A 136,717-nucleotide genomic window follows, 5' to 3' on the forward strand; every position below is an offset into this window, starting at 1 on the left:
TGGATTCCCTGGCATTTTGATATCCTCTCCTAATTCTGACCTTTCTTCTTTAGCTATAGCCTTTTAAACCAGTGATTTACTTTAGGTCAGTCCCCCTAGTCTCCTCCCTTAATACGCTTCTCTTTCTAGCTCCTCCCTTTTTGTTCCCTTCCCCTCCCCCTCTCCTTCCCTCCCTTTTTATACTCTCTCCCCCACACCCCCTCCTTAATTTCCCCTTCTCTCTCACCCTGTTGGATGAGATAGAATTCAAGATCCCAATGGATCTAGATATTCTTTCCTCTCAGAGTTGATTTCACTGAGAGTATGGTTTACGTATTACCAATTTACACTCTCTTCCTCTCCTTCTTATAGGAGAATTCTTCCCCTCCCCTTCCCATGTGTATCTTTGTGGGAGAAAGATTATTTTATTTAGTTTTTTTCTATTTCTTGAAGTATATCTTAGTACCATCAAAGATTCCCCCCTCCCTTTTTCTTTCTTTCTCCATATCGTCTTGATGCCTTGATCTTTTCCTATGCATGATTCTTCTAACTACTCTAATGATGCATACAATTTTTAAGAGTTACACATTACATTTTCCCCACATATTAGTATATATAATTCGGTATAAATGTAGTCCTTATAGAAGAGAGTTTGAATAAAAGAAAAAGATAACATTTTTCTCCTTTTCCCTTTCTTTGATATTTACCTTTTCATGTTTCTCTTTCTCTTTGTGTTTGGATGTAGAACTTTCCACTGACTTCTGGTCTTTTCTTTGCAAATACTTGGAACTCTTCTATTTTGTTGAATGCCCATGCTTTTCCCTGGAAGTATATAGTCAGTTTTGATGGATAGCCGATTCTTGGTTGAAGACCCAGCTCTGTTGCCTTTCTGAAAATTATGTTCCATGCTTTGTGGTCTCTTAGTGTGTTCACTGCTAAGTCATGTGTGATCCTTATGGAGGATCCTTTATATCTGAAATTCCTCTTCTTGGCTTCTTGTAAGATTTTCTCCTTAGATTGGAAGCTCTTGAATTTGGCGATTACATTCCTGGGGGTTGTCTTTTGGGGATTAAGTATAGAGGGTGTTCTATGAACTCTTTCTATTTCTATTTTGCCCCCTTGCTTGAGAACATTAGGGCAATTTTCTTCGATAATCTCTTGTAGTATGGCATCGAGATTTTTGTTTATCTCTGGTTTTTTTGGGTAGACCAATGATTCTCAAGTTGTATCTCCTTCCTCTGTTTTCCTTGTCTGTCACCTTGTCAGTGAGATATTTTATGTTTTCTTCTGATTCTTTAATTTTTTGACTTTGCTTTATGAATTCTTGCTGTTTTGCAAGATCATTGTCTTCCAATTGCTTAATTCTGGTCTTTAGGGACTGATTTTGCTTTTCATATTGGTCCACCCTTCTGTTAGAGGCTTCCAGCTCTTTCTCCAATTGTGAGGTCTTGTCTGTCAGGCTGTTGATCTCTTTCTGAATTTTTTCCCATTTTTCTTGCCAGAAGTTTTCCATCTTTTGGATAAGCTCCAATTTGAGTTCTTCCAGAATTTGTGGATAATTTCCATTTTGGGGGGCATGTTTTGATTTTGTTTGAATTTCATCCTCTTTCTCTTCTGCCCCCTGGGTTTTACCTCCATAAAAGTTTTCTATAAAATCACTTTCTCCCCTTTCTTCTTGGAGGATTGGACTTGGGCAGTGTGAGCCATTGCTTTGATGGTTTATCCTTTCCTTTTTGGTCAGAGGTCTGGGTGATATGGGTGGGTTTTCTGTGGATTTAAGTTGCCTCAAACTAGTTCTTCCCAGCCTTCGTGGTTTGTTAGCACACCCGCCCCCGTGCTCTTCTCTCCAGTGTGCAGGAATCTACTGTAAAACCGCTCTGAGGGGTAGATCTCTGGTGGTCCCTGTCAGTTTCCAAGGACCCTGGCGTGCTCCCCCCCCCCTTCACTACAGCAAGGATCAGAGCTTTGGTCTCAGGCCATTTTTACAGTTTCTGGAGACTCTATGCTGTTTGCAGTTTACAAGAGCCCCTGCAGTCTGTGCGCTCTCCAGCGTGCAGGGTTCTCCACTGAAACAGCCCTGAGAGGTATTTTCCTAGTAGTCCTCCTTAGCTCTGAAGGACCCTGGTGTGTGTGTACCCCCCCCCTGAAAGAGACATTCCTCACTTATTCGCTGTCCCTGGTAGCGTTCTGAGCCCCTGCTCTGGTTCCATGGGGGGCGGGGGTGGGGGGAGAAAGGGGGAAGGGCAGCTCAGAGCATGTTTTTGTACAAGCTTTTCCTCCTTCTTATAGTGTGGAAATGTTCACTTCCCACATACCTTCATTACTGTGGCATATTGGAGAGTCCCTCTGTTCTTCCAAGGATGATTTTTATGCTCTTTTGAGGTAGTCTATTTCATTTGGTGCCAGGGAGAGGAAGTGATTCGCATCTGGATTGCAGCTATGTTTACCTGGAAGTCGACCTGGACACTTTCTTAGCTATGTGACTATGGTCAGACAAGACTACCTCACTTACCTAAGTTTCCTTATCTGGAAAAGGGGGATATTCTATTTGTACTACCTCGTCTGTCTTCATGTAAGACCAAGGATAATGTAATATTTTTGTTTCATATGTGACTCTGTACAGTTGCAAATCATAGATCGTCACCATTTCAGAAGAATGGAAATGGGAAAGCAACGAGAAGATGCAAAGAACATAGTATATTGCCAACGATAATTTGCACATGAGAAGTATAATAAAATATCATCAATAATTATACCTGGTATTTACACGAGGCTTTGTTAGATATGTTAAATCATTTTATTGTTGGTGACCAGAAAAGGAGGTGGGAAGTCATAGCAAGATTAAATAGATGGATACACTGAGCACTGCACTGGTACCCAAAGGGCATTAAGAGGTGCAAAGGAAGATGTGAGGTATGCCAGATTTCTCAGAAGACAAAGGTCAAGAATCACAGAGGATCAATGGGTTGTGATTTGTACCAGCTAAAAGAGTCATGCTGATAAGCTATTAAAGCTTAAAAAGCTTAACTAATAAAACTTGAAACTACACTAACACTTGGACACTCTCAAATCTTTCTCAATGCATGGTGGGTCTAATGGGTGCTCCACACTTGAGACTTCTGTAGAAACAAACAAAGTGTAACACTTCTTGCCTAGGCCAATTCCTCTATTTGTGCATTTGATCCCATCTCTTCTAGCCTTCTCCAACAGATTGCATTCTTCTTTATTGCCACTCTTTCCATTCTCTCTTGAATCTTCAATCTCTCCTTACCTACTAAATCCTTCTGTACCACTTTCAAAAATGCCCAATTTTCTCCCATCCTTAAAAATTTCTCAGCAGACCCTATCATCTGCTTAAACTATTATACAATATCTTTTTTTTTCCTTTTCTTGATATCTTACTTTCTTCCTCCTTTCCTCTTAATTCCTTGAAAAAAATTGCTTATATTATGCCACTCACTTTTCACCCTTTGTAATCTGGCTTCCAGCCTCATCACTAAACTGAAACTGATCTCTCCAAAGTAACCAATGATCTCTTCATTGCCAAATATAATGGTTCTTTCTCAGGTCTCATCTTTCTCCACCTATCTGTTACATTTGACACCATTGATCATCTTCTGGACATTTGTACTTCTGGTTTTTTTGAGACATTATTTTCTTCTGGTCTTCCTCCTTTCTGACTATTCCTTCTCATTCTCCTTTCTTGACTCATCTTCCATATAACTCCCCGCAGCTATATATTCCCTAAGTACAATTGTGGGTATTTTATCCTGGGCCTTTGCTCTTTTTTCTTGGTTTTCCAATCAGTTCTCAAAGATTTAACTATCCTCTTCTGTAGATGACATACTTAAATGGTTTTAGTATGTGTGTATTAGAATATCCAATAGACTATTGGAGGTTTGGAACTTATACTCTAGTCCTTTCCATTAAACTATTCTCTCTTTCAAAATTTCCTATTTTTCTTGAAGGTATTACAATTTACCCAATAGCATTATTTCTGGCTCATCATTCTTACTCCATATATCCAATCAGTTATCAAATCTTGCCTTTTCTATCTCCATAACATCTCTTTCATCCAACTTCTCTCTACTTGCTCAGTTATCACTTTTCTATAGGCCCCTATCATTTCTTGTATAAATTATGACAATTTCCTAATTGGTCTCCCTGCCTAAAGTCTCTCACTATTCCAGTCTATTCCCTGAGTTGCTGCCCAAGTAATTTCCATAAGTGCATATCTGACCATGTCATTCCCCTAGCTAACCAACTCCAGAGGCTTCCTGTTGCTTCCAGAATAAAACAGAAATTCTCTTGTTTAACTGTTTAAGTTCAATGCAAGTGGAGCACAACCTGTTCTTCCAGACTTTATGGATATCAGTCCCTTTTATATAGTCTATAATTTAGCCAAACTTAGAGTATTGGCCATTCCACATGCCTGGAATAAACTCCATCATTGCCACTACTACACAGAATTCTTCTCTTACTTTAAGATGCAACTCAAGTACCATCTTCTGCATGAAATCTTTCCTGATCCCCATCAATGTTCTTTTTAAAAACCCTTACCTTTTTATGGTCCATACTGTCTCTGTTCCAAGACAGAAGAGTGGTAAAGGCTAGGCAATTGGAGTTAAGTGACTTGCTCAATCAAGTCACTAGCTAGGAAGTGTTTGAAGTCATATTTGTACCCAGGACTTCCTGTCTCCATGTCTGGCTCTATCCACTGAACCAGCTAACTGCCACTTCTAATGCCTTTCTTCCCATACTACCTTATTGATAACTATATATTTTCCAATATTTATTTTGTTTTATTTGTGTTATATATATATATATACACATATATATGTATGTATTATACCTATATATTATGCCCAAAAAGTCTTAGTGAGATTTGAGGTTTTAATAGCTTAAAATTTTACTAAATCTATGGAACCAAATATGTTTATCTGTAATTCTGGTATCTCCTATTAGAATCCAATGCAATGAAAATTGATTAAGCACCTACTATGTGTCAGGAAATGTGCAAAGTGCTGCAGGATACAGTGAATTAAAAAAATAGCCCCTGCCCTCAACAGAGAGGATTATTTCTTTTTTTTTTTGTACTTAAAGCCTCAGTGACTTGCACAGTGCCTGACCCCTGATAGGAGTTTAACAAGTGCTTGTTGATTGAATGGATCCCAAATTTAGTGCTGGGAAGGACCTCAGAAGCCAGAGTTCAACCCCTCCTATATTTCACAGAGAAGGAGCTGAGGTTGAGGGAAGTTGAGGGACTTGCCTGGAGTCACACAATTGATAAGTGTCTAAGGTTTAAGCCTAGCACATTCTCTACCATGCCAGACTGCTTCTCCATTCTCTAGGAGGGTGGTTTTGTAACTGATCAGATAAGATGCTTTCCTCTTAGATGACATGGAGCCAGTCACACCCATACCTTCTGGCTCTTGGTCTACTCGCCCCTTCCTCAGTGTTTCTTTTTTCTGTGCAGACTACTCAGGGCTCCCAACAGAGCCATTTGGTTCATATGTACTTTTGTCATCACATTAAAACACTGATAATCCCTGGGATTAGATGTAACACCTAGGACTCTCTTGACACAGGAAACAACCTACCTCTGGTCTAACTAAGATCATTTTCCACCTGCACCTCTCAGTTAAGACTCACTCATTCACTGTGAATAATTAATTAATTGAAAGGATCTATACCCAGAGCCCAAAACATGTCCTCAAATTGCCCAGGGATCTGATGCCAAATACCTTGCTTTGCATTCATTCCTACTCTGTTACATTGCAATGTCACAACCTCTTTGGGGCTCTACCCTTATTTTGTGTGTTTAAAAAAACACAACTCTAAGTTCCTATGAGATCTTTCCAATAATTTTAGGGAGTTTTCCCTAGACAAGATTGCTTGAACCCAATTGCAAAGCATGAGGTTCCCTTTGGATCCAACGCCTTTTATCCTCTTGATGAAATGAAAACTGGCTAGTCCTTAGCTATGAGTTTCAAGACTCCACTCATTCTTCTGAGTCAGCTATGTTCCCTTAGTTTGGAGTATCCCAGCCTCAGTGGACCTTGAAAACAAGAGGCTATATTTAGTGCGATGATCTTTGGTCTCTCCCTCAGTATCTTTGACCCACAGGCTTACTACATTGAAATTAGGTTTTTTGACCCAAACCTACAGATTATCATTGTCATTGTCCCTGTGTAATTTCACTGGAGGACATGAGAGAAATTTTTTGTGGTCTCAGACTTTATCCTAAGTCCACTTGTGTGTGTGTGTGTGTGTGTGTGAGAGAGAGAGAGAGAGAGAGAGAGAGAGAGAGAGAGAGAGAGAGAGAGAGAGAGAGAGAGAGAGAGAGAGAGAAATCTGAGCCCACTTTCCAATTTTTCATTCTCTGGACAGTCTTTCCAGTTCTTGGCTGGTTTTCAGGCTCAATCTGTTTTGAATAGTGACAGCTGCCAGGTGCCTTCCTATTCTATCTGAATATCCTCTTATATTTCTTTGCCTTGAATCTCTACATTAGCCTGCCAAAGTGCCTGAAATTCTTAACATTATTGTGACTCCCTTGGGTCAAAACTGACTCTGGGAAACCCCTATAAAAGTTGCAAGTTGGCCGCTTGACAGGGGAAACACATTAATTGATTAGGATTTTAGCATAATAGAATGTTACTTAAGAGATCATCCAGCCTAACACCTTCATTTTCCACAGAAAGAAACCACTGACTCCAGATGTAAAGTGAGTTGTCCAAGGTCTCACAGCCAAGCTCTTGGTAAAGCTGAGTATATAACCTGTTTTCTGATTCTTGTTCCCAAACTTTTTTTTCCACCACAACATACAACATTTTATGATATTTGCTTTAGAAAGGAGGACAGGAGAGCAAAATGGGGTGCAAGGAAAAAATAATAAAAAGTCCAGGGCATATATATTTGTCTAGGTCAGACTAGTTCATGGAGAAAGGCATTAGGACTGGGACTCAGTGCCTGGGAAGCAAAAGTCTGAAGTTCCATGGGGGACCGAGGGCCCCAGTGAAGGATCCTGCTACAAATGACTGTAATTCCTTTCCCAATTCTAAGTACAAGGCCTACTTTTAAGTGTAAATTTCATAGTTTATGCTTGAAACAGTTAATCTGCAAATCTCAAGCCTTTTCCTTTTAATTGCCAAAATGGAGAGCATTTCCCTAATTTCTATAGTAATATTTAAAGTAAATATAATTAAATGAGCTTACATAAATTACAAGTAAATGTAATTAAAAGCAAAAAAATAATATTTAAGTAAATGATTTCTTCTCTTCTTAGGAAAAAAAAATCTTACTCTAAACTAGTCCACAGCAATGTTTAGATTCATAGGCATAGATTTCAAATTGGAAGGCATTTTAGCAGTCATTAATTCTAACTTCATTTTACAAATGAGGAAACTGAGGTACAAAGAAGTTAAGTGACTTGCTTAGGGCTATACAATAAGCATTAGAGGCAACATTTAAACTCGGGTCTTCTTGCCTCCAAGTCTAGTTTCTTATCCATTATAGGAAGATGCCTCCCTTACTAAGTTACAAAGTCCGGCAATCTATCTCCTGCCATCCTGGGTTTGCATGGGCTGTTTCCCATTCTGAAATGTGCTTCATCTCTACTTCTACCTCTTAGAATCTGGACATTCCCTCAAAGCTCAGCTCACATACCAACACCTATAAAAAGCTTTTCCTGATGCCCTTAGTTATTAATGTTCTCTCCCTTCTCCCCAAATCATCATCCTAAAATGTTTTTCCCTTAGTAGAATGTAATTTCTTTGAGGACAGGGAGTCATTTTTTGTTTTGTATTGGTACCCCAGAGCCTAGAGGAGTGCCTAGGGGCAAATACACACTGCAATGAATACAGTGCTGGACATGGAGTCAGAAAGACCTGTATTGGAATCCTGTCTCAGACACTTGCTAGCAATGCAACTTAGGCAGCTCACTCTGTATGTCTCACTTTCTTCATCTGTAGTAATCAGACAATAAGAGCTCCTGTGTTGGGGGGGCTAAAATGAGTTAACATTTACAAAGTGTTTTGCCAAGTTTAAAAGGCTATATAAATGCTGGCTATTAATATTCTACATAGTACACATTTAATGAATACATCTTCAATTTAATTATATGGCATCAAGGGATTAACTTACATTGGCATGTTTTATTGAGGTTTTAGCAAGGGGAAAGTCCATTTCCCCTTTGTGGTACCTTCTTTGTGATACAGATTCATTGATATCAAGTGGCAGTTAAGTCACACAAGTTTTTTTAAAAGAAATTTAATTTTCTAAATCAATGAAAATGCCATCTGTCCCATCCACCTTCTCTCATTTGCCCTTCTCCTGCAGCCCTTAAAGAAAACTCCTGTTACAAACATGTTTAGTTAAGAAAAACAAAAACAAAAACACCTGAAATGGCCATGTCCAAAAAAAAAAAAGGCTCAATTTGCAACCTGAGTCTGTCACTTCTCTGTCAGGAGCCCAGTAGCAATTTTCATCCCGAGTCCTCCTGAATCAAGGTTAGTCATTGTGTTGATCGGAGTCCTTAAGTCTTTCCAAGTTTTCTTTACAATATTGTAGTAATGCATAAATGTAGAAAGCATTCTGTTTTACTTCTCTCCCTCAAGCAAAGAGTGCTCTAACTGGAAGGGATTTTAGACATTATCTAGTTCAGTCCTTCATTCTACAATTAAAAAAAAAACAACCAAAAAAAACCCCCAAAACAAAACAAAAACAAAAGAACAGAGCAATGGGGAAAAGTTACTAGGTAAAAATGTACTACATCTGAGGGTTCTGAAAGAATTGGCATCTGTAATCACTGATGTTATTGCTATCTGAGAGACTGTGGGGAAAGAGTTACTTTGGCTATGTCTTTCCAGGAATCTTGAGTATGATGTATGGAAAAAGAGATTTTAAGGTGGCACTTTTTACTACTAAAGGCAACATGTTTTGATTATCCATCGGAAAGCACATTGTGATCTTCCTGTGTTCTTTATAGCAATAGTTCTCAAGGCGTGATCAGTGGACCTCTGGGGGTCTCTATTAACCTTTTCTGCAGCTCTGAAGGGTTAGAGCCATTATCATAGTGGGACATTATTTGGTTATTAAACTACTCTTCCACTGTCTATTGACATATATGTGGGAATTCTCTTTATATTCTTCAACCAAACCAATATATTGCAACAGATTGGCACAGAAGCAGATATGAAAATCTATTTGTCTTCCATTAAACCAGATATTAGTAAGTGTTAAAATATCAAAATAATGCCACTCTTCCTATTAATTTTTCATTTTGGAATTTTTTTTATAAAATCTTAATGTGTGATGAGTTTATTTTAAAATGAATTACTGTTTTAAAATTTTATCACTTACATTTCTGATATGGTAAATATTCCTAGATTTAACACATAAACAAAAGCTCTTTGAGGTCCCCAATAACTTTTAAGAAAACAAAAGCCTATCTTTTCAACACCAACAACAATCTACCAGGGTTGCTACACAATAATGAAACACAGAAGATAAGAGACTGTAAAGGATTAAAACTGAACACTAAACAGAATGTAATGGGAGAGGCACAAGGGGAGTATGAGCAGGCTGTGACTAATCACCAGTGAGGAACTTTGAAGAACAGTGGGAAAAGATGTCATTAATATTCGTGTGTGTGTGTGTGTGTGTGTGTGTGTGTGTGTGTGTGTGTGTGTAATAGGAAGAGAAGATGGGCTGGGCATGTGGCAAGAGCCAAGGATGACAGAGAAGGCAGCCAACTGGTTCCCTTGCAATATCAGGAGAAAGCAAGGCTTACTCTAGCATGTTGAGCAAATCCCTTGAATTGAAATTATGGAAAGACATGAATAAGAGTTGCAATAGGACGGGCAGGCATGGACAAGCAGCTATGGGTATAATTTAATGGAATTGTTAAACTGGAGAGCTCACAGATCCATTTAAATAGCTGAGGAGAGTGGTGATATGGCACTGGAGATAATACTAATTTTTTTTAATGGAAGAGGATGTATAAACTATGGGCTCATGAGCTTAACTGATTCTTGGCACAAAGAATACATTGTTAAAGGATTCTAGAATACATTGTTAAAAGATTTTAAAAAACATTTAGAATGGAAAGTGAGATTATTAAAACATAGGATTGCTTCAACAAGAAGAGGAAATATCAGGTTATTAGATGCTAAGGTTATTAGACTTGAATGGCAAGGGAATTCTACATCAATAAGAATGTATTAAGTACCTACTATATTTAAGGCTATACATTACACCTAATTTTACACCTAAATTTCAGCAAAGCATTTGGTTGCATTTCTTCATACTATTCCTGTGAACAAGATGGAGAGCTGTAAGCTTGACAGTGATACAACCTAGTAAATTCTGAAATGGTTAAACCTGGATCCAAGTAGTAGTCAATGACAACTTAGTTGACTTTTGTAGGATCTATGCTTTATAAAATGACTAAAATGCATAGAACCAATGACTTAGATTTAGGTTTTCAGATGACACAAAGTTGGAAGGGGTATCTAACAGGCTGAAGGAATTATGTCAAAGATCTCAAATTCTAGAATCTAATAAAATACAATTTAATGGAGATAAATGTAAAATCCTACCATTAAATCTTTAAGAAATAAAATTTAAAAAATACAAGACAAATGAATTTGTAGTTAGAAAATAATTCCATTTTAAGATATTGAGGGGTTTAGTGCATTGCAAATTCAACAAATCAGCGACATGGCAGCCAAAAAAGTTAATGCAACTTTTGGCTGCCCTGAAGGATCAGAGCACATCTAGAATTTCTGGAATTCATTTTCAGTGTTCAATTCTGGAATCCATATTGTTAGGACATTGACACATAAGTAGAAGTGGTTAATGAATTTGCGATAGTCCTTGAAGGCCATCTTACACAAGAAATGGTGTGAATTTGGGAAGGTATTTGTGTACTTTTCTGTATCACCTTGGTCTTTGATTTCTCTTTGCCCTGAGAAACCATGTCCTACTTTTAAGTGTCTTTAAAAGTCAGCTGCTACTGTACTTCAGACTCTAATCCTATAGTGGGGGTTTTCCTGGATGAAAATCCTCTATTTGGATGACAGCTTTGGTTTAATGAAGAGAGAGCTCTACTTGGAATGAGAAAACTTGAAATTGAATTCTGTCTTAATATTAACTACTCATGTAATCTTTGAGCAAGTCATTCTTTGGGTCTTGGTGTCCTAATCAGTAAAATAAAGGGCATGGCCCAAGGTCCCTTCCAGCTCAAAAGTCTAGGACTTCTACATTTTCACTCTGTGAAAGGAACAACTTGTTCCTCTTTCCACTGTGTACATTTATAATGCATTCACTGCATACTAATTGGGGTTCTCTGAAACAGGGCTGGATACATGTGAAAACTAGTAAAGAAGCATTTTGAAGATAGTTAAACATAACCAGGACAACATTTTAACTTGTTTCACCAGAACCTACAAGAGTAACTTGAAAATTGTGTTAATTCTTAGGGCAGTGCCAGCCCTCCTCTTGTCATTATATAGGAGGGAAGCAGATTTTAGTTCAATATAAGGCAGAATTTCCTAACAATGAAAAGCTATCCTTGGCAGATTATGGTGTTGATATTATAGGGATTAAAGGAGGTCAATTTCAGGTTCTGTGAGAGCAATAATTAGGATCACACTTGTGTATTTTAAGAAAAATTAATTTAAAAGTAAAAAATGAATCAAGGAAATATTGCCTGTCCTTCTTTTGTTACTCCTTCCTTCCCCTAACCCAGAGGGCTGACTTGTGGTAGTAACTATGGACCTGAAAAAATGAGTCTTCCTGAGGAAAGTTAGCTATGATACACCTGGTAATAAAGTAGATGAGAATAAGCAGAATGTCATGAAGGATCAAATGAGAGTTTGGGAATAACCAAATCCAGGGATCTGAGCAGAAACCAGGAGAGTTCTTGGCAGTAAGTCAAAACTAATGACATCCTCAAGGAGTCAACAAGAACACATTTCCAAAGGAAGCCGTAGTTACTTGTTCCATTCAATACCCCAACTTTTACTCTTCCCTCCATATTCCCCCTTTTCTATCAGTGCTGCCATGAGGCAATACTATTTCCCCCCACTAAACATAATAAAGCTGCAGAGATTTCTAGTATTGCTTAGTTCATTAAGAACCAGGAGAATTTATTCTGACCATCTGGGTGATTTTAAAGGCTTTGGTCCCTGGCTGATTTGCCTGATTGTAAACTGGAATAATTAAAAATAAAAATGGGAAAATCATAAAACAAATTTTAAAGCCTTATACCAGTCCTGTTGTATAGGTGTTATAGTCATCACTGGTCCTATTTTACAAAAGAAAGTGAAGAGAATAGAGGTTAGGTGATCCAGCCAGTCATACAATAAGGAACAGAGGAAAACTAGAAACACAGTTCTGATTTCGATTCCAGTCATCTATCCACTATTCCACATTGCCTATACTAAGTGGAACACAAAAAACTCTGGATTTGGAGTCTGAAGACCTGGGTTCTAGTCCAGGTTTTGTCACTTAATGTATGACTTTATAGACAAATCACTTTACTCTGTGGTCTCATTTATTAAAAAAAGGGAGGAGATTAGACTAAGAAACCTTTTGGCTCCAAAATGTTTATGATTTTCACCACCAAATACCATGCACACACGTCTTTTTTCTCCATGAGAGTGCTTTGTGATCTTCAAGTTGGCAATTCCCATTATATTGAAGAATTCAAATCCAACATTTTGAAATTGAATGTTCTCCATCACCAAGTAAAACTAAGGTCACAAGTGGTTAGAATAGTGTTTAGCCTAGAGAGAACATAAATCTTACTTTGAGATTATGACTTACTATATTTAGATAATAATATTGGCCATACTTTCACACAGTGGGGGAAAATTTCTATATTCTAGGTCATGTTTTCAACTATTCAATATTGATATTGTTTGATTATTGTTATATACAACATGGCTATAAGACAAGTTTAACCCCAATAAGGAAGCATATTATTAGCTTCTGTCAATTTGCAATCTGGATCCAATTGAAAAGATAGAACATTCATGTCCAAAAGAATTGTACATGTTACCTAATTACACATCTAGTATAGGACCAAGCTAAAAATGTAACAAGAATGAATAGGAGGGCCCAATGGTGCATTCCTGAGTCCAATCAATCATTTATCTATCTAGCGATCATTTACTGAGTGCCTATTATGTCAAAGGAGGTTAGGTTCTGTGAAGGATACAAAGATGTAATCTTTTCTAGATAGCACAATGGATAAGGAGCTGGACCTAAACTCAGGAAGACTTGAATTTGAATCCTGCTTCAGATACATACTAGTTGTGTGAACTTAGGCAAATAACGTAACTTCTGCCTGCCTCAGTTTCCTTCTGCCTGCCTCAGTTTCCTTATTTGTTAAATGGAAATAATAATAGGACCAGCATTGTTTTGTAAAGTGATTTTCAAAGTGTTTTAAAAGTGCTATGTAAATGCTAGTTGTTCCTGTCTAAAAAGGATTCAAGTATGGCTATATTGTCACACACAGCCCTGGAATTACTTCTCTTCAATTCTATATTCAAAAAATGAAAAATCCTACCTATAAGAAAAACTATTTGATTTTTAAAATCCTAGCCCATAGAAATGTAAGCTTTTTGCCTTTCTCTTTCCAGAGATGTAATAAGTCTACAGCCAGTAAAGGCAAAATCTCATTATAGCCAACTTTCTACATTCTGAGTCCAGTGTCCATGAAGATCTGCTGGAAAGGGGTATTCTGATATTCTGCCAGGGAACAAACTGAGCAAAGCTAAATTGTTCTTCAGCAAGAATCCTGCTTCTGAGTTGATTTGGGTTACCTGGCTCCTGCTTTGACATTTTCACTTTTGTTCCAGTTTCTGAATTCATACGGGCTCTGCTGCCAGAGATGTGGTCAACATTCCAATTTGCTCTCAATGCTTTTGCCTCTTGGCATGGAGACTAGACACAGTGACTCCCAGAACTGAACTCTGACTAGTGCTTGGCTTCTGAGCCCTCTCCTGAAGGATTCCTGCTGACAAGGATGGGATACTTCTAATTATTTTGTTGTAGTGAGATCAATTATGAGCAATCCCATTGTATGTCTGCAGAACTAGAAAGTATCTTATGCCTTGGCTATGCAGTGAATTTGTATTTTGAATTACATTAGTTCATAGCACAATATTTTGCACATGGTGAACACTAAAATGTTTGTTGAAACTGTAGAATGTAAGTTTCCCAAAGGAAAGATTGCTTCATTTTCATCTTTTTATCTTTACAATCCAGCATAGTGCCTGACCTAGAGTAGGTATTTAATTAATACTTCCTGAAATAAACTGAATTGAATTTATCTCTTTTTATATTATATTTATTATATCATAATTTATGTAATAAAATAATTTTACTAGGTCAAAAAATGTTTGTTGAATTTAATAAAATTATTTCCTTGCTGAGAACTGCAAATGAGAGGACAGGGACAAGAGTCCCACCAAAAGGGGAGGCACAGATAATATTGATCTGCACTGCAAGAGGAAGTACTCACAGGGATGGGATCACAGATTCAGTATCAAAACAGAACTGAAGGAGTTAAAAGAGGAAGTTATTGTGGTCAAAGGCATTCACTCCTTTCCTATGGATAAAAGAACAAGGAACCTAATACATGTATAGGGTGTCTCACCCCTTCCGCTAGAGATGTAACTCCTAAGCTGGCATCAGGTGTGACTTCAGTACATTTATGAGGATTCATCTGCAGAATTATAGTCAGAGTTTCTTCTACTCCCATCATCATCATCTCCTACCTCTATGCATTTGCATGTCTTTCCTTATACCTGGAATGCCCTCTCTCTGTCATCTCTCTCAGAATACCTGCTCTTTTGAGATTCATCTCAGCTACTATTTACAAAGGATACCAAGGCTTTCCTGATCACCTAGTCAGTGTTCTCTAGCTCTACACTTTTCCTTTTATAATCTTTGCATATTTGTGTATATATCATTTCCTCCCCCAGTGGAGAACTACTTAAGGTGAGGGCAATTTTGGTTTTGTCTCCAGATTCTCTGTTATTATCACAGAATCTTAAACACAGTTGGTGTTCAAATGTATCTCCTCCAATTATATATAGCATGTGAATATCTATGGTCAGACCAGTCTAAAAATAAAATGGCATGGCACATGAAGGGACTACTGAGATAATGATATGAGAAAAAAAGAAAGTTCCAATGTAATTTAGGAAAAAGGAAAACAAAATTACATCTACTTTTGGATATAGAGTGATAACTGTTATTTAAGTGAGGAATATACTACTATATACCAGAGAGGCAGCAAAGTTTAGTGGAAAAACTTGAATTCAGGTATAAGACCTCTGATTCAATGCTGCTTCAATCAATTGATTCAAGGATCCCCACCAGTGAATGTACCATTCAGCACTCCAAGTAGCTCTCTTAGGACTATAAGTTTGTAGAACAGTTAGTGGCTGATCATCATTAGTAGTAGAGGAGGGAGTTCCCTACAATAACAAGGTCAGAAATCACCTGTATGATTAGAAACAAAACAAAATCAACACAACAATTTTCTGAAAATAATGTCGTAAAGGCCAGAAATTTATACTATCTATAGTGCAAACAAAGAGACTTTTTTTTTTGCTGGGGATCTCTTTTGTGAAAGGAACAAGAAGATTCTCACTAACAATTTTACCTGGAGACTCAGAACATAAAAGTATAACCACCACTAAGAATCTTATTAGAAAAACTGACAGAAATGGGTTATATAGTAGGTAAATATTAACCCTCAGTAAATGAAGGCTTTACTGTATCTTTAAATCAATTATTCATCGTTACAAAAGAAAAAGAAAGCAGGGATCACTGATTTTTTCCCAAATGTCACTTAAATGGTCAATAATGAACAAATCTACATTTATCAGAACATGGAAACCTTAAGATATTTATCCCTTCATTTTTCCATAAAAGTATTGATTTGTTTAACAACAATATGGATGAATATTGGTTAGAAAGCAAAATTTATTTATGAAGTAATTCAACAAGGTTAATTCAAAAATTTATTAAAATATATTATAACAATACAAGTCCATGTGACATTACATATTAATACTTATTTTTGACATAGGCCTAATATACAAGATTTCTCCAAGTGGTCAATGGCTTTGGCAAATGTATTTAGTTCAAAAGAATATTCAAAAGAATACTAAATTAGTATATTCTTAATATTTAGCATGCTGCCTAGCATGCAGTAAGTGCTTATATGTGTTTTTATCTATTCATTTCTAATAGGAGCTAGATTAATTCAATATCAGTTATGCTCAATGTAATGCCAATAATATATCACAAGCTACCCAATGGCAAGCATAATAGCTTTGATTTAATTTCCTGTGTTATAAAACAAATCTCCGAAGTTACCAATCCAATGATTAAGAAGACCAAAAACATTTCTGTTGAATATCAATCTTTTCCTTGCCAAACTAGCAAGGGCTGAAATTTTTGCATGTATATTTTTTGGCACTATTAATAAGCCCCTTTCAATTTCGCTAGCATCTTAACTGATAAATTAAAGTGCAATGACTGTCCTTGAGCAGGGCAACAAACTTTCCTCTACCAATTCACTAAGGTAGAAGTTAGGGCTACAAAGCTCTGAAATGAGTGGTTAAGAAGGAAAACAATAATGGAAATGTGGCAGGTCTTTCTTGCATCTTTGGATGCAAGAAAAAACATTCTCAAAAAAAATCTCTTGTTGCTGTCTCTTCTGGAAAAAAAGGGACATGATCACAATGATTTATTTTTAAAAAGCATATCCACCCATGAGCTACGCCCAAAAGATGTTACTTGGAAAAAGAGAAGAAAAATCCTCTTCAATTATTCTCTTGTGGTATACTAGATTTCCAAAGAATGTCCATATTTAAAGGTTGCAAATGTATATGTTTAAGGAGTAAACAAAGCTAACAAACTGGGTGTCAAACTCACAAAATGGAAAATTCTTTATTACATGATCGGTCATGTTTACCATTTTATATATGTTAGTGTTCCAGTTCCTTAAGCTCTTCCCCATTCTTGTGTCTGCAAGTTTCATTTCTTATAAAAAATCAAAAAAATTAAAAATGTCAAAAACTCCCTTCTGGAAATTTCATAAATATCTTGCCTTCCTTGGCAGGTTGTTTTGAAGGACTAAATGTTGGGATTTTGACCATTAATTTATTTTATAGTAGACTACTTTCTTTTATGAACTACATTCTAAATTTTTCTTAAACACATCTTAAAAAATGATGCTGGGACTTAATTTTTAAATAATCTGCTGAAATGAGTTCAATTTTTAAATAAGTTCAATTAACAGCAAACATCACATTTGTTCTAATTAAAACAATTAAATGTAAGTTAACCAACAATTCCATTAATTGACATGTACTATTATACTATATTCTCTAACATTTAAAATCACTTCAACAATTAAAATGAGTCAGATTTTCTTAATGAATTTCTATCAATTTCTGAATTTACCAATATTCAATCTTTCAAGAAGCATGTGCTATTCCATGTACCATACGAGGCACTGGTGAACCTGCAAAGGTATAAAATACAAATAACCTACTCTGATTCTAATTTCTCTGATTTGTATTACAAATATGGTAGATTTTAAAATAAAGACAAAATGACATCTCTTTTAAATAACTAACCCAAAAGAAATAACTTTTCCAAATGCTGGGGGAAAGTAACCTTTATATACCAGGAAGAAAATTTTCTCACTTTGAATCATCTATATCAAGCAAGAGACAGAGAGACTTAATATATTCCAAAAGAATATAAGTAGTACAGAAGATTATTTCAGTTTGAAAGTATTCACCATTTCTCCAAATAAGGCACATGTTTTACATTTTGCATAAGTGGCTGCAGTATAATTTTCTTGTGACCTTCAGTATTCTTGACCTAAAAGTTTTGCTATAGTACTTAACTGGATATTTGATGTTCCTTCATATATTGTACCTAAAACACAGATCAGGATAGGAAGGAGAAAAGAAAACAAGAAAAAGAAAACATATGGTGTCAAAAATGTTATACAATTTTCTACAGAAAGCTTTACTGACTAACATTCTGTCCTACTACTGAAAATCAATGAAGGAAAGAACAAACATGAAGTCTAAAAATTATCTTTTAGTTATTCTGTCTATTGAAAACATATATAAAAATTGTTCTACTAATGACAAAACTCAAATATTTTATTAACAACTCACAAGCTGATAAAAGACTAGCATCTGGTCATAGATGGAGAACACAAAATTGAATTTAAATCTCATTGCATTGTCAAATAGAGAACTGTGGATAGAAAGGAAGGACTCTATTTTGTTATGTGTATGAAAACTAGTTCCAACAAACTGAGGAAAGTAATAATGGCAGGAATCAAAAATGGAGGGTGAAATAAACAACAGTTTGGTCAACCTGACAAATCATTTCTTAATGCATCCTCTTATTGCTGAATTTTACTAATTTCCAAAATGAAACACTTTACCATTTTGCTTAAAGATTTTCAGAGTCAATATTAAAAACTACAAGTTTCCACCTTTCAAGTTACAAAGAAGATACAGAAACGTAGATGAATGCCTCTAGAACATTGGACTGACATTCTGTGTGGGATTTGTAGGAATATAAGGACAATAATAGCACTGAATGACAAAGTATGAATAGGTTGCCATCTTTATCAATGGAAAGAACACACATGGATGAGAATTAAGATTCAATGAAATATTCAAATATAAATAAGACTTAGCTCTATTATTATGAAATAGGTTACTATGATGTCACTGGAATTGTACCTATTTAATTAGCAGGGAGAAGTCCAGAACTAGTTTAGGCCCTGTTAGACAACTAGCTACTAACATTAAATTAGGCCATACCAATCATTAAAGGAATGCAATGAAATTAAGTCAATATTAGAATTACTTCTTGGCATTAAATTTGTCTTTATAATTAGTTTGTTACATAAAAATAAATCTAATTTCTAATGATGCATTTCTAAAGTACCAAGGTGCTTTAAAATAACAGAATTTTTTAAAAAAACGAGGAAGGGAAAAAATCCTAACTAGTCCTCAGACATATATACTTAGTAGAAAGTAACTTTCTATGACTAATTAAGACTATAAAAGTAAACCTACTTACCAATTTTTGCATCTCGGAAGTATTTTTCCATTGGATAATTTTTAGTATATCCTACTCCACCCATCCACTCTATGCATTTACTAGTTGTCAGTCCAGCCACCTAGCAAAAAAAAATCAAAATATTACATAATTTGTTATACAGTCTTATATTCTGAAATTAAACTTTTTTATTATGAAAAACACTTTTGCAAATAATCATTACAAATTTTAGTTGAAAAGGATGACAGTTTAGAAGAGAATATCATTTGGTTTCTCTTTCCCTCCCCTACTCCCTTAAAAATGTCTCGCCAATTCTGCAATATTTCTCCACAAGACTTCTTCCTTTAGCTATTGGAAGAAAATTGTTTCGTTTTCTGCACTTGACTATTAGACAGTAAACTGTCAGTACTGATTGTTAAAATAATAACTATGTTATTCTCTAAGCTCCAAAGAAAGGCCTCATGACTTAAATGTCTCATTTCTGATATAGATCAGAACAAAGGGTTTTTTTTTTTCCTTTGAAAAACCATTAAAATGTAACACAGAACATTATCATATTCAGGGAACCACAGAAATAGTTTCTTTGTTGTTCCCTCCATATTATGATTTGTGGTAATTTATTACTAAATAACAATTCTCTGTTGTATTTAACTTCTTTTCATCTTACCAAACTGAAAACTCTGAATTTGATCTCACCATTAAGAAGTACCTAGACGGACTTGTAATTGAAGTGTTAATTCTCTCAAATAATTCAAATAATAATTCAAATGATTTCCATTTAAAGACCCTGTAAGAGACAACTCACTAAATGGAAACTTTGTGCCCTCAAAATATTTAAATATCCTAATCACATCTTCATTTATTCAATTACCAAAAGTGGGAGTTGGTCTATCTATGTCATTAGATTTACTTAATAATTTTGAGGAAATATCTCTATAAACCAGTTACATATACAATGAAAAAATGAGGCACAGATTTTTATTCTTACCTCTGCTGAAAAATACTTGGCCATGGAGGCTTCTTTTACAAATGGTTTCCCATTTTCTACAAGTCTGGCAGCATTGTATGTTAGCAATCTTGCAGCTTCAAGCTGTGTGGCTACTTGAGCTGTTTGATGTTGAATTCCCTACAATATTCAGACCCAGAATTAGAGAGTTATAATTGTAGTTTGCAGAATCATCTCTCATTCTTAAAGGAATGCTTTGTTAGGGAAAATTGCCAGACTCAGAATGTAGCAAAAGGAAATTCATATGCATTACTTTTAAAATACTGCTTAATCTACATTCTAATATGAAATATGATACCATATGCATTGTTAAAATCCTCTTTTCTTGGAGCATTTCAAAGACCATATAATTCTTTACAATAAAAACTCAAGATAATAAAATAGAAGATAGTATATAAAATGAGATAAAAACTGTTTTTTTTCACTTTTTAATTTCCAACTCTTAAAAAAAAAAGAGTACATGTTAAATTCTAATAAAGCCAAAAACTTGGTTACACCTATCAATTTCATTAGCTGAAAAACAATCTTGATTCTGAAATTTCCCAAAGCATAAAAAATTTCAAATGCAAGAGTACTGAAAACATTTTAAAACAATTATTGTTCTTGCAAGTAACAATAACATACCACTATCAAGCAATATAAATAAACAGCAACAGTTTTCTTTTCAGCATAGTGGAATCCAATAGAAGCTGTTTTGTTTTTCATATTTCACTTAAAAGAATTGCCTAACCTGCACGAAGTTTTGAAAACTTCACTATGAAAGGAGAAACATAGAATAAATCCTTGGAAACGTTAGATAGAAAATTTTATTTATTTATTGAAAACTGGAAGAGTTTTGATGCCTGAAGTGAAAGGCACAATTACTCATCTCACTTAAGAACCCTAATCAAACAGGATCTAGTGGAAGAGTTAGTTCTGATGCTCTGAAATATCTGAGAAACATTGGGCATTTGTAACATAGGAGTCTCATTCAGTGATGAATAAAAAAATAGAAGTGAAAAGAAAAGCAGTCTTGAAAACCTAGAACACTCTAAAACAATCCTAAATGTTTGTTTCAAAAACTGTAATTTTGACTAAAAAATATATTATTGCATGCCAGCAATTCTGCCTAAATATGAAAGAATTATGATTATTTTCATAGTATTTTTACCATTCTAAGTATCATTGAGTTTGATTCTCCCTAGCCTACCTCTTTCCTTACAGTATAAAGGAGAAAAAAACCCTGTTTCATATTCATTCTTCCTTCATCTGATGATTTAGGATATGACACCACTGGCTCTGTAGTTTAGAAATAGTACAGTTTTAAGTCTGGTTTTGTCACTAACTAGCCATAGAAAAGTAAAGACTTTTCTATTTTGAAATCAGTAAAAAAAGGATAATAGTATTGACTCTATTAACTTCATCATAGCTGAGAGAACCTAATAATGTTATGGACGTGAAAGTACTTTCAAAAATCTAATGTAACTATCTAACTTTCAAAGGACACAGGCAGTATGGTATGATGGAACACAGTTCTAGGTGTGAGGTCCTGGTTTCAATCCTAACTCTAACTCTGACTCGATGTGTGAAACTGAGCAAATCATTGAACCTTCTGAGATTCAGTTTATTTGTAAAATTCAGACAATAATTGTTAGGCTACCTGCTTTGAAAGGTTGTTGAGAGTAGGAGACCTTATAAATGTGAGTTGTATATAAATGATTTCTTTTTGGGGTTCAATTTTCATAAAGACCTGCTGAAAGGTCCTTTAAAGGACTGTTGCTGGGGATGTCCGGGTAAGCATGGCAGCAGTCTAGACATGGTACGCTTCCTTTCCTCCGACCCACTGATATAGACCACCTCAAAAGACCCAAAAAAACATTTTCGTAAGAACGAAGGGACTCTACAGTAGGGCGCAGCATTGGCGATACGTGGGATTTGGGCATTTTCACACTATAAAGGGGTGAAAAAGCCCCCACCCAAATGTGATCTGATCTGATCTGCCCTCCCCCACCCTACCTATGGAGCCAGAGTCAGAGCCAGCACGTGCCAAAATCAGTGAGTGAGTGAGGGGCACCTCTGGAGTGAGCAAGGGGCACCTCTAGGTATTGGGAGCTGACTAAGACCATCAGGGACCTACCCCTGAGAGCAGTTATACCCAAAACACCGGCGGGCGGGCGGGGGAGTGCAGACCATGGGTGCTCAGAGCCAGCATGTGCCAAAATCAGTGAGTGAGCAAGGGGCACCTCTGGAGTGAGCAAAGGGCTCACTAGGCCTTGGGATCTGACTAAGACCACCAAGGACCTACCCCTGAGAGCAATTACACCTGAAATCCCGGTGGGCGGGGGAGCAGAGACCTTGGGCGCCCGCAGGAAGGTAGCGCAGCTGCGGAGATTTGAGAGCTTGCCTCAGGCAAAATCCTTGTTCTTTAACTCCATACACAGAGCACCTGCCCAGCTCACTCATATTTCTGACTAAAAAGGGAAGAAGCCCCAAACACCTTCCCAAAAAAAGCAAAGAAAAAAGTCAGGGACCCTCGAAAATGTATACAGAGGAAAAACCCAGGCTACAGAGGATATACAAGAGGAAATTCAAACAAAAACAAAACCTTCTAAAAAATGGAAATTGTCAACAAGCTCTAGAAGAATTTAAATTGGAGCTTATCAAAAAGATGAAGTCTTCTGGAAAGATAACTGGGAAATGGACTAAAAAGAAAATAAAAAAATTATAGCAGAAACCCAAAAAATTATAGCTGAAAATAAAAACTTTAAAGCAGAAAACCAGGCCTTAAGGACCAGAATTGAGAAACTGGAAATCAATGATCTTGCAAAACAGCAAGAATTAATAAAGCAAAGTCAAAAGACTGACAAAACAGAAGAAAACATAAAATATCACACTGACAAGAAAACAGTGGAAGGAGAGACAATTTGAGAATCATTGGTCTACCTGAAAAGCCAGAAATAAACAAAAATCTTGACATCATACTACAAGAAATTATCCAAGAAAACTGTCCTGATGTTCTTGAACAAGGAGGCAAAATAGACATTGAAAGAGTTCATAGAACACACTCTACACTAAACCCCCAAAAGACTACTCCCAGGAATGTAATTGCCAAATTCCAGAGCTTTCAAGCTAAGGAGAAAATTCTACAAGAAGCCAAAAAAAGACAATTCAGATACCAAGGAGCACCAATCAGGATCATACAAGACCTGGCAGCTTCCATACTAAAGGACTGCAAGGCCTGGAGCACAATATTCAGAAAGGCAAGAGAACTGGGTCTTCAACCAAGAATCACCTATCCATCAAAATTGACTATATACTTCCAGGGGAAAGCATGGGCATTCAACAAAACAGAAGATTTCCAAGTATTCGTAAATAAAGGACCAGAACAAAGTGGAAAGTTTGATATCCAAACACAAAGATCAAGAGAAACATGAAAAGGTAAATAAGAAAAACAGGGGAAAGGAGAAAAATGTTTTTTTTGTATTCAAACTCTCTTCTTTAAGGGCTACAATTATATTAAATTATATATATTATGGGGAAAATATTATTTGTAACTCTCAAAAACTATATTCATTAAAATAGTACTTAGAAGAATCACTCATAGGAAAAGATTGGGGCATTAAGGGCTATAAGATGATATACAAAAAAAGAAAAAGGGTGGGGGGGATCAAAGAGGGTACCAAGAGATACTTAAAAAATAAAATAAATAATTATCGTTTTCACACAAAGATACACATGGGAAGGGGAGGGGAAGAATACTCTTATAAGAAGGAGAGGAAGAGAGTGCTAATAGATAATACTTAAACCCTGCTCTCAGTGAAATCAACTCTGAGAGGGAAGAGCATCTAGATCCATTGGGATCTTGAATTCTATCTTATCCTACAGGGTAAAGGGAGAAGATAAAACTAAGGCGGGTAGGGGGCAGGGAGTACAAAAAGGGAGGGAAGAAGGGGGGAAAGGGAACTTAATAGACCCTAAAAAAAACAAGAAGGGAACAAAAAGGTAGGGACCAGAAAGGGAAGCATATCAAGGGAGGGTATTAGGGGGATTGATTAAAAGTAAACTACTGGTTTAAAAGGATATAGCAAAAAAAGAAAGGACAGAACTAGGAAAGGATATCAAAATGCTAGGGAATTCAGAAGAGGCAATCATACCATTGAACGTGAATGGGATGAACTCACCCATAAAACGTAGACAAATAGGAGAGTGGATTAGAATCTAAAACCCTACCATATCTTGTCTACAAGAAACACAGATGACATGGGTAGATACTCACAAGGTCAGAATTAAAGGTTGGAGCAAGACCTATTGGATCTCAACTGACAGAAAGAAGGAAGGAGTTGCAATCATGATATCTGACAAAGCAAAAGTAAAAATAGACCTGATTAAAAGGGATAGGGAAGGTAAATATATCCTGATAAAAGGGAGTATAGACAATGAGGAAATATCACTAATCAACATGAATGCACCAAATGGTATAGCACCCAAATTTCTAATGGAGCAACTAGGAGAATTGAAGGAGGAAACAAACATATTAAAACTATACTAGTGGGAAACCTGAACCTACCATTATCAAAATTAGATGAATCAAATCAAAAAAAAAATAAGAAAGAGGTAAAAGAGGTGAATGAAATCTTAGAAAAATTAGAGTTAATAGATATATGGAGAAAAATAAATAGGGACAAAAAGAAATACACTTTCCATTTAGCAGCACATGGTACATTCACAAAGATTGACCATACTAAGTCATAAAAACATGGCATACCAATGCAGAAAAGCAGAAATAATAAATGCAACCTTTTCAGATTATAAGGCAATAAAAATAATGCTCAGTAATGGTACATGGAGAAGCAAATAAAAAATTAATTGGAAATTAAAAGATATGATCCTCCAAAATCAGTTAGTCAGAGAACAAATCATAGAAACAATAATTTCATTGAAGAAAATGACAATGATGAGACATCCTTTCAAAATCTATGGGATGCAGTCAAAGCAGTACTCAGAGGGAAATTTTATATCCTTGAGTTCATATATTAACAAATTAGAGAGGGCAGAGGTCAATGACATGCAAATCAAAAAACTTGAAAGAGAACAAATTAAAAATCCTCAGAAGAAAACCAAATTAGAGATCCTAAAAATTAAGGGAGAAATTAATAAAATCAAAAGTAAAAGAACTATTGAACTAATAAATAAGACTAGGAGCTGCTAAACAAACAAAACAGACAAAGTACTGGTCAATCTAATAAAAAAGAGAAAAGAGGAAAATCAAATTAACAGTATCATAGATGAAAAGGGAGAACTCACCTCCAATGAAGAGGAAATTAAGGCAATCATTAAAAATATTGTATCCAATTATATGGCAATAAACATGCCAATTTGGTGATATGGAGGAATATTTACAAAAATATAAATTGCCTAGATTAACCGAAGAAGAAATAGAATTCTTAAATAATCCCATATCAGAAAAAGAAATTGAACAGGCCATCAAAGAACTCCCCAAGAAAAAATCCCCAGGGCCTGATGGATTCACAAGTGAATTCTGTCAAACATTCAAAGAACAGCTAATCCCAATACTATACAAACTATCTGGCATAATAAGCAAAGAGGGAGTTCTACCAAATTCCTTTTATGACACAAATATGGTACTCATTCTGAAACCAGGCAGGTCAAAAACAGAGAAAGAAAACTATAGACCCATCTCCTTAATGAACATAGATACAAAAATCTTAAATAGGATAATAGAAAAAAGACTCCAGCAAGTCATCACAAGGGTTATTCACTATGTTCAGTTGGGATTCATACCAGGAATGCAAGGATGATTCAATATCAGGAAGACCACCCACATAATTAACCATATCAACAAGCAAACCAAAAAAAATCACATGATTATCTCAATAGATGCAGAAAAAGCCTTTGACAAAATACAACACCCATTCCTATTGAAAACACTAGAAAGTATAGGAATAAAAGGACCTTTCCTAAAAATAATAAACAGCATCTATCTAAATCCATCAGCCAACATCATCTGCAATGGGGATAAACTAGAAGCCTTCCCAATAATATTGGGAGTGAAACAAGGATGCCCATTATCGCCTTTATTATTTAACATTGTACTAGAAACACTAGCAGTAGCAATTGGAGAAGAAAAAGAAATTGAAGGTATTAAAATAGGTAATGAAGAGACCAAGCTATCACTCTGTGGATGATATGATGGTCTACTTAAAGAATCCTACAGAATCAACTAAAAAGCTAGTGGAAATAATCAACAACTTTAGCAAAGTTGCAGGATACAAAATAAATCCACATAAGTCATCAGCATTTCTATATATTTCCAACACATCTCTGCAGCAGGAATTAGAAAGAGAAATTCCACTCAAAATTACCTTAGACAATATAAAATACTTAGGAATCTATCTGCCAAGCCAAACACAGGAACTATATGAACACAACTACAAAACACTTTCCACACAACTAAAACTAGATCTGAGCAATTGGAACAACATCATGGGTAGGATGAGCTAACATAATAAAAATGACCATCCTACCCAAACTTATCTATTTATTTAGTGCCATACCCATCAAACTTCCAAAAAACTTCTTTACTGAATTAGAAAAAAACCATAACAAAGTTCATTTGGAAGAACAAAAGATCAAGGATATCCAGGGAAATAATGAAAAAAAATACAAAGGAAGGTGGCCTTGCAGTCCCAGATCTCAAACTATACTATAAAGCAGTGGTCATCAAAACAATTTGGTACTGGCTAAGAGACAGAAAGGAGGATCAGTGGAATAGACTTGGGGTAAGTGACCTTAGCAAGACAGTCTATGACAAGCCCAAAGATCCCAGCTTTTGGGACAAAAATCCACTATTTGATAAAAAACTTTTGGGAAAATTAGAAGACGGTGTGGGAGAGATTAGGTTTGGATCAACACCTCACACCCTACACTAAGATAAATTCAAAATGGGTGAATGACTTGAACATAAAGAAGGAAACTCTAAGTAAATTAGGCAAGCACAGAATAGTATACATGTCAGACCTTTGGGAAGGGAAAGATTTTAAAACCAAGCAAGACTTAGAAAGAGTCACAAAATGTAAAATAAATAATTTTGACTACATCAAATTAAAAAGTTTTTATACAAACAAAACCAATGCAACCAAAATCAGAAGGGAAATAACAAACTGGGAAACAATCTTCATAACAAAAACCTCTGACAAAGGTCTAATTACTCAAATTTACAAAGAGCTAAATCAATTGTACAAAAAATCAAGCCATTCTCCAATTGATAAATGGGCAAGGGAGATGAACAGGCAGTTCTCAGCCAAAGAAATCAAAACTATTAATAAGCACATGAAAAAGTGCTCTACATCTCTTATAATCAGAGAGATGCAAATCAAAACAACTCTGAGGTATCACCTCACACCTAGCAGATTGGCTAACATGACAGCAGAGGAAAGTAGTGAATGCTGGAGGTGATGTGGCAAAGGGAGGACATTAATGCTTTGCTGGTGGAGTTGTGAATTGATCCAACCATTCTGAAGGGCAATTTGGAACTATGCCCAAAGGGCGATAAAAGATTGTCTGCCCTTTGATCCAGCCATAGCACTGCTGGGTTCGTACCCCAGAGAGATAATAAGGAAAAAGACATGTACAAGAATATTCATAGCTGCACTCTTTGTGGTGGCAACAAATTGGAAAATGAGGGAATGCCCTTCAATTGGGGAATGGTTGAACAAATTTTGGTATATGTTGGTGATGGAATACTATTGTGCTCTAAGGAATAATAAAGTGGAGGAATTCAATGGGAACTGGACAACCTCCTGGAAATGATATAGAGCAAAAGGGGCAGAGCCAGGAGAACATTGTACATAGAGACACTGTGGTACAATCGAATGTAATGGACTTCTCCATTAGTGGCAATGTAGTGATCATGAACAACCTGGAGGGATGTATGAGAAAGGACACTATTCACATTCAGAGGAAAAATCTTGGGAGAAAAACACCAAATAAAAAACAACTGCTTGATTGGGTCAAGGGGACAGGATTGGGGATGTAGACTCTAAATGAACACCCTAGTACAAATATCAACAATATGAAAATGGATTCTGATCAGACACATATAATACCCAGTGGAATTATGTGTCAGCTATGGGAGGGGAGGCACGGGGGGAGAGAGGAATAGAAAATGATTTTTGTAACAAGGGAATAGTGTTTGAAATTGACCAAATTAAAAAATAGGACTATTGCTTTTTTTCCAAGAAAAAAAGCCAAGGGATTCACATGTACAATCACATGACTCATTCCTTGTGAAAGGTGGATTCTTTTATCCATTCATGCAGATAATTTTTTATTAAATTTTTATTTATTTAAAAATTTTATTTTTAAAGATATTTTATTTTACCAATTCCATGTAATAACAATTTTCCATATATGTTTTTTGAAGTCAGAAGATTCAAATTGTTTCCCTCCCTCCTTTTTCTCCCCATTTCTGGTGATGAAAAATTTGATCTGGGTTATACATTTATTATCATACATAACCTATTGTTGTAAGAGAATACTCATATAAAATCAAATCCCAAAATAAAAACCCAAATATACTAAAAGCAAAAATAGTATGCTTTGATCTGTATTCTGACACCAACAGTTCTTTCTCTGGTGGTGGATTAATGTGTGTTCTTAAGAACATTATGAAACACCCATAACATTGGCTAAATAAAAAAGGGAAATAAAAATGCTGGAGGGGCTATGGGAAAATATTCTTTTAAAAATATTTTTAAATCCTTACCTTCCAACTTAAAATCAATGCTGAGTATCAGTTCTTAGGCAGAAGAGCTGTTAAGGCTAGGCAATTGGGGTTGGGACTTCCCCAGGGCCACACAGGAAGGTCTGAGCTCACGTTTGAACCTAGGACTGCCTATCTTTAAACGTAGTTATCTACCAAGCTCCCTTGCTACCCTGGATATTCTTTAATGAACTGTTCGTGTAGCTGTAAAGTAGTCCAACCATTCTGGAGAGCAATTTGGAATTATAACCCCAAAGTTATAAAATTGTGCAATATTGCTACTAAGTCTATATCCTAAATAGATCAAGGAAAGAGGAAAAGGACCCTCATGAACAAAAAATATTTATAAATGTTCTTTTTGGAGTACCAAAGGCCTAGAAATGAAGAGGGTGTCCATAAACTGGGCGATGGCTGAACAAATTATGATGTATGAATGCAGTTTAATACTATTAATGAAAGGAATGGATTCAGAAAAACCTGGGAAGACTTATATGAACTGATGCAGAGTAAAGTGAACAAAGGCAAGAGAACAACTTAAAAGATAACAATATTATTGTAAGGACAATCAATCTTGAAAGGCCTTGGAACTCTGATTAACCAAAGGATGAACTACAGTTTCAAAAGCCCCATGCTGAAACATGTTATCCACCTCCAGACAGAGAAATAATAGTCACAGAGTATATAACAAAAAATGTTATTTTCCTTCTTTTTTTTGACATGGTTAAAAATTTGTTTTGCATGAGCCTTTTCATATTGCTGGGAGAGTAAAAGGGGAAGGGAGATTCTGGAACTGAAAATAAAATTAAAATGAGAAAATATTGTGGTAAACAATGGCTAAGACAAAAATTCTGAGATAAGCCATATTTCCCACCCTCATACAGCTTCCTTTTGAGCAAGGGACTTCTGGATTCTTACCCTTACTGTGTACCCCATCTAAACCCTTTACAAATTTATGAACTATCAGATAATACAAAATAAATGAATAGAGTAAAATGATCTTTATAATTTTTACCTGAAAAGAATATATTGTTTTACCAAACTGCATTCTTTCTTTAAGATATGGAATGGTGTGGTCAAAACATCCTTGTGCCAGTCCTAACATCTGTAAATTATAAGAAAAGACTTGAATGATTTACATGCTCATATTTTAATTCATCTACAGTGGTAGAGCCTTTTTCTTGATAGATGTAATAGTTATTTTTGGAAACAATAATAGCTCTTAGGGCTTGGAAGTTTTTGTTTTTCAAAGTAGCACCACTATAAAATGGCTTATTAGAGCTTGTCCAAAGTTTCAATAACTGCACAAAATATTATTTAAGATGCGCTGAACTAAATACAGGGAAGTAAATCTCTCTGCACACAAGAGCATGAGAGTATTTTGAGGGCACCAACTCTCATGACTTCCAACTTTCTTATTTCCAAAATGTCTTGCTCAGATTGGTCTAAGAAGGTTCCTGAAGTATCCTCTCGAAAACTTTCCAATCCTTACTTAGGAAGCCATTTCTGAATGTTCTTTGTACCCATTTTGTCTTTAGCTTCTATTTGAATCATAGGTGATTATGATGAATTGGATTTAATAAATTTTGGTGAAATGGGCATTAGAACACATAAGACAGTAAAAAGCACTAATCACACCTAATTCACACAATCTAAAGCTTTGGTAAATAAAATGTGTCAAAAATTTAAAACTATGTTTTCCTATACTCTCTCTAATTGACTTAGCGTCAATTAAATTGTGACAAAATCTTACTTTATATCCAAAGAAGTACAGCACAGAAGAAAAAGCATTAGATGTAGACTCAGAAGTCCTGAATTCAAATTTCATCTTAATCATATACTGCTGAGTGACCTCTCTGGGCCTCAGTTTTCACATGTATAAAATGAGGGGATTAAACTGACCCCTAAGATTCCTCTCAGCTCTAAATCTGTGAGTTCCACTAAATTATTATTCAAATGAACTCACCAATTTTGGGTTGTCTAATTTTTAAAGTGGAAAAATAAGAGTCAAAATGTTTTGGTAGAGAGATACTCAACCCCATCAATGTTTCCTCAGTTTCCCCTCATATTTTCCTTTAATCTTTTGCTTTCCAAGGCAAAATGTAAATAGTATAAAAAGCAATGGAAGAGGGGAACCTAGATAGTTCTGTGGATAGAGAAACAAGCCTAGAAACAGGAGGTTCTGGTTTCAAATATGGCTTTAGATACTTCCTAGCCTTGTGACTCTGGGTAAGCAATTTAACCTTAAAATGCCTAGCCTTTACTGCTCTTCTGCCTTGGAATTGATTCCAAGGAAGAAGGTTAGGATTTTCAGAAAAAAGCAATGGGATGCATTTGGCTATTCCACATCCTTATTAAAGTTTGCTTATAAATAAATGGTTATTCTTACTACTGACCTAAAAATTGATAAAACCAGCTGTCATCCAAAATGACATTCTACAGAATTTTTAAATTATAAATATTGCAAAGTTAAGTCCTCTACAAATAGAGTTTCAAGATTGTTCTGTTCATTCTATGACATGTTCGTCACTTGCTAAATGGTACCCAAAGTATTAACCAAGATATAACTACCTGACCTTAACTTTTAATTAGGTTATAAGAGTAACTTAGAGTAATTAGAGTAAAGCCAAGGCAGTGTATTTTACTGCCAGAACATCTGATCTTATTGATGTAGTTACATCCTCTATGATGCAGACAGCAAATAATTCTCATATGCCTCCCCATCCTGTGAGATTCTTGTCTACATTCTCTTTAATATCTGCTGTAGGGGTCCACCTAATGTGCTCCTCTTGTTCTGACACTACATAGAAACCAATGGTATAATAAGTTACATGTATTAATAGTGATTACCCTTCATTATCGTTTCTCAACCAAACCATCTTTTATTCTGATCAGATCCTTATTTGATGATGGCCTTTATTATTACTTCTGCAAATTTCTTATTTTTAGTGTTATAGTGTATTCAAATTAGCCCTACATCTTTTTAGTGTATTTCAGGTGATCCTTGATATAGTAATACCACAAAAATATGGTTATTAATAGATGGGCTTTGTTTCAGAGCTTATGGTCATTGAAATAATTTAACAATTTCTCCAAAATGCAATTTTCAATTTTCATTTTGAATTCTGGATCTTGCACTGTTCTGGATAATCTCTGTCATAGTCTGAAAAACAGATATTCTTCATCTGCTTGGTTTTTCCTTTTTTGGATAATTAGACTTACTTTTAAAATGTGATTAGAGATTTCATTTAGAAGACTAGGCAATGTTTGGGGATTTGGAGGAATCAGGACTGTGTCAAAAAACAGGGACATGTGAGGGAACTCACTATCTAATAGGAGTCAATTCTTCTATTTGGCTTTTGCACTGATTACTGACCAATTAATCAACAAGAATTTGTGAGATGCCAACTGTTTACTGGCACTGTGGATACAAGTAAAAAGAATGAAACAACTCCAAGACAAGCACCTTAAAATATATACATAGAGCATAAACAAAGTTCAGAAAGATCAATAGTAGTTAAATATAAAGTTTAAAAAAGCAGTTAAATATAAAGTAGTTTGGGAGGGAGCATATTAATGTGTAGGTGAGGAAAGAAAAGGATGTGGGTAAAAGATGGCACTTGTGCTTCTGAAAGGAAAACACAAGCCATATGACAATGAAAATGCCTCAGGGAAGCTTACATATTCCCATTTTATATTTCACTTGTTACTTATAGTCAGCAAGCCATAAAAGGATCACAGATTTAGTGTTGAAATGGACCCTAAAGTTCATTTCGTTCAAACTCCATTTTTAATAGGTGAGAAGGCTAAGACCCAGAGAAATTAGGTGATTTGCTCAGTTATATGGGGAGTATCAGAGCTAGAATTTGAACCCAAACCATCTAACTAAAAATTCAGCCTTCTTTTCTCTGTACCATAATGCTAGCTCAAAGTTTTTTCTGCTGTTATATCTTTCAAGGAATTCTAGGGACTCTCTTATGTTCCTAGAACCAAATATAATCTCCTGTTTGGCATTTAAAATGCTTTACAACCTGGATCCCTCCTTACACACACACACACACACACACACACACACACTACACTGAAGATCATAACATGTTATAATATTTACTATAGATTATTTACTATTTGACATTACATCTTCCACCCCTATACCTTTTTAATGGCTGTTTCTTCTGTTTGGCAAACCCTAATCCTCCCTATCCAGACCTCTTGGAATCCCTGTTTTCTTTGACACTCATTTCAAGTACTTTTACATGAAGGCTTTTCTGATCTCAGAGATCCTAGTACTCTTCCTGCTAAAACTACCCAATATTCATTTTGCATACATTTTATATGTGCTGATATATGTACATATTTTCTCCCCCGTAATAATACAAGCCATTTGAGAGCAGAGATTATTTCATTTTAGCACTGAATCCCTAGTACCTCACATAATCCTTGGCATTTAGTAGGTACTTAATAAATGTCTGCTGTTTTACTAATTTTGTCTGATTTTCAAATATGCATGGAGTCACTTCTTTGCAGAAGAGCCTTTAGGGGTGGCATCTGTTCTATTGAATCAAATATATTCTACACTCTCCAATTAACCTAATGGCATATTGTATTCTTCAGTCAACTTGGGGTAAAGAGTATTATTTGCAAAATCTTGCTTCTTCCCTTCTCATGCCTTCAAGGATGGTCTTGATGTGAATGTAGTTTATTCTTATAAAATCTGGTAAATATGAGAAAGAAGACAAATAGTCATTAGTCTTAATTTTAGTGATAGATCTAATACTTTGCTCCATCTTGAGAATATTCCCTTCTTTTGATTGCTTTGAGAATAGCTCAACATCCTCAAAACAATGTTGCCCACAGCATGAATCTTCCCTATGTATATTTACTCTAGTTTAGCTTTTCCCCCTCCATTTTTGTTCTCGTTAGTTTCATTTCCCCTTCTTCATGAAGTATATCAGGTGTGTTAGGGTCCAAATGTAGTGGCTCCTCTGACATCACTGGAGAAAAGAATTTGTTTCAAAAAATCTTTGTGGTTACTATGTTCCTTGATAAAATTTTATATAAATTTATATTTTAAGGAGATTCTGGAATAGACGATCAATGGAAGATTCATTTCCTTAATTAAGAAAAATAGTCATCTCACGACAGGAATTTTGGGGAGGTATATTGGAGTAGATATATAGAGAAGCAGCCTTAGAATTAGAGGACCTTGGATTCATATCTTACTTTTGACATTCTGTTTGAGTGACCTCAAGGCACTTAGCCCTCAGTGTCCCAGACAATTCTTTAAGATTATAAGTAGCAGTTAGTTGCCTGGTAATCTACATTAGGAAATGAGGGAATTAAAGTTAAGTTGAAGAACTATTGAAAGAACTTTTCACATTGAAGATTTACATAGGTCTGAACCAAAAAAAGAGAAAAAAAGAAAAGAATTCTAGGGGCAAAACTGATCAAATTTTAAATAGTATTGATATTTTAAATGCTTATTTAATTCTGATTTTATTTCATTTGTCCATATAAAAGGAACGGTTCAACTTATTCTTGTTAAAACTGCTTAAAAACAAAGTACCTAGCTTGAGAGTTCCAGAGGTCTAGTGATATCTAGCACCATATCCTAACATAGCTCATATTATTCATACCTGACCTTCTGATATCTTGTTTAAAAAGTTCTTTAGAAAGAATTTCATGTTTTGAAAAGTTATTTGCTTAAACCATGTTTAATTTTAGAATATATTTTATAGGTCCCAAAAGAGATACTAGTATTCAGAATTTTAAAATGGAGAAAAATTGCTAGTACTAAGTCAATGTTTTGTTTTGATTTTTTCCCCCTCTGGATTTCTGCTTTCTTGCCCTTAATTTTAAAAAGGGATTCTCTTTTAAATAGCCATTTTCTTTCCATTACGTAAAGGGAGTGTGACATCTAGTGGTCATGAGCTTTTCTAAAAGTTTAACTTTACAATAATTTTACAATAAATAGTTCCTGGTCTTAAAGCCTTTTTAACAGCCTTCACTGATTCAAATGCAGATGATCTAAGTCTGAACATCAGAGGGTGCTACTCACCTGTGCAGCAATTCCTATTCTGCCTTCATTAAGCATTCCAATGGCATATTTGTACCCATGGCCCACCTGTCCTAGGATATTGGTTTCTGGCACCTGAAGAATAAAAATATTTCATTTTTTAAATTTTATTTTATCTAAATACACAACACATAAGAAATACAAATGTAGTCATAGTATGAGAGGCACTCCAATAGGATTTATTCTCTCTCTGGGCCTTAGTTTCCTCATCTATAAAATGAAAGGGCTGAATTAGACTTATCTGTAAAGTCTCTAAATCCCAGGATGTTTACATATAAGCATGTTTGGAGGAAGAATTATTCAATATTTTTTGGATTTTGTACATAAATGAATACATTACTCTTTACTTCATATTTTTGTATTATTCTCATGTGCATAATAAATGATTAAATGCTTTCTAAAATATAATTAAACATTGAATATCAGAACGAATACATAAAGCAAGAGATAGAAACTTTTCTTTAAAGGATCACTAATCAACAATAACAAAAAAATCAATTTAGGACCACATAAATAAAAAAACAATTATTTTTAGATTTCTGCAACACAGAGAAATAAATCTAAAATATTTTATTCATTAGCTTTTGACTGCAAATGGGGAATATAAGATTTTATTTCATTTTCAATGAAGTCAAACTCCTTAAGTGACTTTTATAGAGAAAAGGGCAAAACTTTCATAGCATAATATCGCCACCTTATGGTCCTTTATGATAATGCTTCAATGGATTTTTTAAAATTACTTTTTCATTTACAATAAACAATTTTTGACAATTGTTTTCTGACATTTTAAGGTTCAGATTTTCTTCCTCCCTCCTCTTATCCCTCTTCAAGGTAGTAAATAGCCTGATATAGGTTACACCAGTACTTTCATGCAATACATATTTCTGTTTTGCTCATGTCATAAAAGACATGTCACACATATAATACAAAATCTTATGAAGGAAATAAAGTAGAAGATATCATGATTTGATCTGAGATCAGACTCCAAAAGTTATTTTTTGACTATGGATAGCATTTTTTATCATGAGTCCCTTGTGGTTATCTTGGAAACTTGCTTTACTGATAATGGTTTAGTCCTTCGAAGCTGATCACTGTATAATATTTCTGTTATGGTATATACTGTTCTCCTGGTTCTACTCACTTTCATTTGCATCAGTTCACATAAATCTCTCCAGGCTTTTCTGAATGCATCCTGTTCTTCATTTCTTATGGTTCAATAGAACTCCATTACAATCATATACTACAACTTGTTTAGTCATTCCCCAAGTGAGGGACAATTTTTAGTTTCCAATTCTTTGCTACTTTCAAAAGAACTGTTACACATATTTTGTACATGTAGGTCCTTTTCCCTTATCTTTGATCTCTTTGTGATACAGACCCAATAGTGGTGGTGCAGGGTCAAAGAGTATGCACTATTTTGTAGCCTTTTGTTGGAGGAGCTGTAAACTGACACAACCATTCTGGAGAGCAATATGGCACCAGGCTCAAAGTATTAGTGTCCCTATTTCCCATATCACCTCCAACATTTATCATTTTTCTTTTTTGGTCATGTTAGCCAATGTTATAGATATGAGGTGGTATCTCAGAGTCATTTTAATTGACATTTTTTAATCAATAGTAATTTGGAGCATTTCCTCATATGACTATAGATAGTTTTAACATCTTCCTCTGAGAAATGGTTGTTCATATCTTTTGATCATTTTTCAGTTGGGGAATGCTTTGTATTTTTACAAATCTGGCTCAGTTCTCTATGTATTTGAGAAATGAGGCCTTTGTCAGATATATTTGGTAAAAAAATTTTCCCCCCAAATTTATTGTTTTCCTTCTAATCTTGGTTACACTGGTTTTGTTTATACAAAGAACTTTTAAATTTAAGGGAATCAAAATTATCATCTTTACTTATCATAACATTCTCTAATATCTTGTTTGGTCATATATTCTTCTCTTATTCATAAATATGACATGTAAACTTTTCCATGTTCCCCAATCTGTTTATGGTGTCACCCTTTATTTCTATATGAAGTACCTATTTTTATTTTATCATGGTGTATGGTGTAAGATGTTGATCTATACCTAGTTTCTGCCATACTATTTTCTAGTTTTCCCAGTAGTCTTGCCAAATAATGAGTCACCCTCCCCAAACTTGGATCTCTGGGTTTATTGAACACTAAAAGTTGCTATAGGCACTAGCTACTGTGTATTGATTGCCTAATCTATTCCATTAATTTACTACTCTTATTTCTTGGCCAATACCAGACTGTTTTGATGATTACTGTTTTATAGTGTAGTTTGAAATCAGGTACTGTTAGGCCTCTTTCCTTCATTTTTTTCATTGATTCCCTTAATATACTTTGCCTTTTGTTCTTCAAGATAAAATTTCTTGTTATTTTTTTCTACTTTTATGAAATAAATTTTGGGTAGGTTGATTGGTATGGCACTGAATAGGAAAATTAATTTAGATAGGCTTGTCTTTATTATATTGGCTCAGCCTATTCATGAGCAATTAACATTTTCCCTTGTTTAGGTCTAACTTTTTGTGAAAAATGTTTTGTAACTGTTAATTGTCTTGGTCTAACTTTATTTGTGTGAAAAGTGTTTTGTAACTGTGTTCATTGCAATGGACTTTTAATGGCATATTGCATTTTCACAACTATAAGCAAAAATAGGATCACATCCTGGTAACTTCCATAAAAAGGATATTAAATTGTAGGCTAGGACCGAAGTTACTGCCCCATGGTTTAATCCTAAAGGGTTGTACATTCAGGGTGAGATTAAATTAAAGTATTATTTTTTAAGAGATTCATAGACATTATTTGACCTAATGAAATCTTACCACTAAAGTCACTCTTTTTCATTTTGCCTTTTATCAACTCTAGCCAAAGCCTACTTTCACATGATGATTTTATTGAAAATTAGGTCATACCTACCTTAACATTCTCAAATATCACAGTATTGGTAGAAGATGCTCTGATTCCTAATTTATTTTCTTTCTTCCCGACTTGAAGTCCTTCTGTATCACGATCTATTATGAAACATGTAATTCCTTTGTAACCCTAGGAAAACAAGTTAAAAAAGCATTGAGGGTTAATCCTAACCCTAACCCTTAGCTTTCTTAAAGTTTTATATCCAAAGAGTTCACATAAAAAAGAAACAAAAAATTCTGTAGTAACCTTTAATGAAATTTAGACTTCAATTTAACTATTACAATGAGAGAATGATTGCCATGTATTGTATCACTTCCCTCATTTTCTCTGAAAAAAATCACTAATATTATAAGTATGTTACCAGAAGCATTTCACCACTATAATTCACAGAATTTCAGAGTTGGGACAGACTTCATTATTCATCTGGTTCAATCTATATTTGAAAAAAGAAGGTTCTGCCCTAAGGGTCTAAATAGAACAAGTCAAATCCATTTTCCAGGTGACAGCCCTTCAAATCTTTGAAAGATAGTGATCACCTGGGTTAAACACAATCAGTTCCTAGGTCCTTCGCTATGCTCTGGACATCTTATCAATGTCATTCCTAAACTATGGCATTCCATACTCCATACTCTAGATGCAGTCTGATCAGGGCAAAGAAAAGCAAGTGAGATTATAACCTTATTCCTAGAAGCTAAAAATCATACTGCCAATTTCTGATTACAATATTATGCTGTTGACTTATACTAAGCTTGAAGTTCACTCCCAACCTTTTTTCACAGAAACTATAGTCTAGCTATTCCTCATATGATTTTGAATTTACAGAGCTGCTTTAAAAAATTCAAATGTATTTACATTTATCCTTATTGAATTTTCTTTTATTTGATTTGGCCCAATATTCTAGCCTATCAAGATTTCTTTGGGGAGGTCCTATCATTCCAGTGTGTTACCTGTCCTTCCCAGCTTTGTATCATTTCCTATTTAATAAGCAAGCCATCTAAATCTTTATCCTAGCATACTGATGAAATGTTAAAGCACCTGGTCCATCATTTAGGACTTCTTTCTGGGTTTTGCCAGTCAATCAATTCCAAATTCATATAGCTGTACTGACTAGTTTACATATTTTCATTTTTCCACAAGAAGAGCATAAGACTATCAAATGCTATTTTAAAATACAATTGTATCCACAGCATTCCCCTCAGATAGAGCTGGTTGAAGAAAGGAAATGAGATTAGTCCTTTATGACATGCTTTTAATGTTATTTGTGATCAGTGCATCCTTTTCGACGTGTTGAACTAACCATTTTTTTCATGTGTTCTAGAATTTTATTAGGAATAGAAGTCAAAGCCATTGGGCAAGTTTGTAGATTTGTTTCTCTTTCATTTTTGGAAAAACTGGAAGCATGTTTTCCTTCATCGTTCCTCTGTTGTTTCTATTCTCCTTAGTCTTTCAAAGACAAATGATATTGGTCCAGTGATTACATCTACTATTTCTTTTATTACACCATTTTAATTTATTTATTAAATTTACTAAGTATTTTAAAGTTTTGTGACTTTCATTCAATTAATTTATTAAATTACAGAAAAGTAAAAAATTAAAAAACTCATAATTTTCCATTCTCCCAAAGAAATAAGGGCATGTTGCAACTAGCACAATGTTCCATACATAATAGGAAATGAATGTTAGTTGAAAGAATAAATTTCAATAAACAAATAAGCTATATAGTGTCTTAGATCCCTAATTTTCAAGTGAGAATATGTTATGAATTTTTAAATACATTTCCTCTGCTTTTACAGTATTTGTTTCTTGCAAGTAGCAGGTTAACTTTAATAGTCCATTAAGTGCTATTTTAAATAGTCTGCCTTGAATTATAAGGAATTTGTGAGATTAATACTGGAGAAGTATAGGGTATAAATTTATACCCTATAATCAATTTTCAGATTAGTAATATAAATATGACAAAATTTAAAAATTCTCCCATATGGATAGTTTGCTATGTAGCTCACATAAAGTAAGGTCCAAAAAGGTGAGATGACCTGCCTCCAATTTCCATAGCTGATAAATGACAGTCTGAATTTTAATTTAGGACTTCTGGCTTCTAGAGCAGTACATTCTGAACTATGATACTTAATTGCCTTATCTTTCTTCAGTTGCATTTCCCTTTTATGACTGGAATTGACCTCAAACAGGATTTATTTTAGAACTCTCGAAAGCAGTGATCATGCCATATTGTGCACCAAGGATATGTACTTATGTCTTCTTCCTCAGTTGGGCTGTAAGTTTCAGAAGGCAGAGACTATGTTTTATTAGATTGTGTCTTCTTTTGTACCAAACATAGGGCTTAGTATACAGGGTGAACTTGTTAATGTTTATGAAATGGGTGCCAAAAGGATAGAAAGAAACTGAAAAGCAGGTGGTACAGAACAGCAGTCACACAGAGGGGGGAGGGGGGAGGTGAAAATGCAGAAGACAAAAAGAGATGAATCTAGATCAGCAACTTTTTATAGGGCTGATGGCTTATTATGGAGGCTGTTAATTATGGAGCCACACTGGGCTCAATATTTAAGAGATCTGACAAAGTAGGAGGGAACAGAAAAGGAAAAGCTTTTAGACAAGATTCCAGGTTTTATATGGGTCTCAGTGCCCATGCGTGCAGCTTTGCACAGATAACCCAAGAAGCTGAAATGGCCCAGTAACTTAACTCTTTTTTGTACCAAACACAAGGCTCAGTATGCAGGGTGCACAAACTTGTGAGGGAGAGAAAGAAAATATAAGATCACACTCAGGAAAAATTGTGTCTATCTTGTGGTTTTCAACTGGTAAATGTCAGAACAAATTTGAACCTGGGTCTCCCAATTCCAAGTTCAGGGTTCTTGCCACTAAATCAGGTTTCCTGAAATGAGGCTGGCAAGTACCTTTCCAGGAAATAGAAAATATACTCCAGGAAATGGAAAGGTACATGAATCTGTCACTTAGCACATCTTCCCTGCTGATGAGTAGTAAGATTTCCAGGGGTTTGAGGTCATAAGATAGTAAGAGTCTGGGCTAAAAGGTCACTGAATTGCACCTAGTCCAAATCCCAACATTTTATAAAAGTGGAAAGTGAAACCTTGAGTGAATGCAAGTGGCTCATTCTGTATTATACACCAGATTCCAAATCCAGTTCTCCCAACTATCCAGATGTGTCTTCTTACCACTTTGGGGAGTGATGGCTGATGGGCCTAGACACCTACTCTGTCTGGGAATGTCTCCAGCCAGGCTTCACTTTATTCTCAGGCCATCTCATGCTATCAAGACTAGAAATTAAGCCCTAAAGGACTGTTAACCTATTTATATTACTACCCAGGAGAAGGACTCCTAACTGGGGGTTGTCTCAGATGCCCATGACAAGCAAGAACAGTTCTATCTATCTATTTCACCTCATTCTTGGGTCATGCCATAAATCCCTTGTTCACCTCAGCATATTTCTAACATTCTAAACCAGAATACATACCCCAGGAGAACATTCACCTACAAATGTTTTTGCTCCTTATTAAAACATAATCTCCTTTAGTTAAGAAACGGTCTCTAGTTTTGCATATATAACCAACACTTAGCACAGAGCTTAGCATATGGCACTAATAAATGCTTTTTCATTTGTTCACTCATCTGATCGTTGTAAATCAAAGTAGTGGGTATTACTAAATCAACTTTAGATATGAGAAAACTGAAGTTCTCTTGCCAAATGGTACGCAAGGCCTTTAACACTCACTATTCAGTCTATTATAAGTAGAAGCAAGAACACTAGATCTGTAGTCATTAGTTCAAATCCTGATTCTCCTACTTACTAGCTTTAACAAATCAGCCAACCTTTATGGGCCTCAGAGTTTCTTAATCAATTGAATTTAAAGAAGTTGGGCTTGCTGACCTCTAAGATTATTACTTCTAGTTCTAGATGCTGCCTCTTTATTTAAGAATAAACCATACTGCTGCCACAGGGTTTCAGTGGGAAAAAAGAAAGAAGGAATTTTCATTTTTTTAAACTTACCAAACCAGGATTAACATTTGCCATTACTAGAAAAATTCCTGCATGTTCTGCATTGCTGATCCACATTTTAGACCCATTGATGATATAATAGTCTCCCTTCTTCTCAGCTTTAGTCTTCAAAGCAAATGCATCACTGCCAGCCTCAGCCTCAGAAAGGCAAAAACTTCCTATCTACATATTCAAGAAAACACATATTCAAATTTTAGATGTATTTATATTTTTACATAAACTTATAAAAGAAGTTTGTATTTATAAGAGAAATTTGGTAAGTCAAATTTTAGTTATTTTTTAAAATATGCAGAAATTACTTAAAAATAATAGTTTGATAGTTATTTTTCACATTTTACTATAGTAAATATCCATAACAACTTTAGTAGGAGCAATAAATAGATAAATCTAAAATAAAAATAACTACATATTATTATAGAACATTGATCAAGAATTTGCATTAGAAGTTATTACCCAGGTGGAAAACATGGTTTTGACTAAAAAAATCAATGATTTTGATTTTTAATATATACATATATTTAAACCAAATCAACAAATACTTTGATATTTGGGGGTTTTATGTAAAAGTGGAAATACAGAGTTAGTGAAAAATATGCTGAAAGGAAGAAATAAGAGGTCACAAGCTTGAAGACTAAACAGAAGCCTCATAGCTATATAACAGCTGAAAAAATACTGGACAATATGAACATTACAATTTGAGTATCACAAGATATGTAGCTGGTTATACTAGAACATACAGAAAAATTTGGTTACAGATGTGGAAGTCACTACTGAATCTGCTGTTTGTTATAGTAAGACTATTCATTTTTAAAACAAAGATCAGAAACTACCAAAGCAGAAAAAATTAAAAATAGCCATAAAATGAAATGGAATTGGGGAAACTATTTAACCTATTCAAACAGGGTGTTAATGCCAAAAGATGGAAAATGGGTGAATGAATAGATCTGAAACATATTATCATTATTGTTTAAGTAAGTTTATCTAATATAGATCAATTACCATAACAAAGCGGTCAAAAGAAGCTACATCTGTCAACATATTCTTTTTTGTTTTGTTTTGTTTTTGTTTTTCCTCATTTCCTATTTATTTTTTGGTTCTGGGGTGTCATCTTTTCAATATGAAAAAAGCAGCAAGTTCAACACAAAACAGGAACCTAGGAAGTGGGGGGAAAGGGAAAGAGTCAAAGATATAAATTGCAGAAGAAGAAAGAACGAAAGAAAATGAAGGAAAGATTTGGTGATGGAAGGGAAAGGTTTGTTCTGTTATCCCTGCTCCCTTTCTCTTCAAGGGAATAGATTTTCGGGGTGGGGGAAAATGGAAATTTTCCCCAAATGAGGGACTTTTCTGGAATTCGGGGAGTTGAGGCAATTCTTTCTCCTCACTTCTCAGACTATGAAAGAGTCTATAGTTCCCAAAATGAGAGGAAACAAACTCCTGAGGGGGGAGCTCACCTGGAAGAGTGAGGCACAGACTTCTCCAAAGAAAAATGAATACTTGGGACAGAAATCAAACCTGGGCTGGAGGTTAATACAGTCAACACTCATCCTCAAAGAGTGACAGCTTGGTCTTCTCATTGCCTATTTTAATATTTTCAATTTCTTTTTCTTCTCTAATTGCTACTGCCAGTGTTTCTAGTACAATGTTGAATAATAAAGGTGATAATGGGCATCCTTGTTTCACTCCTGATCTTATTGGGAATGCATCTAGTTTATCCCCATTGCAGATGATGTTGGCAGATGGTTTTAGATAAATACTATGTATTATTTTTAGGAAAGACCCTTCTATTCCTATACTTTCTAGTGTTTTCAATAGGAATGAGTATTGTATTTTTTCAAAAGCTTTTTCTGTGTCTATTGAGATAATCATGTGATTTTTGTTGGTTTGCTTGTTGATATGGTCAATTATGTGGATGGTTTTCCAGATATTGAACCATCCTTGCATTCCTGGTATAAATCCCACTTGATCATAGTTTATAAAAAACACCCGTGATTACTTACTGGAGTCTTTCTGCTAGTATCCTGTTTAAGATTTTTGCATCTGTCTTCCAGTCAAGATGGTGGCTTAGACAGAGCTAAAGTTCAGATCTCGGAAAACCCTTCCTTACCAATCTCAAACTGTATGCTCCTAGGGCACCGAAATTCAAAACGAACAACAGGATAGACCCTGGGAACCCTCCTCCTGGACCTGGATCAAAAGGTACGGCCCCCCAAAAGCCAGAACCTGAGATCACTCGGATCTAAGGGATAGGCAGAAGGAAGGTCCCAGGACCCATCCCCCCCAATCCAGAGCGCTGAGTCCGAGGCAGCAGCTAGAACCTCAGAGCCGGCAAAAGGACCTCAGGGCCGGCTATTCTGAAGGCCGCATCCTGAAAACAACCTGACCCAGTCGTGAGGGCACCCAACACAGACAGCAGGGGAACAGAGAGAGAAGGGGGGGGAGCCTGTAGCCCCCTGGCTGGATCCTTCCATCTGAGTCTCACAGAAGGTCCCTGTGTCAGAGCATACTCAGTCCAACCTGAAGTTAATCCTATCAGGAGCCCTCAGAGCTCTGGGAAACCACAGCCCCTTCCCCCTCAGAGTGCAGGGTTTTCTGGCCAGCAAAGGCACTGAAATACCTGCAGACAGTGCCAAGCCAGGCTCAGAGCGTGGAAGTAAGGCAACAGAGAAGCATCGGGAGGGAATTGAGGAGAGCAGTAACACTGAAACACCAGTAAATTCCTGGCTTCCCTGGGAAGACAGAATAGCTGCAGAGAATGGACAATTTGCCTGGGGCTAAAGCCTCTGAACACCAGACAGATATAAGAAGAGCTAGTCCTCCCCATTCAGATAGAGATGGCAAACAGAGCACAAAAGAACAAAAGCTTCAAAACACCAAGAAAAACAAGAAGAAGGGGGCAACTTTGGACACATTTTATGGAGCAAAAATACAAAATACAGAGGAGACAGAAGAGGAAACACAAGCAAATGCTCCGAAACCTTCCAAAGGAAAAGGAAACTCTCCACAAACTCCTGAAGAATTTGAATTGGAAATGATAAAAAAGATGGAACCCTTCTGGCAGGGAAACTGGGAAATAATGCAAAAGGAATTCATGCAACTACAAAACTGGTTTGACCAAACTGAAAAGGAAAACCAGGCTTTAAAGGTCAGAACCAGGCAACTGGAACACAATGATCTTGAAAAAGAGCAAGAATCAATAAAGCAAAGCCAAAAGATCAAGAAATTAGAAAAGAACATAAAATATCTCACTAACAAAGTGACAGACTTAGAAAATAGAGGAAGAGATAATTTGAGAATAATCAGACTACCAGAAAAGCCAGAAATAAACAGCAAACTCGACATTGTAATACAAGATACAATCAAAGAAAATAGCCCAGAGATTCTAGAACAAGGGGGCAATACAGGCATTGAAAGAGCTCACAGAACACCCTCTACACTAAATCCCCAAAAGACAACTCCCAGGAATGTAATTGCCAAATTCCAAAGCTTTCAAGCAAAAGAAAAAATCTTACAAGAAGTCAGAAAAAGACAATTTAGATATAAAGGAATGCCAATCAGGGTCACACAAGAACTTACAAGTTCCACTCTGAATGATTGTAAGGCATGGAACATGATTTTCAGAAAGGTAAGAGAGCTGGATCTTCAACCAAGAATCAGCTATCCATAAAAAATGACTATATACTTCCAAGGGAAAGTATGGGCATTCAACAAAATAGATTTCCAAGTTTTTGCAAAGATAAGACCAGAGCACTGTGGAAAGTTCGATATTGAAAAACAAAGAGCATGGAATACCTGAAAAGGTAAATATGAAGGAAAGGGAAAAGGAGAAAATTGTTATCTTTTCTTTTATTCAAACTCTCTTCTATAAAGACTACATTTATATCAATCTATATATTAATATGTGGAAAATATAATGTGTAAATAGGGGGAAGAGAAAAAACAAATAGAATAATCTTTCTCACACAAAGATTCACACGGGAAGGGGAGGGGAAAAAAACTCCTATAAGAAGGAGAGGAAGAGTTTTTACTTAAACCTTACTCTCAGGGAAATCAACTCTGAGAGGGAAGAACATCCAGATCCAATGGGATCTTGAATTCTATCTTACCCAACAAGGGTAGGGAGAAAGGAAAACCAAGGGGGGTAGGGAGGAAGGGAACACAAAAAGGGAGGGAAGGAGAGGGGGGAGAGGGAGAGAACAAAAAGGGAGGGGCTAGAAATGGAAACATATCAAGGGAGGGGACAAGGGGGACTGCTTTAAGATAAATCACTGGAGTAAAAAGTTAGAGCTAAAGAAGAAAGGTTAGAATTAGGGAAGGATATCAAAATGCCAGGGAGTCCACAAATGACAATCATAACTTTGAACGTGAATGGGATGAACTCACCCATAAAACATAGACGAATAACAGAATGGATTAGAATCCAAAACCTACTACCTATTGTTGTTTTCAAGAAACACATATGAGGTGGGTTGATACTCACAAGGTTAAAATTAAAGGATGGAGTGAGACCTTTTGGGTCTCAACTGACAGAAAGAAGGCAGGAATTGCAATCATGATATCTGACAAAGCCAAAGCACAAATAGACCTGATCAAAAGGAATAGGGAAGGTAAATATATTCTGTTAAAAGGGAATATAGACAATGAGGAAATATCACTAATCAGCATTGTATGCACCAAATGGTATAGCACCCAAATTTCTAATGGAGAAACTAGGAGAATTGAAGGAAGAAATAGACAGTAAAACCATATTAATGGGAGATTTGAACCAATCATTATCAAATTTAGATAAATCAAATCAAAAAATAAGAAAGTGAAAAGAAGTGAATGAAATCTTAGAAAAATTAGTTAATAGACATATGGAGAAAAATAAATAGGGACAAAAAGGAATACACCTTCTTCTCAGCACCACATGGCACATTCACAAAGATTGACCATACATTAGGTCACAGAAACATGGCATACAAATGCAGAAAAGCAGAAATAATAAATGCAGCCTTTTCAGATCACAAGGCAATAAAAATAATGATCAGTAATGGTACGTGGAAAACCAAATAAAAATTAATTGGAAATTGAACAATATGATACTCCAAAATCTTTTAGTTAGAGAAGAAATCATAGAAACAATTAATAATTTCATCGAGGGAAATGACAACAGCGAGACATCCTTTCAAACCTTTTGGGATACAGCCAAAGCAGTAATCACAGGTAAATTCATATCCCTGAGTGCATATATTAACAAACTAGGGAGAGCAGAGATCAAAGAATTGGAAATGCAAATAAAGAAACTCAAAAGCAAACAAATTAAAACCCCCCAAAAGAAAACCAAACTAGAGAGCCTAAAAATTAAGGGAGAAATTAATAAAATAGAAAGTGATAGAAGTATTGTTTTAATAAATAAGAATAGAAGCTGTTACTTTGAAAAAAACAAACAAAATAGACAAAGTACTAGTCAATCTAATTAAAAAAAGGAAAGAAGAAAAGCAAATTAACAGCATCAAAGATGAAAAGCTGGACATCACCTCCAATGAAGAGGAAATCAAGGCAATCATTAAAAATTACTTTGCCCAATTATATGGCAATAAATACACCAATCTAGGCGTTCTGGATGAATATATACAAAAATACAAACTGCCTAGACTAACAGAAGAAGAAATAGAATTCTTAAATAATTCCATATCAGAAAATGAAATCCAACTGGCCATCAAAGAACTTCCTAAGAAAAAATCCCCAGGGCCCGATGGATTCACAAGTGAATTCTATCAAACATTCAGAGAACAGTTAATCCCAATACTATGCAAACTATTTGACATAATAAGCAAAGAGGGAGTTCTACCAAACTCCTTTTATGAAACAAACATGGTACTGATTCTAAATCCAGGCAGGTCAAAAACAGAGAAAGAAAATTATAGACCAATCTCCCTAATGAATATAGATGCAAAAATCTTAAATAGGATACTAGAAAAAAGACTCCAACAAGTGATCAGAAGGGTCATCCACCATGATCAAGTAGGATTTATACCAGGGATGCAGGGTTGGTTCAATATTAGGAAAACCATCCACATAATCGACGATATCAACAAGCAAACCAACAAAAATCACATGATTATTTAATAGACACAGAAAAAGCCTTTGATAGAATACAATACTCATTCCTATTAAAAACACTAGAAAGCATAGGAATAGAAGGGTCTTTCCTAAAAATAATAAACAGTATATATCTAAAACCATCAGCTAATATCACCTGCAATGGGGATAAACTAGATGCATTCCCAATAACATCAGGAGTGAAACAAGGATGCTCATTATCACCTCTACTATTTGACATTGTACTAGAAACACTAGCAGTAGCAATTAGAGAAGAAAAAGAAATTGAAGGCATCAAAATATGCAAGGAGGAGACCAAGTTATAGCTCTTTGCAGATGACATGGTCTACTTAAAGAATTCTAGAGAATCAATCAAAAAGCTAAATGAAATAATCAACAACTATAGCAAAGTTGCAGGATACCAAATAAACCCACATAAGTCATCAGCATTTCTATTTATCTCCAACACAGCTCAGCAGTAAAAACTAGAAAGAGAAATCCCATTAAAAATCACCTTAGACAAAATAAAATACCTAGGAATCTATCTCCCGAGACAAACACAGAAACTATATGAACACAACTACAAAACACTTTCCACACAACTAAAACTAGATCTGAGCAATTGGAAAAACATTAACTGCTCTTGGGTAGGATGAGCCAATATAGTAAAAATGACCATCCTACTCAAACTTATCTATCTATTTAGTGCCATACCCATTGAACTTCCAAAAAATTTCTTTACTGATTTAGAAAAAACCATAACAAAGTTCATTTGGAATAACAAAGGATCAAGGATATCCAGGGAAATAATGAAAAAAATACAAAGGAGGGGGCTTTGCAGTCCCAGATCTCAAACTATATTACAAAGCAGCAGTCATCAAAACAATTTGGTACTGGCTAAGAGACAGAAAGGAGGATCAGTGGAATAGACTTGGGGCAAGTGACCTCAGCAAAGACAGTATATGATAAACCCAAAGATCCCAGCTTTTGGGTCAAAAATCCACTATTCAATAAAAACTGCTGGGAAAATTGGAAGACAGTGTGGGAGAGATTAGGTTTGGATCAACACCTCACACCCTACACCAAGATAAATTCAAAATGGGTGAATGACTTGAACATAAAGAAGGAAACTATAAGTAAATTAGGCAAGCACAGAATAGTATACATGTCACACCTTTGGGAAGGGAAAGACTTTAAAACCAAGCAAGACATAGAAAGAGTCATAAAATATAAAATATATAATTTTGACTACATAAAATTAAAAAGCTTTTGTACAAACAAAACCAATATAACTAAAATCAGAAGGGAAGCAATAAATTGGGAAACAATCTTCATAACAACCTCTGACAAAGGTTTAATTACTCAAATTTACAAAGAACAAAACCAATATTCAAAAAATCAAGCCATTCTCCAATTGACAAATGGGCAAGGCACATGAATAAGCAGTTTTCAGATAAAGAAATCAAAACTATTAATAAGCACATGAAAAAGTGTTCTAAATCTCTTATAATCAGAGAGATGCATATCAAAAACAACTCTAAGGTACCACCTCACACCTAGCAGATTGGCTAACATGACAGCAGAGGAAAGCAGCGAATGCTGGAGGGGATGTGGCAGAGTATGGGACATTAATTCATTGCTGGTGGAGTTGTGAATTGATCCAACCATTCTGGAGGGCAATTTGGAACTATGCCCAAAGGGTGATAAAAGACTGTCTGCCCTTTGATCCAGCCATAGCACTGTTGGGTTTGTACCCCAAAGAGATAATAAGGAAAAAGAGTTGTACAAGAATATTCATACCTGCACTCTTTGTGGTGGCCAAAAATTGGAAAGTGAGGGGATGCCCTTCAATTGGGGAATGGTTGAACAAATTGTGGTATATGTTGGTGATGGAATACTATTGTGCTAAAAGGAATAATAAAGTGGAGGAATTCCATGGAGACTGGAACAACCTCCAGGAAGTGATGCAGAGTGTAAGGAGCAGAACCAGGAAAACATTGTACACAGAGACTTATACACTGAGGTACAATCGAAGGTAATGGACTTCTCCATTAGGGTCAATGCAATGTCCCTGAAAAATCTGCAGGGATCTAGGAGAAAAACACTATCCACAAGCAGAGGATAAACTGTGGGAGTAAAAACACTGATGAAAAGCAACTGCTTGACTACAGGGGCTGAGGGGAAATGACTGAGGAGAGACTCTAAATGAACACTCTAGTGCAAATAACAACAACATGGAAATGGATTCGAATCAAGAACACATGTGATACCCAGTGGAATCATGCATCGGCTATGGGAGAGGTGGTGGGAGGGCGACAGGGGGAGGAAAAGAAAATGATCACTGTTTCCAATGAATAATGTTTGTAAATGACCAAATGAAATAATGTTTAAAAAAAGATTTTTGCATCTATGTTCATTAAGGAGATTGGTCTGTAGTTTTCTTTCTCCATTTTTGGCCTGCCTGGCTTGGGGATCAGTACCATATTTGTGTCATAAAAGGGATTTGGTAGAACTTCCTCTTTGCTTATTATGCCAAATAGTTTGTATAGTATTGGGATTAGCTGTTCTTTGAATGTTTGATAGAATTCACTTGTGAATCCATCAGGCCCTGGGGATTTTTTCTTGGGGAGTTCTTTGATGGCCTGTTCAATTTCTTTTTCTGATATGGGATTATTTAAGAATTCTATTTCTTCTTCGGTTAATCTAGGCAATTTATATTTTTGTAAATATTCATGCACATCACCTAGATGGGCATATTTATTGCCATATAATTGGGCAAAATAGTTTTTAATGATTGCCTTAATTTCCTCTTCATTGGAGGTGAGTTCTACCTTTCCATCCATGATACAGTTAATTTGGTTTTCCTCTTTTCTCTTTTTATTAGATTGAACAATACTTTGTCTATTTTGTTTTTTTCAAAATACCGGCTTCTAGTCTTATTTATTAGTTCATTAGTTCTATCACTTTCCATCTCATTAATTTCTCCCTTAATTTTTAGGATCTCTAATTTGGTTTTCTTCTGGGAGTTTTTAACTTGTTCTCTTTCAAGTTTTTTGATTTGCATGTCCAATTCATTTATCTCTGCCCTCCCTAATTTGTTAATATATGAACTCAAGGATATAAATTTTCCCCTGACTACTGTTTTGTCTGCATCCCATAGAGTTTGAAAGGATGTCTCATCATTGTCATTTTCTTCAATGAAATTATTAATTTTTTCTATGATTTGTTTTCTAACTAGCTGATTTTGGAGAATATTATTTAATTTCCAATTAATTTTTGATTTGGCTCTCCATTTACCCTTATTGATCATTACTTTTATTGCCATATGATCTAAAAAGGTTGCATTTATTATTTCTGCTTTTCTGCAGTTGTATGCCATGTTTTTATGACCTAGTATGGTCAATCTTTGTGAATGTGCCATGTGCTGCTGAAAAGAAGGTGTATTCCTTTTTGTCCCTATTTATTTTTCTCCATATATCTATTAACTCTAATTTTTCTAAAATTTCATTCACCTCTTTTACCTCTTTCTTATTTATTTTTTGATTTGATTTATCTAAATTTGATAGTGGTAGGTTCAGGTCTCCCACTAGTATAGTTTTACTATGTTTGTTTCCTCCTTCAATTCTACTAGTTTCTCCATTAGAAATTTGGGTGCTATACCATTTGGTGCATACATGTTTATTAGTGATATTTCCTCATTGTCTATACTCCCTTTTATCAGGATGTATTTACCTTCCCTATCCCTTTTAATCAGGTCTATTTTTGCTTTGGCTTTGTCAGATATCATGATTGCAACTCCTGCCATCTTTCTGTCAGTTGAAACCCAATAGGTCTTGCTTCAACCTTTAATTCTGACCTTGTGAGTATCTACCCATGTCATGTGTGTTTCTTATAGACAACATATGGTAGGGTTTTGGATTCCAATCCACTCTCTTATTTGTCTACATTTTATGCGTGAGTTCATCCCAATCATGTTCAACGTTATGATTGCCACTTCTGAATTCCCTAGCATTTTGATATCCTTTCCTAGTTCTGTCCTTTCTTCTTTTGCTATATCCTTTTAAACCAGTGGTTTACTTTTAATCAATCCCCCTAATCCCCTTTCTTGATATGCTCCCTTTCTGGCCCCTCCCTTTTTGTTCCCTTCTTGTTATTTTAGGGGATGTTAAGTTCCCTCCCTCCTCTCCTTCCCTTCCTTTTTTTGAACTCCTTCCCCTCTACCCCCTTAGTTTTCCCTTCTTCCTTACCCTGTAGGATAAGATAGACTTCAAGATCCCAATGCATCTAGATGCTCTTCTCTCTCAGAATTGATTTCACTGAGAGTAATGTTCAAATATTACCTATTAGCACTCCCTTCCTCTCCCTTTTATAAGATTATTCTTCCCCTCCCCGCTTCCCATGTGTATCTTTGTGTGACAAAGATTATTCTATTCATTTTATTTCTTCAAGTATCTCTTGATACCATCATTGATTCCCCCCATCCCTCTTTTTGCATATCATTTTATAGCCTTTAATGCCCCAGTCTTTCCTATGAATGATTCTTCTATTTACTATGATAATAAAAATATTTTTGAGAGTTACAAGTAACATTTTCCCCATATATTAATATATATATTTATATATACATATATATAATTTGATCTCATTGTAGCCCTTAAAGAAAAGAATTTGAATAAAAAAAAGACATTTTTCTCCTTAACCCTCTTTTTCATATTTACCTTTTCGTGTTTCTCTGAATCTTTGTGTTTGGATATCAAAATTTCCACTTAGTTCTGGTCTTTTCCTTATAAATACTTGGAAATCTTCTATTTTGTTGAATGCCCATACTTTCCTCTGGAAGTATATAGTTTTGATGGATAGGTGATTCTTGGTTGAAGACCCAGTTCTCTTGCCTTTCTGAATATCGTTCTCCAGGCCTTGCAGTCCTTTAGTGTGGAGGCTGTCAGGACTTGTGTGATCCTGACTGGTGCTCCTTTGTATCTGAATTGTCTCTTTTTGGCTTCTTGTAGGATTTTCTCCTTAGCTTGAAAGCTCTGGAATTTGAAAATTACATTTCTGGGAGTTGTTTTTTTTGGGGGGGGGGTAGTGTAGAGGGTGTTCTATGAACTCTTTCAATGTCTACTTTTCCCCCTTGTTCAAGAACTTCAGGGAAGTTTTCTTGGATGATCTCTTGTAGTATGGTGTCAAGGTTTCTAGTTATTTCTGGCTTTTCAGGTAGACCAATGATTCCCAAATTGTCTCTCCTTCCACTGTTTTCCTGATCTGTCACCTTGTCAGTGAGATATTTTATGTTTTCTTCTATTTTTTGTCAGTCTTTTGACTTTGCTTTATTAATTCTTGTTGTTTTGAAGATCATTGGTTTCCAGTTTCTCAATTCTGGTCCTTAAGGTCTGATTTTTGTTATAATCTTTTGGTTTTCTGCTTTAACCTTTTGGTATTCAGCTATGATTTCATTTTTTTTTTAACCATTTCCCACTTCTGTACCCAGAAGGCTTCCATTTTTTGATAAGCTCCAATTGAAATTCTTCCAGGGCTTTTGGGTAATTTCAGTTTTGGGGTGGGTTTTGCCTTTGTTTGAATTTCATCCAGTATTTCCTCTGTAGCCAAGGTTTTTCTCCGTAAAAAATTATCGAAGGTGACTGTTTTTTTGGGGGTTTTTTTTGAAGGATTTTGAGGCTCCTGTGCATAATTAGCCATTTTCATGGATGTTTTACCTTCCCTTTTTAGTCAGAAATCTGAGTGAGCTGTGCAGGTTCTCTGTGTATGGAGTTAAGGAGCAAGCTTTCGAATCTCTGCAGTCTTTTGTAGCTCTTTTCTGTGCTATCTTTCCAGGGGCACTCAAGGTCTATGCTCTCCTGCCCGCCTGAGTTTCCGGTCTAGCTGCTTTCAGGGGTAAGTCCCCAGCAATCCTAGTCAGGTCCCAAGGACCTAGAAGTGCCCCTTGCTCATTCTAGAGGTGTTCCTCAATCACTCCCTGGTTCTGGCGGGCATGCTGGATCCAAGCACCTAAGGTCTACACTCCCTCAAGCACTGGGGTTTCCTGCCTAGCTGCTTTCAGGTATATGTCCCTGGTGGTCCTAGTCAGCTCCCAAGGACCTAGAGGTGCCCCTTGCTCACTGTAGAGGTGCCCCTCGCTCACTCATTTTGGTGTGCACTGGCTCTGGCTCTGGCTCCATAGGTGTGGGGGGGGAGGGTGGATTGACTCGCATTTGGGTGGAAGCTTTTTCACCCTCTTATAGATTGGAAAAGCCCCAATCCAATGTACCTTCAATGTACAGTTCCTCCATTCTTCTGTAAATGATTTTTAAGATATTTTGGGGTAGTCTTTGTCGGTGTGTGCTGGGGAGAGGAAGTAACCCGCATTTAGACTGCCGTCATGCTTACCCAGAAGTGACAGTTGATCATCCTTAAAATATTGCTGTTACTGTGTATAATGTTCTCCTGCATTTGCTTCATTTTGCATGAATTCCTATATGTCTTTCCAGGTTTTTCTGAGAATATCCTGCTTGTCATTTATTATGCCACAACAGAATTCCATCACAATTATATACAACTTCTTTAGCCATTCCCCAATTGATAGGCATTGCCTCCATTTCCAATTCTTCACCACTACAAAAAGAGCTGCTATAAATATTTTGGTAAAAAATAGTCCTTTTCCCTCTCCTTTGATCTCTTTTGAAAATGGTGTGGATATTTCTGGGTCAAAATCTTATTGCCCTTTTGAGTATAGTTCCAAATTGTTCTCCAGAATGGATAGACCAGTTCAGAACTATACCAACAGTACATTAGTATCCCAATTTTTCCATATCTACTCTAGTATTTGTCCTTTTTCTTTTCTGTCATGCTAGCTAATCTGATAAGTATGAGGCAGTATCTGAGAATTCTTGTAATTTGCATTTCTCTAAACAGTACTGATTTAGAGCTTTTTTTCATGTAACTTGATAGCTTTGATTTCTTCTGAAAAGTGTCTGTTTATATCATTTGACCATTTATCAATTGAGGAATGGCTCTTATTTCTATATATTAAGTTCAGTTTCCCATATATTTAAGAAATGAGGCCTTTCTCAGAGAAATCTGTTATAAAAATGCTGTCCCAAATTTCTTGTTTTCCTTCTAATTTTGGCTGTTTGGTTTACACAAAACCTTTTTACTTTCATTTTATCAAAATTATCCATTTTACATCCCCTGTTCTTCTAAATCTCGTGTTTGATCAGAAACTCTTACTGTATCCATTGATCTGACAGGTACATTTTTCCATGCTCTAATAATTTACTACTGTCATCCTTTATGTATAATTTATCTATTTTACTTATATTTACATTTTAAAATTTATCTATTTGACTTTACCTTGATATACAAAGTGAGGTATTATTGCTCTATGCCTAGTCTCTTACAAATTTTATTCCAGTTTTTTCAGCAATTTTTGCAAATGGAGAGTTCCTACTCCAAAAATTTGACTTTGGGATTCCCAAACACTAGATTGTTATGGTCTTTTACTACTTTGCATTATTGCCTAATCTATTCTACTGATCCAGCACTCTATTCTTTTTTAGCCAGTATCAAGTTGTTTTGATGACCTCTGTCTTTGTAATACAGGTTGCAAAGGTACTTCTAGGCTATCCTCCTTCACATTTTTTCTCCTACCAATTCTCCCAACATTCTTGATCTTTTGTCTTTCCAGATGAATGTTATTCTTTCTAGTTCTTTTTAACAAGACAAAGTTTCCTTGCTTATCTATTTTAATCAGATCTATTTTTCTTTTGCTTTGTCTAAGATTAGGATGTTAATTCTGCCTTTTTCCTTCAACTGAAACATAAGAGATTCTGCTCCAGCCCTTTATTTTAACTCTGTATTCCTCTGTTTCAATTTTGTTTCTTATAAATAACATATTGTTGGATTCTGGTTCCTATTCTATTTTGCTATTTCCATTTTATGGGTAAGTACATTCCATTCATATTCACTTTTTAAAATTTACTAATTATATTTACTAACTGTGAATTTCTCTCTATCCTATTTTCTTCTGCTTATATCTCTCTCCGTTTTTATCCTGTTATTTTTCTAAAGTCTGCTTTGCTTTTGACCATTGCTTCCATTTATCCATCCTTTCTTTTATCACCATTCACCTTTCTTCTTTTTCACTCCCCTTTGTTTCCTATCCAATTGAGTGAGTACATGTAGTTTTTCCTCTTTGAACCAATTTAGATGACAGTAAGGATCAAGTGTTACCCATCTTCCCATCATTTTCTCTTCTATTGTAAAAGCTCTTCTTTGCATACTTCTTTTATGTGAGATATTTTCCTCTCTCTTCCCTTCTTTCTCATCCATCCATTTAAAAATTCATTCCAACATAATCAACTCATTCCTGCACGATGATAAAGTTCTTAGAGGTTAAATCTTCCCAAATAGAAAGGTAACAATTTAAACTTACTGAGTCCCTTATGATCTTTCATGTCTATTTTTTTAATGCTTCTTCTGAGTCTTATATTTGAAAGTAAAATTTTCTATTCAGTTCTGATTTTTTAAAATTAGGAATGGTTGAAAATACTCTATTTCAATAAATATTCATTTTTTCTCTTGAAGGATTATACTTAGTTTTGCTAAGGTTATTTTTGGTTGTAGTTCCAGCTCTGAATCCTTCCTCTATTCTGCCATCTTGGTTCCCCTCTCAGTAGTTCCAGTGCAGTCCCTAGCCAGGTGTCCTCCAAATAAAGCTCTGAAGCTGTTCAGGGTAAGGTGTTCAAGGTACAAGTTGCTCTGGCTTGGGGGGGCTGCAGAAAATGGAGCAGATGGGGCAACCAGGAGATCCCGCAAAGGGGAGAGGAAGTTCTGTGGGATGGTCCCCTTACATTAAATGAGAACTGACCATATTTAGAAAGCTCCTTCAATTAATCATTTAACTAGAAATGGTATTTATGTAGAAAACAAATCATTTATGCATGAGAAAATATTTCAGATTTTAAAATAAGATTGTTGCTTAGTTTTTTAAGTCCCTCATATAATGCATATATTATTAATATTTGTTGATTTTAGACAACAGAAATATTTTAAATTTTCAAAGAATTAATTAATTTGAAAAATTCTTTTAACTCACTGTGTCTTTAGCCAGCCTGATCAAGTAGGTTGCCTTTTGTTCTTCTGTTCCACATTTTCTTATCAATGTATTGATTAATGTATTCTGGATGTCACACAAAACAGATACAGATGCATCAACCTTTGCTAATTCCTCTATTGCTAGGATAGAGGAAAAAAATGAAGCTCCTGTCCCGCCATATTTTGTTTCAATTTCAATACCCATCAACTGGAGAAGAAAACAAGAAAAATAAATTAATAGATGATGATGATGTGAGGCAATTTCTTACAAAAGAAATAAGTTTTAAAAGTAAATTTAACCATTCATATATTTATATTCTACATACTATCTGACTATTCCATCACATATACAAAAAAGGTATTTTCACTCCATGCTGTTTGCATAAAAAATGTACAAAGGCCTCTATGTCAGTTAAAAAAAAATCTTTTTTTAATAGAAGGCAATGACATAATGAACTCAAAAGCAGATTACTTTCTTGGTTTGGCTCAGAAAACCAAAGAAGTAGCGAAAATATAGTCATAAGAAAATTAGAGCAGAATAATATCTTTAAAATATATTTAGATGACAGTGTTCAAACAGATTATCTGTTGAAACTTATAATTCTGTTGAAGAATGTATCAGATTTTTTAATCAATATATCCCCTTACTATATAGATTTAAAACTTCTCTAAGGAGAATTATCTACGTCTTTGTACTCAGCTTACTTTTTTTTTTAAACTCTTACTTTACATCTTAGAATCAATACTGTGTATTATCTACATCTTTGTACTCAGCTTACTTTTTTTTTAAAACTCTTACTTTACATCTTAGAATAACTACTGTTAATTGGTTCAAGGCAGAAGAGTGTTAAGGCCTAGGCAATGAGGGTTAAATGATTTGCCCAGGGTCACATAGCTAGGAAATATCTAAGGCCAGATTTGAACTTAGGACCTCCTGTCTCTAGGCCTGGCTCTCAATCCACTGAGCTACCCAGCTGCCCCCTTCCCAGCTTACTTTTAACAATCCTTCCTACCTCCACTGTTTCTCTTTAATAATTTAATTCTCCAAACTAAGGTGGCAAGTGGACAATCAAAACAAATATAACTTTTCAGAGTTCAGGATGTTTACTGCTTAATGTACTATGCTATGCAGAATTGTGTACTAGACTGCTGTCAACAACTTAGGGGCATGTTCTTAGTCTAGCATGTTCCACTCCTTGGCATGGGGTAGAATATTAACTGTGTTAAGGGTACTGAGTGAAATTTTCATTGAAATCACACAGTTCCTTCCTTTACTACTGTCTTAGTTTCCATAAAGGAGATTTACCATTCTACTCCTGAAGCTAATATGACAAATAAAGAATAATGACTATAAAATTCTACCTAGCATGCCAGTAATTTTAAGTATATGGGTAAAGAAAAACATCTGTTATTCCTTTTTCTTCTCTCCAGATATGTTAGTTGTTTAGCAAATATTAAAAAAAAATGTTTTAAAAGAATTGAGGTCTAACAGGTGGAAAGTCGTGGTATAATTAGCATACTAAGAGTAGGGTCCTTTCTGATCATGATCCAGTTGCCACTTTTGAAAATTAACAGCTAAAAGTAAGTCATATATAACTTAAGAACCTTTGTTTCTATATGAAAATAATCATCATGAAAATTGTAAGGCATAACAATAAACGAAAATCTTTACTTGAATAAGAGTATTTGGACACAAGTCTCACATTTGATTCATCATTTCAGGATCTGCTCTCCTTGTAAGAATCAAAGTGTAACTTGAAGAGAGATGGAAAAGATTCCAAAGATTCCTGCCTTCCCCTGAGTCATATTGATTTATTTTTAATGCAATATTTTATTGGGTCTTCTTTTAAGGGAGGGTCTTCATGTGGGAGGTTCCTATAATGATGAAACCATAGCTCTTTTGCCTGCTCATGTATTTTTATCAGATCTAACCAGAGTTTCAGGATCATCAATTTAGGGTTGTAAGAGATCTTAGTAATTCAGGCCACCTTGAAGAACCCCTTCCTTTAAGGATGAGGAATCTAGTTAGGTAGCGTATATAATTAAGCAGGGCCATAGGTACTAGTACTAACTCCTTGTCTTTTACAAATGTTGTATTAATCGACTGGTATCACATACCATGTTAGCAATCATACAGTTGAACTGAATTGAAGCTATATGTAATTAATAATTATAATCACTCAACTTGCATTAATTTTTTCCATGTTGTGTACAACTAAAAAACTGGGATCTCCTAGGATCAAGATTATTTCCTTCATGACAAAGATGAGAATATGGCACACAAAGGAAAGTAACTTTCCTAGACTCTATAACTTAATAAGAAGCAGAGCCACAATCTCGACCTAGATCTCTGGCTCAAAACTTAGGGCTGTTTTTATTATGTCATAAATTAAGTTATGAAAGAACAGAATTATTATAAATTAGGGCACATTTGAACTCAATTTTTTTTTTTGTAGAGTATTATCATCATCTCTAGTACAATACATATAATAAATTATAGAAGAGTGCCTGGAACAGGAAGTAGAATGGGAATAAGTCCAATGTTTTTAGTTCACATTTGGGGTGGTTTTTGTTTTTATTTTATTTTTTTAAACCCTTACCTTCCATCTGTATTGATTCTAAGGCAGAAGAGTGGTAAGGGCTAATCAATGTGGGTTAAGTGACTTGCCCAGGGTCACACAGCTAGGCAGTGTCTGAGTTCACATTGGAACCCAAGACCTCCCGTCTATGAGCCTGACTCTCAATCCACTGAGCCACTCAGCTGGGTTTTTGTTTTTAAATATAAACCTCTTGTCCTTTATGAGGCTCTAGAATTAGAACTGGAAGAGACCTTTAGAAGTCACCTAATCTAGCCACCTTATTTTACAGATGTGAAGACTGGAGGCTTTGGATGCTATGACTATCACGATGGACTTTTAGGGACTGCTATAATGCATACCAGTGAGACAAATTTAGTTAAGTTGCTATTCAGTTGTTTGTCATGCCCAACTCTTTGTGATCCCATTTGGGGTTTTACTGATTTTTTGATTTCTCGATACTAGAGTGCTTTGCCATTTCCTTTTCCAGCTCACTTTACAGATGAGGAACTGAGGTAAACAGGATTAGGTGAGTTGTCCAGGGTCACACAGCTAGTAAATGTCTGAGGCTACATTTGAACTCAAGAAGATGAGACTTTCTGACACCAATCCTGCTATATATACTGCGATGAAAGAAGTTGTATCAATAAAGGTTAAAAGGTTAAAAGACAAATGCTTTTCTAGGGCACTTTCCTACTAAGCCATCTGCGCTTATAGGAAAAGCAGGATGAAACTTGCAGTCAACATCATGATTATATCACCTTAATCCATAGTCAATATTAAATGTGATGTAGATGAAGAAATCATTAACAATAAACATTCATTGAGCTCTTGTTGGCTAAAGGGCACTATATGAAGAAATGAGGTATTAGAAATAAAAAGAAACATTCTTTTAAAATTTTTTTAAAGAAAATTTTTAAAGAAAAAGCTTACTTCTTAAAGGACTTATAATCTAATTTGTCATACTGGACATAAAAAGAAAATTAATGTAGTATCTCATATGTTAAGAACCAGAAGAATTCATAGTACATCCCTGAGGACTGGAAGTGTTTGGGAAAAGCTGATAGGAACACATGATATTGAGAAAAGTGATTAACCCAATATTTCAAAATTCTTGAATCTAAAAGGAAAGTAAATATAATTATTTAGATGAAAGATATGAGTATTTTAGCTCTTAGGTCTTTGAATCAAAGTTGTTAAATCCAACACTTTCAGCACAAATCAAAGTGGGAAAAAACTAAATATTTTCAAAATTATCAGTTTTGGATAAGGTCTAACAGGATCATTATGATAAAACCTTCTAACGATCTTACTTGTGTATAAATTAATATATAGTAGATTTAGAACATAGTCTTCTATATTTGGTCCTCGAATCATTTAGCAAAGAAGAAAGGAGAGATAGAGGGAAACCTCTTGTGGTTACAACTATATTTTATGTTCTTTAATTTATGGTCAATTATGTTGGAAATGGTTATACTAATTCTACATTATAATCATTATACTATAGAGAAAAAATGAGATGGCAGGCCAGTTTGAAGTAACATTCCATTTAATGCTGATTTTATAGCAAAACCATTGTCCTACACAATGAATTCTTCACTTTAATAGGTTTCTGATGTTCTACAATTTTCCTACTGAATATTTGAGGACTAAGGCTGATATGAAAAGTCTTATTTTTCAATCCTCATTTTTCCAAATATGTTTTCCAAAATAATAAATGGTACTTAAACTGAAATGACAAACATTTTGTCTGTAACTTACAAAACTACTTCTGGTCCTTTTGAAATTAGTTCTGCAAAACTTGCCAAAAATAATTAGGATGATAGTTCAGCTATGTGAATTCCTCTGTTCTATACTAATAAGGCAAATAATGACTGTAAGATTTTTACTTCTCTCTTTGTGCTAGCAAACAATGGAATCAAAAGGGCTAGCTCAAAGACCCATATAAGAGATATAAGCAGAACACAGACAGTTCTTGCTTTATGGATCTGGTATGTAAAACAATTTTTATGTGATGCAGATAGCCATTTTGATGTATTTGAATTTGTGGAGAGAGAATGCATGTGGAGAGAGGAAAGGAGACAGAGCACAGTTTAAGGACATGAAGGGGGCAGGGAAAGAGAAGCAGGATCAGGAGAACTATGTAGGGCTAGAAGGCCATGGTCAGCCACATGGGGGACCCCTAGAGGAAGAACACAAGTCAGCCAGACATGGGAGCCAGACACTGGGATATATGAGAGGACAATCTATCCATCGGGCCCAGGACAGACTGAAGACAAATATGCAAGGGCTTCGACACACAAACACAAGGGTGGGTGGGCAGATCAGGGGAAAGGTCTCCTATACAAATTCTACTTTCACCTGGAAAGTTTTCCTTTTCTTTAGGGCATTTTCTTTTTTTTGGTGGTGAGGCTGTGAAGTGCCAAGCCAAGGTGGGGAGGGGAGAAAGAGACACACACAGATAGACAGACAGACACAGAGACAGAAAAAAAGAGAGACAGAGAGAGGCAGTATTGTACAGTGAAGTTTTGGGGGTTTGGGGGGGGGAATGTGGATTTTTTTCAGAATTCTTTACTTAAAGTTAAATTTGTATAATACAAACTTGAATGAAGTGAGGGCTCTGTACACCATTTTAATAATGAAAGAAGAGAATCACCAATGTCTAAAAATCTCCTTAAAAATACCTAAAGCAATTATATCCTTTTTCTTTCAGTTAAATCTTATAGTGCAGAAGTATTTATACTAACAAGATGATTCTCATTTTTAAAGTTATTGTTGAATATGAAAATATAAGGCAGGATCTTGGACCTAAAGAAAATGAAAATAAAATACATGATTGCTAAAGTTCCTCATTTTTAAAATATGCATATAGTTTCATATTGAAATGAGTTTTGCTTTGAAACAAAATTATGAAATACATATGTAAATTATGTGTGTGTGTGTGTGTGTACACATACCCCTTGTTGAAATAATCCTTCTATTACTGATTTGTCCATTTGTGAATTTTCATCCATTGCTAGTACCAAAGGAGCAATTTCTTTCTCTGCAAATTTTTTAACTGTAGGAGAAAAAAAAGAAGAAATCTATTCATCTCCTAAGAGATTATCATATTAATAGAAAAAACAAGATTACAGTGCATTATCTAGATGAATCAAATATTAATGTTTTTTAAAAAATATTTATACAGGTATGATTTTTATCCTGTTTGCCACTCTCTCCTGATATTTCTATTCTTTCCATATTTTCAGGATACTACTCCTTTGTGGTTAACTTCCAGCCCATTAGACTGACCCTTCGTGGTTTCCTTTGTAGGATCATCATCTATGTCCTATTGCCTGTAGGTGCTCTTTGTTCTGGCCCCCTTTCACTCATTTCTTTTTACAGTCTCTCTCTTAGAAGTCAATCTCATCAGTTCCTATGGGGGTTCAGCTATCATCTCTATGCATATGATCCCCAAATCTATATCTTCTCCTCTATGCTTCAGGCTTGCATCACCAACTATCTATTACACTTTTCCACCTGGACGTCCCATAGGCACCTCAAACTCAACATATACTAGAAAGAACTCATAATCCCTCCCCTTCCAAACCCACCCTTTCTCCTTATTTGTCTTTCTGTTGAGGATACCACTATTCCTTCAGTGACTTTCAAGTTTTTGAACAGGAGTCAACTTAAGGTCTTTCACTCACCATTCTTACCTTTGGAATTTGTTTTTTCTTTTTGAAGGGTTTGCAAGTTTACTAAGTGTTGTTTTGTATTCAATTCAATTTAGCCTTTAAAATAATCTAATAATGAAATGGTTAGTCTAGCTCTTTCAACTATTTTGAAACATAAGCTGGGTGACTATTTACTATTATCTGTAATACTGGACAAAACCCCCTAAACAATTATATCTTTTTTTGGGTTGATTCAGTATGGATGTTTCTCTAGAAAGGGCCAAAGCAAATTTTCACATGTTAACATCAGTAACAATCCATTAAGATTGTCCCCATTGCCATATTTCTAAGTCTAACTTCACAATAAAGTTGTTAAGATGATGTAAAAAAATGAAATAAAGCAGATAAAATTCAATTTTAAATTACACATTTGTAATTGTGCCACTGGTATCTTATGAAGATATACATTCAAAGGAAAAACAAGATTCTGTGTGTAAAGAAGGACTACATGCAAAAAACTTGACAGCATATAATTGTTGTGTCATCATTTATCTCAGCACAGCATTGGGTGGAAGGAGGGGCAAGGTTGGCCAGGGAGAAATTGTTTTGCAACAACAAATATCTACTGAGATAGACTTATGGTTAAATGACATCCTCCGAAAGTGAGGGAGGCTTAATGATGAATAAACTGTCTCTTCTCTTACTGAGTGGAAAAAGATGACACTCTGTCCCTTGTCATCTACATGTGCTTTTTGTATTTTGAGAGCTTCCCAACTATGGGAAATTTATTCCTGAAAAGCAGGTGAGGTACTAAACTAGCTTCCCTCTCATTGCCTATCTTCAGTTTAAAAAAAAATTATGGGTGTCTCTTGCTACAATACTTTACTCTGAAAATCTGACACTCAGCACTATTTACTAGACGAAAGTTTGTTTTAATGACTTGGGGGTTATGTAAGGAATGTTCCACAAGTATTGATCTCTTTAAGAGTGTGAATTAAATATCTGGAGGACCTCCAACCCAGTCCATTTCCAGAAGACTTACCACAAGTAGCCATAGGAGTCAGTCACATGTCTTGAGTTTGCCAATGTGGAAGGCCAGGTTCTTGGCTGGTGGAAGCCATGGAGGCCAGAAGATATGACGTATGGGGACTGAGGCCATGGGCCACTTGAAGGGTGGGGGGTAGAGTTTAGAGGGAGCTTGAAAAGCCAGCCTCTCTCTGCTATTACTCTGGGCTTGTTGCAGAAGCTCTCTCTGAGTTGTCCAGGCTGGCTTATCTAGGTAGCCATTTTTGACAAGCAGAGGCATATTAGGGACTTTGCCAGGCTGGAATTGGGAACCCGATCTTACTTTAAGTTAGAAAGGCTAGAAACCCGATTTCTCTCTTTCCTTTTCTTTATTAATACTTATCAATTTAGCATAAAGTCTCCAGGGTTAATTTGTAAACAAGGATCAAGTTATCTAGTTTGGCATATTTTTTGTGCTGTTTTGATACAACTGTCTACAGATACTCAGATTAAAGTATCCAAGGTATCCTTAATCAAGGTCTGGATATCATCTGCTTTGGAGATGTTATTTGAGGCATGATTTAACAATTTGGTAAGTTTCATATAGTAAGGACTAGACACTGGGGTAAATGTTTCCTCCTTTTTCTCTCTTGGTCGCATATTTCCCCAATTTTTACCCATCCTTTCCAGAGGAACCATTACACATTTCTGTCTCTATTTTTGATTGTCAGCCAAAGAAATAAACCAGGATTAAAAGGATCCAGATATAAACGAGGTAGATTATGTCCAATCTGAAATTGAGGATTATGGTAACCAGCTCTTTGGCCAGGAACTTCACCTTGGCTAAGTCCATAAGACTGTCCCAGGCCTTTTGGGCCTCCCCTTGGTTAGTGCATCTGAGCCCCATTATCTCCTTATCTTAGCTGCCAAATCTTCCGAATTCAATCACTTCAATAGCACTTACATTCATCTCTTCTATTTTTTTACATCATACACTCAAACACATGGTACACTCATCATCTCTTAACTAGACTATTTAAAACAACTTCCCAATCGATCTCCTTGTGTCCAATCTCTTTCCACTCTAATCCTTTCTCTATATAGCTGGCAAATTGATATTCTGAAAACAGAGGTCTGACTATATTACTCTTCTTCATGAGACGGTTCAATAGTTCCCCGTTACTTTTTGGGGCAGAGAAACAGAGAGAGATAGAGACAGAGACACAGAAAGAGAGACAGAGAAAGAGAGACAGAGAGAGAGAGAGAGAGAGGAGGTGAAAGAGAACAGATAGATGTTCTGCTCTCATAAATGGATCTTTAATTTAGGGATAATATCTAGAATTGATGTATGTGGTTTTGGAAAATCACAAATGATTCTGGAATTTTTCTGAAATTCTTAGGGAGATTCCTGACTGATCTTGTCTTAGTTTCTTCAGATGACCTAAGGCCAGGATTTGATCTAGCCCTGATTTGTATTTACTGTAGACCTAATTAATTCAACATTCCTGTTCAGGTTTTGTGACTAAATTGTGATAAATTAACTATTGCCAAAATATGTAAGAATAACTGTTATAATGTAGACTCATAGGCTTTAAGGAATCCTTAGAGAGTGTAAATGATCAGAAAAGCTTGTTTGAGGTATATGGAAATTCTTAATTGCTGATAAGCAGAATTTCTCTCAGCTCAGATCTCTTCAGATCTCCAGGCAGGTCCCCATCTAGGACCCAGGCATTCACTGAGGACACTCCCCTAAAGGCCCTGTGCCCACAGACTTTCCTTTCCTGTTCAAGTTTTGGCTACTCCCCTGTGGGATATGTGGACCTTGCATTTGTAACCTTGTCACTTTTCTAGTTGCTTCTAGAGTAAAAGCACTCATGAGAGTCACCCAGATGCCCCTGTAACCTCGGCAACTATTCTAGCCTGAAGCCCTGGACATTGCCTACAGTCAATATCTCTCTCCTGACAATAGGCAGGGACAGCTCTATAACCATTCTCAGCTCTGAAGAAACTACAGAATACTGAGACCATTGCCCCTTTTCCATAGATATTTGTAGAGGGGGGAGATGACATGGGCATCACACCCCCAGAAACTAGGGTAGACTATTATCAGGGAAATTCCTTTGCTCCCTTACATCCTCATGATACTGATCATACTCATATGGGGCTAGTTAAGGAATCTGTTCTATGCATAACTACTGTCCAGCTAATGGTCCTTCGCCAGCATTATCAAACCCTGACTCCTGCTGAATCCCCTTATAATTATACGGTTGCATGAGGAAGGTTCCTCATGTACAGCAGAAGTAGGGAATGAAGGACCAGGCCAGGAACCTATTTTCTCCCTGACCCCCTGCCCCTAGAGCCCCTTCAGTTAAGTTAATGAAGAACCAGTTACCATACCCTGGAATGTGCTAGGGACTGATAACACCCCTGACCCCAGAAGTCCCTGTCCCTCCCCCTCCTGACATATGCCAGGAGCCATAAAGACCCTAACCCCAGGAGTCCTTGTCCCTCCCCCTCCTGATATTCCAGGAAATGATAAGAATCCCAGTCCCAGGAGTTCCTGTTCCCTTCCCCACCCCACCCCAGGAATTCCTCTGCACTTCCTCTACCACAAAAGTGTATAAAAAGCCTGCAAACCCCAGACTCAGGGCCAGCCACCTTTTTAGGGCTGAGCCCCAAGCTATAGTTTGGTTAATAAAGTACCTCTTGTGTGTTGCATTACCATGTGTGTGTGTCCTCCTTGGAATCTGAACCAGAACCGGGCAGAACACCCTTTCCAGATTTAATACATATTCCTCCCCCTCATACAAGCTATTCTCTAGTCAAAATGACCTCCCTGTACTCTACACTCCATCTTGGGTCTCTGTGTCTTTCCATAGACTTTCTCCCATGCTTGCAATGTCCTCCTTTTTTACCTTTGCCTCATGGAATGTTCAGCCTTCAAGGCTCAGCTCAAATGCTACTCTACTCTCTTTATGAGGCATTTCTAGGTTCCCTAAGTTATACCTCCTCCCCCTTCTCCTAATGACTATATTTATCTAATACATAACCTATATATACTTATCTGTAAATATACTGCATCTCCTCCAGAACTCAAGAGCAGGACCTGTCACTCTTGTTATCTGCATCCCAAAGTCTAACACAATGCTAGCCACATTGCAGATGCTTTAGAAATGCTTAGGGATTGCTCAATACAGTTTTTCAGACTTACAGAAATCATGATTCCAAGTGGTAGAAATAGGAGAAAATCTCAACTATAATATGTGAAACTTCACAGTAAAATTGGATGATAAGGATGTCAGCATATGTTGAGCAAATACTTTCTAATTTCACTGCCCTCAAAATTACTTCCTTTAAGAAACACATTTTCAAGTTAAGGGGAATCATGGAAAATATTATATGCTCTAAAGACTATTAAATTTAATTCATTTTCTTAAATATGAATTGGAGTCCTACCATAAAAAAACATAAAGCTCTGGTTTATAATGAGTATTTAAATGAACATTTGTTGTCTAATTTGATAGTATGTTATTGACTGGAGACTTGGAACCATCAAATTCATTTTAGTTCTAAACAAAAAAAAAAATTTTTGGTCAAAAGATTTAAAAAACAGTCCACAACACATGGAAGCTAACTACCTGTAGTATTAAACAAAGATTAATTATACAATTGGCTTATGTAATGGAAAATTTAAAAGCAAACACTTACCCATGTTTTTAATCATTGTTTCCTCTTCTGTAAATGTTTGAAGTGGAGCAAATACTACCCCATTATTTGGTATGCTATCTAAAGCTTCTGACTGAGAAGATTTTAAAAAACAAGGAGGAGTTTTCCAAGAAGACAGGCAAGTCAGGAAATTTCTTCTTAGCTGTTGGCAGCCCCACCAAAAACAAAACAAAACAAACAAGTTTTACATTAAAAGTTTATTAAAGGAATTCACATTGACTCATACATTTCTCATAGCTCCTTCATAGCAATGAGGGAGCATAATATAGTATGTAATCTAATAGCTGAAAAATATTAAACTTTTTCCATCCATCATTTTTTGTTTTCTATCATATATAAATATGATGGTGCGATATTTAATCACTGATAAATGAGCGATTTCAAAATGAGTGAATTTTGAGGAAATATTTTTCAAAACTTTATTTTGTTGTTTTCTATCCAAAACTTCTATTGAAAAACAAAAAAACAAACAAATTTCTCTGCCTTCTTGCACATAGTTTAATGTTCTCCTGATGATTCATTCTTATTCTGTGGTAGAAAGTTTGATAGGTTTAATGTAAAATAAATTTTAATTCTGATACTTAAAAACCACTGTGACCTTGGGTGAATGACTTCACTTTCTAAAGGCCTCAGCAGTATAGAGATACCTTCAGGAGTTACTGAAGTGTGTAGTGGAAAACAATCCCGAGTTGCTCTATTTAGCTAAAAACATGCCAAATGACAGACTAAAAATATTATGGGGAAGACTAGGTGGTACAGTGGATAGGGCAGAGTCAGGAAGCCCTGAGTTCAAGTTTGGTTTTAGAAACTTATTAGCTGTGTGACCTTGAGCAAGTCATTTAATCATTATTGACCTCAGTTCCTCATTTGTAAAAGGATACACATTGGGGAAGGAAATAGCAAACCACTCCAGTTAATTTGTCAAGACTGTGTGTGTGTGTGTGTGTGTGTGTGTGTGTGTGTACACACCTGTGTGTGCTTTCTTTCCCTGCTCTTGCCTCTCAGCTGGGCATTCTGAAGGCTCCAAATAAAGGTGTTTTTTTTTTCTTTTAAAAAGTGAAAGTGGAAAAAAGTTAAAGCTGAAGAGACAGTATCTGGAGCTTTGGCATTGACAGCCCTTATATGAAACACAGGGGGAGCCCTTCTCTGGCACTTCTTCCAGAAATGGAGGAAAGTGAAACTGGGGCTAAGGGAGCTAGGCCCAATTAATAGTCTGATACCTGACAGAAGAATCTCAAGAAATCACTTGTATCTAGCCAGGGCTGAATAAGTCATCTGTGAAAAAAAAGGGGGTAGCAAATTGTCAGTAATTATATGGATTCCTTTCCAGAAAATAGAGGAATAAATTTATTCATTTTAATTCTTCGAAAGGTTAAAAGAAACTGATTTTGTACATAGTAAGACAAAGTTAGAAACTTTTTTCTTGCTCCAATAATGATTAAATGGCTATGAGAGGGCAAAATCCTCCCAAAAGGCACTGCTATACTTCCTCTGTTATTAAGTACTCATTGCTAAACAAACGTTTCAAATACTGAAAACTCCAGGCCTCCTTTTGACAATCTGGTTATGTGGCTGTGCTTGTTTTCCCCAAGGAATGCAGCCTTCTCTGTTCTGCAGGAGGTAAATGCAGATGTAAGAACTATTAAAAATTCATCACTGACAGTGAATTGGATCCAAATATGCAAGTAATGGAAACAGGGAAGTTTGAGGCTAGTTGCAAAGCCTGACATCTGGGTTGATTTTGGTAGAATCAACCCTGGAAGGGTCAGAGACAAAAGCAGAGAGGACCAGGAGGGATTAACCTCTTTCAGGTCTTACAACTGGGAAGAAGGGAAGGGAAAGGAAGGCACCCTACCTGTTTTGGAAAGGTAGTGGTAGGTTTAGAGATGGAGGAGAAGGATGAAAATAGAAATGGGTACTTTTGGGCATAGGAAAATGGAGTTTTAGGGGTAGGGAGGTGGTGTTTCAAAGAGGGAAGGATGGTAGTATTTTCATGTTTGGGGGAGAAGGTAGTTTTTGTTCATGGTGGAGTTTTGGTAGGAATGCTTAGACCTTTGGGGAGGTCAGGAGATAGATGTTTGGAAGGGGCCATGTTATTTAGGTGTTGGGGATTTTGGTGGTTTGGAGTGGGGAGGGAAAGCCTTGTTGGTGGTTTGGGGAAGTTGCTCTTTTGGTGGTTTTGGGGTGAGGGTCATGAATGTTTTGGTGGGAGTTTTGTATGTGGAGAGTTCGTTTTTATTGATTTGGAGAAGCAAGGTGGTATTTTGGTGGGTTTGGGCGGGTCGTGTTTTAAGGGGGATTTTGCGAAGAGTCACGGCATTTTGGGGGATCGTTTGGGTTGTGACCCGAGTGTCACAGCTGGAGGGAGCGGGGGTGATAGTTGAGGGGGTGTCCGGGATAAAGGGCTAGGAGGCAGCCCGGGCTGGGGTTGAGGAAGGCAGGACTGGGGAGAAAGGACCTGAGGTTCAGGGGCCTTTCCCGGACTGCGCCTGGAGTCCGTTAGCTTTGGGACAGGGACGAAGAAGTAACGGTGACCCTCCCTCCTCGACCGGCAAGGGGGAACTCACCAGGCCGCCCGTGCCGAAGCGAAGGAACTGCGCTGTCATCAGCTCCATTTCGGCTTCTCTTCAGTTAGATCGCCCTAGCTGTGACCCAGTGCAGGGGGCCTCGAGAGAGGCGGGAGGGTGACAAGGAGGCAAGGCAAGGGGAGGGGCTGATAAGAGCCGCCCCGTACACACCCCCTACGGCAGCTCCTCCGCCCACCTGAGGCTCCCAAGGGAGGCTGGCTCGGACATTTATGGGGAGAGGAGGAGTTTATTTAAAAAAAAAAAAAGCCGTGAATGTTTTTCTACCGGAGTCGTTCTTCCCCACTCCCTCTCCGGAGGCGTCTCGGGGCGCGAGCGATCGCCGTTCACGCGAGATTTGAAGACAGGGCAGGGGGGCGGGGAAGGGGAGGGAGCGGAAACACAACAAACATGGCGGCAGCGGCGGCGGCGACGACGGTGACGAAGACATCGACGGCAGCGGAGGTGGAGGTGGCAGCGGCGACAGAGACGACGACGGTGTTTGTTCGGGGCGGTTGTCAAGAGGTGGGCGAACTGGACCAGCCCTGGAGGGGTGGGCCGCAAGTGCGTGTGCGCGTGTAAGGGGAAGGGAGCCGGGGAGGCTCGGGGCCTCCCTGGGGACTGAGACGGGAAGGGCGGGGAGTCTGGCATTTCACATTCTTGGGCGAGGGAGGGGGCCGAGGTGAGAGGTCACGACCCGGCGCCGGGGGCTGCGCTCTGCCTCAGTGCGGCTGGAGAGCGCTGAGCCGCGCAGCGCGGAAAGCACCAAGATTGGTGGACTGAACTGGAGCATTCTGGGCGCCGGCCGCAGGCTAAGGAGAAAGAGGAGGGGCTGCTGGGCGGTCCAACAGGTGGCTGCTGCTAGAGTCCACTCGGTCTCTGGGACCCCGCTCTACCTGCGAGAAACTTCGGAACCTCCCGAGTCCTCCTGGTTTTAATGTTTATGGAAATGTTTTGCTTCTAACATCCTTTCCAAGTAGAGCCCTCGCCCCTCTCCTTTCCAGAGAGCCATCCCTCATAAATAAAGAAAAAAGAAAACACTTAAAGTGACAGCATATTTGGAACATTCCACTCTTATCTCTGCAAAGAGAGGAAGGGGGATTTTCCTTCTCTTTCCGCCCCCACCCCCACCCCAGCCTAAGCAAGGACTTTGCACAAGTTCTACTTAGATGTCAAGCCAGTAAACTTTTACTACTACGTGCCCTGCAGGCACCGTGCTACACCTTGGGAATACAAAGATACATGAAAAAAAGTCTCTTAAGAGCGCCCATGCCGATAAAGGAGACCACATGTAAACAACTATGTACAAATAAGATACACACGATAAACGGAAAGAATGCTTTAAAAAATTGTATGTAAATGAATGTAATAAGAGCATTTATTGTTGTGAAGAGAATATAAGATATTGTAAAGCGCTTTGTAAACCTTAAAACACCATATAAATGCCAGCTTTTTTCATTTGACCAGCAAAACATTAGAGTTTGTGGAAGATTAAAATCTTCAGATGAATAGATTTGGGGTGATGATTTGTGTGCCTTCTATAAACTTGGCCTTAACTAAATAAATATTAGTTTGATTTAAAGATAGGCTAGCTAGAACAGTTGCCTACTTCTTGATAATTTGGTATTCCCTGTTGTGCCAGATAGAACCTGAAATGAAAGAAGAGTGTTATATGAGGAAGAAATTAAGATTTTGGAGTACAATTTCTGTACACAGGAAATAAAACTTATTGAACCTGCTCTTTCTATTTTGAGCTACTTGGGAGTCCTCTTTCCTGCCCTGTAACGTTTTTCTCCTCTTTTAATTAGACCTAACTCTTAGATTGTTACTTGATCAGAGAAAGGTAACATTTATAATTCCTAGCCAAGAAATGAGCATGCATTTTCTTTCTGCCCTCAGAATGTTTTTCAGCAGAGGTGAAATATTATTTAGAATTGAATTGAGGCAGAAAGGGCCAATGAAGTCGTGATATAAAGTGTCTTTTGTTACCTTGTTTTTCTCTTGTGGTTGGGTAATGTTTTCAATTTTGCTTTTCATATCCCAGCATTTCTGAGGATGGAACTAATCATAAAGACTTACCCAGTTTTTTTGTTATGGCTAGATAGGATCCTCAGCTCTTGAAGGATGTTCCAGGATAGTACAAACTCTGGTAGACTGTAAATTGGAAAGACTTCTAATATTGTGGGATTATATAGTCTGTCTTTTTTCTTTGTTCTACCCTAGCCAAGTTCAGAGGAGCTTCTTAGTAGGTTGACCAAAATGTAATGAATTTTTCTTCCACAGTAAGCCTCCAAGACCATCAACCTACTAATATGTTAAAAGAATTCCATATTATATACTTCTTTCAAGGAAATTAGATATGCAATTCAACAAGCATTTATTAAACACTATGAGCCAGGCAATATGCCAGGTGCTGAAGACACAAAAGCAAAACAGTCTCTGCCCTCAAGGAGCTTCTATTCTCTTTGTTTGGGGAAATTTCAGATATTTAGAAATTTAAATACAGAATATATATAAAATAATTGCCAGGAAGAGGGTGGTGGAGCAAAAGAAGGGTTGGGGATTTGAGGCAGAAGGGAGAAATTGGCAGGTAGGAAAGGAAATTTCAATGTAAGCAGCCTATGACTCAGAATCACAAGCAATTAGATTGAAGCTTTAGAACAGTAAGTTATCATAACCCTTCACAGGATCTGTGGAGATCACCGATATACAGGTATTCCATAGATATTATGCCTTGCCTTTTTAATAGTTTGTGAGGAGCCAATCCCAAGCCTGATCTTTTAAAAAATTTGATGTGAAGAAATTTAATTTATAATATGAATTCAAAAGTCAGTTTTAACTTTTAGGTAGGTCATTGAGTGAGTCATCAATTTAAATGATAGAATAATTTAATTTTTAAAGTAATTTTTCATCAATTTTACAGTATTATTGAATGCTTTTACACATTCATCAAGTGGGACAAACTAAAATCCAATTTCTAAAATATTGTTGCTGGAAAGCATTGATTTGGGAAATAAATAAATCCGCAAAAGTGATACATTTTACATAAGGGTACCCTATATTCAAAACAATCAACAGACATTTTAAAGTGCTTTACTATTTGCACAGCAGTATGCAAAGTGAAGAGGATAAAAGGAAAGATCAAAATGTCCTCTAACTTCAAAGAGCTCACTTTCTATTGGAGAGATAACATGTTGATAATTAGGTACCTACAGAGTAGATCAGAGGGGAAAGGCTCTAACACAGGGGTCTCCAAACTTTTTACACAGGGGACCAGTTCACTGTCACTCAGACTGTTGGGGGGGCTAGACTATTAAAAAAACTATAAACAAATCTGTATCCTGCTGTTTGGGATAGCAGAGGCTGCAGTGCTGTCTGTGATGGGCCTATCACACCTTGCACAGGCCCATCACTGCCATCACTATACCAGGCAGCAGTATACACAGTGCGGAATCCCCTCCCCTAGATTGCTGCTCACCATGCTGACATCTTCCATTGTGCAGCCACATAATCCTTTGCACATTGCCTCGTTCTCATTCAGTTACTCTCAGAACAAAGCACCATGCAAAGGATTATTTTACCAGTAGCAGTACTGTAAGTGAGCTATACTGTGCTTTGCAGGCTGCCACATCCTGTGCACCTCTTACTGACCACCAGTGAAAGAGATGCCCCTTCCGGAAGTGTTGTGGGGGCTGGATAAATAGCCTCAGAGGGCTGCAGTTTGGGGACCCCTGCTCTAGTATCTAGGGTGTCCAAGAAAGCCTCCAGCAGAAGATGGTGTTTGAACAGAGGCTTGAAGGAAGCTATATTTATCAATCTGTTTGAAATTCTTGTTTTCCTCCAAAATCATCTCAAGTGCCACTGACCTCCATGAAAATGTTCCTGTTCTCTTCCTAGTTCATTTCAGTTTGTCCTTATCTTATGTGCTTATTAGATTATTTTATGTGTATACACACACTTACATATACACATACATATATTATTCCCTTATTTGATTGTGAGGTTTTTGAGTATAGGAATTTTTACTTTTCATCACCTAAGCAATGTGATATAGTAATTAATTAGGATGCTGCACTTGGAGCAAGAAAAACTTGGATTTAGACCTTACTTTCAATATTAACTCTGAGACAATGGATAACTCACTTAAACTCTAGGTATTGGTTTCTTCAACTGTAAAATAGGGGTACCTATATAGTACCTGTATTATAAAATTGGGCTTGGTAGTCTTGAGATCACCAAGACATTTTACTCTTAAGAGAGATTTGTGGCTTATAAAATCTATGCAAAGAAACCAGTTAAAAAATAAGGCTTGATAGTCGAAGCTATACGGTTATAAAACATATTCATGAGAAAATACTGGCTACAATTTTTAAGATTACTACAGCTGTGCCCCCAAATAATATTGTATCAACCACAAGCTTCTTTTTCTCCCAGATTTGCAAAATTCACATTTTCCCTGAACTCTTACATAAAAATTGGATGAGGCACCCAAAATCAGTATAAGAGCCCCTCTCTCAGAAGGGCATCTTGGAGCATACCTCTCCTGCAGAATAGACCTTTATCTCTGTTTCTCAAAGGAGTGCCACCCCCTACATGAGTTAAACTATGTTAGTTTTATGCCTTAGTTGTATATCAGGTTGCCTTTTCTCTCTTCTCCCTCTTCTACATTGCTTACAATAAATATTTGCATCAAACTAATTCCCATTGTTTTATATGTTATTCTCAGTATCTGAACTCATTAAGAGGTTCTCCCTAGACATAAATGGGCATAAATGGGGTACCTGGAGAAAGACTTAACTTACTGATAGCTGCTCCTACAGTAGTAGAGCAAGACTTTGTGAGTCTAGTCATAGAAAGCAACGAACAACAGGGGAACCCTATGCTCTCCCAGAAGAGACTCCCTTATGCCAGAGGATGGTCACAACCTATCTCTTACAATTAAAGTTAGACTTAAAACTGTGTAAAGTATATTGTGTGCTTTAAGAATTATTTAAATACTAGTTGTTATTATTGCCAAGTAAGTATTTGCCACTTGGCAATAACTGAAAGAAATCACATTTGGTAAATCATTTAAAAGCTTGGCAATAATGTTTTTTTATTCTGTTCCACAGAGATTAATTAAACATCTACTCTATAGAGAGCTCTAGACCTGGAGTCAGAAAGAGCTGAGTTCAAATTTGGCTGCAGACAGTTATGGCAGAGACTGGCGAAATAAAGCAATTTTAAAAAATTGTTCTTTGCCTTTTTATTGGACCTTCTGACTAAAGGACAGTGCCATGAACTTATAGGGCCTCCATTAAAAGTGGGGGCTCCACACAACCTTCTTCCCATTTCCCACTGTACTACCTTTGGACATCTTTGAACCTCTCCATTTTGTCTTCCTTCCTTAGGAAATTCATCATTGCTATTGAGTCTACCTTAGTATTCACAACTCATGAGTCTACCCCTGCCTATCTGATTTGATCCTCTGACTTAAGGGTAGGGCCTCCATTTAAGGAGGGAACTTAGTAGTCTTTCCCCCATTTCCCCCTAGCTGCATTGCCTTTGGATTTCCACTCATTCCCCTACATCTAGTATCCCCCTGCCTTTCAGTTTCCTTTTGGGTGTTATCCTTCTGCAGTCATTAGATTGCAAACTCTTGGAGGGCAGAGACTGTCATTCTTTTTATTTGGATCACCAGTGCTTAGCACAATGACTGGCACATAGTAAGTGCTTAATATTTATTGACTAACTTTAGTTTGCTTTAGTTTCCTCATCTGTAAAATGAAGATGATAGGAGCAACTACTCTCAAGAGTTGTGAGGATCAAATAAGGTAATATTTAAATGCTTTGCAAACCTCAAAGCACTATATGAGTGCTAGCTCTCATTACTATTACTATTATCATTATTATATACAAGGAGCTTTCATAGGTATAGGTATATGATCCTCATCTTTTAGAAATTCATTGAACAAATATGCCTGTACATTTTTTTCATCACTTTGTTTTTCTCAGTAGATGGTTGTGACAATATTTTCATTAAACATTGTAATGATATATTAGGCCTAAAAATGCTAATTATGTATGTGCATCAGAACTGTTTTACTGGATGCATCTTAATTTTTGGCTTTCTTTTGCAGACCTCTGTAGGACTTTTCAATTTTAGTTGAAAGTCTCTCAATGGCCTTTTGGAGTCAATTAATGTATTTCCAGAGAGGATTTCAATTACTCTACATTTCATCAATGTTGGAGTGGAAAGAAAAAAGTGGAATTGATTTGGGTTGAAAAGGTAAACTTATGTCTATCTTATTATTATTGAAAATCTTTAAAACATTGTAGACATAATTTAATGCTTGTACAAGATAAGAAATATAACTTTCTATAAAAACATTAGTATTTTACAAAGTAGAACAAGATTGAATTAACAGACAGCTAACAAGCAAATCATGCTTTGCTTTAAATCCTTTTCCAGATCTATCTGAAGCCCTGACTTTTCCCCTGAGATAATGGTATTGAATATACAGTTCCACTTCTGTTGTTACTACTTTTCATAAAGGTCTTTCTATATTTCTCTTGTTTCATATCTATAATTCATGAAGCATTTTCCAGTCATTGTACTTATAGATTGTTACCAAGTATAGTTTTTTTTTGTTGCTATAGAGCAACTCTAAATACTTTTGAATGGGTAAGTTATTTTTATGACTTTTTTAGAATAAAGTCCTAGCAGTGGAATTGTTAGGTCAAAAGATATGATCAGTTTTGTGATTATTGTATTTTTTTATGTTGCTCTTCAAAAGGTTTATACAAATCTTCATTTTCATCAGCAGTGTATTAGAACACCTACTTAACAGCAGCAACATTGGATTTTCTAATTTTGGGGGCATTTTACATAAACAATGGTTTATATTTCTCTGTTATGGAATTTGAATATCTTTTCACTGAGACATGAAAAGTTTGTATTTTCTCTATAAATTGCTAATGTTTTCTGGACCATTGATCCACTAGAGAGCTTGTATTTTTTTATAGATATGTATACATTCCAAATGTTAGACTTTTATCTAAGATTATTTTTGTTGTATAAAATCCTTTTATTTTTGTTTTCAAATCCATTGATTTTTATTTCCAATTATTCTCTGACGAAAGTGTTCCTATCCTCCACAGTTGAGGCAAGTATATTATTCTTTTTTTGTAACAGCTTTTAAATGACTTTTAAAAAACCATTTAAGTCACCAGTCTAGTTAGTTTATTTTAGTATATGATGGGGTTATGGATCCAAACCCATTTTGTGTCATACAGCAATACCATATTAACAGCAGTTTTTATTGACTAGTGATATCATTCCCTAGTGTTTTTTGATGTAGGTTTAACAAATACTTATATTTTCTATATATTCAGTTTTATTTTCAATCTTTCATTTCTTGTCTTTTGATTCATCTTTTGTTCTGTTATTTTTTTCTAATGCCAGATAGATTTTTTTTTAAAGTAATTATTGCTTGATAATACTTTCTGTGATTTGGGAATATGCTAGTTGTGCTTTGATGATTTACTTTTTCATAGATCTCATTAGCTTTACCCCCCTATTTTTCCATGGAAATTTTATTGTAACTTTATTTAATCCTATCAAATAACCTGTTTTGTTTTGATTAGTATTGCATTAAGTTGGTCAGATAGTTGAAGAAATATTAACATTTTTTACTATAGTGGCATGAGATAACTATAAACAGAGACTATATCCCTATATTTGGTTTTTCCTTGATTTTGGTTAATACCATTTTGACAGTTGACTTTTCATAGGTCTCTTGTGAGTCCTGATAGATTATTTATTTCATTAGGACCTATCATTTCATTGTTATGGAAACTCCTTTCGATATTAAAGATTCATCTGTTAACTTATTCTTAGAGAGTTATCTGGAACACTGACTTGTCTGTGGTCTGTGGTCGTACCACTCATATTCCAGAGGGAAAACTTGAGCCCAGATCATCTCTGTGCTAAAGCTTGACTATCCACCTCACTATCATGCCTCCCTTAACAGACTAACAAACCAAATGGGGCATTTATTTTATCATTGTAAAAGTATTCTTATTTCTATCAGTTTCTTTTAATTTTTGTTAGTAACATATGGGAATATAGGTGGTTTTTAGATGAGTTTTTGAGTTTCTCCATCCTGATACTTTAGTAATTTTTTACTTCTATTAATTATCTTGGGTTTCCTGGATATACAATCATACATCTGCAAAAAAAAGAATATTTTAACTTCTTCAATACTGATGGTTAATTTTAAATTTTATTTATTGTACCTTTTTGCTATTGTTTAGATTTCAGAAAAAAATCAAATAATGATAAGAGATGAAGAAAGAATTCTAGGATTTGGGGAGAGGGATAGGGGACAGCCAGTATGATATATAGAATTGGGAGACGTGAGTTTTGATGAATTAATTGCAAGAAAGTGAGTACCACTGGATTATAACATAGTTGATGGTGAAGATTGGGAGTAGGTGTAGGAATACTGAAAAGGAAGGAGAGGGTCAAGTTTTAAAGGGCTTTAGAAACCAAATAGATGGTTCTATATTTGATCCTGGAATTAATAGGGACTTACAGGAGTTGATTGAGTAGGGAGGTGGCAGTTAGACATGTGGAAGACCATTTGAAAGCAGAATGGAGAGTGGACTAGAGTAGGGAAAGGCTTGAGGCAGGGAGAACAAACAGAAGACTACTATAATAGTCCAACTGTGAGAAGGCCCTGCATTTTGTTGGTAGTAGTGTCTAAGTGGTGAAGAGACCTTATGGAACAGATATTGGGAAGGCAGAATCAACAAGATTTGGAAACATTGGATTCGGGAGAGAGAAAAAGTGAGGAGTCCAAGATGACATCTAAGTTGCATGTCTAGGTAACTGGGAGAATGAGGAGGGTTTGGGAAAAAAGATAAATCAGTTTAGTTTTGGACACATTGAGTTTAAGATATTTCTGGGATAGCTAGTTTGAGTCATCCAATATGTAGATATCTTCTCTGCTTCCTAGAATCCATAGTTTCCTTCAAAATTCAACTCATGCATTACTTTCTATATGAAGATTTTCTTAATCTCCTTCACCTCTCCACACCCAGAATCTATTTAATTTTTCTAATATGTAATTTATATCTATTATCTCCCCTGCTAGAATGCAGTGTTCTTAAGGTTAGGGACTTGACTTTTGTCTTATACCATGATTAGTTCAGAGTAGGCATTTATTAAATGTTTTTTTTTTTAACCAACTAGCATCTAACATAGTACCTGACACACAATAGTAACTTAATAAATACTTGTTGATTGTATCTCAAATTTTGTAGCTTAGAATTCTGTATAAAAATGTAATTGTTTCTTTGATTTCTTTTGCCTTCATATCTCCTTCCTATTGTTTGTAATTTGTTTTTACTTTTTTTTAAAAAATTAGACTTATTTTAAAATAGCTTTTGGATTTATCATCTTCATCATTTTTTTTCTTTTCTCTCTGGATCTCTTCTACTGGTTATTTCTCTTTTTGTTTGTTTTTCGGTTGTTTTGTTTTCCATTTGTTGCTTTCATTTTTTAAAATTCCTTGAGTGCAAATTCAGCTAATTTTCTTATAGTTGCTAGTAACTACTTATATAGCACTCCTGTGCCTGGCACTGTACTTAGTGCTTTCCAATTATTATCCTCATTTTTACAGGTGAGGAAATTAAGACAAACAGACATTAAGTGACTTGCCGAGGTTCATGCTTCTTTTAAGTGTCTGAGACTGGATTTGAACTCAGGTCTTCCTGACTACAGGTCTGGCATTCTATCCATTGCACTATCTAGCTATTATAGATAAAAATTACTTAATGTTATAAACTTATATATGAATACTGTTTTGACTCTAGCTCACCAATTAGTAAAGTAAATTTTATTGCTCTTTTTTAATTTTTATATCTCCTAGATTTACCTTATAGTCTACTCCTCCCCCACCTAAAGATTTTTATACATAATATTTGTTTGTAATGTTATATAACCTATCATTTTTATAATTTCATCTTTCACCTAGACATCTAGTTAATTAACATATATTTCATAGTTTCCTTGTGAACCTATACTTTTCATTCATTCCATTATTATAACAAGTTTATTGGTAATTTGCTCTCTAATTCTGCAATATTTTTCTGTATTTGCTTGGATCTTTTTTTTTTTGCAGCTTAGTACATAAACAGTTATATAGGCTCCCCCCCCATTAAGCTCTCTATCTCTATCTCTTAGATCTAGTTTGTATAATATTCTGCTTATTTATGTGATTTCTTATCTTCTTTTGAATTTATGATTATCTTAGTACTACTGTTTCAAAGGATTGCTGTATGCAGTGGAACTTTCATGATTGGTTTGCTGTCATTGACTTTATTTGAAGAAAATCAGAGATTGAAATTAGAAGCTCTTGATTGAACTAAGCAATTATAATTACTTTTTTATAGTCCTTCTGGCCCGGTCCATACTGAGATCTGGAAATTCTATGACTAATGCTGGAATTTTGCTCTGTACAATTTCAAACTTCTCTTAGAGTCTGGTGACTCACTACAGTCTTTGCCTCTGTGTATCACAACAGAATGTGGCAAATCATCAAAGAGATGAGAGTAACAGATCTTATTTGTCTCCTGAGGAACCTGTAGAACTGAACATATGAACATTACTGTTGCTACTGTGCAGTGTTCTCCTGGGTCTTGCTCACTTCACTTTGCATTGTTTTATGTAAGTCTTTCCAGGTTTTTATATGATCATTTTGTTTGTCATTTCTTGTGGCACAATAGTCTTCCATTACAATCATATGCCACAACTTGTTCAACCGTTTCCCAACTGATAGACATCCCTTCATTTTTCAGTTTTGTTTTTTTTTGCCACTACAAAAAGAGTTCCTGTATTTTTTGTACAGATAGGTTCTTTTCTCCTATCTTTAATTTCTTTAGGATATAAGCATATTAGTGGTATTGCTAGATCAAGGGGTATAATACAGTTTTATGGTCCTTTGGGCATGGTACTGGATTGCTCTCCAGAATAGTTATATCAATTCACAGCTTCAACAGTATATTAGTGTCTCAATTTTAATTTCTTCATTTGAGAATTATCTGTTCATATCCTTTAACCATTTTTCAATTGGGGAATGCTTTAACTCAGTTCTCTATGTAGTTGAGAAATGAAGCCTTTGTCAGAAACACTTTGAGATTGTTTTCCCCAGTTTATTGTTTGCCTTTTAATCTTAGTTACATTGATTTTGTCTGTGAAAAACCTTTTAAATTTAATGTATAAGGTTAGATATTTTACATGTCATAATGTTCTCTATTTCTTATTTTGACCTAAATTCTTCCTTTATCCATAGATATGACAGGTAAATTATTTTATGTTCCCCTAATTTGTTTATGGTATCACCCTTTATTTCTGAATCACATATCCATTTTGAGTCATTTACCTTGGTATTTGGTGTGAGATGTCTCATTTTTTCCAAATTATTTTCTAATTTTCTGAACAAATTTTGTCAAACAGGGAGTTCTTATCCCCAAAACTTGTATCTTTACTATGATTATTTACATGTGGCATACATAGGCATGTGAATCTATTTATTTCATTGGTCCACCACTGTTTCTTAGCCAGTACTATATTGTTTTGATGGTTACCACTTTATGCTAGAGAAGACTTTTGAGAATCCTTTGGACAGCAAGGAGATCAAATCAGTCAATACTTAAAGAAATTAATTCAAATTATTCACTGGAAGGTCAGATATTGAAGCTGAAGCTTATATACTTAGGCCACATAATAAGACTAACTAGAAAAAAAAACCCAACACTGATATTGGGAAAGTTTGGAGGCAAAAGGAGAAGGGGCAGCAGAAAATAACAAATGGTAGTGTCTGAGAAACCACAACTATGAACTTTAAGAAATAGTAGAGGATAGAAGGATCTGGCATGCTATGGTCCACGGGACTATGAAGAGTTAGACACAACTGAATAACTGAACAACAACAATCACCAACCACCCTTGTAGTGGGCATTTGTGGCCTACACTGAATCTCTGGGCAATGGATCAAGGCTGAGCAGTGATTGCTTAGCCCTGCCCAGGTTGTAGTTATCACAAAGAGAATTTTCTTTTCCCTGGGATTAGGTACTGGGCATTATTCCCAGTATAGTACAGAAAAGGGTCAGAATAATGTGTGCAGACCTTGGTAGATTGTATATAATACCCAGCTTGGACCTGCTTCCACAGCAGTCATTTTTACAGTGGTGTTAAAAATTTCCCTGTTGATATTTATTTATTTCAAAACTATAAACTTTTACTTCATGTATTTTGTGACAGAAGGATTAATATGTACTTAAGGTTGATTTCTTATCATTTGTTTAAAACATTTTAGAATAAAATGTCCTTTGATATCTTTAATGATTTTTGGTTTGAATTTGACATTGTGCAGTAGCATCTCTTAACCTTTTCTTGACTTGGCAGTAGCATAGTGACATAAATTGTCTTTTTATTTTATCTCTATTTAGATCTTCCTAGATTGAATGTTGTTTCCTTTAAGCAAAAGATTATTGGATTCTGCTTTTAAATGATATTATTCTTTTTTTTGGAGATAGTTGGTGAGATAGGTAGAATTCCAGAAGACCCAAGTTCAAATTCTGCTCCAGATACTTACTAAGTACATGATCCAGGGCAAGCCACTTAACTGAACCTTAGTTTTCTCTGTAAAATGTGAACAATAAAAGCATTCATTAAAGGACCTATCATGTGCCTGGTGTTCTGTGAGATACTAGTCAGTATCTCAGAAAGCATTTATTAAGTAAAACCATCCCAGACCTTGTATTTTGACAGGGACCTTTATATATATATATTCCAAATGAAAGCCTTGATGGTTGACAAAAGTGAAGTCCAAGTTTAAAGAAACCTACATTATTATCAAAATTAGAAAAAGTAGGGCAGCTGAGTAACTTAGTGGATTGACAGCCAGGCCTAGAGATGGGAGGTCTTAAGTTCAAATCTGCCTTCAAACCCTTTCTAGATGTGTGACTCTGGGCAAGTCATTTTATCCCCCATTGTCTAGCCCTTACCTCTCTTCTCAAGGCAGAAGGTAAGGATTTAAACAAAAAATTAGAAAAAAGAATAAGAAAATGTATATTTCTTACCAAAAGACTGATTAAAAGACAAAGCAAAACAATTATAACACTAAATGTAAATGGACTAAATATTATTAATAATAGCATTTATGTAGTATTCTATAGGTATTGTTTTATTTGATCTTCACATTGTTCTAATTTGATTTCCTTTTGTGACATTTTTTACTTTCTTCAAAGCTCTTATTTGGTCTTTGTGTTTCATAACCAGTCCAGATTCTTGACTAATTTGTGTATGTTGAGGATGTCTCTTAGATATCTTTTTTTTTTTTTAATTTTAAACCCTTACCTTCCATCTTAGAATCAATACCATGTATTGGTTCCAAGGCAGAAGAGTTTGTAAGGACTAGGCAATGGGGGTTAAGTGATTTGCCCAGGATCACACAGCTAAGAAGTGTCTGATCAGATTTGAACCTAGGACCTCCTGTCTGGGCCTGGCTCTCAATCAACTAAGTCACCTAGTTGCCCCCAAATCTTGGATATCTTGCATGATTTTTCATTCTGTGTTGTTTCTGGTTCTTTATCTGAATCACTGTTGTTTTATTATATTTGAAGTTTGCTTTAAAATTTTTGGTTGGCTTTAATTTTAATATGTGTAACTTTCTTTTGGGGGTAGGACATGTTTTGTTGATTTTCTGAGGTGTAAGAATCTTGGCTTCCTTTGAGCCTCTCATTCTGCTAGACTGTATTAGTCCCTCAGTGCTATTTATCTTTTGGTATTGTAAAAATTAAATTAGTATCTAGTAATAAAAGTATTGTAGGGGGCAGCTGGGTAGCTAAGTGGATTGAGAACCAGGCCTAGAAATGGGAGGTCCTAGGTTCAGATCTGGCCTCGGCCACTTCCTAGCTGTGTGACCCTGGGCAAGTCACTTGACCCCCATTGCCTAGCCCTTACCACTCTTCTGCCTTGGAGCCAATACACAATATTGACTCCAAGACGGAAGGTAAGGGTTTAAAAAAAAAAGTATTGTATTTTTGAGGTTTATTAAGGATTATTAGAAATCAAGGAATAAAGAAATACAAAATAGAAAACCACGTGCCTAGGACTGATTAGCCCATTCAAAACCCCCCCGCACCTAGCTTACATCATTGCAGTGGAAGAGGGTGAAGTAGGCGTTGCTGCCAGTTAAATACTTCTTGTGATCTCTTGTGATCTTGTGATCTGAGGTAGAGAATCAGGTGAGATTATAGGGAATTCTGGGAAGTACCAAGGACTTCTGGGGATTGAGGTCTAGGGTTCAAATCTCCATTTTATAGTATTTCCTATGTAGCTTTGTCATGGGTTATTTTATATTTTCTGAACTGACAGATTCACATTATTAAAATCTTTCTCGTCTTTTTCACATTCTGAAGAGTATAATTTTTTTTTTAATTAATTCTCTTTGAAGGCTCAAGTTGCTTTTATCCTCTCTCATTACTTAGTCATGTCTACCTGGAGTATCAGAACCAGAGTATCAAGTGATCTGTTCATTTTGGTTATGATCACCACTGATATATCTTGTTATGATAAAAATTAATCATATTTGATCAGTCTGTAGCTGTGTTGGCAAACTTATGGCACTCGTACAGGCTGCTCTATTCCCTCTCTCCACAGTGCCTGAGGACATTTCTCACATGAACTGACTTTTTGCCCAGCAGCCCAATGGGAGGGCTTCCTCCCTCCCATGTCTGGGGTAAGGCTCACATGGACATGAGGGTTGCAGTTTGGGCACTCAAATCTCTAAAAGGTTTGTTATCACTGGTCTATAGTATTTCCATTGCAATCTGTTGATTTTACAAACATAGGCATGTATGAATGTTATATTTTTGAAAATTCGCAACTCCTACTAATTAGGAATTATAAATTTTTAAGTGTGTAGTCTTCCTTTTGGTGACAATTTTAAAACTCTTTTAAAGTGAATAAGTAGGCAAAATGTATTAAAAAATATAGTAAAATTTTTTTTCACTATTGTCTAATCCTATTGTACTCTAACCTTATCCATACTTGGAAGTAAGAAAGATATGGAATACATGTCTAATCATCTATACTATAGTGTGTACGCTTCTTAAGGGCAGAGGGCAAATGTTAGTTGTATTTGTTTGCATCTTGCTTAATGCCCAGCATAGTGTATTAAACATAATATGATTTAAAATCTTTGTTGAATATTACTGTTGAATTGTTCTGTTTATCACTACTGCTTAAGCTCTACCACATATAGTATGATTGTCTATCTGCAGAGCCCTGACTAACCTGGAATAAATGAATCTTTGTCCCAACGTATGGACGTCCAGAGGATTATGCTTCTTCCCTATAGTGATTGCTGGCCCAGGTTGCCATCTAGTACAATGGCCTCCAGGCCATTAACCCCAGGGTCTCATCACCATAGCATCCTTTTCCTGGTGCCTGCCTTCTCCCTCCAATCCCTATGAGGTCAGAGGCTGAACTTCTAGGGCAATAGTCTGCCCGTTCTCCTTGAGTGACTATATCTGCAGTCTGACTACTCTTTTTTCTCCTGAAAAAGCCTGTAAAACCCCCAACCACTGTTTCCCCAGGTGAAAAAATCCTGTTAAAACTCTGTATAAGGGGGTAGCTGAGTAGCTCAGTGGATTGATAGCCAGGCCTAGAGACAGGAGGTCCTAGGTTCAAATCTGCTCTCAGACACTTCCCAGCTGTGTGACCCTGGGCAAGTCACTTGACCCCCATTGCCTAGCCCTTACCACTCTTCTGCCTTGGAGCCAATACACAGTATTGACTCCAAGATGGAAGGTAAAGGTTTAAAAAAAAACAACAAAAAAAAACTCCATATAATAATAGAGATTGATTTTACTAGTTTTAGGACCTAGAATACCAGGCACTTTCTATTTTATCTATTTAAACAACACCACATAAATAAATATTTGTATTTATTTATAATTATAACTGATAAATTGTATTTTTAATATTGAAGAGAATAATAAAGACTGAAAATGTTTTTTTTTTCCTTCTTTATTCACATATCTTATTAGGAAGACTAAAACTCCTTAAAAACTAGTCAGGGGAGGAATGAAGATGAAGCTGTTTACTCCTTTATTCTACCCCTGAAACTGAATCATGTTATATTCCTAATTTTTATTTAGTGTGAATTCTAAAGTACCAAATCTTCATTGTGTAAGGCAGACATCTTTGAGCTACACTTGGATAATTTGGAAGGAAGAGTTTATATTTTATTACTATTATTTCCATATTTGATCCACATTTCTACTACATCTTAAAGTTTTTTTTAATCAGGCTTTTATGCAAGATAGGCACAACTTACCTTTAACCAGTATCCACAGAATGAGGACCTTCTAGGAATATTATCACTTTTGCTTCATTTCATATTATAAGTAATTTTCTCTCTGGTTGAAATTTCTATTTTTGTAAAATAGATCTTATTTTGATAAAGTAACCAAATTCATAATTTGAGGCATCAGATATGTTAACTTATTTCATTTGGGGCACTTAACTTTTTGGTTGTGTTGAATGAATTTTGACTAAGAATCTACACCATAAGTTGGTTTATGTGATCACTGTAAGGCAACATTAGTTTATCAAAAAAAAAAATTATACTAGACTAACCTTATTTCCTTTTTTGACAGGGTTACTAGACTGGTAGATCAGGGGAATACCATAGACCTGGATTTCAGCAAGGCATTTTGGCAAGGTCTTTCATGCTATCCTTATGGACAAGATGGAGAAATGTGGACTGGATGGTAGTATGGTCAGGTCGATTTGGAACTGTTTGAGCAAACAAGCCCAAAGAGTGGTGATTAATGGACTTATATCGTCATGGAGGATGGTCTCTAGTGGAAAGTCCCATGGCTATCTTTGGCCCTATTTTGTACAATTTTTATCAGTGATTTGGATGATGACATGCTTATCAAATTTGTAGGTAATATGAAGATAGGAGGGATGAATAATACTTTGGATAACAGAATTGTGGTCCAGAAAGATTTCTGCAGGCCAGAATGATGGGCCAAATTTAATAAGATGAAATTAAATAGGAATAAATATAAATTCAGGGCACCTAGATGGCCCAGTGGACAGAGTACTGGTCCTGGAGTCAGGAAGACTAATCTTCTTGAATTTAAATCTGGCTTCAGACACTTACTAACTGTGTGACCATGGGCAAGTTACTTAACTCCGTTTGCCTCGGTTTCCTTATCTTTAAAATGAGCTAGAGAAGGAAATGGCAAGCTGCTTTAGTATCTTTGCCAACAAAACCCCAAATGCAATCATGAAGAGTCAGATATGACTGAACAATAACTGAACAACAAAATATAGTGTCCTATATTTGGGTTCACAAAATCAATTCCACAGGTATAGGATGGGGGAAAAATGATTAGACAACAATTTATGCAAAAAGTTTGCAGGAGTTTTAGTGTACTCTAATCCACTAACATGAGTCATTAATAGGATATTGCAGCCCCCAAAGCTAACTGACTTGATCTTAAGCTTCAATAAAGAAGCTAAGTGTCCAGAAAAAGGTACAATAAAACAACAGTCCTAATGTAACCTGGCCAGACCACATCTAGAGTAATGTGCTCAGTTCTGGGCACCATATTTTGAGGATAATTGAGGATTTATTAAGCTTCTACTATATTCCACATGCTGCTTGGTACCAAGGATGCAAAAGACATAAAGGAGTTTACATTTTGTTGGGAATGTAACATGTACCCATATGCATTTCTCTGAAATAAATACATAGTGATATTAGTGGAGAGGTACTCATCTGAGGGTCAGGAAGTCCAGAAGGTCTCACATACAAATGAATATTTGGGCTGTGCTTTGAAGAAAACTATAGAGATTATAGGAAGTGAAAAGGAAGAAGTGTATTTCAGGCTATTGTGTAAGGAATACCAAGAAAAGCCATTTTGACTGAATGGAGTAAGGAGAGCAATGTACAATAAGTCTGGAAAGGTAGGTTGGAACCATGTTGTGAAAGATAATGACAAATTACCAGAAATGATGAGACTTGAAATCATGCCATATGATTTAAATTGATCAACTGAAAGAGCTGGGAATAGTGACATTATAGTATTGTGAGTGTGTGTGGCCAAATATGATGGCATTTTCTAAATCTTCATCCTTTTATTACTTTAGCACTTAACAATGGTGACCATATTGCTCATTATGTATTTTTGTGCTCTTTGGGTTTGGGGGGATACTGTTCTCTCAGTTCTCTTCTTCTTAGTCTCTTTCACTATATCATCATCTATACCATATCACTATCCCCAAGATGTGGATATACCTAAATATTCTGTCCTAGCATACCTCTCTCAAGTGATGATGATCTCATTGTCTTCCATGGGTTTAATTTTCATCTTTATGTAAATAACTCTCAGGTCTGTATATCCAGATCCAGTCTCTCTCCCAAGGTCCAGTTCTACAATCCCAACTTCCTATTGGTTATTTTGATTTCAAATTTAAAAACTGAATGCATTTTCCCCCCAACTTATGAACTTTTCTATTTCTTTTGTGGATCACTACCATTCTTTTAGTTACTCAGGTTTGCAATCTTAGTTTCAACTTTTATTTCCCAATCTCATACCACACTCACTCAACTGTCAAACTTTATTATTTCTACCTTTGCAAGAATATCTCTCATCCTTTCCTTTTCACTTCATCCTAGACCAGGCCTTTATCTTGCCTAGACTGTTGTAATAGCTTCCTGGTTTTTTTTGTTTTTGTTTTTTTTTTATTTCAAGTCTCTTAGTTCCATCTCCACACTAGGTAAAATCCAATGACTCTCTAGTACATTTGGACTTAAAAATGAATGGCATTTAAAGTCCTTCCTCACCAGACCTTAATTTGTCTTTCTAGCATTCTTATTCCCTTTCATTCACACTACCATCCAGCCAAAGTGACCCTCTTATTGTTAATATGTGTCACACCACTAATTTCATCCTTCTCAGAATTCTTTGTTTTCCTTTAAGACTCAGCTGAAGCACCATCTTCTACAGGATGCCATTCTTGATCATCCTGGCTACTAACAAACATTCTCCTCAAAGTTTTCCATTCTTTATTTAGTATGTTTTTTATATACATATACATGCAAATATAGTATGTATGTGCCTATATATCATGTCTCCCCCTATAGAAAGTAAGTTCCTTGAGAGCAGGAGCTATTTCTCATTTATCTCCGTATTCTCTGTACTTGAAACAGTTTTGTCATTTAGTAGATGCTTAATAAAAGCTTGTTTCTCTTTGTCTTTCCAATCATTTCTCGGCCTTTTGGCTAAGATCAAGTATAGTATCTATTTGTCTTTCCATTCCCTTTGACATCACCCTGTTCATCCCATACACACCACTTCATCTGAATAAGAATATTCTTAATGCATTTCTGATCAGATGATTCCTCTGCCCCTCCCCAATATTGTAGAAGCTCCCCAGTAAAGTTTTAAACACCTTACTGTAGTGTTTGAGATCCTTAATAATTTGGTGTCAACCTATCTTTCCAGCTTTCTGATTAAAAAATATTTACTAAGTATCTGCAATTGCAGGATACTGTGCTAGACTCTGGAAGAGATACAGAATTTAGATTAGGCATGCTTTTCATCTAATGGAATTTGCCATTTTATCTGGATAAAAATTACACTCTGATAACTGTAATATAAAGTTTTACCTGAGAATTGTACCAGAGAGATGGAAAACAAAGTGTTTTTGTAGAGTTGACACAGGTAGGAGGTGGAAGCTGCTCATTAGGGAAGATCAAGAAGGCTTCCTGGAAAATGTAACATTTGGCTTGGACTTTAAAGGGAATTCAATAGCCATGATGGGGGAGGGGGGTGTACTAGGAAAATAGTACTAGGAAAAATATGTGTCCCATCATCCCTGAAAGATACAAGGAAGCCTTTTCTGGGTCCTCATTTAGACAATATGTATAAAAGCAGCAGATTGTTTGAAGGAGACACAATTGCAAAAGCATCTGGGTCATTTATTGTAAGGACAAACAACTTTAAACACCAAATTAGTCACTGAGACTAACATATTATTGTATATCACGTTAATTAATCATAATGATCAGAACAAGTTGTCAGAAGCAAATTATGTTCATTATGGTCCATTTAAGAAGTATATAATGCTTTTTAGAAAGATTTCACTAAAAAAACAGTTAAAAATAATGGTTATTATTATCCTTTATTAAAACTTTGTGTGATGAGAATATTCTTGCCCCAGTGCTATAAATGAATTACTTTGCTATGATGACTAATCTATTCCCATTGCAAGAGTAATTAACAAAACTATCTTACATTCCATTTTAATGTGTTAACCAAAAATTTTCTTAATATTCCAGTGCATCTGTGGTCTCATTGATGTGATGTAGATACCCTCTCCAATGAAGCAAATTGCAAAGCTTCCATACCTACTCATGTCTTAGTATTTTTTCATGTGGTCCCCATAAATCTGTCTCTAGGGAATGAGGTAGAGAGGGAGAGAACCTAATTTGCTGTATATTTCAGTTTTACTCTAAAAGATACTAAGTATCCATGGATTATCTTTCTCAATATGTAAACAACCCAACTTATTTTTTTAATTGTGCATTTCTTTGATTTATTTTTACCACTTTTCCATACCTACAATAATGTTACCATTTTAAAAATTACATAAAAGAATGAGGAAACGTTTTGTTTGAGTTTGGGTTTTTTATTGTTGCATTGAATCTTAGTTTTTAGATGGTAAACTACCTATTAAATAGCTTTTGATTAAGAAAAATTCTTTAAAGAGTACTCAAAAACAATTTACACAAACTGTTTTAATTGATATATAATTTTTTTCCTTTTGTATAATTGTAGACTTTTTTTATGTTCTTGACTTCATGGTAGGAGAAGGGCAGAACAAGTGGGGATTTTTAAAAAGTGCCAAGATGTAAAGTATTAACTAAGTATAAAATGATTTGGGCCTTTTTGAGAAGTCACTGGGAATGTTAAGTCTGATGTGGAAACTCACATTGAACTTATGGAAATTTTAGGAAAAGATACAATAATTAATAAGCATTTTGAAGTGTCCACTCTGACCAGTTAGGCCATGAGAGAAAGGAGGTGGTATACAGAAGAAATATGAGATATAGTCTCTACCAAAAAAAGAACTTGTGATTAGAGAGATAAAACTTAAACATGTCACATAGTTTTCTAAAATACAGTATAATTGGAATTGAAGCTTCTTCCTATATGAAGTTACTTTAGACTTTTAATCATAAGTATAGGGTAATGTGATGAAAGTAGCATTTTGAGATTCATCACATAGAAGTATGCATATAGGCTACAGGTAGGGGGGAAATAACTCAAACACTTTGTAAACTTTAAAAATTTGAACTAATGCCAGATTTCTTCTGTGATGATGAAAACCTTGAATAAAATTGAGAGCTGTGAGAAGTGGGGCTGAAGGGGGAATTAATGTGAGATATCTTGAAATCAAAGGTTTAGTGTTAGATTGGCTGTAGAGTTGGAGGGACAGGGAAGTAATCAGGTGGAATCCAAAGTTTCCAGGGTGGAACAAACCAAGAGGAAGAGCATCATAAGCAGAAATTAGGTAACTTGGTCAGTTAAAAGGGTAGCTGGTATAGGAGTAAAATAAAATTGTGGAAGGACTGATTTTCATCTTTTAATCTGTATGAAAGGTAATGTTAATCATCTCTTGGAAAAAATTCCAAATCACTATTTTATCTTGAATGACAAGCTGAGAGTTAGGCAGAATTATTAAGATAACTTTCATAATTTGATATTTTTGGAAGATACTCTTGCTGGGCTGTGGAGATCAATGATCTCTGGTGTAATAAAAAATCTTTCACAACTCTCACAGAGAAAAAGTTACTTTTTTTAGTAATGTCCAAAGAAGTTACTTTTTAATGTTACTCAAAAGAAAATGATATTCTTATGCCTTGTATAGCTCACTACTATCATGGGGATTATAAGATTTAAAACTCTAAGGGACTCACTGCATCACAAATTTTAGAAGCAAAAGGATCCTTTAAGGTCTTCTTTGTCTGGAAACTGAAGCCTAAAGAAGATATGTCAGTTGTTAAAGGGCACCTAGGTAATTAGGACAGAGATGGGATTGGAATTAAGAGCTTTTGGCTCTAATTCCATCACATTTACTATTATACTCTCCTACTTCTTCTGTTTGAACCTTTTGTTTAATGCTAGTAATGTAAATTCTAGCTTAAATGACATGCTGAAAGGCACCCAGGTGGCAAGTGGCAGGGCAGAAATTTGAATTTGAGGCCATTCCAAAGCCGGTGGGCCATGTTGCATGATGATAAGTTAAGTCTTCAGGTGAATGTAGAGATAGATTTAAGATGTATGTAAAGATATAAGCAAACTAATTTGGACTAATTCTGGGGAAGTTTACAATGAAAGAAACAGATCAACATAGTAAAATAGAGGAGTGAATTTGGAATCAGAGGACCTGGATTTAAATCCTAATTCTGTTATCTATAGGACCATGGCCAAGTAACCCACCCTTACTAGGCCTGAGTTTCTTCTTATGTAAATAAAGCATTTGGACTACTGCACTTCTAAGATTGCTGTTCATTATTTCAGTTGTGTCTCTTTCTGACCCCATTTGGGATTTTCTTGGCAAAAATACTGGAGTGCTTTGCCATTTCTTTCTTCAGCTCATTTTACATTTGAGGAAACTGAGACAAACTGAGTTAAGTGACTTGTTTAAGGTCACATGCTTACTTAAGTGTCTTAGGCCAGATTTGAATTTAGGTCTTTCTGACTAAGCATGGAGCTCTATCCACTACACCACGTAGGTACCCTAGGGAATTTTTAAGGTCCCTTCTGCTAAATTTATAATCCTATGATATTGCTGAGAACTCTTAAAAATCTGAAAACTGCCCAGAATATGCATTGATTGATGGAAGGAAAGGCCCACCCTTTTCAGGAAAACTTAAGAAGTATAAAGGAAATGTTAGGAGACAGAAGAGAATAGCTGTTTTTAGCAGCATCATGGTAGGAAGTAGCTTTTCCTTTGCTGGTGATGGGGAAGGGATCCAGAGGAGAGGCAATAGAATTGTATAGCCCTCTAGCAGGAAAAGTCTCTTTTACCTAAGTAACCTCGGTAGAAACTGTGTGTGTGGGTGTTTATGGGTGTCTGTATATGTAGATAGATCAGGATTCAAATAACTCCTGGAAGCATAGGGCATCTTTGCTTTCCATGCATATACCTATAGAAGTGGCAGATTGCAACAGTTTGTTCTTAACAACAAACAAAAGTTTGTTCTTAAGATCTTAAGAGATTAGTACTTTGAAAAGAACACGCAAGAAAAAATAGTAATTAGTCCATCAGTATGATATTGATTTTCATATCTTGTATGACTTCAGGACTCAAAAAGGGAAACAATTGAAATTCTTCCCAGATTCTAAGTCATGGCAAGAGTAATACCAGTCAGCAAGCATTTATTAATCATCTACTATGTTCCAGGCCCAGTGCTAGGCATTGGGAATACAAAGAATGAGGCAATACCTATTCATTCTTTCTGGGGAAATAATCTATGCATATATAAGTATAGAGAAAAATCAATACAAAATCGATTACAAGAGAGAGGAGGTGGATACTAGGAGTTGTGGAAGGGGGTTAGGAAAGGATTCATGTAGAAGGTGGTATGCAATATGTGTCATATGGCTTCCCTTTTCTGCCCTACTATCTTCCATCACTTTTCCCCACCAACTCATATTATTCTTATTTTGAACATCATTAACCCATATACAGATATCAGTTATGGGATTATGGATCATACCAGAAGGTTGCCATTAAGTTAAAAGTGATAAAAAGCTCCTCTATGCCTTACATAGGCCCAGTGAAAAGACTTGTAGCTCTCTCTCTCTCTCTCTCTCTCTACCTTTATCTCAATGATTATTAAGAAAGTAAAAAGAGGGGGCAGCTGGGTGGCTCAGTGGATTGAGAGCCAGGCCTAGAGATGGGAGGTCCTAGGTTCAAATCTGGCCTTAGACACTTCCCAGCTGTGTGACCCTGGGCAAGTCACTTAACCCCCATTGCCTAACCCTTACCACTCTTCTACCTTGGACTCCAAAGTAAAAAGATTATTATAGTCAGCTAAGATTTTATTTGCAGAAGTGACATTGCTGAGTTGTTTTTTTAATGTATTGGTTCTAAGGCAGAAGAGCAGGAAGGGCTAGCTAACCCAGCAGACCCAGGGTCTCCTGCCCCTAGGCCTGGCTCTTAATCCAGTAAGCCATCTAGCCATCCCTGATGTTGCTTCAGAGTAAGATAGGAGAGAAGATATAACTGATAAACTGAGTGAATCTTGATGCTGTGGGGTAATATTAATAACTTGCCAAATAACTCATTTCTGAGAACACTTCAGTTTTGATAGTGGTTGTGGTTGCTTTGCACATGTCAGCTCTTAAAATATTTGTCCAGGTCTTGAAATGAATTTCCACAAGAGTAAGAGTAAATTATAGCCTTGTTTTTCATTCAGATTTTGTGAGTTTTTCTATTAAACTTTTTTATTTGAACTAGATCTTTGATTTCATCAGCGTGTAGAAGAACAAGTGTAGGCTGACAGCGCTACAACTTCTTACAGCCAGGGCACTTAGAAAACCAGAGTATGAATGCCATAAGCAGGTCCTGAACCCAATTTTTCTTCACCTGGAGGCCAGCTCTCTATTCATTATGTCAAGATGCCTCTTACAGTTAATTGTATAATCCATTATTTAACCATTTTACTCCTTCATATATACATATTTTGTTTCCCCAAAAAATTATTATGAGGTATTAAAGGGCCAGGACTTCATCCTTTGTATCCTCCCAATGTGTAAACATGAACTGAGCTCTGAAGGAAGATAAAGATTGTAAAAAGCAGGGACAAGAGAGAGGATTCCAGGCATTGGGGTGGAGATGCTCATATGAATAGAAATGGAATGTCAGATTTAAGGGGAGTTGTTTAGCTGAAATGTAGTATGTGAAGTTAAGTAATGTGAAGCAAGGCTAGAAAAATTGATTGAAGTTAGATTATAGGCTGAAGAGTTTGTATTTTCTCCTACTACAGTTAATAGGGGGGTACAGAAATTTTTGATCCAGTAAGTGACATGGTCATATGGTGGATGAATTAGATGGGAGATCCACTGGAAGAAAGGAGACCAATTAGGAGTTTATTTTAATAACTTCAGGAAAGAGGCAATCAAAACCTGAACTAGGATGGAGATCAGAGTACTAATGTGAGAGAATTGGAGATTTAAAAATTTGGAAAGTTTTACAAGTACTTCAGAAGGGGAAGTTTGCAGGAGCGATGTTACAGAGAAAAGAGTTTATGGGTTTCAAGACTGTGAATTGCCCAAACTGTAAAGATAATTTTTAGCATCTTGATTTTAATCAAAAATAAGTGGTCACCATGGGAAAAATTCCCAAATATGAAATACCCAAGTTAGCTGGGTTTTATGGAGATTTTAATTAATACAAATGAAGGAATTAAAGAGAGAGAGACAGAAGTAAGAGGAAATAATAGGAAAGGGCCTAGGCCTGAGCTTTAAGAGAGACTAGTCAGTCTTTAATCACTCACCACAAGATCTTCCCAAGCAAAAACTCTAGTGTTCAGAGAGACCTTCCAGTTTAGCTTCTGAGCTCAACTAAGTTCAGCCACTGAGAGCCCAGCAATTCAGCCTTTCAGAGCTGAACTAACTGGAACCCTCTTGAACTGGTTCAGACAGCTCCTTTTAGAGAAATTTCTCTTGTGTCACCTCCCCTAAATTTTCATGTCTACTAATCACAGTAGACACTTTTCCTAGGACAACCCATTCTTAGTTTTTAGTTCTTACCTTCTCTGGGTAGATTATATCTTCTGAGTACTTCTCACCTCTTTTGTTAAACTTGCCTTTTGTAAATTGCTGGACCTTTTAGTGATTAATTTAACCTTCATAGGTACTTAGCACTCTTTTGTATTAGATCTAAAAATAGACCTAGCTTAAGGTTTTGGCCTCACTATAAGTATGAGTTAAGTACCTTCATTGTTCACTAAGGAGTTTTACAACTTTATCTTCCCCTAAAGTATGCCTAAGTATGGGTGGAGTAATTTTAAAGTTCCTATTACATTCCTAATCAAGTACCTCCATTGTTTAAATGGGAATAGCCTTAACCAAATGTTCTAAGGTAGAGTCTGAACAGTTTTAAGATTCACAGTGAGGTGGGTTTCATTTTTGTTTTTTAATCCCTAGCACCTACCATGGTGCTCTACATATAGTAAGTATTCAATAAATACTTGTGGAATTGAATTTGTTAAATTTGGTTATTCAGTTAAGAATGGTCTTCACCATTGAAGAAGATCCAGTTGTTTCTTAGGATATTCTCAAAATGAGACATCCCAACTGAATTCTAGGAAAACCTTCTTCAGTTCTTTTTTAGTTAGTAAAGATAATGTCTTAATAGGAGGTTGGAGGTCTGCATGAAGTCTAGAAAAAGGAGAGCCAAAACAGAAGAATTTGTCAATGTCTATTCAGTAATATGTAGGGATGAGGATACCCTTCCTTATTTAAAAAAAAAAACACACACAAAACAACAAACCAACAAACTTAACTGATATTTTTCTTGACGTAACAGAAACTTCCTTACTAAATATCCTCAGAAACCTTATTACAGACATATTCCTGTCCCCTTGCCCCCAATCAATTTATTGGTTATTAACAGAAAGGAAGGATATTTTGTTTTAACTTTGCTAGTATGTTAATATTGACCATTATATTTTACCAAAGTTGTTTTTTTTTCCCTATTAATGCTGACTTTGTATCATATGGATTTGAATGTACTGGGGTTTTTGGTTTAGTTTTCTTCTCAGTTCACCATTTCCTATATATTCCTGTATTTCTTAGAATCTTCATATTCATCATTTCTTATATCAATAATATTTTATTATATATATAGTTATAGATACATATGTATTTGTTTTTATTCCCCTACCAATGGGCACATATTTTGCTTTTAGCTTTTTGTTATCATAAGGCTGTTAAACAGATTATTACTATTATTTTGATATAAATAACCTTCTTGTGAGTATAGTCCCAGTAATGGAATCACTAGTTTAAAATGCATGAATGACCTGGTTCCCTTTCTTGCATAATTCCAAATTGTTTTCCAGTTGAACCAATTTACAGCTCCACTAGCAATGAATAAACTTGCCAGTTTTCACCTAGCCATTACTTTTCCCATCATTTGCCAATTTTGTTTGCTTGATGGACATGAAGTAATAATTCCTCATGACTGGCTTGACAGTAATCCCCCTTAAGAATATCCAGTTCTGGGGGGCAGCTGAGTAGCTCAGTAGATTGAGAGCCAGGCCTAGAGATGGCAGGTCCTAGGTTCAAATCTGGCCTCAGACACTTCCCAGCTATGTGACCCTGGGCAAGTCACTTGACCCCCATTGCCTAACCCTTACCACTCTTCTGCCTTGGAGCCAATACACAGTATTGACTCCAAGATGGAAGGTAAGGGTTTAAAAAAAAAAAGAATATCTAATTCCTTTTGCTTGGTGCAGTGAGAAGCAGTCTGGATCTAGAGTCAGAGGACCTGGGCTCCAATTCTGACTCTGCCATTTACTACTTGTGTGACTTTGGACAAGCCATTTAACTTTTGAGGGCTATAATTACCCCTTCTATAAAATTGAGGGAAAGGGAATTGGAAATGGACCAAATTTCCTTAGCTCTAAATAAGACATTCTTAACCTTTCCTGGACTCCTTTGGCAATCAGATAGACCCTGTGTACCCCTTCTCAGACTAACATTTTTATATACATAAAATAACAAGTGGAAGAAAAAAATAATTCTATCAAAATATGGTTATTAGAATGTTGGGGTTTTTTTTAACCTGCATTGACCCTGGATAAGAATCGTTGCTCTAAATCTGTGATCCTTTTCCTATAGTCCTTTGACTGCATTTTCACTAAGCAACTGTAATACTGTAAGCAGTATTGATATTTGGGCCTCTGAGTGGTTAACCCATCCAAAGGGGAAGTATCTTATGCAGATAACTGGTTCATTTTCTAGGCTTATCTCCCATTCTAAATAACTAAATTAGCAGAATGTTTTCTAAATCAGTCTGTTTTTAATTTGATTAGTACAAATTGGCTTCCTAGAGTTTATCCAACTCTTGCTAGGTTGATGAAACTTTTAGAGTATACAAAACTCAAGACTAACCATTCTGCTGTGTATGGCCACTAGAAAGCCAACTAACCTGTATTCCACCATTGCTTATTATAACTTTTAGCTGCAAAACTATTTACATTTTAGGTACCCAATAAGTCTTTGTTGAGTTGACCTGAGTAGTGTAAAGTTTTAATTTAGTTTTACTTTTTCAGGTATAAGAAATCATAAACTCAGAAGGTGAATATGGGTGAAAAGAAACCAGAGCCTCTGGACTTTGTGAAAGATTTTCAGGAATATCTCACTCAACAGACCCACCACGTGAATATGATCTCTGGATCAGTTAGTGGAGACAAAGAAGCAGAGGCTCTTCAGGGAGGTAGACTAAATATTATTACGTATTTTACCTACCCAAGCTGCATTGTAAACATTTACTTTGAAGAATAAACTACTAGATGAATTGTTTTTTTTTTAATATGAATATTTTATCCATTGCCATTAAATTGAGAGAGACAACTGTATAGTGAATAGAGCTGTCCTAGAAATTTGAAGACCTGAGCTGTCTGTGACATTTGGTAAACTATTTGACTAATATAAGTCAATTACTTGAATTCTTTGCACCTTAGTTTCTTTATTTGTAAAATAAAAGGAGTCAGACTAGATAAGGTTGCCAATGACTCCACACCAGGCCCAAAGTTCTGTGATTTTTAATGTTAATTGGTGCCAAACCTTTAAATTTTATCTTAGGAGCTTAATAACAAGGTAAGAATTTGAAGATCTTAATAAACAAATATGACTTAGAACCTATGTGTACATTGAATTGAATGTAAAAGTGAAAACTCCATTAATTCTTTCAGACTAACGTAACAGAAATTTGTTCTGTGTGGCATAACATGACAACCATGAGTATTTGGGGGAATTAGTTAACAGACAACTGTGTTCAGTTATGCCAGTAACTTTAAAGTAAAATTTTTACAACATATACCCATATACTTATTTTCCCTCTTGTGAAATAAGGATGTTGAGGAATACTAAAGGAGTAAGTGAACTGAATTGAAATTTTAAACAAAAGTGAAAGAAAAACATCTTTTAAAATAACAATAAAAGGAAGTCTTAAAAAATGTATTTCCTTCTTGTAATTTAAATGTTGTACTAAATGAATCTCAACATGCTCAATTAAATTATCATTTCTAAATGACTTTGTACCACATTAGACCAAAATTAAAATTGTAGAAGTAATTGACTTGATTTCTGTTGCCATACTTTGTTTATAGCTGGGACAGATGGTGATCAAAATGGACTTGATCATCCATCTGTTGAAGTTTCCTTGGATGAAAACTCAGGAATGCTGGTGGATGGATTTGAAAGAACATTTGATGGAAAGCTTAAATGTCGATACTGCAATTATGCCAGCAAAGGAACAGCACGGCTTATTGAACATATTAGAATTCACACAGGTAATGAAATAAGTTTCTTAGTGTATATGTGTGAATGCTTGCAATAGCTTAAAAATAACATTAAAAGAAATTCCCCTATCCATCAGAGATATTGTGTTGGAGAAAGTTCCTTTCTACAGATCTTCCTGTCCTGGAGAGTAAGCAGAACTCCACAGCACTGCTTCTACTATATACCCAGCTTCTTGCTGCCCCTTAGCATTTGCCTACTGGTGCTACTTTATATCATGCTGATTAGCAGTGGAGTTTTGCACTTTTGAGTTTATCATGACTGTCTTTATTGGTATTAGGGTGTAACAGGTAGTGGTGGGGGAAATCATCCTAATTCTAGGATTCACATAGATATTAACAATTAGATATTTCCAAATTATTTCATAAGATTTGGCAGTAGTCTCATCAATTAAAAATTTTATAGCAAATTTTGTGAGTGTGATGTACTATCAATAACCTGGATATAATGATGGGAAAGGTGTTTCTTGCCACTGTACTAATTTTGAAGTAGAATAATCTAATTACATACAAAGGACAAGAAAGCCACTTATATAATTGTTTTAGTGCAGTTTTAAGCTATTAAAACTTTTACAACATCTCATATAGACACATATACACAGATATCCAATACATTCTGGTGTAAATGATGTAGCTATACATTATGATATACAATATGTTTATAGCTTTTCTGCAATTTAAGAGTCTTAGAGAAATGGCTAGAACAGAAAGATTAAAAGCTTTCCCATGGTCACATGACCACAATGTGTCAGAGGCAGGTCTTGAAGCTATCTTCTTGGCTTCAAAATTACCTCTCATTTCACCATATTATGATGTAGGGAATATCATTATTAATAAAATATTATGATTGCTCCACTGTTTCATCGGATCATCTATAAGAGGGCTGGTTAAAACTAAAAAAAAAAATTTTTTTTAACAAAATAGTCTTTGGTAGACCTGAACATCACAAATATTGTACCAATGAGAAGAATAATTTATACTATTTGTGTATGTGATCGCTTTCCTCCTTGAATTTCTTATAACTTAGAATGGGCCTTGCTTTTATACTTAAGATCTAGTTTGTTAAATGCTTTAATTCTTTGCTCCTTGAAGGCAGGGCCTGTTCTCTCATTTTTGTATCTCCAGTGATTAACTTTCCCTAGAACTTAGTAAAATTTTTGTTAATTTAAATAACCTATGGTAATTTTTAGTTGTATTCTAAATGTATAACTTTTCTATGCTTATCAGGATATTTCTTCTACATTTCTAAATTCAATGAATAAAATGATCATAAAATTTTCTACTAAATGTGCTTCTATCATCTTTCCTTTATTTTACAGGTGAAAAACCTCATAGATGTCACTTATGTCCATTTGCATCAGCTTATGAGCGTCATCTGGAAGCCCATATGCGTTCCCATACTGGTGAAAAACCATACAAATGTGAATTATGTTCCTTCCGCTGCAGTGATAGAAGTAATCTTTCCCATCATCGTAGACGTAAACATAAAATGGTACCAATTAAAGGTACTAGGTCTTCCTTAAGCAGCAAGAAAATGTGGGGGGTTTTACAAAAGAAGACTAGCAATCTAGGGTACAGCAGGAGAGCACTAATCAATTTGAGCCCACCTTCCATGGTGGTTCAGAAACCAGACTACCTGAATGATTTTACCCATGAAATCCCAAATATCCAGACTGATACCTATGAAAGCATGGGAAAAACGACACAGACTAGTGGCCTACCAAGGGACCCACAAGAACTCATGGTTGACAACCCTTTAAATCAGCTATCCACTCTAGCAGGACAGTTATCTAGCTTGCCACCCGAGAATCAAAACCCAGCATCTCCCGATGTTGTTCCATGCTCTGATGAAAAGCCTTTTATGATTCAGCAGCCCACCACTCCAGCAGTTATTTCTGCTGTATCAACAAGTATGCCTCAGAGCTCCTCTCCTACAAGTCCCGAACCTCGGCCATCACACAGTCAAAGGAACTATAGCCCTGTGGCAGGCCCAAGCAGTGAACGAAGTGCTCACACTAGTACTCCCAGCATAAGTAACAGCCAGCCCAGCACACCAACTCCAGTCCTGCCAGTTCAGGACCCTCAGCTTCTGCATCACTGCCAGCACTGTGACATGTACTTTGCAGACAATATTCTTTATACTATTCATATGGGATGTCATGGGTTTGAAAACCCTTTTCAATGTAATATATGTGGATGCAAATGTAAAAACAAGTATGATTTTGCCTGCCATTTTGCAAGAGGGCAACATAACCAGCACTGATACAAAACAATCACATCATGCTTTTTTTTTTTTGGGGGGGGGGTCTTGCTTTTCTAAAATTTCATGCTTTTATAAAACATCCTTAATAGGTGTCTACTAATTTAAGAGATCATATTTTTTTGTTTCTAAGATGCAAATTTGACAATGGAGACAAATTTGTCTCTTTTGGGCAAGACCATTTATGAGTTAGTGATAAAAATAGATAGGATTTAATTCAGTTTGAATTCCCTCCCTCACCCCCAACCGGCTTCATTCAGTAGATAAGAATCGGAGTGTACTTCTATCTCATGAGCCTTCATTTAAATTTCATTCATTTAAGACCCATAAACGCTTCATAATGCTCATCCAAGTTCTTCATATTTCTCTTCACATATTATTTCAGCTTTAGAAGTGGCATGGTACCTTGAAACTTCTACCATGCTCTAAAATGGTGATTTTTAAAATTTTACTAAACCAAACCACTTAAAATGTTTAACAGAAGGGATGTTTTAAAATAACACTTAATTGATAACTTCATGCCCATGTACTGAGTTCAAGCAATCTGTTAAACTAATAAGGGGTTCCACTGGTTTTAGCTTAGGAAATTGCCTTTTTGCCAAGGAAAAAAATTAAGAGCAGTTTCTGATGTTAAAAAAGTATAATTGTTATTTTAAAAATTCACATGCCAAATTTTTCTTGAAAAAAGAACCCCAGCATCTAAAATTATTTTGAAAAATATGTTCACTTTTGTGATATAAATAACATTTCATCTTTGTATCTTTTTTACTGTTTTGGCATTAGTGAAAAGGTGGTGTCCATTTTCCATTGCATTCACACTACTGCACTTTCAGTCTACAGGAAAAAAAAATTGAACTAATAAGCAAAATAAAAATGTATTTGTTGGAGAGTACCTGTTATTTCACAGAAGAAATGTCTTTTTCTTTTAACATTGTGCTTTTTAATTTGAAATTTGTTCTGGTGTTATAGGCATCAGATAACCAGATAACTAATAGGAGTTACAATTTCCTCCTAATAATTTGATTACCAAAGACGAACATCAGAATGTCATCTTTTACAATTACTTTTTTGGTCCTGGAAAATATCCTTCAAAAGGTTTTGGGGTTTTCTGCACTTCCTTCTGTCCCTTATATGACAATCTTTTCTGAGAAATCTACAGAATCCTGGATGTGTGTGAAAAAATTTAGATTTGAAAAAGTAATCTAACATGTGTCAGAGTAAGCCTATTCAAAACCAGCCTTAAACTTTTGTGTAAATTATAGGTTAGTACCAGTGTTTTTTTTTTTATTCAATCTGTCATGTTCATTTGCAGTTATGCCAAACAGTTAAAAAATATGATTGTGTTCAGATAAACAACTATGAAGGGCACTTATGTCAGTTCAATAAAGGATGGAAGAGTAACAATGGGGATAAAATTTCCTAAATTGACATTTGATATTTTAGGGATTATAAGAAATACTAGGTAAAAGTAAAGTGAATTCACTTTGAAAAGGTTACTCTTTTTCCAAACATATGTAATAATAAAATAATTAGGTTGGTTAAACAATAAAATATATTCTTTTTGATTTTAGGATTCTGCGTTATTTATTGATAATTTCAAAATATAAATTTAAAAAATAGAGTTTGGATCATAAAATAATACTAGAGTCTTGCTTAGAAAATCTTAAATTTTACAGTACACTTATTAGCCAAAAAACACTTCTGGACCAAAATGGAAAACATTGATGACATTAGCTAACAATAAAGCTCCCTGACTGTAAGGCTAAAGGCCTCTCCAATTCCCACTGAGCCGCTAATGCTAGAAAGCCATTAAAATGTGCTTTTGTGTTTAGCATAAATTATAAATTAGTCTTAATCAAAATATTTCAGCATATTGAATTACTTTCCCCCAAACAATTATCTCTTCCTCATAAAAAAAGGTATTAGCCTTAGAAACAAACATTCTATTTTTCAGTATTATTTGAATTATTTATTCTGAAAATCATTCTTACTGCAGGAACCTAAATGTAAGAATTGGCTCTGGTATCTTATTTTAATGTGAATAGGGGAAAAAACAATTATTTGAAACATTTTGAATTTTTTGAAAATTGCTTATGGAATCCAGTATACTCACTGTGTTCTGTGCCAAACAATGACCTGAATGTTTTTCTGACAACTAAAAGTAGATTTTTAACATGCATTTAAAAATTAAATATATAAAAGGTAGTTTTCCAGTTTTATACTAGTATATATACAAATACTAATATTTGCCATATATAACCTAAAATAAAGAGCACAATTGGTATCCCAAAGTTGTTTAAAAGCTAAATTTAATTCTAAATGTGTTGAAATGCACTAAATCATTAAAGGTCAATCTACTAATTGACTTTTGTATTAGTTTAAAAAATTTAGGAACTTATTTAAATACTGTATTTGGGAAAATGTTAATTTCTATACTTAAGTATTAAACACACATTTTTCCCCACTTTATTTTTAGTCAAACATTTTATAAACAAAAATTTAACATGCACTATTTATAGTACTTTATTGTTAACAGGCATTTTAATATTCTGAGACTAAATTTATTTTTGTTTAGTGAACATAACAGTTCAGATTTTAAAAGTTGGTAGATAACTTATCTCCACTAATATTTTTTTAAGAAACTGTGAAGATTAACAGGGAATAATTTTATTTCAGATTTTACAAATGCAGTGTGTAAATATAGCTTCTTGAAATTAAAGTAAAAAGTAGGATTTTCTGTTAGATCATCCCATAGGACATTTTCACGGCTGTTTAAATACAGAAATAGATGTGTTGCCATAAAGGCACAGGATTTATAATGACAAAGGGAATGTTAAATTACCAAGGAATTTTCATAGTCAGGCCTCATGACAAATTCAGGCTCTGAGAAAATATGTATCAAACTGATGTCTTATTACAGAAAAACATATTCCCAGCTAAATACTTTTTTTCACTAAGCAGTCTTAGAGCCTACATGCGTCATGTTCACGTTTGTTAATATGTATTTCAATGTAAAGAGCTTATTTTGTATTCAAAAGATGAATCTTGAGTTATGGATATAAAATACATCATATTGTATGGTGAGTACAGAAAAGTTTAATGCCAAATAACTCAACTTTAGTGCAGTTCATGTTGTGAAGCTTTGCTTTTGTAAAATATGAATAAAATAGAGCTTTTTAATGACTAATAATCTTTTTAAAAAATCTACAACCCAATTTATTAACTGAGCATGAATATACAGTGAATCAGTAAAAGCAGCTTTTATTAAGCAACAATGTAGCAAATATAGTGTTCTGACATCTGCAAAGCACTTTAATACATTGTTTCAGTTAAAACCCACTAAATCTCATGAGAAGAGGTATTCGTTTTTTGCAACTGAAGAACCTGAATCTCAAGAGATGTTAAATGATTGTTTATGGTCACACAGTGTCAAAGGTAGAATTCAATCAATTAATAAACATTTATTAAGTGCCTCCTATGTGCCAGACACTGTGCCAAGCCCTGGGGATACCAAGAAAAAGGTTCCTCAAGGAGCTCACAGTCAATTTAGATTCAAGTTCTTCATAATTTTGCATCTATAATTTTTTCCACTATCCCATACTGCCTCAAAGTGACCTAAGCTATCTATAACTAAATAGATTGCTCTACCTGTTCTCTCCCCAATACTAACTTGATGCTAACAGAATCCAGAATCCATTGCCATCTAGTTCTCTTACACAACAAATCTTCCTTTTGTTTGTTGTTGTCCATCGTTAATTCTACTGGGCAACTTGGTGGCCAATAAACATCAGAGACAGTCATTCCCAATAATTTCCTAGGTTGCATCTTATTTATATATCTTAATTTTATTTTGTATAAAGCTCTCTCTGCAGCTTTATTACTCTGGGCTGTTTGCCCAGACTAGAGTACTGTGGTGTTTAAAAAGCAACCCAATTCCCTGAACTCTCTGTTGTTTGGCTAAGCTCAATGAAAAGCTCATGATGCATTTTAAATACATTTTTTTCCTTTCTGACATTCTGATTGTTTAGGATTGAGTTCTTTAAAGTACTAAAGACCTCTGTTAATCTGCCTGGCTACCATGGTCATTTTAAATTGTTGATCTTTAACTAGTTTGTGAATGCTTGAAAAAATTAAAGACAATTCATCCACAATGCAAATCAATTTAATATTCCTTTGGAATATATTTCTGCACAACATTATCTCTCTCATAATGAAATAAATGAATGACATCTGAAATGCTGTTTTGACAGGAACATGGAATTTTTTTACTATTTCCGTGTCGTAGGTCTTCCAGAAAGTCTGCCTTAAGCTTGGTAAGTTCTTCTGCTAGAAGCTTCAGCTTGTAGGCAATCACTTTTTCATCTAAAAAAAATATATAATCTTAAACAGTTTTTTCCAAATATGTAACATATGGAGTGACTACAAATATGGGCTATGTATCACCAGAACAAGACAGTTATGTTACTTTTTTTTTGGGGGGGGGGAGGAACAGTTATTTTGAATAAGGTAAATAATGACAATGTTCACTTGTTAAATAGTTGTGTGCAGTACATAGAGATAGTGACAAAAATATTAAATGTGATACAAGCATATTAATTGAAATCAGTCAAAGAAAGTTGCTTAAATAATAGTTCAAAATTTTACTGTTACCCAATAGGATCAAAGTTAGAAAGACAAAATCCTTATATTGGTAAGAGTTAAGAGTTCATATAGGTGATTCATTATCTTATTGATCTAAAACATAGTAATAAATTTCCAACTGAAGATAATTCCTGAAAATCAGACTACCTGAAGGCTATCATAAGTCATCAATATAAGTCTCATTGGCATTGTTCTATTGTGGCATGGGCCCATATATCACCTGGGAAATTATTTTGGTACATATATTCCTGTTATGCCTTTCCCTGGTACAATTTCATCTGTACTTTAGGAATGAGAAAATGTGAACATCTAGTAAAAGTGCCCAGAAATTAAATATGTGTTGATTTCACCTTTTCTGTTTCACATCACTGTATATCTCCCTATAATCTAGTGCATTCAATTCAGCACTTTCATCTTGCAAACTAAACAAGCAAAATTGTACTTTGCTTTCTTTAACATGTTGTTGAAAAATGTATGCTAGATTTGATGAAATATATCCATGTCAGGTGAATTTTACAAACCATCCCCATCTTACCTGTTGGGTGGATCCTGTATGTAAGATTTATGAAAGGCATAGACAAGAATCTCAGAGAATGAAAAGACATGATGATCTGTACTGGTGGAAGCCACCTCGAAAAGATTAAGGATTGAAGTACTCCACTGAATTAATTTATATTATAAATTCATTCTGTTTGACATAGTGTTTACTTGAGGCCTGCATTGGTATTTTGTAATTCTGTAATTCAAAGTTCCAATTGGAAGTTATATGAAAACACAGCTAAATTATATTCAATAAGTAGTTATTTGGATTTTGGCAGATGTTTTTAGAGATGTTATCAAAATGGAAATGAAAAGTCACAAAATTTATATTAAAAGTAATTCCTTTTTAGTTGGCTGATTTATTTCAATCTTACACATATTAAACAGGTGATGAGTACCTTTGGCTTTCTTCATAGTTTGAGATATAATTCTTCTGAATGTCTGATCAGCTTGATGAAGAATATTGGTTGAACAAATAATTCGATCAGTTTCCTATATAATATAAAGTGTTGCTACTTTAATTCATTCAACAAACATTTAAATGCCTACTGTGTACTATACTATATAATATTTGATCCAGTTTGATTAAGCATTCACTTAACTGCTCAAGAGGGCAGCTGGGTGGGTCAGTGGGTTGAGAGCCAGGCCTGGAGATGGGAGGTCCTGGGTTAAACTGACCTCAAGACAGTTCCTAGCTGTGTGACCCTGGGCAAATCACTTAACTCCCATTGCCTAGCCCTTACCACTTTGCCTTGGAACCAATACACAGTATTGATTCTAAGATGGAAGGTAAGAATTTAAAAATAAATAAATACTGCTCATAATCAGTGAACTTGCCCCAGTATAATAAAAATCAAAGAAAACCAGTAATGAAGATATTCTGTAAGTAAATGTGTATGTTTCCAACCCAGAATATCATTAGTTTTGCCCAGATCTGGAGAGATAGGAGGCCCAAAGAAGAAAAGTGAATAAGTAGTTTTTTAGGAGAATATGCAAAATACATAACCTATGCTGTAAGTTAAGTATCTGAACATAATCTTTTAAAATGACTTGGAAATGAATCCCTAAAAATCCTCTATAAATGACTTTTACTTAGTATTGTCCAAATTTTATTTATTTATTTATAAGGAATTTTCCATGGTTACATGATTCATGTTCATTCCCTCTCCTCTTGAAGCCAATAAGCAATTCCACTGGGTTATACATGTATTATCATTCAAAACCTATTTCTAGATTATTTTTTACAGTTCCTCCTACCCAGCACAAAACATTCCAAAGCATAACTATAAAAGACTTCCTTCTAATCAAAACTAAATTGAATAAAAGAAGAATTTACCTTTTGTTCCATATTTTCCTCAAAACATTTTACTGGGTTTTTCAAAGCAGTAGTCAGTAAATCAGTCACTTCTTTGCTGTAAAAGAATTTACCAAAAAAAAATCTGAAACATACTTTTAAAGGAATTAATATTTAGTAATAAAGTTTGGTTTTACAAAATACAGTCACTGTGGTCCAAGCTTCTAAAACTAAACTAAATTTTTGTAATAACTTTCTAAGATAAAGCACCAAAATACCTGTCAAAATAATGAGACTATATTAAAAAAAAAAATTAAGGCTATTTCAAATCAAAAAGTCTTCAAAACTGTCCTTTCTCCATTCTGGGATAAAAACAAACAAACAAAAAACCCCCAATAGTGAAGTGCCTACTAGGCCTGAAACACTTTTAATAAATAATAATCCTCACTTTTTATAACATATATATAGGCTATGTATTAAATGTTTACTAGTTATCTAACACTGGTGTGACTCCATATTCTTGTCCTATGAAGACCAAAAAAAGGGCAAAAACATCCCTCTCCCTGATTTCTGAAGTAGAGGTATGACTTATCAACATCTCTTATTATAAAGAAGGAATGGGCAGTCTATAGATTTATCTCAAAAAACAAACAAAAAACTTCAGGTATCCCTGACAGAATATTTCACACTAACTAGGGAAAGCAGAGAAATCTTTAAGTGGGAAAGGTCTCTTGGAGGTCACTTAGTCCAACTCTTAGAATTTGACAGAGGAGGAAACTGAAGGATAAAGTGACTTGCTTCAGGTTCCATCACTGGTTTATGGAAGAGTCAGTACTAGAACCCAGATTTCCTGATTTGTGTCCTTTATGCTATGTGACACTCGATTTCTAGCATGCCTGTTTTACTGGGACACAAATTCAAATCATCCCACCTGCAGCACAGATGGATAAGCACAAATACTGCCCAGCTGTTTAGTGGATCAATTGTTTCTGAGACTGCAAATAAATTGGTATCTCATGACTATAAGACCCAAAGATTTACATGATCCCAGTAAGAGCTGGACACACGAAATTGGAAGGGCACAATGGATAAAACAGTAGACCTAGAATCAGGAGCGTGTGAGTTCAAATCCAGCCTCAGAAACTTACTAGCCATGTGACCTCAGGCACATCACTTAGTTCTTCAGTTTTCTCATCTGTAAAATGGAGATAATGACAGCAACAACTTCCCGGGATTGTTGTCAAGATCAAAGGAGATAATTGTCATGTATTTAGTACAGTGTATGGCATAAAGTAAGCTCTATGTAAATGTTAGCTATTATTACTATTTTCTTTTGCTTCTAGTCAAATGTAATGGGAACTAGAAGGACATCTATCTCAAATATCCTCAAGAAACTGGGGATGACTACCTTACTGGACTACAGGATACCTGAAACTGAAATAAACAAAATTGATGCACTTTCCTGAAAACAGGTAACCAGTTAATTCTGCTGAAAATTTCAAAACCATATTAGTAGTTGAATATATGTCACACTCTCTATTTAAATTTCCATAAAAACTGAACTAACATTTGGCATTTTTTAGTGCTTATGCATATAATTACATATGCCTGACTCTACATATTTTCCTTTAAAAGATATTTTAGAAAGGTGGACTGAATTCAGATGTGATTAATATTCACATCAATACAGAATTAATTTAGGTTAAAATCTACAAAGGCTAGCAATGATACTAATGAGGATAATGAACATATATATATAAAGAAGAAAGGCTTAGCAAATGTCTTAATTTTAACAGCCCTATGAGCTATATAGTACAAGTATTATTATATTCATTTTACAGGCAATAAAATGGATGTGGTGAGGTAAAGTAGATTGCCCAGAGTCACATAGCTACAAAGGATTCCACCCTAACTTCTTGGTATAGGTTAGCAAGCCCTTGTGGTCAGCAGAGCAGAACAGATCTGGAGTCAGAGGATCCAATTCAATTTACTTCAAGTTCCTTATTTGTAAAATGAGGGATTTGGATAAGTTGACTCCTATAATTCAGTTCTGGCTGTCCATTTTATGGATTTATACATAATGGTCATCACTCAACATGACCCTATCTCAAATCCATACCATATCCTAAAATCTTTCTCTGACTCTGCTGACTTTCTGGCCATTCTCCTTTTCTCAATGAGCTCAGCAGTTGGTGCACAATCTTCTACATCCCAATTCCTGCCCTCATCCTTAGCCACTTCACATTCTCCTGGAATACTTGGATCTCTTGGGTCATCATCTATCTTAATTCCCATGAGTTCTGACTATGTCACTGTGTGGTGACACCTGGATAGGTGGTCACAACTACTAAATGCTGTGGAATCCCTCTCATCATTTCTTGTCCTTCCACCTTTCCAAAGGGGCCTCCCTTTTCATGGATCTGCTTTTTGCTATCATTATAACATTCTGTCTCTCAATCCTTCCTTTTTTCCCAATCTACCACACTTACTCTTATTTTCACCTTACTTCCTTCAAAATCTTGATCCTGAAATTGGCTATGTCAACAAAGCACTAGTTTTTATTCTGAGTATCTCCCGTTTCCTACTACTTTGCTAATTACCAACTCTGGATAAGCCTTACCTTCTTCCTTCTCTAGTATTCTAAAGCCACACTTCTGGAGGAAATTAAAGTCAGGTAAGGGGTGGAGAGTTTGAATCCAGCATCAAATACCTAGTAGTCATGTGACCCTGGGGGCAAGTCACTTAATCTGTTGGGTAGGTATCCCCATCAGCAATTGTATTTGTTTTGTTAAACAAATGTTTGCCCTTGTATTTTTGTTTTTCTTTTCTCAAATACATCTGAATCTGGTTCCCTCTTAAGGTTACAGTGAATTTGATACTTCTGGTGAGGCACACTAGCATACCTCAGACTTTTTTCATGATTCTTGTATCACTTTTTCTAGACTCTTCGTTTGCTCCCATCAAATTCTAACTTATTTGCATATGAGTTCTCTCTTTTATTAAATTGCAGTTTCTACCAAGTAGTAACTTAAATGTTTGTTTAGTGAATTGTGGGGGAAAAAGTATTTTTACCCATTTCTAGTTGTTTTAGGGGTGCGGAGAACCAAGACAACAGTATGCAAGAAGAAGCAAACAACTGTGATAGTGCTTGAGTGTATCATAGGAAATCTCTGTCTACCTCATATATAGTTTATATGTAATTTGCTAAAGGTTTTAGGAAGAATTTGAAATGAACTGGCATCAATCCCACTATTTGTTACATGTCTTTTTATAAGCAATCAATACAGAATGCTTCGAAGTCACATTTAGAGATGTAATATCTAATAATATATTCTAGCAAAAGTTTTGACCATAAGAACATACCTGTCTTCAGAACCAGATCCTCTACTCCTAATAACAAGACTGTTGTGTTCCCATGTATTTTTCTCAATGTTTGGAGATTCTATCTTTCTTGCCATTAGCTGTATGGTCTCATCAGGTAATGGTTTATTTCTCTGCTTATTCCTTTCTAGACAGGACTCAACTGGACAATCTAAAAATAACTGGCAAAATCCTAAGGAATCTGAATAGTTAAAAGGAAAATATTCATAAGTAAATACTTCAAAATCATCATGATGCATAATCTTAAGAAAATGTATAGCAATAACTACAAGATTTGAAAAATAATCTTGGCTTCCAAAAAGCTAGTACCTCCAGTTCTGATCTCTGGAAATTTAACAAACTTCTTAAGAGAATTAAAGGGTTGTCAGAGATGACTAATATTACTATCATCTACTTAATAGCTTACATTCATATCAAACTTTCTGGTTTACAAAGTGCTTTATATATGTCATCTTATTTGACTTTTCCAAGAACCCTATGAGGTAGCGTCTATTATTAACCGATTTTACAAATGAGTAAATTGAGACTGAGTTTTAAATGATTTGCTCAGGATTACATAGCAGGTAAGTGAACCTGGCAGGATCTGAACTCAAATCTTCTTAAATTCAAGCTCACCACTTGGCCCACCATACCACCTAATTACCAGAATATAAGAAAAAAAAAAGTATATTACATTTTCGAGCCAGTTGGTAGACTTCATATCTCATGCTTTGGTAATAAAAATTGTCATCCAAGATCAGATACAAAGGTAGAGACAGAGTTGTATTGGTTAAGGAATAACACTGGGCCTCTCCTGTTCCAGAACATATAAGACCTTGATTTTTCAAGCAGTCGACAAAACATTCCCACATTCCTCTAGTCCTCAAGATCGGGGCAGATAATTCCCATCTGTTGATTATGGTCATCAAGAAATGTTCAAGGTACATCAAAAGTTCTTGTCGGAATGATTTCCACTGGGATGACTACAAAAGACAAAACATATGATTTTTAAAAAATGTTTGTTTTTAAATATTTTTCCATGTTTCCATGATTCATTTTCTTCCCCCCCACCCAGAGCCAACAAGCAACCCCACTGGGCTATACAAATGTTATTGCTTGATACCTATATTTCCATATTATTCATCTTTGCTATAGAGTGATCTTTTAAAACCTACATCCCAAATCACATACCTATTTATTCATGTGATAAGTGATAAGGTTTTGCTTTTGCATTTCAACTCCCATAGTTCTTTCTCTTAATGTGGTTAACATTCTTTCCCATAAATCCTTCAGGAGTGTCCTAGCTTATTGCATTGCTACTAGGAGCAAAGTCCATTACACTGGATTATTCCACAATGTTTTACTTTCTGTGTACAATGTTCTCCAGCTCATTTCACTGTGCATTAGTACATTGAGGTTCTCCCAGTTCATACAGAAATCTTCCAATTCATCATTCCTGATAGCACAATATTATTCCATCACCATCAGATACCACAATTTGTTCAGTCATTCCCCAAATGACAGACAACCTTTCATTTTCCAATTATTTGCACCATAAAGAGCATGGCTACGAATATTCTTATACAAATTTTTCCTTATTATCTCTTTGAGGTACAAACCTAGTAGTGGTATTGTTGGATCAAAGGATATACATTCTTTTAAAGCCCTTTTTGCATAATTCCAAATTGCCTTCCAGAATGGTTGGATTAATTCACAACTCTACTAGCAATGCATTAGTCTCCCAATTTTGCCACAACCCCTCCAACATCTATTATTTTCCTTTACTGTCATATTGGCTTATCTGCTAGGTGTGAGGTGGTACCTCTGGGTTGATTTCTTTAATTTATGAGAGATTTATAACACTTGTTCATGTACTTATTGATAGTTTTGATTTCTTTATCTGAAAACTGCCTATCCATGTCCCTTGACCATTTGTCAATTGGGGAATGGCTTGATTTTTTGTACAATTGATTTAGCTCCTTATAAATTTGAGGAATTAGACCTTTGTCAGAGGTTTTTGTTATAAATTCCCCCCCGCAATTTGAAACGTTTTAATTTACGATAATCAAAAGTATTCATTTTACATTTTGTAGTGTTCTCTATCTTTTGTTTGGTCTTAAAATCCTTCCTTTCTCATAGATATGACAAGTATACTATTCTATGTTCACCTAATCTTTATATTTAAGTCATTTACCAATTTTGAATTAATCTTGGTATAGGGTTTAAGATGTTGATCTAAACGCAATTTCTCCCATACTGGTTTCTAATTCTCCCAGATTATTTTGTGAGTTCTTGTCCCCAAAGCTGGGATCTTTGGATTTATTGAACACTATCTTGCTACTGTCATTTACCCCAAGTCTGTTCTATTGATCCACCCTTCTATCTCTAAGCCATTACCATATTGTTTTGATTATCACTGCTCTATAGTACAGTTTGAGATCTGGTAATGCTAGGCCTCCATTCTTCATTTTTTTTCCCATTAGTTCCCTGGAAAAGGTATGATGTTTGATAGTAGGAGATAAGCTTTGAAGAAGGTCATAGTAGGCAAAGATGCCAAGTTCAGAGAAACACATTCTTTACCATTCATTGCTCTATCACTAGTTCAGGCAAGAGACAGACTCAAAAACTTTCCAAAAATTAATAATACTAAATACATGGCACCAAAGGTCTGCCAAAGTGGTGAGAGCTTGGGAGGGATTATGCAAATACATTGAGTTTCATGTGCCTAAAACAATACTTCAACTGAAAAAGTCTAAAAGAAAAATAGCATTTATAAAGCAAGATATGGAAAAACAATTGACTAGGAAAAACAACTGTTAATTCTGAGGCTGTTCCAGGGATCAATGGCACACTGGCAAAACTACTTCATAAACCATCAGAATGGAAAGTAGTCAAAGACCTAAGTCAGAACATCAGCAGCACAGTCTAAGGGTTATGGTAAATCCAATATGAAGCATCCTACAGAGCACATTTGTGTGTCCACTTCAACTAAACCTTCTCTTTAAATCATAAAAGATCAGGTACCTAGCTTGTAAAGGACAAATAACTGACAAATAATCCCAAACCACAACAAACTGTGGAAGGGGGATGGATCTGCAAGAAGACAAAGGGCTTCAGACTGGGAATGACAAGAATCTTTTTCTCTAAGTAACTAGGGTATTGTGTCATACTGCAGAGAGCACTCACTTGCCAGGAGTCAGAAGAACCAAGCTCATCTTTAGCCTGAGACAATGAGTAGCTATGTCACCACAGAGAAATCACTTCACCTGTTCATCTCAGTTTCCTTATCTGTTAAATGGGGACAATAATAGCACCTACCACTCAGGGTTGTTGTGAAACTCAAACTGAAACAGAAATTGTGAAGGGCTTAGTATAGTACCTGTCTGGCACATAGTAGGTGCTAAATAAATGTTAGGTATTATTGTTATCGTGAACTACAAAATGGAGTTGGTAATAGTATACTACTTACCTCACAGGGCTGTTGACAAATTCTTATGTTGCTAAAAGAATGCAAGCTACTAACACTAAAAATAAGACATCTCTAAAAAGTCAAGGATTTAGTCCCAAAGGGTCTAGATTCAAATCCCAGCTACATAGCTTCCCAACTTTGTAAGCTATATAGAGGTGGGAGAGAGCTCTGGGCATCTGTCTGCCCAAGTTTCTTCAACCATGAAATGGGGATAATGTGAATTTCAAAACTACTCCACTAATAAAATTTCCAAATCACTTGTGAGAATCAAATAAATGAACATTTGTAAAGAATTTAAGAAAAACTTAACACAGTACCTGGCACATAGTAGGTGCTTACTAAATGCTTACTACCTTCCTTGGGCAGTGACTTAACCTTCTTGAGCCTCAGTTTCCTTACCTGTAAAATGAGGGCATTGATTTAGATCAGTAATTCTTAATCTAGGGTCCATTAAGGTGTTTTTTTTTTTAACATGTTGATAACTGCATATCAATGAATATGTTTTCCAATCCTATTTTTATGGCTTTAAAATATCATTAACACTAGCTAATGCTTATATAGCACCTTAAGATTTGTAAAGCACTTAAAAATGTTGTCTCTATTCTCATACTCACCCTATGAGTTAAGTGCCATTATTATTATTCCTATTTTACAGATGAGGACACCCAAGTAGAAAATGTTTCAGTGACTTGGCTAGGGCCACTGGGGCCACTCCCCTTAAATTTGAACTTGACTTCTTTCCAGATGGGACATCCACCTGCTGCACCACCTGAATCACTTTGCGATGGTAACCCACAGGTCCCTGGCACAAAAACAAAAGTCCTAGATCCTTGATGGCGAACCTGTGACCTGGATGCCGAAGATGGCATCTCTAAGGGCATAGAGATTCCAGCCAAGCTGCTCTCTTCCCTCTCTTCACCAGGCCTCCCCTCGGCTCAGCAGCCCAGTGGAAGGGTTTACTTCCTCCCCAGAAAGGAGCACCAGGGCCACTCCCCTTCCACTCTCCACTCCCAAGCAGGGGCCACTGTCCTCCCTTTCTCCCTCCACACAGTCCCGGGGAAGGAGGGGCTAACACAAGGACTGGAGGGGCGGGGCATAGCCAAGGTTCATCATCACTGTTCTAGATGACCTTTAAGGAGTCTCCCAAATCCAGGGTTTGGAAATAACTAGTTTCTCCATCCCTCTCCCAGGGCCCCGAATAAGCATTTGGAAGGTGTAACCCTTACAACAAAGTATAATGAGCCGTCGCCGTAGGGCGATTAAGTGCCTTGGCCAAAGTCATCATCAGACTGGTGACTGCAAATCCCCGACTTTGGGTTCCCTCCACATGCCAAGGACCAGAAGTAATAGGCTCTGCCTGAACATCTTTCCGGGGGGCGAGAGAAAGTGTGATATGGTGGAAACAGATGAAGCTAAATAAGGCGCCAGGCCTAGCGACTTGTTCCGCCTCTGGGAATGCCTGAAGCGGTACCCAAGAGGTTCAGAAAAAATGAAAGCGGCTGATCCTTGGTCCACTGGGTACGCGAGCCCGCCCACTTCAGGAACTTGCCCCTACAAACCAGCGTAGGCCCGTTCTCTCCCTCGAAGAACATTTCTGGGATGATATCATCGTACGTTATGACGGCAACGCCCCAGCCCTGCTTCCGCCTCAGCTGGTCGCTAAGAGAGCGGGCCAGGGTAGATTTGCCAGAGGCTGGCAGGCCACAGAGGACGCAGAGCCCCAGCTGATTCCCCCCCTCATTTCCGGCTTCCCAGGTGGATTCCTCTCTCTTCATGATGTACGGAGAAAAGCCCCCAGACCGACCGTGTCAGGTTTCTTAGGCCGCCCGTCTGCCAGGGCGGATGTGCATGCGCATGCGCATGGTTTCAAACGGATCTATCCTAGCGTGGAGAACTTGATTGACAGACATTTCATCCAATCACAATAAACTGCGTCTTCCCTACATTTTTTCTCCCTACAATGTTTAACTCGAGTTTCCCGGTGGAGGCTTTTTATTTGCTCCAACTTTTTTCCTTGGGTCCGAAAGCTGGTGGTTTTCGCATCATGTGGCCCTTCCTCTAACACCTTGCCAAACGCTAGCCAGGCTCCTTGCTTCTTTTCTCCAGGAAATGGTGGTGGGGAGGATCAAAGCGCGCTGGTTATTAAAGATGGAATTGACGGCGGAGCTAGCGGGGGTCTCCCCTCCACCCCACAGAGAAAGGATCGGGGGAGGGACCACAATGCCTCGTGGAGTCAAAATCACAGGATGGTGGAATCCCTACAAGCTGCCGGGGGCTACTAATGGCTACAATCCGTATAATGATGAAGGAAGCCAAGATGACTACATTTTCTCAAGCCCTTTTCCTCTCCCCTACCTTACAAGTGTTGCCTCTGACAATAACTATCAGCCATAAAATAAGGATAATAATAGCACTTCCCTCTCCGGAGTCGTTGGGAGAATTAAATAACAATCTAATTGCAAAGGGCGTAATGCACGTCGTTCAATCGGGTTTGGTTCTTGGCAAAGTTACTGGGATGGTTTGCCATTTCCTCCTGTGTGTACTCATTTTACAGAAGGGGAAATGAGGTAAATAAAGATTAAGTGACTTGCCTAGAGTCACGGAGATAGTGTCTGAGGTCGAATTTGAACTGACTAGAACCATCTGAAGCCTCTAGCTAGTACACCGCGTTATATAAACGTTAACTGCTATTTTTAGCTATCAATATGAGATATTTGTAAAGATCGTTGCAAGCTTTGAAGCGATAATTATCATCAATATCAACATTAGTATCTGCTTTGCCAGTAAGCTTCTGGATGCGTGTAAAAGGAAGGGCTTGGCATAAATGAGCACCCCGCCTCATCCAACCCTAAATTTTAGGGTCCTCAAGATTAAACAAAAGTTGGCAAAGACTACTTTACACCACCAGGGGGCGATAAGAGAGCGCTTGCGCTGTGGCCGGTGCAGGGTGCCAAAGCAGGGTCTGTAAAATATGCCCCAGGAGGTATATTTTAAGTGATTTGAGACGCTTGAATATGGAGAGTTTTCAAGAACGAAATGTTCTGAAGCTATAGAAATCAACCAGGAGTAAATAAATGTATTCAGATTCCAATGTCCAAAACACTTGCAAAATAACTTTTCTGATTTTTAAAAAGACCAAGTTAAAAATTAATTTCAAGAATCACCAATCCCAAAGCAAAAACAATAAAGACACAAAACTGTAATAAACAAACAAGAACACCAAGTATTAGGTTGCCCCGCCCGCAATAAAGCAAATGGATGCAATCCCCTATACCTCTTGACTCAGAAGTAGTTCGCAAACATCCCAAAGTATGCCAGTGATGAGGTGGGCTGCCTTTGTGGAGCTGATTTGTGAGGCTCTCTTAGGTATCTCAGTTTAGACCACATGCCTCAAGTTAGACTGTGACAGTCTTGTGTTTTTTCAGGAACACACCCAATAGCTCTTCCAATCCACTTCTCTCCTAATTTTTTACATAAATCCCCATTTACTTCCTTTTCTAAATTTTAATTTCTAAAATCTAAATTTTCGGGGCTAACAGTCTCTGCAGTGACATCTCGTACCCCCAGAAATCACTCTAATGAGCAAATAGACTTGATAAGATGCTGGCAGAGACAAGTGGCTTTATCCAAAAAATCATTGGATGGGGGGCAGGGGACAGGGGAAAGGAAAGAATAGGGATTCTGCCCATATAAGCTCCTTGTTCAGGGCAAAAAATGTCCTCTCTTCTAGGTACAATTACAGACTATTATAACAATCCTAACACAAGATTCTCCTCCTCCCTGTCCAATGGGGGATGGTGGCTGTGACATGTAATTTTCAATATTATATACCCTTAAAGACACTCATGATCAAGAAAAACCCCTGACTATGGTGGGATTCCCAGGCTGGGACCATAATGATACTTTTGAAACTCCCTTAACTCTCCCTCCTTCAGCTTATCTTATAGTTTGGCTTTCTTCCCAGGGTATAGATAAACTCTTCTCAAGGTTTTTGAAAATAGGTCAGGAAAACAAAGTTTTATGGGGTGGGCGAGCAGTTTTAGTCTAAGGAATATTAATACTAAGGGGTCTTGAAAATTAGGGTTACAATAAGTCAAGTACCACTCTGAGAATTGTACACTGAATCTCATCCCACACAACATCCAATAGAAGTCTGAACTCCTGGATTATTTCCCAAGAAACAGTAACTTCCTTTCCTTCTCACTTGAAGCTGTATTAAAGAGTTTCTGTTAAGAACAGACTGCAATTATATTATGATCCACTGAAATGAATACATCTCTATGTTTTATCTATAAAGGGCTAATGAATCAAATTCAGTGTTGGAGAAAGTCTAAAAGGAAAGGAAGGCCTGGAGAGAAAAAAAAGGTTAAGTGGCTGCCCAGCTAAATTTTAATGAACTTAAAACTCACCTTTTGTTAAAAACAACGGTAATGCAGTATTCCCAATCAAATTGTATAGTCAAAATTTAAACTCCAACATAATTACTGCCTATTCATAAGTGGAAACAAAATGCCTCATTTAAACTAAATACATCTATCTAATTTTAAATTATTTCAAGTGTCAGAATCTTAAACTTGTATTACTGCTATCTATTCTAAAAGTATATGACTGAATTATTAGGTACTGGGAATATAATTTATGAATAATATAATAGAAATAAAAAATCTAGGGGGAGGTAGAGTCAAGATGGAGGCTTAGAAGCAGCAGAAGTTCAGACCTCTGAAAACCCTTCCTTACTGATCACAAACTGAATGCTCCTAGGGGACTGAAAATCAAACCTAACAACAGGACAGAGCCAAGTAAACCTCTTATTGGACTCAATTCAAAAGATACGCCCTCCTCCCCCGAAAGCCAGAATCCGAGAACACTCAGGTTTAAGGGGAAGGCAGAAGGAAGGTCCCAGGATCCCTTTCCCCCCTCCCCTCATCTAGAGCACTAAGCCTCCAGTAGCAGTGGGAACCTCTGGGAAGGCAAAGGCTCTAGTCTGGAAGGAGTACCTGGCTGGCAGGGCTGCGCCAGGCTCAGAGTGTCAAACACAGGTGGTGGGGAAGGAGCTGGAGAGGGAGCATAGAGTGGACAGCCTGGTAACAATGGCTGAGACCCTCCATATTGCTCCAGCCTTCCTGGAGGTTTTGGCATCAGGGCACATCCAGCCCAACTCAGCTGAACTTAATCCCATCAAGTCTTCAGAGATCAGGGAAGCCCAAACTCCAACACCCCTCCCTCACATACTGCTGGACTTTAATTTAATCCAATCAAAATCCTCCAGAGAACAGGGAAGCTCAAACTCCAACAACCCTCACCCAGAGAGTGCAGGGAGAAATCTTCTGTCAAAGCTCCAAGAGGGGAGACTGACAGAAAACCCCAAAACCAAAAAAATGAGAGGAGCAAGAGCACAGATAAATACAAGGAGCAAAGAAGGGGGTAAATATGAGCAAACAACAGAAAAAGAAGAAAAAATTACAATAGACAGCTTCTGTACAGGCAATGAGCAAAGAGCAAACAGAACAGAGGGGGAGAGATCAGCAAATGATAAATCAGAAATCTCAGTGAATTGGATACAGGCTTTGGAAGAACTCAAAATGCAATTCAAAACACAATTAAGAGAGGTTGAAGACAATTGGGAAAAGAACTTAAAAACTAAGATAAGTCATCTGGAAACAAAATAGAGTCTTGAAAACCAAAATCAATCAGCTTGAAAATGAGGCAAAGGAGATAAGAGATGAGGCAAAGAGGATGATAGATGACCTCCAAAGAAAATGAGACCAGAAGGAGAAGGATGACCAAAAAGCCAAGGATGAAATCTAGTCTTTAAGAACCAGAATACAACAACTAGAATTAAGTGACCTCACAAGGCAGCAGGACACTATAAAACAAAACCAAAAGAATAAAAAAAATGAGGAAAATATGAAACATCTCATTCACAAAACACAAGATTTAGAAAATCATTCAAGGAGAAACAATTTAAGAATCATTGGTCTACCAGAAGACCATTACAAAAGAAAAAGCCTGGACATAATACTACACGAAATTATTCAAGAAAACTGCCCCAATATTCAAGAACAAGAGGGAAAAGTGGAGATTGAAAGAATCCACAGATCACTTCCTGTAATTAATCCTCAACTGACAATACCCAGGAATGTTATAGCCAAATTCAAGAACTATCAGATCAAAGAAAAAAATATTACAAGCTGCCAAGAAGAAGTTATTCAGATACCATGGAACCACAGTGAGGATAACACAGGATCTGGCTGCATCTATACTGAAGGACCAAAATGCATGGAATATTATATTCTGAAAAGCAAGGGAAATAGGTCTACAACCAAGAATCAACTACCCAGCAAAACTGACTATATTTTTACAGGGGAAGGTATGGCCATTCAACAAAATAGAATTCCAAGAATTTGTAAAGAAAAGACCAGATCTGAACAGAACATTTGATGTCTAAGCACAGAACTCAAGAGAATCATCAAAAGGCAATTAAAAAAGAGGGGGGGAAAGAATAACACAACAAAACAACAAAAATGTTTTTAACAGACTAAAAAACAAAACAACAAAAAATGTTTTTAACAGACTCAATAAATTATAAGAAAAGAGGTCATTGGTAACTATTAAAAATTGTTGTTATCACCTGGGCAGCTAGAAGAATTACACTTAGAGGGATCAGTGACAAACTGTATAGGATGAAAAAACAAGACATTAATAGGTATATAGATATATGTATGCATAAATACATATACATGTGTGTGTATATACCTATACACACACTACTAGAGCTAACAAAAGGGGTTAATACTAAAAGAAAAGTGAAAAGAAACAAATGTGGGTAAGTTTATATGTCACAAAGAAGCTCATGGCGGGAGGGGGGAGAACATCAATACACTGGAAGGGTAAAGAAGTTAGAGACAGGAAATATTCAACTCTTACGTGCATTGAAATTGACCCAAAGAGGGAAGAACAATCAAATCGATTGGGGCAGAGAATAGATTCGCGCCCTATAGGGGAATAGAAGGGTAACAAACGGACTGGTGGGGAGGTAAGCAGCATAAGGGAAGGAGAGGGTGGGGGATAGTTTTAAAAAGACTACAAAGAAAATAAGGGGGGGGGGAATAAGAAGGAAAGGGGGAGAAAGGGAAGTAAAATAAGGGTGGGAACTAGGGGGACTGATTAAAAAAACAAACAATGGTCTGGAAGGAAATAGTGAAAGAAGAAAAGGCAGGACTAGGAGTAGAAATCAAAATACTGGGAAATACACAACTGGTAATCATAACTCTGAATGTGAATGGAATGAACTCACCCATAAAATAGAAGCGAATAGCAGAGTGGATTAGAATCCAAAACTCTACCATATGCTGTCTACAAGAAACACACATGAGGAGGTAAATATGCATAGGGTGAAAGTAAGAGAATGGAGCCAAATCTATTGGGCCTCAGCTGATAAAAAAAAGAAGGCAGGAGTCACAATCATGATATCTGACAAAGCCAAAGTAAAAATAAATCTAGTTAAAAGAGATAGGTAAGATAATTACATCCTGATAAAAGGCAGTGAAGACAATGAAGAAATATCAGTACTCAACATGTATGCATCAAATGGCATAGCATCCAAATTTCTAAAGGAGAAACTAATGGAGCTCAAGGATGAAATAGAAAAACTATACTTGTGGGAGACCTGAACCTTCCTCTATCTGATCTAGATAAATCAAAACAAAAAATAAATAAGAAAGAGGTAAGAGAAGTGAATGAAATCTTAGAAAAATTAGAGTTAGTAGATATGTGGAGAAAAATAAATAGGGACAAAAGGGAATACATCTTCTTTTCTGCAGCACATGGTACATTCACAAAAATTGACCATGAATTAGGGCATAAAAACATTGCAAAGAAGTGCAAAAGAGCAGAAATAATAAATGCAACCTTCTCAGATCACAATGCAATGGAAATAATAATTAGTAAGGGTACATGGAGAAGTAAATAAAAAATTAATTGTAAATTAAACAATACAATTCTCAAAAACCAGTTCATCAAAGAACAAATAATAGAAACAATTAATAATTTCATTGAAGAAAATGACAATGATGAGACATCCTTTCAAAACCTATTGGATACAGCCAAAGCAGTACTCGGGGAAATTTATATTCTTGAGTTCATATTTTAACAAATTAGGGAGAGTAGAGGTCAATGAATTAGGTGTGCAAATTAAAAAACTAGAATGTGAACAAATTAAAAATCCTCAGATGAAGACTATATTAGAGATCCTAAAAATCAAAGGAGAAATTAATAAAATTGAAAGTCAAAGAGCTATTGATTTAATCAATAAGACTAGAAGCTGGTATTTTGAAAAAAAAAAACAAATAAAAGAGACAAAGTATTGGTCAGTCTAATTAAAAAAAGGAAAGAAGAAAACCAAATTTACAGTATCCAAGATGAAAAGGGAAACCTCATCTCTAATGAAGAGAAAATTAAGGCAGTAATTAAAAACTATTATGCCCGATTATATGGCAACAAATATGGCAATCTTGGTGATATGGATGAATACTTACAAAAATATAAATTGCCTAGACTAACAGAGGAATAAATAGATTATCTAAACAACCCCATATCAGAAAAAGAAACTGAACAAGCCATAAAAGAACTCCCTAAGATGAAAATACCCAGATCCAGATGGATTCACAAATGAATTCTATCAAACATTCAAAGGACAACTTATCCCAATAATATACAAACTATTTGACAGAATAAGCAAAGAAGGAGTTATACCAAATTCCTTTTACAACACAAATGTGGTACTGATTCCAAAGCCAGGCAGGTCAAAAACAGAGAAAGAAAATTATAGACCAATCTCCTTAATTAATATAGATACAAAAATCTTAAATAGGATACTAGCAAAAAGACTCTAGAAAGTCATCACAATGTTTATTCACTATGACCATGTAGGATTCATACCAGGAATGCAAGGATGGTTCAATATTAGGAAAACCATCCACATAGTTTACCATATTAACAAGCAAATTGACAAAAATCACATGATTATCTCAATAGATGCAGAAAAAGACTTTGATAAAATACAACACCCGTTCCTGTTGAAAACACTAGAAAGTATAGGAATAGAAGGGCCCTTCCTAAAAATAATAAACAGTATATATATAAAACCATCAGCAAACATCATCTGCAATGGGGATAAACTAGAAGTCTTCCCAATAAGATCAGGAGTGAAACAAGGATGCCCATTATCACCTCTATTATTTAACACTGTACTAGAAACACTAGCAGTAGCAATCAGAGAAGAAAAAGAAATTGAAGGCATTAAAATAGGCAATGAGGAGACTAAGCTATCACTCTTTGCAGATGATATGATGGTTTATTTAAAGAATCCTAGAGAATCAACCAAAAAGCTAGGCCAAATAATCAGCATATTTAGCAAAGTCACAGGATACAAAATAAACCTGCATAAGTCATCAGCATTTTTATATATCTCCAACCCATTTCAGCAGCAAGAATTAGAAAGAGAAATTCCATTTAAAATCACCCTAAACAATATAAAATACTTAGTAATCTATCTGTCAAGACAAACACAGGAAGTATATGAACACAAATGCAAAACACTCTCCACACAAATAAAACTAGATCTAAACAATTGGAGAAACATTGATTGCTCATGAGTAGGATGAGCTAACATAATAAAAATTACAATCCTGCTCAAATTAATTTACTTATTTAGTGCCATACCCATTGAACTACCAAGAAAACTTTTTTACTGAATTGTAAAAAACCATAACAAAGTTCATTTGGAAGAACAAAAGATCAAGGATATGCAGGGAAATCATGAAAAAAAAAAAAACCGCAAAGGAAGGTGGGCTTGCAGTCCCAGATCTCAAACTATACTATAAAGCAGTGGTCATCAAAACAATTTGGTACTGGCTAAGAGACAGAAAGGAGGATCAGTGGAATAGACTTGGGCTAAATGACCTCAGCAAGATAGTCTATGATAAGCCCAAAAATCCCAGTTTTTTGATAAAGGATCCTACTATTTGATAAAAAAACTCCTGGGAAAATGGGAAGACAGTATGGGAGAAATTAGGTTTGGATCAACATCTCACACCCTATACCAAGATAAACTCAGAATGGGTGAATGACCTGAATATAAAAAAGGAAGCTATAAGCAAATTAGGTGAACACAAAATAGCATACATGTCAGATCTTTGGGAAAGGAAAGACTTTAAAACCAAGCAAGAGCTAGAAAAAATCACAAAATGTAAAATCAATAATTTTGATTACATCAAATTAAAAAGGTTTTATACAAACAAAATGAATGCATCCAAAATTAGAAGGGAAGTAACAAATTGGGAAACAATCTTCATTACAGAAACCTCTGACAAAGGTCTAGTTACTCAAATTTATAAAGAACTAAACCAATTGTACAAAAAAATCAAGCCATTCTGCAATTGATAAATGGGCAAATGACATGAATAGGCAATTTTCAGTTAAAGAAATCAAAACTATTAATAAGCACATGAAAAAGTGCTCTAAGTCTCTAATAATCAGAGAAATGCAAATCAAAACAACTCTGAGGTATCACCTCACACCTAGCAGATTGGCTAACATGACAGCAGAGGAAAGCAGTGAATGCTGGAGGGGATGTGGCAAAGTATGGGACATTAATGCATTGCTGGTGGAGTTGTGAATTGATCCAACCATTCTGGAGGGCAATTTGGAACTATGCCCAAAGGGCTCTAAAAGACTATCTGTCCTTTGATCCAGCCATAGCACTGCTGGGTTTGTACCCCAAAGAGATAATAAGGAAAAAGACACGTACAAAAATATTCATAGCGGCACTCTTTGTGGTGGCAAAAAACTGGAAAATGAGGGGATGCCTTTCAATTGGGGAATGGCTGAACAAATTGTGGTATATGTTGGTGATGAAATACTATTGTGCTCAAAGGAATAATAAACTGGAGGAATTCCATGGGAACTGGAACAACCTCCAGGAATTGATGCAGAGTGAGAGGAGCAGAACCAGGAAAACATTGTACAGAGACTGATACACTGTGGTGCAGCCAAATGTAATGGACTTCTCCATTGGTGGTAATGCAGTGATCCTGAACAACTTGGAGGAATCTATGAGAAAAACCACTATCCAAATTCATTGGAAACACTGGGAGTAGAAACACTGAAGAAAAACAACTGCTTGAATACATGGATCAAAGGGATATGGTTGGGGATGTAGACTCTATATGAACATCCTGGTGCAAACAACATCATTGAAATAGGCTGTGATCAAGGACACAATTAATACCCAATGAAATTGTGAGTTAGTTTCAGGAAGGGAGGATGGAGGGGAAGGAGGGAAAGTGAGTATTGTAACCAAAAATAAAATAAAGAAAATAAAAATTCCCTTTTCCAGATCTTTGTTTCCAACTAAAGTCTCTCTATCTTTTGTAAGATTTCCCCTTTGATCCCAATTTTAAATCTTTTGAAATAAAACAATTGTTTTTAAATATTGTCAACCTAATCCCCTGTCTGAATGTTATGATTCATATTTTTAAAAACTGTTTTAAATTTCATTCTCCTCCTAAAGATATGTTACATAAAAGATACCAAAAGAACATCAAATCTGCTTTCTCTACCTTGAGGCAATAAGGTATTAAGTGTCTACTTAGCTTATATAAGTATTAGCTTATTGAGAACATCAGCAATATCATGGCTTTTTAAAAAAATTGTCATAGAAGTTCCAACTTTAAATTATTTCAGTTCATGATCTTCCCCTGGGGGGGGGGAAACTACATCTTAATACTGATTTCAAAGTACATTCTGCCACATTAATTCTCATAACTTTTCACAATGTGTTATTCATAGGTAAATTAATCCAGTTTCATAACCATGACTAAAAATGAAAATGGGTCATTAGAGTGGGCAGCATTTTTTAGAGCTAGCCAGGTAATTGTAAGAAGTTCCTACAGTCACAGAACCTTTTTTTCTTCAATTTGCTTTTTTAATTTTGCAAGACATATTTTTTTGGAAAAGCAACTAAGCAACAATGGTCTCACATTCAGTGGAATCTGGAAATAAATTTCCCAAATGTCATTATACATAGCTAGCATTATATAGGACTTTAAGTTTTGCAAAGTGTTTTCCATTTGTTACCCTATTATGATGATTGCCTTTTGAATTAGCAAATTAACATTAATCTTATAACTTCAAATCATTATAAGTTAGGAATCTTTTAAGATCCAATACCCACTTTTACCAGCTACTGCATCCTTCCCCCTATCAAACATATTAACCAAAATAAATTATCTGTTTTTCCATAAATTAAATTTACCAGTTCACTCTGACACTGCCAATCACTTAGACCTCAATGATTTTTAGTTCACCAGCAGTTTCCTTCCATTAAGCCTCAATCACTTAATTATATGAGTGATGTGTGTGTGTGTATGTATGTGTTTGAAATCAAGGTCACTGCACTGTGTCCTGTGTGTTATCTGTCCCCTGACCTCATGCCATTCACAGAAGGACACAAGAAGTCCTTCTGATAGTCATTGGCATAGGACTATCCAGTATGGTGTGACTGCATCAACCAAGGTGCTATGTGTGCTCTATGAGTAAGGCAGAATTGCAGTAGTTCAAAAGAAATGTGAGATGAGCAAATATGGAGACAATCTCCATTCCAAATATTCATATGGGCTGATTGTAGATAAAACCTTAGTAGAAGTTCCCAACTTTATACTTATTTGATCAGCCACAGGTAGATACATTGTACAGTGACTCTGACATAGTAATGTCATTTTTGGTACAAAGGACAACAACCATTATTCTCATTTAACGATTGAAAAAATATAATTACTTTCAACTGGTTATGCATGACAAGTGAAAAAGCAAGGACTCAGAACCAAGGTTTTTTGACCCCATATTCAATGTCCTTTATTTTGTTTTCTTATTTAATGTTACTTCTATGGAGCTATAAAAAAAGAAATTTAACAGAGCTGAAGATTCCTCACCTAGCAGTTATTTAAAGAATGTGACTGAGTCACTAATATATTATCAAGAATGGTTTTCTTATACCAAGTTAAATTCAGAATGGGTAATGAAATGTTAGTTACTTGACCCAGACTGATGGTAGCCTGATCAAGTACTTTGCTCTGACTCTAACAGGCTGTGAGCCAGGTTGGTAGGCCTCACCACCTGCTTGACTGATAAAACACAATCTAACTGTTGTTGCTTTTTATAAAAAGGAGTAAGGGTTTTTGAGTATTTCAACACAGGGAAAGAAAGGAGGGCCAGGGAATAGGATTCCGTAATTCTAGTTTCTCTAATTCTCCTCCCTCCAAACTACGTATTTCTCATGAAATCCTCTTCTGATCTTGATGCTACCTTTCCTACACTGTCTGTCTTGAGCCCCAAACCCTATCTATCTTCCTGACCTACTGGGCCTCCAATTGATGTTGGTGGACAAGTTTATAGTTCTGTTGGAATAGATAAGGTAAAGGTGGTAGCAAAGTCACCCTAGCAGGTCCTCCAGCCAATATGACTACGGCTTCACTCCCAGACAGACAGATCTCTGGGCTCTGGTTGGCTTCTTCACAGTTTAGATGAAATCTATTAGGTTACTGGAACACAGGAATAAGGTTGATGGGACAGGAGAAATCCAGGTAGATTAAATCTTATCCTTGGGGACAAGATGGTGGGTTGAAGAATCACAGGATCAGGGCAAATGGCTTCCCACAGAAAGTCTGGTAACCCACAGTAGGAAGTGATCTCTCCCAGTTCACAAAGAGAAAGGAACACTCTTCAATTGACTCTGTGAGTACCCTTACACTCCTGATAACTCTGTAGAATCTCTCCTGTTTAGTTCCATGTGTGAGTCAGCCTTGGTTTGCAAAACCATGCACCTGACCTTTTCTAAATACTTTATCTGTCTTTTCTCTCTTTCAGTAAACAACTTAAATATAAAGAAGGAAACTATAAGTAAATTAAGTGAACATAGAATAGTATACCTGTCAGATCTAAGGAAAAGGAAAAAATTTAAGACCAAACAAGAGATAGAAAATATTACAAAATGTAAAATGAATAATTTTTATTACATTAAATTAAAAAGGTTTTGTACAAAAAAAAAACCCAATGCAACCAAAATTAGAAGGGAAGCAACAAATTGGAAAAATCTTTATGTCTAATTTCTCAAATTTGTGAGTTAAATCAATTATACAAAAAATCAAGCCATTCCCCAATTGAGAAATGGGCAAGGGACACAAATAGGCAATTTTCAGATAAAGAACTCAAAAACATCAATAAACAAATGAAAAGGTATTCTAAATATCTTATAACTAGAGAAATGCAAATCAAAACAACTCTGAGGTACCACCTCACACCCAGCAGGTAGACTAATATGAAAGCAAAGTAAAGTAATAAATGTTGGAGGGAATGTGGCAAAATTGGGACACATGCATTGCTGGTGGAGTTGTGAATTGATCTAACCATTCTGGAGGGCAGTTTGGAACTATGCCCAAAGGGCTTTAAATGACTGCCTGCCCTTTTACCCAGCCATACCACTGCTGGCTTTGTACCCCAAAGAGATAAGAAAAAAGGCTTGTACAAAAATATTCATAGCTGTGCTCTTTGTGGTGTCAAAAAATTGGAAAATGAGGGGATGCCCTTCAATTGTGGAATGGCTGAACAAAATGTTGTGTCTGTTGGTGATAGGATAATATTGTCCTGAAAGGAATGTGAACTGAAATGACCTCCAGAATTGATGCAGAGTGAAAGGAGCAGAACCAGGAGAACATTGTACACAGAGACTGTTATACTATGGCACGACCAAATGTAGAGGACTTCTCTACTAGCAGCAATGCAAAGATCCAGGACAATTCTGAGGGACTTAGGAGAAAGAATGTTATCTACATCCAGAGAAAGAACTGTGGGAGCAGAAAGACAGAAGAAAAACATTTGCTTGATCACATGGATCGAAGGGGATATGATTGGAGATGTAGGCTCTAAATGATCACCCTGTTGCAAATATTGATATGAAAATGGGTCTTGATCAATGAACATGTAAAACCCAGTGGAATTGCTCATTGGCTATGGGAGGAGGGAGGGAAAGAACACGAATCATGTACGCATGGAAAAATATTCTAAATAAATTAATTAAATAAATAAAAATTTAAAAAGAATAATTTTCTTCTAGTTATGACACTGAATAGTTGAGCTATTACAGCACTGTGAAGTATGGAGGGGGAAGAAAATTAACTTTTCTTCTTGCTTCCAATATGCATCCTATGGTTGCACATAAGCTCATATTCAAAATTATAAGACCTGGTTCTCTCTGGAGACCAGCTCTGGGGGGAAGGGAGAGGAGGTAAAGGAGAGAGAGGAGAGGTCAGAGTGGATAAGAAATCGACACGATATAGGGGGTCATGAATGGAATCCCAAATTCCACTTTATTGAGCTTATGGGTCTAATATTTATTCATTTATTGAATTCAAATTCATGTATTCATTTATTTTTAAATATTTTCCATGTTTACATGATTCATTTTCTTTCCTTCCCCTCTTTCCTCCTCCCTCCCAGAGCTGACAAGCAATTCCACTGGATTGTACAAATGTTGTCACTTGATACCTATTTCCATATTCTTCATTTTTGCTATAGAGCAGGTCCAATATTTATAAGAAATCATGCACTAGTAACTAAAGAAGCAGTACATCATTGAAAAGCCAATCAGAAATTATAGACATTACATCAGGATTAGCCAATCAGGAGCTATGATCTAGTAAAGAGGTGGGGAAACACAGGTTCTAGTTGGTCATCACAAAAATACAAAGGATTTTTGGTCTTAACAAACTGTGTCCATGAAGGTACAGCATCAAGGTGTCTTGTCTAAAATAGTGCTAAGTCTTGCAGATATTGCTTGTCTGAGGAGTTTGGCCAAACAGCTGAAGCCCACTTGAGGAATGACTTAACTTATTATATTGGAGCTAATGTTGGCTCCTAATAAAGTGTTGTAGGTCTCTCGAAATTGGCCTTGCCAAATTATTTCAGAGAAGTTCAGGCACCTCCCAAGGTATCTTTATGACTCCATTACTAAAAGAATTACAGTATACTGAAAGGTTCTTAAAGATGAGGAAACTGAGGCTTAGGAAGGTTAGGTGACTTTTTTTTTATTCCAAAGGCAGATTCAGAGGTGGGATTTGAGTCTATATTTCAAACTATTTATTTTCTAATTAAAAACAAAAAAAAGGAGGAAACCTTACTGTTGTGGATGAAATCTTACATTGGTGGAAAGGCTTACACATAATATTCTTTAAAAATTACTACTCTCTACTTCTCTAGTAAGGGATCCCCAAGTTTAGTCTTAGAAGAACCTGAAGGGTCCATGAAGGATTAAATTCTTTTCTCACTCTTTTGCTTCTTACACTCTTTTCCCTGTGTCCATAGGAAGATTTACTTAAATCTTAGGTTTGGATGCATATCTAAAGTATCCTCAAAGAGAAGAATAGAAGGGCATTTGATATAAAATTCAAAAAATCCCATATTCAAAAGTGAAAGGCAATCTGAGAGGGACATCATGGGTGTGAGGGGAGCACAGAAAAGAATTCCTATAAAAGAGATGGATTTGATTTGGGGATAAGGCAGCTAGGTGGCACAATGAATAGACTACTGGACCTGGAGTCAGATGACTGATCTCCAGCAAGTCACAACCTCTCTTTACTTCAGTTTCCTCTAATATAAAATGAAGATGATAGCCTCTGCTATCTAGAGTGGTTGTGAAGATCAAATGAGCTATTTGTAAAGCATTTAGCACAGTGCCTGGCACCTAGTAGTTGTTACATAAATTCTATCTATCTATCTATCTATCTATCTATCTATCTATCTATCTATCTATCTATCCATCCATCCACCATCCATCCATCCATCATCCATCTATCTATCTATCTATCTATCTATCTATCTATCTATCTATCCATCTATCTATCTATCTATCTATCTATCTATCTATCTATCTATCTATCCATCCATCCACCATCCATCCATCCATCATCCATCCATCTATCTATCTATCTATCTATCTATCTATCTATCTATCTATCTATCTATCTATCTATCTATCCATCCATCTATCTATCTATCTATCTATCTATCTATCTATCTATCTATCTATCTATCTATCTTCATCATCATGTGTCTTGTGGTAAAGGATTTAATCAGGGCAAGCTGAATGCAAAAGATGCTACAAACATTCCACTCAGAACTCCCAGGAACTGGGACTGAACACAGAGACAATTGGTGGTCCCTGGAGGAAGGAGAGGCAGCTTTTCTCCAGCAGTCAAGAGAGCCCAGAGAGTAGGTGTCTGTATTTCTGGGGTGGACCCAGAGAGCGAGTGGATCCCTCTTCTTTGGATTTCTTGACATTTCTGCCTGTTCCTACTACTGCTGCTACAGAGAAGTGGATTTCAGCTGTTGTTGGTGACATCTTTCTGCAATTGCTGTTTGAATCAAAGAGGACTCCTCCTGTGTTGTGATATTTTTTGGGTCCTTTTGTCCTTGCCCCTACCAATCCCTCCCTAACTTTAATTACTACTCAAATTAGTTTAGAATAATTATAGAAAGTTTTAGGTTTTTAAATATCTGTTGTGAGTGATCCCCTTCCCTTCTCCCTTTAGCTAATTGAACCTTTTAATGTTATATATATATAGCTAGTTTAAATTCCTTCTTTTAATCCACATATAACATTTGGTGAGTCAGTAGTGCAAACCTGCAAAGTAATTGATTTGGGCCAGAGAAAAACAGACAGATTAGTAGGTTGACAGTTGGACTAGCTACTAACATTCCATTACTCTCTCAGCAACTGGTTGTTCTCCAAGGTGCTAATATTGCTTATTCCTGATTGGCACTGAACAACTCTGACTGTGGACACTGAGGGGGATTTAATTACTAAGTATCCCAATAGCACATGTTTAGGAAGCCATTTTTAAAATTCTGGTGTTTGGTGTCTGTTATTAATAACCACAGTGGATAATAATAGCATGTATCCTGTGTTGTATAGCAACTTCATGTACACAGTTAACATCATGTCTAGAGACATGGCAAATGTTGTGTTGTATTTTCTATGGGATTGTTTCCAAATATCCCTTATGGGATTTTTACCCTGTTTCCCCATTGTTGTTATATTGTTTTAGGATATGAGTAGATGGAACCAGTGATGTTTTTAACTATAAGAACTGTATTAGCTTATGTACCATTGATTTGTTTATGTTTACGTGCATTGTATAAATGTAAATTCTTGCTTTTTGGTGTTGGCTATAGACTGAGAGCAATTGTTTTATGGATAACAAAAGATTCTGAGATGAAACAGATGATAATGATAATGAATGATTAAATAGAGGCAATGAAGCTATATCTGAAAGAGAGGATGATTTTAACCAATGATATTGTGAATGATTTAAATAAGGAAAATAATGAAGGAAAAATTAAGAAATTTTCTAGATCAGAAAGGGAAGATGCAGGATGCAATAAAAACCAAACATTGTTGCTTACTCTAAGGGATATTCCTGTAGTGACACAAGATGAAGTGTATAAGGTTAAAATTCATAAATTGTTTACTCCTGACAATTTGGAAATGATCAGATGTAGAACCCCTTGTTTTTCAGACAAACCTAATAAGGTAGTAAAAGAATTTCAAAGTACTATAGAGATTTCTGACCCTGATTATGCTGATTTTGATTTATTAATGAAGGAATTATTAACCAAATTATTTTTAAAAATCAACTGCCCTAATTGGGAAGAGATGGGACTGGACGAATTAAGGAGAAAAGCAACTTATGTGTGTATGGACAATGAGGATAGATATGGAGATAGGGATACTATAATAGAGGATTTGAAAAAAATTAAGGGATGTAGAAAATAAAGCAAGGGGCAGTTAAATAAAGGAAATAAAGGCAGTGGCATCACTTAGATCTGTGCAACCAAACAACCAGTACAAATCAAGAGAAAGGAGATTGGGACCTCAATGATGTTTCTTGTGTAATTGTGCTGGACATTTTGTTAGGGAATGTAGATTCAGAGGGCAATTTTCTAGGCAACTAAATCAGAATAATGGATATAATAGACAGTATAATAATAATTGGAATAACAATAATTATCAAAGGAGAAATAATGTTAACAATTGCCAAAATGCTTGTTGTCAAGGAGCTCAAACACCTGATTTGGACACTATTCAAGAGTGGGTAAAATCAGGAGCAAGACCCAAAAACAGTCAAGTAGTGAGTGGACATAAGGGTGATCAGAACAAAGGGGCATGTTCATTATGAAGGTGTAGTCAGAGTTCTAAAGTATTTGAAGACTCAAGGGAAAATGGAGATAAGGTTAATGAATTTATATATAATGTGATTCAAACAAAGGATAATGTAATTAGTGTTAGTAATTGTGAGGGAAAAGAAAATTGTAATGTAAAATTAGTGGAAAATTCTAGTGATTGTGAAATAGAGGAAAATAATGAAGAATGAAACTTGGATAAAGATAATGTGATTGTAAATGAGAACAATGATACCAAAGTAGAGGTTATAAAGACCAGAGAGTAGTGAAAAAGTTGATGATGGTGTTATAGATGTGAAATCCTGGAAATGTCATGCAGTTCAAATAGATGTAAATTTGGATGGACAATAAATGACTGAGCTTTGTACTAATGTTACTGTGCTAGTACCAGTGTTGGAAACATTTCAACCACCAAATAGTACATAACCATATATGTTTATAAGTAGTGGAGAACAGATTTATGATATTCTGGTTGATACTGGAGCCAATAAATCAGTTTTGCAAAATTTTTCTAAGAATTGTAGAGCTGTTGGTACAATGTAAGTAATAGGTGCTACTGGTAAACCACAGAGAGTAGAAAAATTCCAACCAAAAATGATTACTATAGGTCCATTATCTGTGGAGCATGCATTTCTGTGTATGCTTGACTGCCCAATGAATCTTTTAAGTAGATATTTATTATGTAAATTAAGGGCAAAAATCCAATGTAATGATACTAGTGATATGTCATTACATCTATCAGAAGAATCTCTGAAAGTTTTTCCATTGCTATTCTTAGATTCAGTCAGTACAGAGGGTGACTTAGATTCAATCTATCCAATACCTGAGCATATCCCTAAAGATCTTTGGTCAAAGTCTTCCACAGATGTAGGTCTATTGAAATTAGCTACTCCAGTCAAGGTGAGGACTAAGGAAAGACCAGTTCCTTGTGTACCTCAATATCCCTTGACTAAAGAAGCAATTGAGGGTATAAGATCAATCATTGAATAACCAATCCAACAAGGGATCATAATACCTTGCTTCTCCAAATTTAATACTCCTATTCTTCCAAAAAAAGCCAAAGTTAGATCAGAATGGCAAATTTGTATATCATTTTGTATAAGATTTAAGAGCAGTCAATGATTATGTAATCAAGACTCATCCTCAACCAAGTCCAGCTGCTATAATTTCTTCCATTCCAAGTCAGGCAAGATATTTCACTGTGGTGGATTTATGCTCAGCTTTTTTCTCAATTCCAATTCATGAGGATTCTCAAAAGATCTTTGCTTTTACCTGGGAAAAAATCAAGTGGGCATGGGCTCATTTGTCCCAGTTTGCTGAGCCAATTTTCACAAATTATAAATTCACAAATTCTAAATAGAGATCTAAAAACTATAACATTCAAAGAAATTAAATTGGTGTATTTTGTGGATGATATTCTTCTTGCATCCCCAAATGGTAAGGTGTGTCTGAGAGATAGCAAGTTTCTTTTGTTGAAATTATATAAGCATGGACTTAAAATCTCCAAGGCAAAATTACAATGGGTTTTGCCTTGAGTGCAATATCTTGGTTTTGTGTTATCACAGGGTTCAAGAAATATCACACAGAAA

General features: G+C 35.9%; 3 protein-coding genes across 8 annotated transcripts; 1 reads left to right on the top strand and 2 right to left on the bottom strand.

The window, feature by feature from the left end:
* Positions 1–16,006: 16,006 nt before the first annotated feature.
* ACADSB (acyl-CoA dehydrogenase short/branched chain) lies at positions 16,007–70,801 on the bottom strand. Its single transcript, XM_056802888.1, has 11 exons — positions 70,600–70,801; positions 68,015–68,174; positions 62,603–62,703; positions 57,071–57,277; positions 41,890–42,060; positions 37,869–37,994; positions 34,924–35,016; positions 29,881–29,970; positions 20,090–20,227; positions 19,123–19,222; positions 16,007–17,952 (listed from the first exon to the last, which is right to left on the bottom strand). The coding sequence occupies exons 1-11, from the start codon at positions 70,645–70,647 to the stop codon at positions 17,882–17,884; spliced, it is 1,305 nt and encodes a 434-aa protein (XP_056658866.1). The 5' UTR covers positions 70,648–70,801; the 3' UTR covers positions 16,007–17,881.
* A 188-nt stretch (positions 70,802–70,989) lies between these two features.
* Positions 70,990–108,058, top strand: IKZF5 (IKAROS family zinc finger 5). Its single transcript, XM_001376257.5, has 5 exons — positions 70,990–71,121; positions 76,716–76,864; positions 99,021–99,184; positions 100,080–100,262; positions 101,588–108,058. The coding sequence occupies exons 3-5, from the start codon at positions 99,052–99,054 to the stop codon at positions 102,529–102,531; spliced, it is 1,260 nt and encodes a 419-aa protein (XP_001376294.2). The 5' UTR covers positions 70,990–71,121; positions 76,716–76,864; positions 99,021–99,051; the 3' UTR covers positions 102,532–108,058.
* PSTK (phosphoseryl-tRNA kinase) lies at positions 106,675–117,707 on the bottom strand. 6 transcript variants are annotated; one of them, XM_007478854.3, is made up of 8 exons: positions 117,392–117,530; positions 116,447–116,634; positions 116,150–116,231; positions 113,058–113,346; positions 112,367–112,565; positions 109,046–109,121; positions 108,108–108,201; positions 106,675–106,890 (listed from the first exon to the last, which is right to left on the bottom strand). In XM_007478854.3, the coding sequence occupies exons 3-8, from the start codon at positions 116,156–116,158 to the stop codon at positions 106,691–106,693; spliced, it is 867 nt and encodes a 288-aa protein (XP_007478916.1). In that variant the 5' UTR covers positions 116,159–116,231; positions 116,447–116,634; positions 117,392–117,530; the 3' UTR covers positions 106,675–106,690. The 6 variants fall into 6 exon arrangements, with proteins under 6 accessions (XP_007478916.1, XP_007478917.1, XP_056658889.1 ...); XM_007478855.3 differs by having other exon boundaries at positions 117,059–117,530; XM_056802911.1 differs by lacking the exon at positions 116,447–116,634 and having other exon boundaries at positions 117,059–117,677.
* Positions 117,708–136,717: the final 19,010 nt, after the last annotated feature.

This window comes from Monodelphis domestica, chromosome 1 (assembly GCF_027887165.1).
Source record: "Monodelphis domestica isolate mMonDom1 chromosome 1, mMonDom1.pri, whole genome shotgun sequence".
NCBI classification, from domain to species: domain Eukaryota; kingdom Metazoa; phylum Chordata; class Mammalia; order Didelphimorphia; family Didelphidae; genus Monodelphis; species Monodelphis domestica.

Bases quoted from the DNA above. Each gene is read 5' to 3' on its own strand.
- ACADSB (XM_056802888.1), bottom strand. From the start codon at position 70,647: ATGGAGCTGATGACAGCGCAGTTCCTTCGCTTCGGCACGGGCGGCCTG. The intron at 62,704-68,014 runs GTAAGTGTTTGC...TTTCTCCTACAG, and splicing joins AACAATGATTAAAAACATGG to TTAAAAAATTTGCAGAGAAA. The intron at 57,278-62,602 runs GTATGTGTACAC...TTTCTTCTCCAG, and splicing joins AAGGATTATTTCAACAAGGG to TTGATGGGTATTGAAATTGA.
- IKZF5 (XM_001376257.5), top strand. From the start codon at position 99,052: ATGGGTGAAAAGAAACCAGAGCCTCTGGACTTTGTGAAAGATTTTCAG. The intron at 99,185-100,079 runs GTAGACTAAATA...CTTTGTTTATAG, and splicing joins AGCAGAGGCTCTTCAGGGAG to CTGGGACAGATGGTGATCAA. The intron at 100,263-101,587 runs GTAATGAAATAA...TTTATTTTACAG, and splicing joins ACATATTAGAATTCACACAG to GTGAAAAACCTCATAGATGT.
- PSTK (XM_001376271.4), bottom strand. From the start codon at position 117,607: ATGAAGAGAGAGGAATCCACCTGGGAAGCCGGAAATGAGGGGGGGAAT. The intron at 112,566-113,057 runs GTAATATACTTT...TTAACTATTCAG, and splicing joins CTACCAACTGGCTCGAAAAT to ATTCCTTAGGATTTTGCCAG. The intron at 106,891-108,107 runs GTACTCATCACC...TATTTTTTTTAG, and splicing joins AACTATGAAGAAAGCCAAAG to ATGAAAAAGTGATTGCCTAC.